The sequence below is a fragment of the Martes martes genome (genome assembly GCF_963455335.1).
Source record: "Martes martes genome assembly, chromosome: 16".
Classification (NCBI taxonomy): Eukaryota; Metazoa; Chordata; class Mammalia; order Carnivora; family Mustelidae; genus Martes; species Martes martes.
The window spans coordinates 7,497,692-7,604,619 of record NC_137904.1 but is presented as its reverse complement, the minus strand read 5'-3'; the positions used below and the strand labels follow the sequence as shown (position 1 = coordinate 7,604,619).

General features: G+C 55.9%; 2 protein-coding genes across 2 annotated transcripts; one reads left to right on the top strand and one right to left on the bottom strand.

The window, feature by feature from the left end:
• Positions 1–3,240: 3,240 nt before the first annotated feature.
• On the bottom strand, positions 3,241–14,941 carry NATD1 (N-acetyltransferase domain containing 1). The gene is made up of 3 exons (XM_080827391.1): positions 14,788–14,941; positions 8,108–8,226; positions 3,241–6,306 (listed from the first exon to the last, which is right to left on the bottom strand). The coding sequence occupies exons 1-3, from the start codon at positions 14,891–14,893 to the stop codon at positions 6,190–6,192; spliced, it is 342 nt and encodes a 113-aa protein (XP_080683517.1). The 5' UTR covers positions 14,894–14,941; the 3' UTR covers positions 3,241–6,189.
• Positions 14,942–34,731: 19,790 nt separating this feature from the next.
• MAP2K3 (mitogen-activated protein kinase kinase 3) lies at positions 34,732–64,339 on the top strand. Its single transcript, XM_080825799.1, has 12 exons — positions 34,732–34,989; positions 50,459–50,525; positions 50,940–50,988; positions 51,995–52,108; positions 52,307–52,426; positions 53,743–53,859; positions 55,306–55,357; positions 56,801–56,928; positions 57,427–57,504; positions 61,677–61,816; positions 62,547–62,592; positions 63,230–64,339. The coding sequence occupies exons 1-12, from the start codon at positions 34,941–34,943 to the stop codon at positions 63,311–63,313; spliced, it is 1,044 nt and encodes a 347-aa protein (XP_080681925.1). The 5' UTR covers positions 34,732–34,940; the 3' UTR covers positions 63,314–64,339.
• Positions 64,340–106,928: the final 42,589 nt, after the last annotated feature.

Genomic DNA, 106,928 nt, shown 5'->3' with positions numbered 1-106,928 from the left:
GATATTCCTTCCGCAAGAGAGCCTTCCAGGGCCCTCTGCACTGGGGTAGGTGCTTTGCCTGTGAACGCCAGTAGCCCTGTCACAGTCTTCTTCCTGGGTGCGTGCTTTCCACTCCTGCCCTGCCCTGCCGGGTCCCCTGAAGATGGACTCCCTCTGCCTTGCTCACCCTCACATCCTCACTGGATGCATACTGGCTGCTCCACATGGGAATGGGACTGGCTTTCTGAACGCAGGGTCTCCACTTGTAAAAGGAGGAAGGCTCTCCCTCCACAGGCAAATTCAGCTTTGGAGCTAGGAATGAAGGGATGTGATTCTCTGACCTAGTTCAGCCCTTTAGTTGGCCTTTTTGTCTTAACAGATAAAACACCCATAAATTCTTTTTTCCCTGACTCTCCTTATTCTAGATTCCAGAATGACCATGCAGAGGCGTATTCCTGTCCGGTCTCAGCATCTTTCCTCATCTGACCTGTGACTTCATCATGAAGTGCCTTTAGAAAGAAGCCTCTTTTTTTTTTTTTAAGATTTTATTTATTTATTTGACAGAGAGACAGAGACCACAAGTAGGCAGACAGGCAGGCAGAGAGAGAGGGGGAAGCAGGCTCCTTGCTGAGCAGAGAGCCCGAGGTGGGGCTCGATCCCAGGACCCTGAGACCATGACCTGAGCCGAAGGCAGAGGCTCTAACCCACTGAGCCACCCAGGCGCCCCAGAAAGAAGCCTCTTGAAGGGCCCTCCCCTGACCTCATGCATTCCACCCTCTCCCAAATTCAGAGGATTGCTGGATCTCACCCACAGATCTCCCACCCCAAACCCTGATCCACAGCCTGCAAGGGCCTCGTCACCTACGACAAGCTTGTGGCACAGCAGCCCATGACGCACCTGCACCGTGATGACTGAGCGCCTCCAAACGTCAGGGGCCATTCTGACAGCCATCTGGAGGCAGCCCGGCACTGGGAGCTGTCATTCTCCATCACGCCGGCTTCCGCCATTGGCGTAGAGGGATTGGCATGGTATCAGATGCCCTGCCCCTCGCTGGCAAGAATATTCCATCCTGGCTACTCGTCCGAGGGCATCCACGTCCCTTCCTCCCCTGGATTGCACCTGCACCCACACCTCCCAGAGCCCTCGGCAGCGGGCAGCCTGTTCACTTCTGCCCAAGGGAGCACTGGCACGAGCCTAGAGGTTGGTGAAGGCGAGTTTCTTGATCTGGGGTGTTTTTGGCAGCAGTGGCGGCAGGCACGGGTAGGTACCCACTGCGAGATTTGGTTCAGGTAGCAGAGTCCTGGCAGTGGGCCAGTGATCATGGCCTTCAGGGACACCTCGTGCCCCAGCTCATGGCCCTGCAGCCCCCCACAGGTACTCACATCTGGATCATCTTCTCACACTTGCTCCTCTCATCCTTCCAACAGTGTGGTGGCCAGTCCCCCGCACTAAATCCCCTTGGTTTGCCGCACCTGAGGCGCTCTCTGTTCTCCTGACTCTACACAGACTCCTGTCGTTCTTGGTCAGAGCCTCAGCCTCCGGGGAACGGTCCCTTGAACACGGGAACCCAGGCTGGCTTGTGTGACCGGATTGGGCTGGGGCACAGCCATGAACTCACTGCCCCTGGGGAGAAGGGGACCCCAGAAGGTAAAAACTGCTATTTGATATCTCCGCTAGTTTCGGGGAGGGGTGGAGATGCCTCCTGAAGGCAGGGCCTGGAGACCCGCCGGCTGCTGTCCCCAGTCACTGTGACGGGTATGACTGAGACAAATGCTCCGGTGTGGGCTTGATGCTGGGGCTGCAGCGGGGTCAGCAGAGACAAAGCTGTAGATTCAGCTCCAGGCGCGGGTACAAGACTGCAGAGCGTCCTCGGCAGCCGGGAACAGTCCGGCAGCTGCGGGATGAGACAAGGGACCATGGAGCCTGGAGCTCGATCTGCTGGGGGTGGGGCGGGACAATGAGCCTCCACACCCTCGCCAGACTCCAATGGGGAGCTTAGGCCACCGGTTTGGAAGGAGCAGGACCCTGACAATAGTTGGGGGGACATTTGTATGGACTTAAGCAAATCCGAGAAGCCAGCCCCAAGGAAGGAACGATGTGAGCGAATGAGTGGTTGCACACTCCCTCCTAAGCCCCACCACGTCCCAGGTGCACATGCGCAGTCATCCTCTAGTGCCCAGCGGGCCCCCCTGCTCAGCTGTGTATCTTGTAGCTCAGGACAGAACCCACCTAACCTTCCAAATGAGCAGAGAAGTTGCCGGAAGAGTTATGTGTGTATTTTTCTCAGAGACCATCTGTCACGTAGGGTAGATAGTACCACCTAGAACCCTCCAGCCCAGGATCATCTTATAGAGAGGGCAGGGCCTGGGTGTGGATCCTGGTGCTCTTGCTGTCCAGCTCTGGGGGCTGTAGCCTAGTGACTCCCTCATTGTGGGCCTCAGTTTCCTCATCTGTAAAATAGGCCTAAGAACTGGGATCTCATGGTACGGCCGTGACAATCAAGCTAGACAAGATTCTGAAGGGCCTTCTTCTTCTTCAGGACAGCCCTGTAATCCCGAGTGGGAACTAGGAAACCTCCCAGTCAGGGATCCCTCCCTCCCTGGGCCATAGGGTGGGGGCAGGGAGCAGGACAGACACGACGTGGCCACGTGGCCCTTGAGCGCAGCACCTGTCTTCCCCCACGGGAGCCTGCCTCCCTCCCCGGAACTAGAAACCCCAGGGGAAGGCTCTTCAGTGGGGAGAGGGACATATCTAAGAGCAGTAGCTGAGGAGACGTGACAGGACATCACAGTCTCTTCCCGGCAAACCCGGTCCGGCTGCTCCGCTGGTCCCGTGCTGAGCGCATGGCCGTGGCCTCAGGAGGCGGGAGCTGTGACGTGGGAAAGGGTGGCAAAGTCCCCAGATCCTGACACCACTGAGTTCTTGCTGGGAGACCTCAGCTAGGCCCCGGGTGACTGTCAGAGCCTCGCCTTCCCCACCAGAAAGTGGGGGCTTTGCTGCCCATTAAATAAGAGGCTGAACACCAGGGACCGGGACAGAAGAACGGAGCGCGCCTGCCAAGCCTGCCTTCTCCCCTCCTTCTCACACCCATGGCTCCTTAACCTGAACTTCTTTCCTCGTCAGTAAAAAGGGGGGGGCCAATGATCCGACTGCAGTGGGGAAGGAGCAGGACGGTGTGGGGAGAACAGTTCCCCCCACCGCCCCGCCCAGGCCCAAGAGCCCGCTGCACAGCTTCTAGAAGCAGTCGTGGAGCCCGCGCACTAGGTCACATCTTTTATTGAAATGTATGCCATGCAATCTGTTCAAGAGTTTGAAAAATAACAGAGGGAGCAGGTGTGGAGACCGGCCTCGGCCCAGACACCACCTGGAACAGGTCCTGAGTAGGAAAGGCACATGACTTACCACCTGGCTTGACTGGGCAAGAGAAAGCAAGCCCCCAAGCAAGACATGGCAGGAGAGCGCAGGGCCCGTGGGGCAATCTGCTTGCAGGGGGGCCGGGTGGCATCCCCACGCGTCCCCCTGCCCCTGCGGGTGGAAGTGGCCTACGTGACCTGCCTGCCGAGGAAGGGCTCCTGGAGCACCCGGATGGGTTCGGGCAAGGTGGGAGCGCCACGGAGTAGCACCGGGGTGGGGGGAGGGGGAGGTGGGACAGGCTGGTGGAGGTGGGCTGGGGGCCCTAGGGTCTGTGTCTGCTGCAGACCAGGGTCCCCGCCTTGGAGAGCAGGCTCTGCTGAACACTAGGGCCAGGCAGGCCACTGCGGTGGGGGCGGCGGGACTTAAGGCAGCCAGAGGTGAGGAGGCTCCAGGTGGCTCTTGCAGGAACTGGGGACAAGCTGTTCCCGGACCCAGGGCTGAGCCAGGTCCCCCAAGACCCTGCATGTCTCCTGGTTCAAGTACTGTTTTGTGTGCATGCTGGCCAGGTGTGGTATGTCACCTGTGGTTAAGAACACAGGTGTCGGCTGGGACCCATGGAGGACTGGGACAGGGCTGCTTTCTTGATGCCAGCTGGCTGTCTGCTCTGGTTGGCCCTGCTTGCCCTGGGAGCCTCCCTGGGGTCCCGTGTGCTACTGCTGTGGGGCACCCTCCTGTGGCCTGACCAGGAGCGCCCTGGGGCCAAGTGCCCTCCTGGAGCTGGTTTGTCACCCTATAGGCCACGGAAGGAAAAAGCACCGGTTTTCTCGGCTACTGGGCAGTTTTCATGACTGAGTCTATGTTTGGCCTTGGGAAGGCTTGTGTGGATGGGGAGAGAGAGAGGAAGGGGCCCCATAAGCCCTCTGCCCCAGGAGTCAGGGGGAGAAGGCCCTGGGCCACTCTTGGGCCTCCAACCCACTCTTTCCTTGAGCTGTGCCAGGGATGGGACACCCCCAGCCTTTTGGAGGGGACTCAGCAACTGAGTCCCAGAGTTCTTCCTGGCCGCTGGCTACCAGCACAGCAGAGGCCCAGGGGCGTTTGTGGCTTCTCACTGTAGCCCTGTGCAAACAGAACTGAGGAGCATGGTGGGCAAGGCGAGGCGTGCCTTCAGCCCTCGGGGATGGGAATTCTTAGAGGCCAGAGTGGGGCTGGGAGCGAGCACACAGGAGGCCGTGAGGGTGCTGAGGATACTGCCTCTCCAGGGCTCAGGGACCCCTCGCGGGCGGGCTGCAGGCACAGCCTGATCCAGCTGTTCCTGCCACTGGGTGGGAAGGGCTCTGTGCAAATGTCTGCCCGGGGCCGCCGAGCTGCAGCGGAGGTCACAGGGAGCTCGGTGCCACGAGTGGGAGCGAAGAGGTGAACGCAAAGTCAGAAAGGGAGAGGTCACTGTGGCAACCAGTCCCCCCCAGCACACACACCTCCCCAAGCCCGCCCCCAGCCAGAGGCCTGGAGGGGACACGGTACCCCTGGGGATGTGCTGTGAACCAATGTCTCAGCCCCTAAGGGACTCTGACTCCAGGGTCACCCTCCAGCCTCACAGAGAGGCAGGCATGGACTGGAAGGAGGGCACGGGAGGTCAGGACCCTGAGCCCTCACCAGCTCACAAAGCCTGCGGAAGGAGGGACGCTGGTGTGTGCACCTCCCAGGCCATGGCCAGGAGAGCTGTCTGGGAGGGACCCTGGGATCCCAGCCAGGCAACAGGACATGTCAGGCCAGAAGCTAGCCACGAGAGAGAAAGGTGCTCTGATGTCCGATGTCTACAAAGGAAATCCCACCACATCACTGTTTCTTCCCCTTGGCGGTGAGGACGGTTTTGTGAGGACAGTGTGCCTCCCTCCCACCTGAGCTCCAAAGGGTGCTGAGGGACCTCTGTGCGAAAGCCCACCCACGGGGACCAAGAGGCCGGTAAAAGGGTGGGGGGGCCCAGGGCTTGGTGGTCCAGTCGTGCCTGGGGCTGGCTCCAGGCAGATGGGGCAAACAGGGATGGTGGCCACAGGGCATGGGGACCTCGACTTCCTGCACAGCTGACAGACGAGGGGGCAAGGAATTAAGGGAACAGGTACCGAGGAGAAAACACCCAGTGCTCCCTCCACCAGCCCCTCCACTGATGCATAGACCTGCACAGTGTCCGTGCATGTGCATGTGTGCGCGCACATGTGCTCATGTGTGCACGGTCGAGCCGTGGGGGTGCACAGTCCACACATTCCAGGCTTTGCCCCTGAAGGAGGGTTGCCCCTCACCTGGGCCCACCCCCCAGTGCCGGGGTACAGGAGCTGGGGGAAGGGAAGGGGCTGGTGGCAGCCCCTGGGAAGTTGGCACGCGAGGTTTCTTATTGCTCCTCTCCACTCAGGCAATCCCCTCCTCGCCTGCACAAAGGACACAGCCCTAGGTGGTGGCAGAGGGGGCCCCAAATCAGCCCCCCTGCCGATCAAAGAGCAGGGAACAGCAGGCGGGACCCAGACCGGCCACAAGGACAGCTCTGGCCACCCTCCGGTCCTGGCTGCTGGCCCCCGCTGGCCTGCCCGCGAAAGGTGGGGGTGGCCTCGTGAGGAGCCAGCCAGTGTCTGCGGAGTGGGGTCCTCCGGGACCTCGGCTGCCCGGCTTCCCCTTCACCGCAGTAGCTGGACCACTGCCCGTTGTCGGCCGGCAGCCTCTCGGGGCCACCGAGGAGCGTCCTTACAAAAATAACTCTGAGTCCATCCCCGGTGGGGAGCAGGTTTCCTGAGAGCACACAGAGGGCCGGGTGAAGGCCGCGAGGAGAGGTCCAGCATGGAGGGTCCTGCCCCGCGGGGCCGGGGCTATGGCTGGAGGCGCTCCAGGTACTGCGGCAGGGGGTTCTCCTTGACGTACTTCTGGATGTACCAGCACGTGAGATGCGCCTTCAGGTCCTCTTCCACTACAAAGTCCAGAGCAGCCTGGCGGCCGGGGCAGAGAGAGCAGCAGTCAGTGCGTGCAGCCCGCAGCCTGGCCCCCACACTCTCCCTGGTGCTCCCCTCCAAGGGCGGGAGCTGGCGCCCGCGGGCCGAGGGACGTGCTGCTGCCACCCTCCTTTTGCAGTGGGGGAAACCAAGGCACAAAGCTGGGATACACTGCCCGTGGCCACACGACACCAAAGAGGACCAGGGGCCTGGGGAGGGCAGTCTGCACACAGGCAGCCCAGTGAACCCAGCAGCAGTGCGGGCTCTGTGCGTCTTGAAAGGCATCAAGCAGGCACTAAACCAAAGAAGCTCCGGCCCTGCGCCACATCTGGTCTACCCTGCACCCCACCAGCGAGGCCGGGCAGCCAGCGCTCCCACCCCGTCTAATCTCAGGGCCTCTGTGCTCACAAGGCCTACAACTCTGTTGCCCTCACTCTCCCGTGGCCATTCCTTCGATGCCTTGTCCTGGAACCTTACCCTCTGGCTGGGTCGGGGGTGCTTCCAGGCCTCCCCGCACCTAGCAGAGGTCACACTTGGGTATGACAGGGCTCGCACAGCCGCTCAGGGGCGGGGGGCAGTGACGAGGATGCCACCACATGGCCTTCATCATGCCTGTGGCTGTTCTCACCATGGACAGCGAGGGCAAGCTCGGGGTACCCCCTGCCCCGGTGCCTTGCAGGATGTCCTGCACACAGCTGGTGTTTAATAAGTGCTTGCTGAAACAAAGTGGAGGACGGCCTGGGTGGGGTTGGCTGGTCTGATGAGAGGGGAGCAGCATTTACTGAGCACCTACCGGGGACCCTGGGCTTACATGCTGGCCAGTTTGAACCTCCAGCTCCACACACCCGAGCAGGCCTTGTTGCGTCTCACCGTCCCCACCCCATCTCAGGGCTCACAACCTGAGACCCTCGAAAGACAAGATTCCAGGCTATTCTCCCATTTCACAGAAGAAGAAACGGAAGGCCCCAGGAGGCAGCAGAGGCCACACGGTGAATGCCTTCATGCCCTCGGCAGGCAGGACTCAGGGGAGACATGAATAGGGGTGTCTGGTAGATCCCACAGCTGGCCAAGGCTCCCCAGAGTCAGGGCGGGGTGCACCCAGCTTCACGGCCCGCCTCCCCTCTCTCCAGGTCACTAACTTTCAGAGTTTCCTGAGTTACAATCCCCAGAGAGCAGCGCAGAGGCTGGGCCCTGTTTGAAGAGGACAGCTGTGTCTGCCAAAACCCGTCAGCCTGGGGGCGCAGCTACAGGAGGGCAGAGGGGAGAGGGGAGAGGTGGGGGTGGAGGTGGGTAGAGCAGGCAGAGGGAAGAACAGGGGCCTGGAGCAGCCCTCACAGCCATGCACAGAAGGCCATTCTCTGTCACCTTCCCTGCATTAAGCCCACACCCGCTCTCCAGCCAGCCTGGGTTTTGGGGATGGAGGGCTCAGGGGTGAGAAACGGGGCACAAGCCACCGTACTCAAACATTCCTTTATGCGGTCGTTCTATCGGGGTTTACTGAGCACCTATTACTCATGTGCCAAGCCTTGGCCAGTGAGCTCCTGACATCCAGCAGGTGTCTGCGGCCCCGGAGGCTTAGCCCTACCAAACAGTGTGGGCCTGGGCCCACACTGGCTGCCCCTTGCCGCGGAGGAGCAGGGGCGGGGAGGGCAGAGTGTGCCGCCAGCAGCTGCCCATTTGCAGCTGTAACGTGGCTGGGCAGGCACCGTCGGCACTCTAGCCATGACACAGACACGGGTCAGCCTCCAGGGCCATGGTTTCGCTGCATGCAGGGGGCAGCCCCCTCCCCCCAGCCTACCTTAGCCAGGTGCTTGGCGATGCCACGCCCACGGTAGGCATCGGGGACCTCGGTGTGCTGCAGGTCCACGATCCGCTTGCCCACATACTCGTAGAGCAGGACGGCCCGGTCATGACATCCTGTGGAGGGACCGTGGCGAACAGGTGAGGCCCAGCACATGCTCAGGGCTTAAGGCAGGCAAATAGAGGGACAGGTGTTTGGGGCCAGGATGCCAGTGTTGGACCTAGATTGACTTCGCTGTGCCTCAGTTTCCTCATCCGTGAAGTGGGGGATATAATAATGCATCCCCCATCCTGTTTAGAACACTGAGGTCATCTCTGCACAATGTTAAGATTAGTGCCTAGAGCACATTGGCCTTTGCTGTTGTAATTACCATCAGCACACATCATCCCCCCATCCACTGTCCTATCTGTCCATCTGTCCCTTCACCCCTGTATCCAGCCATTCCTTTCAACAGATGTTTACGGAGCCCCAGGCACTGCTTCTGATACTGGGACTCAGAGGCAAACAAGCCAGACAAAGAGCCTTGCCCTCATGGAACTGACTAGAAGGGGAGATAGAGGACAAACAAGAAAAGCAGGTTAATGTGCAGCACGACAGGGCCGACAGGGCCGTGGGGCAGGGGCGGAGGGAGTGCTGGCTAGAAACAGGAAGGAGCAGAGGGAGTCAGCCATGGGATGTCTGGGGGAACCATGTTTTGTCAGGGGGAACAGCCAGTGCAAAGGCCCTGAGGCAGGAGTGGGTCAGATGTGTTTGAGGGACAGGGAGGAGGCTGGGTTGGCTGGAGCAGTGTGGGCAAAGGGGAAGGCGGGGGTGAGGAGGGCAGGGAGGTGACAGGAGCAGGTGCTGTAGAGATGGTAAGTCATTGTGAGCAGGGGGCCAGAGGAGGGCCCTGGGCAGGGGAGGGACAGAAGGTGACTCAGGATTTCATGGGATCCCTCTGGCTGCCCTAAGGGCAGGCCCAGGGCAGGCCCAGGAAGACCAATGAGACGGCTGATACACTAGCCCAGGTGAGTGATGACGGGAACCCAGTCTCAGGCAGAGGCACTGGGGCTCAGGCAAGCATCATACTCGGATGGCGCTGTGATGGTGTAGCCGGCAGGATCTGCCGGGGACCTGGACGTGGCAAGTGAGAAAGAGCTCAGGACAACTCCCTGGCTTACCGCTGCAGGCCACTCTAAGTGTATGAAGGAAAAAGTAAAGTGGGTTGGGGGTGACACAGGGCCATTTAGCCAGAGGCGGTCCAGGGAGATCCCTCCAAGAAAACCTCGGAGTTGGGGGGTGCCTGAGGGAGGGGCAGGGCTGAGGACCCGGTCAGTGGAGAGGCCCTGAGGTTAGAAAACACAATTCACTGGCTCTAAAAGAAAAGATGGCAATGCCAAGTGTCTTTAATTTTTAAAAGCAAATAGTCTTTCACGTGTTTTGACTTTAAAGCTTCCCAGAGTTTGCTCCTCAGTGCTGCCTGGGCTCCCAGCCTACGGTGAGCGTGGAAGGCTGACAGGCCAAGAGAGATCAATGACCAGACCAGGGTCTTACAGCAAATCGGACACGGCAACAGGCTCCCATCCCATGTGGGAGGCTTTCTGTCTCTCCCCCAAAGCTCCAGGAGCAGGCTACAATTCATCTTCCCATTTCCAGATGGGAAACTGAGCTCCAGAGATCCAAGGGCGACCACGAGTCCCAGGTGAAGCCGGTACCCAGGCCTCCTGACCCTCAGCCTGGTTCTTTCCGCCCCACTTCAACAAGCCTCCTCTCCCCTGCCTCCAGGCCTTTGCCTCCACGCTTCCTTCTGCCTGGAACGCCCTTTCCCCTTCTTGGCCCCAGTCCCGCCTCCTCCCCACACCTCTGGATCCCCAGTGTCTCCTCCTGATGTCCCCACTGTGGCTCTGCGTTGGCCTCTGCTGCTGCTACCTGCCCAGCTGTGTCGCATGGGACTTGCCTCCTGCATCTGTACCAGGGCACGAATTCAGCTCACCCAGCACAGGACAGCAGAGATCAGGACGCTATTTTGGGTCTGAGCTGGTCACCAGTCCTGGAAGGAGCTGCTGCCTGACTGGCGTGGCCATTTAAGGACCCCCAAACCCAGGGAGGGCCTACTGGGTGGCAGGCAGGGTTCAGAGTGCTGTGCCTGCAGTCCGTGAAGAAAACGGCCTCCCCTTTCTTAATGGAGGAAGCCGGATAAACAATACCCTCCTGATAACAGAACCTTGAAGGTGTTAAGCTGGAGTAGAGCAGAGAAGGCAAATCCCATCTTAAATGGAGTCTACAGGGAGGCCTCTTTTGAGCAAAGACCTGGAGGAGGTGAATGAGCCGATCTAAAAGGAGATGTGGGGGATGACCTGTCCAGGTGCCAAGGACAGCATGTGCAAAGGCCCTGAGGTGGAATGTTCGAGGATCAGTGAATGGGTGGGGCTGAACCCAAATGAGGGCGGGAGAGCAGTAGGAAGCCACGCTGGGATCCTGGCTTTCCCGGGGCTGGCCTTCGGGGAGATGACAGGCAGCTCACACCTGTGGGGCCCTGCCACGCTGTCCTGTGCTCAGCTCTCTCCACATGCTATTTCCTCACCACAATCTTACAAAGTGGGTAAGATTCTTACAGCCCTGTTTACAGATGGGGAAACTGAGGCCCTAAGAGGCAGTCATACAGCCTGGCAGCATGTGGGGCTGAGCTCACTTAGAGTTATCTGGCTGAAAGAAATACAAAAAGGCATCTGGGGCCACCAGGATGGACGTGGGCTCTGTGTGAGGGGAAAAGTTCTCTAGTGAACCTTGCCGGTGGCCAGGTCATAGCACTCTTCATGGGGAGGGACCAGACCCTTAGCGGACTATCTTGGCCCACCTGGCCTAAGGCCGCACACCCATTTCGGCCTTAGAAGGGTAGCAAAGGTCACCTTGCCCCAATCACCCACACCTGACATGGCCCAATCCACCCCCCATCCAAGTGCCAGGAGCCCGAGCCAGCATGGCTGGGAGGCACCGAGGGCAGAGCCTGGGGGGTTACCCAGGCAAGTCCATACCCACATGGAGCGAGGCCCCTCGCCACACCATGCATCCTCTCCCACCCTCCCTGCTCAGGAACACTGCTCTAGGCGGGCATCATGCGGCACTGTGTGGTGGCGACATGGGGTCATATAGGGGCCTCGTATCCAGGACTGGGTTCTGAAAGCCACGAGACTGGTGTTTTGCAGTCCTTCTGCCTTTGGGGATGCCGAAGAAGGTCAGAAGTACCTACTAACTCTCTGGGGCCTCAGTCCTCCCATCTGCGACATGGGGGCAGGGAGGATGAGGAAAGCACCAGGACCCTAAGACCCCCAGATGACCCTCTTCCCTGCAGCATGTGGGACAATCAGCCCTGGCTGGGAAGGGAGAGGAAAGGCCAAGGAAGGGCCCTCCCAGGGATGGGGGCTCAATTCTGGCTTAGATGCCTCCTGACTGTGTGCCCTGCTTTCCCCACCTATGACATGGGAAGGCACAAGCTAGTGTTTTAGAATGTTGGTATAGGCAACAGGCCTGGGCTCCAGCATCATCTCACACTCCACATCAGTAAAAGCCATCCACACTTCCTTCTCCATCTATCCAGGACCGGGACATTTCTCCCCAGCCCTGCTCACGACGTCTGGACTAGTGCAGTAGTTACCTCCCTGCTCTGTCTTGCCCCACACAGTCTGCTCCCCTGGGAGCAGTCAGAAGGACCCTGGGACATCCCATCCAGCCTCTGCTCAGGACCTTCCCAGGCACCCACCTCACTGGGAGTCAAAGCCAAGTCCTCACTGCGGCTTTTGTGGCCCCCATACCACTGGCCCCCCATGAGCTCTTAACCTTAACAGCTGCGATCGTTCGATCCTCTCTTCTCCATTACTCCACTCTCTGTTGCTCTGAATACACACCAGGCAATGGAGGGCCTGTGGTCCCACTGCTTCTTCCTCGTGGCATGCGCTTCCCGCTGGAGCTCTCCCCTCCCTTGCCTCTTTTAGGTCTTTACTTAACTGGCACCTTCCCAGAGTGACCCTCCCCGACACCTAATTCTAAATAGCAGCACTTTCCCGGCATGCCTTTCTACTGCCCTGCTTTATTCTCACCAAGCCCTGGCTTTCTAGGACACTTTGCACTTTATTTAGTGTCTGTCACCCCTCTGGACTGTCAGGCCGAGTATTCAGCACCAAGGGCAATGCTTGGCACGTAGTAGGTGCTTAGTAAGGACGGGTGGCATGAACCCCAGTTCTTCCACCTCCAAGGTACAAGACCCTGAGCAACTGGGTCACTTTCCTGTGTCTTGGTACCCTCATCTGTAGAACAGGAAGAGCAGTTTCCCCTCACCCCACCCCACCCACACGCCCACAGCCCGCCTGGAACACAAGGACTTCAATGCAGCTGCTCCAACCCTGCCCTTGCCCACAACCAGAACTTGCTGGAAGCTTATCAGCACAGCCCTTGCCAGGGGGATGCCCCGGGGCCCGCCCTGGGAGTCTTGGGGTTGCTCTGGCTCTTAGCCGGAGCATTTACCTCTCTCCATGGGTACAATGAGCCTGTCTTTAGGGCCTGTCCTGCGGTTCGGGAGACACTATGACACACTATTCCCCTCTCCAGCTGAGGCAGGATGGGGCCCAGACACCGATGAGCTTCCCCGACTCCCCAAATACACATCCAGACCCCACCTTCCAGGGTGGAGAGAAGTTGGTGGCCTCCCACTCCTCCCTGGGCTTGGGTGGGGGATCCCCAGTCCATTTTATAGGTAGCCATTTGGGGAAGGGAAGGAGACAAGTTTAGAAACATGGCGAGACAAGTTCAGCCTTGGCCACAGCCAATTCTAGAGGGGGACTGTCCTTTGGCTATACTGATTTGCCAAAAAAAAAAAAAAAAAAAGGAAAACCCCAAACATTCCCATTTTCTTCTGTCTCTGTGAATGTATGGAGGATCCTGCCTCTTGAGCCATGAAGGGAACCAGAGGCCTCTCTGGAGCCTCAGAAAGTAAGACGGGAAAAACCACAAGGACCCTCCACACAACAATGGCCAGCCCTGAGTGTCAAGGTCAGTAGGGCCACGGTGAGCACCACGGTGGTGGAAGGACTTGCGTTCACATGGAAGAACGCTGTGTAGGATCTGTTGGGCCCAGGTTTGAGCTCTGGCACTTTGTGATACAGGGCAAGTCACTCCTTCCCTCTGGTTCAAACCTCAGTTTGCTCATCTTTAATGGGGGGTGAAAATGCCCTCATCACAGGGATGTTTTAACAGGGAGGTGGTGGGGCCTGAGAAACATCTGTGCCCCAACCCCAACCCCTCCTGACTATGTCCAAGGGCAGGCTGGACAAGCCCAGTTGCAGGGGTCAGACCAGGTGGCATCCTGCCCCACCTCTGCCCTAACTCACTGCCTGACCTCCCACAAGCCTTTCCCTTTCCTGAGGCTCTGCCTTCCCTTCTCAGAAATGGGCACAATGGCCTCTAAGAGGCCCGGCCAGCTTGGACGCTGCCACTGGGGGCCCAGCTGGGAGGGAAGACAAAGTTATTAATGTGGAGAGGGATGCACAGGGAGTTCTTGATCCTGGATTTTTTTTTTTTTTTTTAAAGATTTTATTTATTTATTTGACAGAGATCACAAGCAGGCAGAGAGGCGGGCAGACAGAGAGAGAGGAGGAAGCAGGCTCCCCGCTGAGCAGAGAGCCCGATGCGGGGCTCGATCCCAGGACCCTGAGATCATGACCTGAGCCGAAGGCAGAGGCTTAACCCACTGAGCCACCCAGGCGCCCCCTTGATCCTGGATTTTATAATTCTGTTTTTTTATCCCCCGGACCTCTTAGGGGGAGAGGGTATGTGTTACTAAGTGCTGGAAACTTTCTTTACAGGAAATGAAGACTTGACTCTACTTTCTGGTTTTAAAAACAACCACTGGTCCATGCTGAGTAGCACTTGCTGTGCTCCGCCGGCACTCTTCTAAGCCTTCTCTACTCTCACTTCGTCCCTACAACCGGGACAGGTGTGCACTACTCTCCCATGGCCGAGATGGAGAAACTGGGGCACAAAGAGATGAGGCAACTTGTCCAACGGGGCTGATGGGGACACCTTCCCCTCCACAGTGCCCACCCACTGAGGCAGACACCCCTCCCTCCCTCTGCCCCGGGTCTGCCCGGAAGATTCCCCAACCAGCTCCCCGCAGAAAAGCCAAAGTTCCCAGAGACAGCAAGAAGCCATTTAGCACCCGGGGAAAGGGAAGAGGTCACCGTTGACCTACTCTCCAGGATCTCCAAGAACAGCCCTCAGGGGGTGTACAACACCGGAAAACTGCCCAGCTTGAGCAGGTGCGGGTCCCCTGTGGCTTGAAGCCGGGAGCTGGAGGCAGAGGACCCGAGCTGGCCCCACTTCTACCTCCGCCTTCCCCGGGAGTCCCCTGCCCGCCTGCCCGGGGTGCTCCGCGTGGGCGCGCCTCTCCCGGGCAGCCCGCTCCTCCCAGCCCCGCCAGTCGGCCGCGCCCCCTCCTAGCCCGAGAACGCAGCCCGGGGCCTGCTCCCGGAGCACGGGGCAGAGCGGCAGCGGAACCACGGCCGCCCGAGGCCACCCCGTGGCGCGCGCTCGCGACGCCCCTCCCGGGCTGCAGACCGGGGGCGCGCGCCCCAGCTAGGGGGCGGCCTCGGCGGGCCCCGCTCGCTCGGAGACAAAAGGCGGGGGCGGGCCGGGCGCCGCGTTACCGTTGAGCCGGACTGTGAACTGGCGGCGCCTGCGGTCGTGCTCCACGCGGATGGGGCAGCCCTGCTCCAGCGAGCCCAGCGGCACGGCGGCCGCCGAGTGCGCCATCTGCGCGCCGGGCAGCGCCGGGCAGCGGCCGCTGGGACCCGCGGCCCGCGCCGGCTCGGCGGGGGCAGGGCGCGCGGAGAGGTGCGCGGGCCCGCGGCGGCGGCGGTGGCGGTGGCGGCAGCGGGGACGGGGGCGCGGAGGCGGCCGGCAGCTGACGGCCGGGAGACCGCAGGCGGCGGCGCAGAAACTGACACTCGGCGGCGGCCTCGGCGGCGGCAGCAACAAAAAAAAGGAGGGGGGCCAGGAAATCAGCTGTGAGGTCACGTGCGGCGCGCAGCCAGTGGGCGCGCGACCTTTTTGTTTTGATACATTCCATTCGACTCTTAAAGGGGCCGTGCGCCTACCTGGCCGCGTTCCACTCGTCGCTCCAAACAAAACAACGCGAGCTGCTTCCGCGCCTGGGACAGTTTTCCCTCTTGTGTTTGACTCACAGGCAACTTTGGGCCCCCCCGACACGGAGCCCTTCTCAAAAAGATGTAACGACCTATAGGGAATTCTAATCTTCCCCTCGAAGCCCCCATTTATTAAGCACTTGCTGTGTGCACAGCATGTGCAAAGCAAAGCCCTGGTAAGCTACCGGGAGTGCTCAGTAACTCAGCGAAAATTCTTATCACGAGATTGAGAAATAGGTATGCTTGACTCCATTATACAGATGAGGAATAGAGGCCGAAGGCACACTGCTGTGATTCGGAGGATTGGTGTGGAGGATCCCACCCGTATGCAGGTGTGAGTGGTGAAGAGGAAAAATCCTGAGAAGCCTTGTTTGGGAGAGGGGTGAAATGCCAGCTCACCCCCAAAGAGGCGGAAGTGTAGGAAGAAGCCTTGGAGATCCCTGGATCCACCCCACAGATGGCGAAACTGAGTCCCAGAAAACGGGCAGGGACTTAGTCTAGGACTCCCAGGACTGTGGGGGGTTGGAAGTGGTGGCGCTGCCTGACTTCTTTTTCTTTCGAAAGGGGACTTCCCTTCCCCCCAACCTCATCTGGGTCACACCTGAAGCAGCGCTCCCTCCCACTCATTTCTGCTTATGAAACACATGACTACAAGTTACCATTTACTAGTTTGTTTCTTAAGATGTAAGTTTGAAGTTCATTCACACGTTGACCACCACTTGTCACAGTAGAGAACACTGTGGTGGTTTCTTCACTCCCTTCCAGTCAGTGCCCCACCCTTTGGGAGAACCACTGTCTTTGATTAATTTGCTTTTCCTAGAAGTTCTCATAAACAGAATCGTATAGTATGCACTTTTTAGTGTTCAGTTTCTTTTGTTCAATATTTTTATCTATAAGATTCATCCATCTTGTATCTTTTTCATTGTGGAATGGCATTGCATTGTGTGCACATACCATAATTATTTTATTATTTTTATTTATTTAATTTGTTTAAGTAGGCTCCACACCTAACGTGGGGCTTGAACTCAAGACCCTGAGATCAAGAGTCACATGCTCTAGGGACTGAGCCAGCCACCTCAACTAACTTGGGGTCTTTTAATGAACAATTTGAAAGAGGTAAGAAAGTGAGTTAGGGCATGTTGTAGGGAAAAGCAGTCCAGGCAGAGACAACTGTGGCCAGTGCAAAGGCCCTGTGGTACGTTTAAAGAACACAGAGGCCAGTGGGACTGGCACATAGTAAGCCAGGGAGAATGGTGAGCTGAGGGGCCTGAGGGTTAGATTGAGGGTTATCGCTGGCCACAATTGGGCTTTTGGCTTTTACTCTGAGCCAGGAGGGAGCCACGAGAAGGTTTTGAGCAGATCAGGGATGAAATCTTAGGGTTTTTTTTTTTTCTTTTTAATACTGGAAAATTTCAAACATATAGTATGTGTAAATACATTAAGTAGCAAAATGAAGTCAACATCATGGCTGAGGTTTTCATTTTTTTAAAAGTTGAAACATTTCAGTTCACGTTTACATACAGTAGAAATGACCTCTTTCAGCATATAGCTTTGACAAATGTATACCTTCCTGTAGCTAGCACCACAACCAAGTTATGAAAGTTTTATCATCCCTCCAAGTCCCCTGAGCCCCTTTTAAGCTCTCCCCCACCCCACCTCTGATTTGTTTTTCTGTCCCTATTGTTTTGCCTTTTCCAGCATGTCATAGAAATGGAGTCATGCAGCATGTGGCTGTCTGTGTCTGCCTCCTTCATCCGGCACTGTGTCGTCGTGACCCGCCCGTCAGCAGTCTGCTCCTTTCCATGGTTCCATAGCATTCCATGGAACTATGTAATGACCTTGGCTGTAGGCTCCCTTTGCCTCCTTAGCTGGGTGGGGGGTGGGACCATGGAAAGGAAAGCCCAGAACCAAGAGACCTGTGCGCTGCTCCAGACAAGCAGGGACATTAGTGGCCAGTGCCCATTCTCCTGGGCTCTGCGGCTGCCACAGAAATGCAATGTGGAAGGTAGCTCGTGGGCATGGCCCCCACACTGCCACCACCTGAGATAGGAGAGGGGAACTGAAGCTTCATGACGAGGATGCTCCCAGGGGAGGAAAGTGACAGATTTAGAATCTGAGCCAGTCTGTCTCCAGACCTGGGCTCCTCGCCACTCTAGCTCTGTACCCCGGGCCTCAGTTTCCTTATCTGTGAAATGGAGTTAAGGAGTACGTGACCTCACCAAGCACCCCAAGTTCCTGCTGCTGGAGGCTGAGACCCAAGCAGGCCTGGCTCGTCCATCCTGACTCTGCTGTGAGACCCCAAGTCACAGGCCTTCTCCGGGCCGATGTGGGATGAATGTGGGCAGGATGGCTGCCCTGCTCACCAGCCCAAATTTCTTCCAAGTGAGCCCCCGAACCCCCACGCCCATGGACAGAGGCTTCACTTTTCCTTTTAATGCCTTTACTGTTCTTCTTTCCTGATTAGATGCACAAGGGATGCTCATTAAAAAGTTTCAGAATAAACAAGAAAATATCAACAGGACAAAAACCCTGAAGAGACCCACCTCCAAAGTCCAGCACTGTTCTCAGGTTGGCTGTGTGTCCTTCTAGATGTCCGGCCCTCACTCATTCCTTCCCTCGTTCATTCAGTGTTTGTTGAGCCGCCGCTGTGTATTCTGGTCCTGAGAACACAGCTGAGAATGAGGCAGACGGAACTCCTGCTCGGCTGGAGCTCTGTACACAGACTGTTTTTTCTAGCACGAATGTAATCAAATCATATTCACTGTTTCGTACTGGGTTGTTTTTTTTTTAAACAATATACTGTGAGCATTTTCCCTTGTTAATATATGGAAATCACAGCTCATTCTTGAAGAGCTTTTTTTCCCCAAAGATTTTATTTATTTATTTGAGAGAGAGAGTGTGGGAGAGAGAGCATGAGTGGAGGGGGAGGGGCAAAGGGAGAGGGAGAAGCAGGCTCCCCGCTGAGCAGGGAGCCCCATGCTGGACTCCAGGCAGACCCTGAACTGACTGAGCCACCCATGCACCTTTTACCCATGCACCATTTTTACATCTACGTTTTGACAAGGCAATATGTTCACATGTGTGAAAAACTAAAGCAAAATACATCCAGGCACCCAGGAACCATCTACCTGCTGCCCGTGTCTTCCTGGCTCCCCGCCACACACACACAAGCAGTTTTACTTGTTTCTTATGAATCTGTCCAGACTTCCCATACATACACCTGGGTACATACAAGTAGATAATCCTTCCTCCCATTTTTAATCCATATTAGCATAAAACCCCCAAGTGTGGCATAGCGCCTGCCCGGACGCCCCTGCAGCGAGCTATGTCGGCCCTGCGTGGTGTCCCCACTCCACAGCTGTGCGGTCTTTCATTGATGGAATCGCATGATGTCACTAACAGATGACAAGACCCTAACCATTCTCTTAGACACAGCCCTTTGCTGATGGCTATTTGGGTCATTTCTAAATATAGCATCTTTGTCTCCACTGCAAATTCTTCCATCTTATGGATACAGTAATCAACCAGTTCTCTGTTGTTGGGCATTTAGGTCAACTTCGTACTTTTCACTGCATCGATGTGAATGTTCGCACAGATGTCTTTGCCTACCTTTCCAGTTGTCTTCACAAGAGCACACCAGCTACAAACCGCAGCTCCCTAGTGCTCCTACGCCAGGTGCCAGCACCACTGTGCTGAGTGCCTCATGTGTGTGATCCCATTAAATCCTCATACTCACCGGGGACAGCAGAGGTCATACAGGTGAGGGGACCAGACTTTGGAGAGACTGAGAACTGTCTGTAGTCTCCTCGGTGGTAGGTATGGAGTTGGGATCCGAACCCGGGTAAGGCTTAGTCCAGAGTCTGACATCCCAAACAGAGGACAAGCCACCAGCTGGCCCAACAGATGGGACCTTCCCAAGGGCAAGGACGGCTCCCTCCCGACAAGACCCAGTCTCTCAGAGATCATCTGGAGTAAATCAGGGGTCCAACATGCAGGGGCTGCGGGGCCCAGGCATTCTGTGATTCAGGGAGCCCGGGTGGGTGTCAGACAAAAGGGAACAGCGTGGAGTGCGGCGGAGTGCCAATCTCCTGCCCCGTGCAAAGGGGCAGGGACTGCTCACTCCAGCCCCACTGACTGTCCCACGTGGGAAACCTTGTCCTGGTTTTTCAACAGGAGCTGGAAATCAAATAATATAGTGAGGTCTTCTTATGTACAAGTGATGGCAGCTGATTAGAAAACACAATTGCATGTGTCTGCTGCTAACTCTTAAATGGTTGGTGGGGAGAGAGAGGATCTGGAGAGCTTAGCTAGCGATGTATCTGGGTGAAGGTCATGTGCACATTCATCGTGCAGATCTGGCCACTTTTTTTCTGGAGATGTCAACTTTTAAAAAACAAACAAACAAACAAACGAAACCAGAAAACAGGGAAAAGAAGAGACAAAACCAAATAGAATAAGTGATTCTGGGCTAGATCCTGGTTCAAACAAAAAATCTGGCCATAAAAGATGCTTTGGAGACAACAGGGTGACTGGAATATGGATCATGGATTAGATGGAGTTACAGCTTTTTTCTCTGATGGGATAACCATATTGCGGTTACAAGTGAGAATGTTCTTGTTCTTCATGCTGAAGGGCTAGGAGCCAAAGGTTTTGATGGCAGTAACTTACCCTCAAATGATTCAGAAAATAATGTATACCTACATGTGGGACAGCGAGAGAGGTGGACAGAGAGGAAAACATGCAGGCTCAGCATTAGCAATGGCCATCTCAGCCTTCAAAATCTTGTGTCCTTGAAATTTTTCATAATAAAAGTTGTGTATGTGGGGGGCGCCTGGGTGGCTTAGTTGGTTAAACAACTGCCTTCAGCTCAGGTTATGATCCTGGAGTCCTTGGATCGAGTCCTGCGTTGGGTTCCCTCTCAGCGGGGAGTCTGCTTCTTCCTCTGACCCCTCCCCTGTCATTCTCTCTCTCTCTCGCTCAAAGAAATAAAATCTTTTTTTTTTTAAGAAATAAAATCTTAAAAAAAAAAAAAGTGTACGTAGGTGCTCGAAATGGTCCCTGTTTGCCACCTATCATGTAGCTCAATTAACCCCTATGCCAAATGGGGAAACTGAGTCCCAGGGAGAAGGAAGAAGCCTCTTTTTTTTTTTTTCTTTTTTACTGCTGATTTACCTTCCTAATTCATTTCCCTCAGCCAGTGTGAGAGTGGGTATTTGGGCTGGTGGCGAAAGGGCACTTCCTGTCCCTTGGTCTTTTCTTTCTCCCCCACCAGAGCTCTATGAGAACGGTTCTGTTAGAGCCCCATTTTACAGAGGTGGAGACCTAGAGAAAGGAAGAGACTTGACTGAGTTGCACATCAAGTTGGGAGGGAAGTGGGTCCTCAGGGATTCCTGTCTTCCCTTCTACACCTAGAGAAAGAACCTGGCTTTGGGGTAACAGGCCAGGTCTGCCACCAGCTTTGTTGTATGACCTGGGAGCCTGACCTAACCTCTCTGAGCTATAGTTTGCAAGGAGGAATTAATGAGGTAATATGTGATAAAGCTCCTGAATCACTGCCTTGTGAACAGACGGAGCCGTCGCACGTCCCTCTGTCCCAGCAGTGCCCGAAATCTCAGAAATCTCCAGCTGTTACACACACCCAGCCTGCCCCAAAGAGCCATTGCTCCCGCCTCCAGCCCTTCTCTTCTCTAATCCCAGACCCACCTGGCTGCTATTGGCCCCCAGCCTCGCCCTAGTCTCCGTGTGTCTCCTCCTATCAGGGTTGCCACAAGGCTTGGACCCATGACATCACCCTTCTGAGCATCGGGTCCCCTGTGTACCCTCCCTCTATACCCTCCCCCCTTGTGCTGCTCAGGGCTTTTTTTCTCTTTATTGAACTGGCTTCCCTCCTTCTCCCCAAGCTTTTAAGATATAGTTTATATAGCATAAAATTCACACGGTAAGTGTGATTTTGATGACTTTGGACACAAGTCTACAACCCCGTAACCACCATCACAAGCATCCTATAGAATATTTTCTTCACTCCCAAATCTTCCTTGTGCCCTTTTGCAGTTAATCCTCCCACCCCAAGTCCCGGGCAACCACTGATCTCTTTGTGCCACTGTAGTTTTGCTTTTTCCAGATGGCATACAAAGGGAATCATATCTGATGTCACCTTTTTTAGTGTGGCTTCTGTGACTCAGCAGAAGGCACCTGAGAGTCATCCATGGTGTTGCCTGGATCTGCAGCTCAGCCCTTTTTCATTGCTGAGTAGTAGTCCATGGGCAGATATACCAAAATTTTTTTTCTATTCACAAGTTCCTGGACATTTGTGTTCTTTCCTGGTTTTAGGTCTAATGAAAAAAGCTACTATTAGTATTTGCATACAGGTTTTTTCTTTCTTTTTTTAAAGTAGGCTCTGTTCCCAGCATGGAGCCCAACATTGGGCTGAAACTCATGACCCCAAAATCAAGACCTGAGCTGAGATTAACAGTCGGACACTTAACCAACCGAGCCATCCAGGTGCCCCTACGTAGAGGTTGTTTGTGTGTGTGTGTGTGTGTGTGTGTGTGTAAACACAGGTTTTCACTTCTCTTGGGAGTGGAATGGATCGTAGACAGGTGTATAATTTTATAAGAGACGGCCAAGCTCTTTCCCAGACTGGTCATACCATTTTGCATTCCCACCAGCAAGATTTCTCCACCTCCTGGCCAACACTTGGAATTGTCAGTCTTTGAAATTTTAGTCATCCTAATAGGTGTGTAGTAAATCTCATTGTGGTTTTAATTTGCATTCCTCTAATGACTAATGATGCTGATCATCTTTTCACGTGCTTATTTGCCATTTGTGTATCTTCTTGGTGAGCTGTCTGTTCAGATCTTTTGCACATTTTTTATTGGATTGTTTGTTTTCTTATTTTTGCATTGTAAGATTTCTGTGTATATTCTGGGTACAAGCCCTTTATCAGAGATGTGTTTTGCAAATATTTTCCTCTGGGCTTGTTTTGAGGATTCAATAACATCATAAATGTTCAATAAGTGGGTGTTTTTATCGTTATTATTCTCATTACTACTCTTGCGTTATTACTGTTTTGTCTTTGTGAGTAAAACAAAACTTCATGCCTCTTAGTCCAGAACTCCTAGTGGCACCTGCCAACGGAGGCTGCCCTGGGCCTCCAAACCAGATACCCAGGTCCTCCCAGGCTGGAACTCCCTGAGGGAGCCACAGCCTTCTCTGGAGCCCAGGATATCTCTGTGTTGTTTGTCATTTCTAATATTCACTTATCAAAACCAACCAGCTGGCCCAGGCTGCTTGGCTGGGCTGCTGCCGGGAGGGAAGGCTGACCCAGAGGAGACCTCAGATACAGCTCGCCCTCCCTGCCCTGCCCCCCGGGCAAAGCCACATCCCTCCCCATCGCCCGGCTCACAGCCCTGACTCTGGCGTGCTGGGCATGCATGGACGTGCTCCCTTCCTTGAGCCTCACCACAGCACTCAGGATTTGATTTCCGTTTGCCCGAAGAGACGCCCGAGGCTTGGAGAGCCGATCTGGCTGCCCCAAGTCCCACAAACGGTGGCTTGGAGGGAGAATGGCGGATTTCTCCTGGGCGCTCTGGGCGCATGCACACACGCTCAAGGAGCACCGCCCAGCTCGAGCCCTAGGCCGGGCTGAACGCAGGACAATAGGAGGCAAACAGTGACTGTGTACAGAGCGCCTCCTCCGTGCCAAGCACTGGGCCCGCAGGAGTTATGCCACTCGGGGGAGTAGCTGTAAAATTGTCCCATTTTACAGATGAGAAAACTGAGGCTTGCAGAGACCCAGTGACTCACTCGATGCGGTAGTGGCAGAGCAGGCTTTGCACGCCAGGCACGCCGTCTTCTCAGACCAGGCCCTGCCACACTGGGCCCACAGCCTTTGTCCCTTCCGCGAGGCCTGCCCAACCTGTGTGGCCAGCTGCTGTGTGCTCCCAGGCACAGTGTGTGCGCAGCCTCACCGACCGCCGCATTGCCTCTGGGACGTCCGTCATGCCCTCCCCACTTCACCTGTCCCGGGCCCCTTCCCCTCTCCCCTCAAGCTCGCTGCCTCTCCATCTCTGCACCCTTTTCCATTCGCAGCTGCTTCTCTGACTGCCCTCTAGCACCCAAGCATCGCCCTCGGTTCATTAAAGCCTTCCTGGCGGGAACAGGCTGGCTCAGACAGCGTGGGGAGGGCCCTGTGGCTGGACCTGGCTACGTTAGGATGCGGAGGCGGGGGGGGGGGGGGGGGGGGGGGGGGGCGCCTTCGCCCGGGCCCTCCCCCTTCTGGCGCGGTGGGGAAGGAGTTTGCCCTGGAATACGAAACTGCCTCTCAGCAGCAGACCTGCTAAATCGTGATGGCAGAGTCGCTGGATTGTTGTAGGTGCAGAAAGGATGCGGATGCCCTCCGCGTGCTGAGATGAGAGGCCTCGCAGGGTCTTAAGGTGGTGTTAAGTGACGAAGATATGTGTAGGGCGGTGAGGAAAGGACAGGTGTGGCCTGGTCCTTCCTAGGACAGACAACGGGCTGAGTCCTGGGTAGGCGCCAAGGTTGGGGGGGGCGGGGGGCACAGGTATAGAGACATAGAGACCTTGTAACCTTTCACTATGGAACTGAAATTTCCTCCTCTGTGAAGCTACATCTGATTCCGCCACCCCAGGTGTTACTTTAAGGAGTGACTGAGAGGTCAGGGATAGGCCCGTCCTTCTCTACTTCTGGCTCCCCGCCAGCCCCTGGGAGGCACCTTCCACCTGCCATTGCTTGTCTGTCTTTGGGTCAGACTGGGTGCCCCTGAAGGAAGGGCCTGGGTGAGGCGTCTCCTTCAGGGGAGCCCCCACATCTAGCTCAAGACCCAGGAGGCCACTGAGTTGGCCCAGATCCTGAGGCCTCCTCCTGCCCCAAGGCCTCAGGAGGGGGCTGATTTCACCGCCAAGCCCTGGTTGAGCTCTGTGTGCTAAGCACATCCTAGGCCTCCCTTTTTAAAGTACCAGTGAAACCTTGTCTTTATACAGGAGTAAACTGAGGCTCTCGCAGCAGTTACGAAATCCCGTAACTCGCCTGGTGTCCTGCACTAGTAAACAGAGGAGCCAGAATTCCATCCCAGAGGCTCTTGGTAGCCCTTTGAGGGATACGGGCCATCTGTGTTTCTTCCCCCCACTGGAAGGTCGCTCCGTCTGGAGGGGCCTTTCTCTTGCCCTTGGATGAGGCTGGGGACACAGAGACGTATTAGGTCTGGGCTTGTGGGTTCCCATCTAGCTTGACGACGGCAGCACATGGTTTTCAGGAACCCAGAGTGGGGAGCAGTAACTCCACCTGGAGCAGCAGGGAGAGCTTCTTGGGGGACGTGGTGTGGCACTCTGCCTAGAAAGATGAGGGGCTGTCCGACCCTGCCCCTCCACCTCCACGCGTTCCCCAGCAAGCTCACTATCTTCTCTCCCCACACCTACTGCCTGGCCCGGTTTTATCTTCGTGATTGGCGCCCTTCCCCTGAACCCATGGGAGGCTTAAAGCCTCATCCCTCCGGCCTCCTCCCTTGGCCTCCACCCCCTTCCCTGCTCTAAGAGATGCTGCCACCCTGGGAAGTAGGGGAGGTGGCTCTTCAAAGGGCCCCTGTCCACGAGGAATCGCCGAAGGACTGTCGAGCTTTTAAAGAAATGGTTGCAAGTTCTCCAACATTCTTCCCATTGTGAGGCAGAGTCTGTCTCCTGTCCTGAAAACTGGGTGGGTTGCTTTGACCAATCGAGTAAGGCAGAAGTGATACTGTGTGACTTCTGACACCGCATCAGAAAGGGCCAAGGAGCTTCCACCCCATTCTCTGCTTGCCAGACCGAGGAAGCCCAGGCCGCAGGAGGAGGCTGTGTGCAGGTGCCCCGGTCCACAGACCCAGCTGCGCCCAGCCCTGCGGTCCTCTGGGCCCCGGGACCCAACACTGAATGAAGGGGTCTCCAGGTGACTCCAGCTGAGGCCGCAGATGTCCTGGATCAGAGCCAGGCCGCCCCTGCTGTGAGCATGACGAAATAGTTCTTTTACACTACTGCGTTTAGGGGGGTTCGAAACTCAGCAAGAAACAAGGTGGGGGGTGGATTTTGTGACTTTCCCCGTCTCTGACTATCATTCTTTTCTCGGCGCGTTTCTGCTGGGACCTAGGAGGGGCTGGGGGCTGTGGAGGACCTCGGCCCAGGGTCAGACCTTAGAGGTGCTGTTTACCTCTCCTCTGTGAAACAGCCGGGTCAGGTTAGAACCAGGGAACTTGGGCTCCCTGCCTCCCCCAAACCACTGTACACACCCCAGCCCCTGACACCTCTGGAGCCTGGAGTTTTGAGCCACTGGACGGTGTCAAGTCCCGTGAGTCTCTCAGCTTGGATATTTGAGGAAGACTGCGCAGAAGAGGTAAGAATGAGATGTAAAGAAGAGACGGAGTTAAAAATAATGATGACATTTTGTTTGTTTACATTAAAATGTCAAATAGGGGCGCCTGGGTGGCTCACTTGGTTAAGTGTTTGACTCTTGAGTTCGGCTCAGGTCACGATCTCAGGGTTGTGAGATCAAGCCCCGCGTCAGGCTCCGCTTAAGACTCTCCCTTCCACTCCGTCTGCACCACAAGCCTCCCTTCTGCTCTCATGCTCTCTCTCTAAAAATTTAAAAAAAAATAAAAAGTAACTATATTACTGGGCTTTATTAACATACCAAACTACTACATATTTAATATATATTTAAAATAACACATGGTTCTTACAGAAAGAAACGTCTGACAGGAAAAGCATAAAGAAGACAAACACATTCCTTGTGGTCTCTTTGCCCAGAAATCACCCTGGCTGACCTGTTGGGAGTATTTCCTACATTCTCACCGAGCATGTTGGTCTAGGCAGCCACTTTTAGCAAAATTTCCCCATGGTTTCCCCAGCTGGCTGAAGGGAGGTTCCTACCACAACAGAAGAGGCCATATTTGGAGCATGTGGCTCGGTGCCCTCCTTCCCTGCCCCTGCACAGCCCCTAAGGACAAGATCATCACAGCAGCACCCCCTGCAGTGGCCCTAGATCTGAGTCATTCACGGAACAACACCATGTGCTGGTGGCGGGGCCCCTCTGAGTGTGCAAGATGGAAGCTCCTTCCCACTACTTCTTGGTTCTCTCATCCCCAAGCACAAGCAATAACCTCCGGGGCCAGGGCAGTGGAAATCTATCCCTAGGAGGGGGGCAGAGCCAGCCACTTGTCAAAGCAAGTTGGGGGCATCATGGCTGCCTGCCCATCAGATGCCTGAGTCAATCTCAGTCCTTCTCTGGGGCGTCCCCACAGGACGGATTCTCTCCACCCAAGAACGTTTGCAACCCTCCAAATGACAGTTTCCCCAAGATGGATAACCTGAACACCCTTTCTCCCGTTATAGCAGGAAAATCTGTGGTTGCTGGAAAGGGTCTGCCCACAGAACATTTCGAGGGATGGGATGGCTGAGACTTTGACTCTGAGCAGGAACAGGCTGGCGGTGGCAGCCAAGGGCATTTCACGCAGGAGAGCTTCCCCAGCGCAGGCTGTGGGCAGTGCCCTGGCTCTAGGCCTGGACAGGGCACACCTGGGCCGGAGGAGGCTTCCCCTGGGTCCTCTCTGTGGCGCGGTGGGCAATGCTCAGTGCCATGGGTATGCTGGCCAGGACAGATCTCGGGCCTGCCTTTCGGCTGGACGGCTGTAGTGTTCCAGTTTCCTCCTGGCCGGAGGCCCGCACATTGGTCTCTCCCACCCAGAGTCCCCTGGGTGGGTACCTGTGTCCCTTTCTGGCCTGCCCTGCAGCTCACCCTGGCCTGGAGTCTCTCCAATGCATCCCTTGCCTCCAGGGCAGAGCCACCTCCGCTGGAGACGCCGGACACCACCAGCCCCTGGTGCCCCAGCCTGCCCTGGGCAGCGGACCAGGGCACAGCCCAGTAGATGGCCAGCGCGGACTCACTGAACACAGGCAGCGGGAGAACAGCGGCGCTGGGCTCTTCAGCGGTGGGCATGGCTGTAGCACGGACCCAGCCCCCGAGGCCCCTGAGGCCCCCGTAGGGTCTGCAAGCACAGGGCTCTGCGGAGGGACCTGTGGCTTTTCTGGAGAGTGTGTGGTGGGACAGCCAGTGTCCTGGAATGACTGAGGGTCCTCAACACCGTTTCCATCATGGCCTTCCACAACCTGGGCCTGCTGACACTCTAACCTTATGTCCTTCCTCTCGTCTCTACCCCTCCTACTGGAACTACACTCTGGACGACCGGCCTGTTTATTTTCCCCTCAAGTCGACTTTTAATTCTTTTTTTTTTTTTTAAGATTTTACTTATTTATTTGTGAGAGAGACAGTGAGAGAGAGCATGAGAGGGGTGAAGGTCAGAGGGAGAAGCAGACTCCCCATGGAGCAGGGAGCCAGATGTGGGACTCGATCCCAGGACTCTGGGATCATGACCTGAGCTGAAGGCAGTCGCTTAACCAACTGAGCCACCCAGGCGCCTGTCTTTTAATTCTTCTTAGAGCAATGCACGTCCCCAGTATGGAAGGGCAAACAGCACGACGAGGCCTGCAAGAAGTACAAGGACACCCCAGCAGCTGCCTGTTCCCACCCCCGGGACAAACAGGAATCGAGCATCCGGTGTGTGCCGGGCTCTGTTCTGGGCACTGGGGACGCCACAATGTTCTCAAAAGAGCAAGTCCCCCCTCGCCCCCACAGTTGAGATCCTAGTGGGACTGCTTGCAACCCCTTTAGCTCTTTCTTCCTTATTTCTCCATCACATGCTTTGATGGCCATTTCTGTCTTTTCAGTTTTAGACAGTAATTGATAGCTTCCCAGGCTGGAAGATGAGGGTCCAGTTCTCTTACATGCGGACCTCTGTGGCTCTCCTCCCCCAGGAGCCCAATCTCATGGCCTCAAACTGTGGGGCTACATCAGTCTTTGGCATTTACAGTATTGTGATTATGGAAATGCTGTTTCCAGCCAAGCTGCGCAGTACTTTATGACCACATTCTCTACTGTGTGTGTTTTGTTTTGTGGGGGGTTAACTACTGACCTTTGTCCTTTTTGTGTCAAGGTGGGCACTCAGGGGATCCTTTCAAGCTGGAGGCTCATGACTTTTGTCTCTGGGAAGTTGGGAGGCATAGCTCACTGCTCCTTTTACAAACTCTTAACTCATTTTGTTTCCATGCCCACATGCCCCACCATCCAGGGGGACCTGGTACCTCCCAGCTGAGTGTTTCTAAGGGTCTGTCAGGTTGGTGGTCTGGCCCAGGGTTGACCTCTCCTCCTCCAGACCTGATTTCACCTTTCTCTACTCTCTAAGTTGGTCACTGTTTGTCTGCTGATTTGCTAGCTTATTGTGTTGTGGATTCCTCTTATCCTGCCCTTGTCTTTTTGTCCTTGTGTGTGTCCTAAAGATTTATTTTATGTATGTCATTTTAGAGGGGTTTTGGGAGGGAAGTCCCATTCAGTTCCCTAAAGATTTATTTTATTTTATTATGTGTCCTAAAGATTTATTTTATTTTATTTATGTCATTTTAGAGGGGTTTTGGGAGGGAAGGGGAAAAAATGTCCCCATTCCGTTCATGGTTAACTCCAAATCCCCTTTACCTTCTCCTCTGAGCATCTATTGTGTACCATGGACTATTTTAGGTCAGCTCCTACCCCCTCTCACATGACTCTTTTTTTTCACCCAAATCTGAGCTCAGACGATACTTCCTCCAGGAAGGCCTCCATGACTACCCTGTTTAATGGTGCCTGTCTGCCACATCACCGTACTTTACTTTTGTTCATAGTCCTGACATTTTCAAAATTATTCTATGGATTTACTTCATGGTTGTATTGCCTTCCTTCTCAACCTCCCCAGAGGTTTGCTCCATGAAGGCAGAGACCTTGTTCCTCAGTACTTAACACGGAGTCAGGCCAAAGTAGATGCTCAGGAAATAAACGTTGAATGGACGGATGGATTTGAGCTTGGGATCTCCAAGAGGCAAGCTTCAGCATGACCTCAGGAAGAAGCTGGTAATGGTCAGAATTCCCTGGGAATGGAAGACTCTTCTAGTGAGAGAACGAGACCCTTATCATGGGAAGGATGGAAGGTGAAGCTTGGGGATGGCTGAAAGGGTATAGAAGCACCGAAGAGAACGGATGTGGGAAACTCTGAGGCCTTGACTCCAGGTCACTCAGCTACTTCCTAGGGAAGCCAGGTCGCCTTTCGATCCGAAAACAGCTCTTTGCAGGCCGGTATTGGGCTGAGCTCGGGTCATGGAGTCAGCGCGATCTTGATGCACTTCCGCTTCTCTTCTCCGTGGTCTGGCCGGGCGACTTGTTTGTCTCCATCATTGCACTTGGTGCAAGCACCATATGATGGTGATAAGGACAAGTCTGAGGTCCTGGATTCGTGATGACAAGCGTGAGCCCTTTAGTGAACTACTTGATACACAGTAGGCTGTTCCGATGATGAGGGTTAACACTCTGGTTTCATTCTTCCCAGCAGTGAGAACTTGGCTTGGGCCTCAGTTTCCTTGCCTGTGAGATGAGGGCTGACCATGCTGACCTGACTGGGTCATGTGAAGTCTCAGCCTTGGAGTGTGACAGGTGTCAGTCAACACCCATCCCTGCCTCCTGGGCAGGCAGGACCATGTGTGAGGACCTGGGGACAGACAGCCTCTGGCCTGGGCCCCTGGACGTGTTCCTGGGGCAGCCTCAGGGTTTCTGAGCATATCCTTGCAGAATATTGGGCTGGGCAGACCCAGGGGCTCCGTCTGAAACAAGGGCTTGGCATTGTTCCAGAAAGCAGTGGCGGGAGCACAAGGACATCTTGTTTTGCTCAGGGGAAGGATGCTGCAGACCATTTAATGGAAGCTCAGCAGAAAAAGGCAGGGAAAACTCTGTCTCCATGTGACAGTTTCGACAATAGTTCTGCCATGATTCGCTGCTTTAGACATCTTTTTGGGCCTCAGTCTTCTTCTCTGTTAAATGGACATGGTAATATTGTTATGCCTCTTGCTGGGCTGTCGTGAGCCTTTCTCTACTCCACAACTGTGGAGTGCTGGGGACACTGCAGGGACAAAGTGGTTACCTTCCTCATGCACCTGTATCATAGGGAATCCCCAAGATGATGTGTTTAGAGTAGGTGCCCTGCCTTGCTGGCAGAGTCATCAAGCTTGTATGAATTCATCCTTTGATACTTGAGAATGGTGTCAATTTCAGTAAGGCAGGCGAGCCCCTGCCTTCCCTCTCAGTTTTCACCTCTGCACACCATGCCCTCCGAGCCCGAGCCCTAGGAGGAGGTGCCCACCGGCTGCCGTACTCTTACTGGCGTGCCTTCCTGTAGCCTCCGTCCATGGCTTCCTGCCGGTCCAGTGCTGGGCCCGAAGAAACCAGCTCCAGCTCTGGCTTTGCAGGAGTACGAGTTAGAGAGGCAGATGGGGGTGCCGCCGCCAGCAGAGCCGGGGTCCTCGATGAGAGGGCTTGGGATTGTTTGTCAGGGAAAGCCTTCCCATTTTATTTCAGAACCGGGCCTTGAAGGAGGATAGGACTGAGTCAGGTGGAGAAGGCAGGGAGGGCATTCCCAGCTAAGGGAACGGCCTTTGCAAACAAAGGTTCAGGGAGGAAAGCTTGGGCTGGGAGTGGCCTGGGGAAGTTCCCCGCTTAGGGAGCCCTGGCAGGGTTTGGAGTGTGGCCAGTGCTGTATTTTGGAAGTCTCTCTCTGGCTGCAGTGTGGAGGAACTGGGGGCAGGAAGCAGAGAGAGGAGGGGGAAGGAGTAGAGAGGATGGCTGATTCTGCCCAGCCCTAAAGTGTGCCGCTCACGTCCAGCCACCATGCCAGAGATGGTCACCAGAGGGCGTTGTGTGTCAGCAAGCCACGGAGGTCCCTGCTGGTGTCAGGGTGGTGCGCGGACACAGCTGTGCACGTGCACGTGGATTGAGTCTGTGAATGTGCCTACACCGTCTGCCCATTCCACGTGCGTGTTCACACTTGTGCACCCTGCTGTGTTCGTGTGCACATATGTATTTGGGCTCCGTGGACTTACAAAGGCGTGAAAGGGTGCTTTTGGGGTTTTGATCATGAAGGTGGGTGTGTTGGAGAGGTGCCAGAGGTACATATAGGTGAGAACAGCCCCCCCACCATCTCCCACTACTTCAGCCACAGTTATTCCACCAGAAGCCACCTACCTCAGGGCCTTTGCACATGCTGTTCCCTCTGCCTTCATGCTCTTCCACCACATATCTTCTTGACTCCTTCCTCACCTCCCCAGCTCTGTGCTTAAGTCACCTTCCAGTGAGCCTTTTCTTGACCTCCATCTTTAAAAGTATAGTCCCCACACCCAGACACACTCCCAGTCCCCGTCCATTCCTTGTCCCATAGCACTTACCTTCTGACAGAGTATAATGATGTAACCTACACATTTTGTTTGCCTGGCTTGCCCACCAGACCATCATCTCCCTGAGGGAGTTGTGTCTGTCTTGTTCAGTCTTGCACCCTCAGTGCTAGGCACACAGTAAGTGCTCAACAAATAGTTCTTGGATGAATGAATGAATGAATGAGCTTTCCCAATCCTGGGTTCTGACCATCCTCTCTTTCCAGTCCTCTGTCATCCCAGCTGCCTCCCACCTCCGCTCATGCCCACACCCAAACTTTGACCACACCCTCTTCCTTCCTGTGTCTCAGTTTCCCCAAGTCTACAGAGAGGGGTGTTATGGACGTTCCTTCTCAGAGTCCGTGCAAGCTGCTGGGACCCCATCAAACTCCCCTTCTGGTTTCTGAGTGATGATGGAGTTGCTCAGCTGTCCTGTGCTCCAGAGAGGCAGAAGGTGGCCAGCAGATGCTGCCGCACCTCGCTCGGAGGAGAAAGAGAGGCTCCGGGGTGGGCCTTCCTCCCCGGGCAGCAAGGCAGTCCTGCATCCCAGACTGGCCCTCACAGGGGGCCCCTTTCGCACCTCCAGCCCTTTGCAGGGAGACCCTCTCTGCTTTTCTACTGACCAGCTCCTACTGATTCTTCAAGGGCCAGTCTCAAAGTCACTTCCTCTGAGGAGCCTTCCCTGAGCTCATGCAGGTGGTGTCTGGTTCCTTCCTGAGGCTCTTGCTCATGAATCTATTTATAGCACCCCACATGGAGTTTTGTGATTCTTGGGCTGTCTGTCAGGCTCCCTGCCTAACCGTCAACTCCTCCAACTGAAGGGCCTTGTCTGAGTCACGGGGGTGCCTGGGAGGCTGGCACGAGACTAGAGTCACTCCATCGATGTCTGTGGCATGCTTTTCATGCTTCCTTTGTTCATTCTTCACATACTTACGAGGCACCTACTATGCACCAGGCCCCGGGCTGTGCATTAGGACTGCAGCAGGGCCTGAGCTGGCAAGATTCCTGCCCGGGAAGGGCTGACAGTGTAGAGGGAGAGCTGGATGAAAAAACAGAACAGATAGGAAAGGCATCGGTGGCATGAGTTCTGTGCAGAGAATTAAAACTGATTTGGGGACATGACCAGCAAGGCCTTTTAGAGGAGTTCATTTAAGTGGAGGCCTACAGGCTGGAAGGGAACCGCCACAGGAATCCTGGGAGGAAAGGGGTTCCAGGCAGAGGAAACAGTGAGGGTGGAGGGCCCGAGGCAGGATGGGTATTGACACTGTTCAAGGGGCAGCACTGAGACCCTCAAACATAGCAAGGAACAGAGAGGGCGAGGGGGCCCGTGGAAGTGTGGAAGTCCGAGCGGAGGGCAGGAGTCTGAGCCTAGAAAACCTGCAGGACCAGGATTACATTCCTGGTTGGGAGGTAGCTGCTGCTGGGTGCCCATTTTACAGATGGATAAGCAGCAGGTCCTGAGGTGAAATGACTAGCCCATGGTCACATGCCCCACTGGGAACAGAGCACTCCACCCACCCAGGAGCGGTAAGGCTGAGATGGCTTCCCGGAGGAGGTGGCCTGCAGTATATTTGCAAATATTTCCTGGGCATTTAGGAAGTGCCAGGCCCTAAGCCAGGGACTCTCAAGCCCGAGCTCATTAGCTAATTTCAGAGAGGCCTCATTGTCCCCATGGGACAGGGCAATAAACTGAGGCATGGAGCTGCTCCATGACTTCTAGTAAGTGGCAGAGCTGGCATTTGAACCCATACCTGTCAGAGTCCATAGATCATGACTTTTCACCCACTGTCTGGAAAGGGTGAGCCAGAGATGCAGGAAGAGAAAAATGATAATATAAATAACATATCCCCCTTCCTTATCTCATCAGGCCCTCTCCATCATTGCGTGGGTGGGGCCCTGCAGGGATCACCCCCTTTTACAAATGGGCAAGCAGAGGTCAGCACCCCGCTCCAAGCATTTCTAGCAGGAGGTGGAATCTGCTTCCCTCATGTGAGGTCCCTGGCAGACCGCACACTCATGCCTGCCCAGAGGCGAAGGGTTGACCCCTTGACCTTTGCCAGGCCCTTCCTGCCCTCCCTAGCCGGTAGCTTTCCAGCTGAGTCACCTGATCTCGGGGCCAGATTGGTCAGTGGCTCCTAAAATCCCCCTAGCTCCACGTGGGAGCGGAAGAGAGGACTGGCCCATGTGGCCATTATATACTTTAGACAGTCTATATACACAGATGGAGGCCCCAAGAGCAGAGGAGAGGATAACCAACGGCCCACTTTACTCCCTCCGAGACTCAGTTTGACCGTGTGGGGAAGGAGAGGCAGTAAGATACCACCACTAACAGCCACGTTTCCTGACGTCTTACTAGGAGCCACAAAGCTCACCACCGTGTCCCACGGGTTCCTGGTGCCCTACACACGGCGGCGGGCGCTCAGTGGATGTTGCAGAGCAGGGAACAAATGTGCGCACGCCGGGCATCGTGATTAAGGCTTGTACGTCTGGTCAGCCAGGAGGGACCACCTGCTAAAGCCCGGGTCCCGACCTCTTGCGCAGCGCCAGGAGGCAGGGCTGTCACGGTCGCTTTTTCACAGAGGTGAAAACTAAGGCTCAGGGGTCACCAGACTTGCACAAGGTCACCGCCTCTGGAAAGTAGCCACGTTGAGATCCGAACCCAGGTCTCGGCCCCGGGGGCCCACTGTAACCCCTCCACAGCACCCCGCCTTCCCGCTCCCGCCACCCCAGGGTACGTGGGGTTTTCCCAGGTTACGCACGCACTCCAGGCGGGCTCACCGAGCGCACTGGAGGGGGGCGCCGCGGGGCTGGGAGAGAGCGGGGGCGGGGCCTAGTGCCTGACAGGAGCTAGGCGGGCTCCGCGAGTCCCGGGCAGGGGGCGGGGCTTGCGTCTGGACAGGCGGCGGGAGGGACCCGGCTCTCGCCTTGGGTGGACCGAGCCGGAGTGGGCCCGGGTTTCCCGGGTGGAAGGCGGGGCTTGACAGACAGGGGAGGAGCCGGATTTGGGGCCAGCAGGGGCGAGGCTTGTGCTTGACAGGCAGGGCAGGTCGGTGTTTGATAGGCAGGGGACGGGCCCCGGAGACGGACGGGCCAGTCGGCGTGCAGGGGCGGGGCTTACGTCGGCGCCGTCCGGCCGGGGCCCCCGCGGCGCTGCCCAGTCTGGCTCCGGCACCGCCCGTCCTGGACGCGTATTTGCCGCCGCCGCCGCCGCCGCTTCAGCTCTGCCGCCGCGCCCGGGCCCCCTGCCCGCAGCCATGAGCGCTCTCCGCCCGGGTAGAGCCCGCCGACCTCTAGATTAGTTCTGCCGCCGCCCCTGGACCCGCCTGCACCATGGAATCGCCCGCCTCCAGTCAGCCCGCCAGCATGCCCCAGACCAAAGGTAGGAACGCCTGATAGGGAGCGCGGCTTGACCCCCCACCCCCCACCGCCCCGCGCCCACTGGGGCCCGGACTGCGGACCCCGACCTCGGTCTGTGTGATCCCATTCCAGCCCGTCCCGGGCGGAGGCAGCATTCCGGTCCAGAATCCCTCCCTCTTCGGGTCTCCGTCTCAGCCTATACCTCACCTGGACCCCAGTTTAGGCCTTGGAACTGCTCTCGTGCCCGAATTCAGGCTAGGATCTCGTTGTGATGACCCCGCTCCAGATCAGAAACCTCACTCTGACCTCCTCATTTAGGCCTTAACTGCCCCTAGAACAGGAATTCTCCCAACCTGGGTCCCTCAGTTGGATCCAGGTGGGATTCACTCTGACCCTGCACCCCGCCCCCACTTCCACTCCCTGGTCCCAGGGCTGTATCCACACTGGGATTTAAAGGACTCCCCATCTGAGCCCCAGCAGTGCTGCCCTGCTGGGAAATCTCACTGTAACCCCCACCTCCCCCCCATGTGGGTGCCCTGGCTATACTCCAGCTAAGAAGTCGCTCCTCTCCCCCAACTCTGTCCATCCTTGTAGGCCCGTCATTGCTCCTTCCCTGGCGGGCCTGCAGCCCTGCAGCCTGGTCCCCCAGGAACCACTCTTGGGCTCCCACCCCACCCTAACACACGGCCCCCCTCTCCATCAGCTCCTCCTTGTCTTGACTTGCAAGCTTCTCTCTGCACTTGGAGAGCTCACCGCCTTTTGCTCCCCTGTATCTCCAGGGTTGATCCATACCGGGCTTGTCCCTGCTGCCTCGGGGTTCTGGGCCAGCCGCTAGGCCAGGGTGCTGGCTGTGCAATGGGCTCACTCTTGTCTTCTCCAAGTAGCCGGCCTTCCTGGAAATTTTTGTGAGGTGGCGGCTGCGGCGGCAAGGCAGCAGGATTTGTCATGCGGGGCGGGGGTGGGGGGGTGAAACTTGGAGGGTGAAAGGGGGATTTTGTGTGTGTGTGTGCGCGCGCGCACGGAAGAGGGAAGGATGTTTTTGGCATGTTCAAGCCTCAGCAGGCTAGGCTGTGTGAGATTTCCAAACCAGACATAGCTGTAATGAATGGGCTGCCTCCTTGCTCTCTAAACCTGCTGCTGCCTCACGCCGGCAGCAGTAGTATCTCTGGACCTCAGTTTCCTTGTGTGTAAAATGGGAGTAATCACACACACCTTGTGTGGTTTTCTGGGTATGATACGAGGCAGCAAATCCTGAAGAGTTTCCAGCAGGCATGGGTGAGGAGGTGAGGAGCGCAGCAGGGCGCCTGGCACACAGTAGGTGCTGAGGCAGGCACAGTTGCCCACACCTTGTTACCGTTTTCATTGTTGGGAAGGCCTCAGCATGTGGGGTCAAGGCCTTGCCTCTGTCTGGGTTGCAGCTGCATAGTGAGGTGGAGAGAGGTAACAGATGTCACTCAGTGGGCCTCTGCTCAGGGGCTGATCCTACCTCTCTTTCTCTGGAGGGGCCCAGGCACCAGAAGGGCCTGTGGGGTCCTGGGGAGGGTGTGGGTCCATCTCTGCCCCTGCGGCCAGCAGCTGCGGTGGCTGGGGGCCAGAGCCCTGCCGGCCCGGTGGGCAGGGTAATTACGTCTTACGTAAGTGGGAGGCCGGATCCCTGACCATTGCCCAACCACCGTGAGTAACTCAGGAGGCACTCAAGGGGGGAGGCGGCTGGGGAGGGACTTGCACTGCACAGACCTCGTGGAGCTTGGGAGCTGGGAAATCATATGCTTCTCCGTTCTGGAGAACCAGGAAATCAAACATTTCTTTTCTCTAGCTTGGGGTCTGTGCCTGGCTTGGTCCGTGCCGTGGGACTTAGGGCAGGTTCCTCAGCTTCCCTGGGCCACAGTGTTTTCACAGGCAGAAGGAAGAGGATGGAAGCGATGTTTGTCTTCGAATGCTCTTTCAGCTTTTCCAGGCAGGCAATACCTAATCCCAATAAAAGTTGGAGTTGTAGAGTTGTGAAGGGAGAGGGGACCTAGGTATGAAGGGAAAAGGGAATTTGGGGAGGCACTGTTTGATTTTCATGTGCTGTGTGACTTGAGTCCTGGTGTTGCCCTCTCTGAGCCTCTCTGCAGAGAGAGAACCAAGGTGAATTTCCAGTTTGTGGGTCCAGGTAATAGATGGTGCTGGGTGGGTTAGATGGAGGTTCAGGAGCCTCTGCAAGGCTCAGGGACCTCGTCTGCCTCTTTGGGGTCTGTGGAAAGATATGGTGGGGAGCCATAATACCCCCTCACCAAAATCCTGAGACTTGCCACTTATCAAGCTTTTTTTCATCTTCCATGTTTTCTCCCATTCATTCCTCCCAGCTGCATTTCTAGATGTGGAAATTGAGGCTCTGAGGTGGCTAGTGCCTTGCCTAGGGGTCATACAGTTGTGACAGGTGCAGCTAGGGCTCTGTCCACGACTGTGCATCCCCAAAGGTCTCCCCAGTGCTCCTTTATGTTCCATTCCTGTGCTGAGCTGGTGGGACCCACCCTCCCCGCACCCCATCATCCTAGCTGTTGGGATGCTCCGTTATGCCTTGAATCTGGGTCCTCTCCAGGGCCAGCCTGACCTGGAGCAGGGCCTGAGCTGGAGGTGATGCCTCTTGCGTGTACAGCCCTTTACAGTTGGGACATTTCATATTCACTCAGCCTGACCCATTTGACAGATGAAAAACTGGGGCCAGACAGGGGGAGTGGCTGGACTGAGTCCACAGAGCTGGGATTCTCAGCAGTGCCCTCCCCATCCTGGGCACAGGGCCTTCCAGCATTGTGCTCCTCTCCACCTTCTCGGGGGAATCTGAACAAAACAGGGCGTGGTTGGTACTTGACCTTAAGGGAGATTTACCTTTGAGCTTCATCTTTGAGCTTCCTGCCTCGCAGCTGGTGTCCTGCTCTGTGCTCTATGCCACACAGGCCTGGGGAGTTTTCCATGAGTGCATGAGGCCCCAGGTCCCACAGCCCTGCAGGTTTTCCCCCAGACTCCTTGCCCACATGCCATCTTTGGCTGGAGTTAGAGGCCAACGGCAGCTGGCGCTGGGGCCAGTAGTCAGGGGCACATTTGCTTGGCGTGGTTTGGGTCTGCTGCTTCAAGCCACATGTGTCCTTGGGGGTACCGTATGCATCCTGTCACCGCCTGCACTGCACTGTGAGTGCCGCCCATGCAAGCGCGTCATGGTTGATCTTCGCATGGCTCCCGGCTGCCTAGTGGGGACACTGAGGCTTCAGGAGCACTGTCTGTGTCCTGGCCCTGCCTGCCGTGGCCACTGTCCCCCCCCTCAACCCCCCGTCCAGTCCCGTTCCTGCTGTCGGAAAGACTGGAGGGTGACACCTTGGGGACTTCCCCCACCCCTGGTGTGACGCACAGGAAACTCTCTATCAGCCAGCCCATGGCTCCAGGCCTGAAAGGAGCAAAGTTCTCAGTTGCCTGTGTGGGGAGAAGGCTGGGGCAGCGAGAGGCTTCCGGTGGGTGAGTCAGCGGGCACTGGGTGCTGACTCACCCGCCGGGCATGCCAGCCCAACTGGCTGCTGCTTAAAGGGGCGATGCCTGCTGGCTGGTGGGTTGGGAGGGGGGCTGTGAGCCCCGGCCTTGCAGGTCAGCATCGAGTCCTCAGATGGGCATCAGAGGTGGCCCCTTCCTGGACCTCAGACTAGGTTAGGACCTTTGGGCAGGCCCTCCCGGCTCTGCCCCCGCCCCGCCCAGGAACTTCCTCTGTTAGGCAAGAGCCCTGCTTCCTCTTGCTCACAGAACAGAAGCAGGTGGCGGTGGCCGTGCACCGCCCTTGCCCAGGGAATCCTCTGGTCTGCTGGGGGCTCTGGGAGGCTGGGGAGGAGAGGTGATATGGGGTCGGCCTGAGCTTCTGGGGTGGAGAGGTGACCGTGGTCCAATTTCAGGGCAGGCTCTTTTGCTGTGTGATGTTGGCAAAGTTACATTCACTGCGCTCTGTGAATGATTGCAGTGCCCTGGGCATGGCCCACCTATCCCACGAGAGGCCTCAGCTTCCTCACCTGCAGACTGGGAATAGGGACTTTTCCTGCCTGTCTGGCTGGCAGCCACAAGGATGGATGCAGACAGCCTCCTTCCAGTCTTGCTAAGTGTTAGGTAGTGGGCCGGCCAGACTGGCCTCAGTCCCCAAAGAACCTCAGCTAGAGAGGAAGGAGGTGCAGAGCTTGGGCTCAGGGAGTAGACAGGCCTGTGTTCAAATTTTGACTCACTTCACCGCTTCCTGACTTCCTCTTGTGCCCTCTCTGACCTTCGGTCTCCTTTTCTGTAATGTGGGAGTAAACACTCCTCCCTTGCAGGGTGGTGGTAGAGATTGGAGACAGTGTCTGTCTAATGTATGGCATCTGTTATTATGTTCTTATTGTTATGGTCATGGCTGGTATTTGGCGATGGGTGAGTAAATAGAACCCTGGACTCTGGAGATGGGCTCGTAAGTCCTGTGACACGAGGACTCTGACGCTGGCTGCAGGGTCCTGTAATGCCAGCTACAAGGTACCAGGCTCTTTCCCCCCTGGTCCACAGCTGGAGCTGGGGCCTCCCATTGCCTCTTGGGCCTTCCTGGGGAGGGCCTGTGGGGAACAGAGGGGACTGGGGCAGGCCTCTTTGCAGGTCTGCCTCTCCTGAGCACAGGGAAGTGTGGGGTGGGGAATCAGGAGGACGGGCCAGCCCCTCAGTTGGTAGAACTTCACGTGCCAGGTACGGTGCTGGCCGTGGGGAGATTGGGGTGAGCGAGGAGCACCCTGACTCTCAAAGAGCTCTACCTAAGGAGCAGGAAGAGGCCTTGGAATCCAGATCCAAGGTCAGGTGTTTCCGTGGATGGGGGTCAGGTGTGTCCGTGGATGGGGGTCAGGTGTGTCCGTGGATGGAGGTCAGGTGAGAGGGAGCAGTTGGGTTGCGGGGCCAGGCTGGGTGCAGGGCCTTGGCAGCCATGCAGAGTATTGTCAGGGTCTCCGGAGGGGTGCTGTGTGTCCCTGTTTGTCCCAGAGGAAGAACGCTGGGGGGTGGCACAGAAGACGCCGTGTAGAGAGCCCTACCCTGGCCAGATGGGGCGATGAGGCAGGCCTGCCTTGAGCTCAGCTCCTGAGGTTGGGGCTTATAGCCCTCTGGGGACCATCCTTCTCCACATGGCCCACATGAGTCAGGCTTGCTTGCCCGGCTGCTTCTGTCCATGCCTTCCCTAGCACTGAGCATGGAAACCTCAAAAAGCTTCATATAAAAGGCATGAAGAACTTACAGGGCTGGGCAGTGGCAGCCTGGTAGGTCGCCTGCAGCTCACAGACAGCAAGCCTAGGAGCTGTGTCCAGCTTGGGAGAGGGTCATCAGGCTCACCCCGAAGGGCTTTTGTCCCCCTTTCCCTCCTGAGAGGTCCCTGTCACCCTCCCCCTGCTCCAAGGGTCCCTTTCTGGGGTGTCACGGCTGAGCTGGCATTCCAGGGGCTGTCCTGGCTTCTCTGCCCTTCTCCCAATTGGTGCCCTGCTCCTGGGCAGCTCAGCATTGACCCTGTTGACGCCTCGAGGCTGAACCCCAACCTGGCAGGTGGGGTCTTCCATTCCTTTTAAATTTTTCAATTGAAGTATATCACAGACCCCAAAAGCATATATAAAATGCATCTCTGTATTTTAATGAATAAAAATAAAATGAAATCTGTGTACCTAATACCCAGCTAAAGAAATTGAACATTACTGTACCCCAAAGCCCCTCCCAGAATTGTGCCTCCCTAACAACTGCCCTGGCTTTTGTTATTAAACTTTTTTTTAAGATTTTATTTGAGATAGGAGGAGTGAGGAGAGTGAGAGAGCACAAGCACAGGGAAGGAGCAAAGGGAGAGGAAGAGGCTGACTCCCTGCTGAGCAAGGAGCCTGATGTGGGATTCGATCCCAGGACCCTGGGACCATGACCTGAGCCGAAGGCAGATGCTTCACCGACTGAGCCACCCAGGGGCCCCTGTATTAATCACTTCTTTATTGTTTTTTGAAATTGAGTTCTAATGTACGAGGGGCATAGTGATGCTCACCATCCTTCAGAAGGGGGTCTACACTGCCGTGGTGGTGGGGAGAGGCTGCAGCCAGCTGGCTGGGTTCATGGCCATCTCCCGCACTCATGAGCTGTGGGGCCTCAGTCTGTATCATGGGGACGATCCTAGAACCTAAATGGCAGGGTCGCAGCGAGGCCTCAGTGCACTGGTGTATGCAAGTGCTGAGTATGGGGCCGGCTCAGAGCTAGTGTGGCTGAGTGTGGACAGCTGTCCTTGTTGCTTCAAGTGGGTCTGAAACTCCCGGGCCGACTGTGCGGGGCTCAGCCTATGTAACGGGAACCTGGCAGCTCTTGACTTTCCTCCTCCACGTCACTGTGCTATTACCACCAGCTTCCGTGGTGCGTCCTCAGGATCGCGCAAGCCAGTGGGTGGGAGGTGACCTGTGAGGGGCCTTGGGTGTCAGGGGAGATGTGGGGAGCTGAGGAGCATAGGGGCTGGTGGTCAGAGGCCTGCCCAAGACCGCTGTGGGTGTGGGGTGGGGGGGATGTTCCCTGCCCTCCCTGTCCTTCAGCGTGTCTTCCACTTTACCTCCTGCCTCCATACTAGTGGCACAGCCTGCTCTGGCCCATCTGCCTGGGGCAGACCCCGGGGTGGTGCGGGGGGACCCTTGCTGGGTGAGCCTGTGCGCACTTCCGGGTGGGAGGGGCTGCTTCGAGGCCCAGCTCTGTGCCACCTCCCTCTGTGACCTCCTGGGCGAGTGTTCTCATCTAAACGGAGGGAATGAAAACACCTCTGCTGTTGAGAGTGGGGAGTGGTGAGATCTCTCCAGTTCAGGGACGCCTTGGGTGCTCATTTAATGCTGAATCGGAACCTGAGCTACATTGGCCTTTTTACCATCAAGAATACATTTTAGGTCTTCTACACATTGAACCCAGGTTTTATAAGATTTTGTTTCGTTGCAAATGATGATAAAAGCAAGAATGGCCTTTGTTAAGGAAAGGGGCTTTTACCATTTTGCAGGAGCAGGAGTGTGGGGCCCAGCAGTGCCTCCTGGTGGCCTGGGTGACCTCCCAGTGGCCCCAAGTGGAGACCTGTGAGAGCTCAGCCCACTAGCCCGAGCAAGAGGACTGTCCCGTCTCCCCGAGGCCCTGGGAAGGTCAGATGTCACTCTGGGAATGTCCCTCCCTAGTCATAGGCTCTTGAAGCCCGGGATCTGCAGTCTGGGGGTTCACTTGGCAGTCTGGGGTGATGGAAGGCCTTGCAGCCAGGGTGGCCACTGATCTGACCCGTTTTGTGCCAGACACTTCATGTGCAATGTCTCATTCAGCTGTTGTGGTTACCCAGCAACATGGGGTGTTGTCAGCTCTAAGTCTGACAAGTGTACCGGCCTTGAGGGGGGAGTGACTTGCCCAAGGTCACACAGGTCTGTCCCAGGTCTGTCTTAACAACCCCTGACTTGGGCTCACCTGTCCTGGAGATCAAGGCCATTGAACTCCCCAGGACATCTGGGAGGAAACAGGCTCAGGGAGGAGGTGTGCTTGCCAGTGGGCACACGGCAGCCCAGCAGCTCAGGTCTCCTGGTGCCACTGCCTGTCCTTCTGCACTCAACTGCCTATTGGCCTCTGACACTGTGGTGTGGCAGATGGTCTCGTGGCTGCAGGTGAGGTGTGTGGAGCCAGGATCAGGGGGCCTGGGAAGTTGGGGTATGTGTTTGAATGCTGGCATGGGACCCTGCGCAAGTCTCCAGGTCCCTGACCCCTGAGTCTGCAGTGACTGGCCTCTGGGGCACCATCCAGGGCTGAGCAAGTCCTGCTGAGTGCCCCCAGGAGGGATGCCAGTGACCTGGCTCCCCCTTTCACGTGGAGGAGGAGCCCGAGGCCCAGAGCTGCGGCCCCAGGCACAAGTTTCCATAGGGCTTCTTTCTTCCTTGTTCTTCGATTTAAATTCCTTCCGTGGAACCAGCTGACACTGCATGTGGTTAGGAAAATCTCAAAGGTGCAGGAAGGTGGTCTGTTGCTCGTTGGACTCCTCTGTGAAGAGACCGTCTCTCTCTCTCTCTTGAAATCTGCACGCTGCCTCCTGCATGGAGAGCGCTCAGCACATCATCCTGCCCAGGGGCCTGCTGGACCCTTGCCAGTTCCCTGGGCCGGTCTCTTCATTTTACAAACCCCGCCTCAGTGCCGTCCTCTGGAGAGTGGAGAGGCTGTTCGTCCCTGCTGCTTGCGGCTGCTGCAGGGGTCCACGGAGACCGGATCCGAGGCTTAGCATTGGCTAGGCACGTGACAGGTGCTCACAGATGTTGGCGGCGCTGTGTTCTCTCTCTCTGGCGGGAGTTCCCCGAGGTGGGCTTCCTGGGTCGGTGGGAGCTTTGATAGGACCGAGTTGCCTTCACATTGGTGGCCCTGTGAGCTCACACAATCACCGGCCCCGCGGGGCCAGACTCTGTGCGCTAGGGGTCCTGCACCCCAGCTAAGAGTGGGCCTCCCTCCCCACACCCTCCAGCACCCCCCCTCCCCCCCGCCCTCTGCGCTTCTCCCCTGTGCCTGACCCTCTTGGTGCTAGAACTTTCCTCCTCCTCGCCCGCTGTGTGTCAGCCTCAACTCAGATCCCACTTCAGAAAGGTCCCTGTCCCTGGCTTATAAACATTACACACACCGGCTTTGTCTGTTAGTTGCTGTTGCCTGTGGTCCTGGCTCTCCCGTCAGCCCCGGGTTCAGCCCTGGAGCAGTTGCCGTCTTGGGCTGGTGCATTCTCGGCCGCTGGGGCTGGGGGTGCGCTGGGAGCTGTGGAGCAGCATCTCCGGCCCGGGGCTCCTGGGTACCAGCGGCAATGCCAACAGTCATTGCCGCCTTTCTGTGGTTGGAGCCTAACGGTGGGGGGGGGGGGGCGGGCAGGGCCCGGCTGCTCATTGCCCAAGTGGCAGGCGCTGGGGGGGGCCAGTTGCAGAGTCCTCCCCGCCTGCTCTGTGGATGAGGAAGGCCCTGAGGGGTGGAGGGAAGGGGGTTGCCAAGGGCCTCAGACGCTAGGGCCTGCCCGGGGGGCCAGCACTCAGCCGGAGAGAGGGCAGGGCCGGGGGATTGAGGGGCCCCCACCTGTAACCTGTCGCTCACCTGTGGGGTGGAGCCCACAGCGCCCTTGGCAGTTGCCGCATAGATGGTGTTCAGTAAGTGACAGAGCCCTTCATCTGCTCTAGGACCTTGGGGACAGGGCGCTGCAGTGCTAGGGATCCAGCTGGCCCCCTGCCTGGGGGAGCCAGGTCTGTCCTCGCTCCCCGCCAACACTTGGTGGCGGTGGCCCCTGAAGGCTCCCCAGGGGCCACCTGTGGGAGGGATGCCATGGAGTAGAGTCTCCAGCTTCAGAAATACGTGGGCCTGAGCGCCCGGCTCTGCCATTCGGCTCACCATCTCCGAGCCTCAGTGGTACTGTCTGTGAACTGGGTGCCCTGAGCGCTTCACCTGGACTCGCACACAGAGCAGTAGCTGGGGCTGGTGTGAGGTCTGCAGTGAGCGGAGATCACTGGGGTCAAGTGGGGTGTGGGCTTTGGCTCATGAGAGCCCCCTGACACCAGCTGTGTGTTAGCTGCCTGTGTGGCAGGAGTAGGTTGGCCCGGTTGATCTTTCTCTGAGGGACCCGCATAGGATAGAGGTGACGAGCCAAGTGCGGCAGGGGCTGGGAGGGGGCATGGCGGCCTGGGGCCATCTGGCCTCTTACATCTGCAGGGCGGGCCCGGACACTCAGGGCCTAGGACTTCTCCAGTGGAAAGCTCAAGAAGCACCCAAAATACCCCAAAGGTGTGTGTGGGGGTAATAAATTGGGAGCAGTCGGTGTTGCTTTTGTCATTGGAAATCAGGGGTTGCGACCCAACATGATGACCTTTGGGGGGCTCCCTGTGTGTGTGGAGGCCCCCGCAGCGTCCATGGTGAGGGACGCTCCACCCCTCCCGCTCCCACCGTGGAAGGACCCTGAGAGCGGGTGGTACTGTCCAGTCTATTTCCCGTCTCCCGGAGGCCTCAGGGTAGGGTTGACACAGGGCGGGGAGACCCCTCTCTCAGGCTTTCTGTTGATGTTTGGTCTTTGGAGCTACACAGACCTGTCTTTGTGTCTGCTCCCTACCAGACACTCACTGTGTCACCGTGGTCAAGCCACACCTCTTCTCTGATCCCCTTGGTACCACAGGTACAAGAAAACACTTTCCTGTACAGGGCGGCTGTCTGGGGCTGAGGGCCTAGTGTTATTTGGGGTCCTGCGAGTTTCCAGAATGCTCAGTCTAATCTTCGCCTGTCAGGCACCACCGCAGTGTGGCCCTGATAACTTCGGAGGACACGCCTGGTAACCCGAGGCTCACCGTGGGTCCGTTATCCCCATTGCACAGTTGATCTCTGACGCCCAGAGAAGTTAAGGCACTTGCTTGAGGGCACACAGCTAGGAAGAGGCAGAGCTGCAACTTGAACCCAGGCTGCCTGACTCGAGTCAGTGCCCATAAGCGTTTTTCTAGCTGTCCCTGAAGTAGTAACTATAGAACCATGACTTGTGAGACGTGACAGGAGCGAAGCCAGCGGGACACAGGGATAGGCAGGGGCAAGGGAGCTTAGCTGGAGTGATCAGGAAAGCCGCTCTGACTAGGCAAAAGGTGAGGATCATACACCAGCCAGGACGGAGCTGCAGGGAAGAGCGCTCTAGGCAGAGGGAACAGAATGTGCAAAGGCACTGCGATGGAAAAGAAGGTGGCTTATTTAAGGAATGGTGAGTGGGAGGAGATGAGAGCAGGGCCAGGCAGAGGTAGGAGTTGTGGGAGTCCTGGGTGCCTCTCTTTGTGGTCTTGTTCTGTCGGTCAGTGGCCAAATTCCTTATTCTTTGCCTGTGGTGGTGTTGAGAGGCTGGAGAGGGCCGAGGACACACAGAAGCCTGGCACTGTGCCCGCCAGTGCCAGAGGCCCCGCTGGCTGAGGCTGGCAGGCTTGTTGTGGTTTGCTGGTGGCCGCCTGTGAACCTCTGTTTGTTGTGGTGACGGTCGTCATATCGGGCCCACACCTGGGCAGCCCTGGGCCGCCTGGCCATCTGGGCACGGCACTGACGTGAATGGCAAACAGTGGTGGTGGCTGGTGGCCTGTGGCCTGTTTCTGAGCTGTCTCCAAGGTGGCCTCACCCACTCCGACAGCTGGGGAGCTGCTGCACAGAGCCCATGTCCCTGGCGGGCAGATAGGTGAGAAGGCCAGGACCCTACTCCTTCCCACCCAGCCCATGTGCTTGGAGCAGCCTGTGTCCTGCCCCAAGCCCAGAAGGAGGGGCATGTGGGAGCTCTCATGTACTGAGGGCCTCGTTCCTCTTTCACCCACCCGGCTTGGCCACAGGCATAGAGGCTCCGTTGACTGCTAGGGAAACTGAGGCCTGGTGAAGAGGGGCCTGTCTCACAACATTTGCAGATCCCAGGGTGGGAGATAGGTGTGCAGGTTAGGGCCAGAGAAAGGTTAGGGAAGGCCAAGAGCAGGTAGCGTGGGGGGATGTGCTGTGAGCCCCAGGAGACCCCCTAGTGGATTGTTCTTTTTTTTTTTTTTTTTAGGGTTTTATTTATTTATTTGACAGAGAGAAGGAGAGAGATCACATGACCACACATGCAGGGGGAGCAGCACAGGGAGAGGGAGAAGCAGGCTGCCTGCTGAGCAGGGAGCCCGATGTGGGGCTCAATCCCAGGACCCTGGGATCATGACCTGAGCCAAAGGCAGACATTTAACGACTGAGCCACCCAGGCACTCCTGGATCGTTCATTTTTTAACATAAAATATTTTACTTTCTGGTTACAAAAAGCTTCAAGTGAAGAGTAAAAGCTCCCCATAATTCTCATTACATAGGGTGGCTTTTTTCCAGCTTTGTGCAGAGGCTCGTAATAACTGTAGTGACCTGTTGTGGGCCATCGTATAGGGCTACCTGCTGTGCCCCAAGCCTGTGCCGAGCACCTAGTAGATGTTCCCACCCTTTAGGGTGGCGTGCGCTTATCGGAGCCCTGCTTCGAAGATAGAGGACTTGAGGGGCCGAGAGAAGGGTACCATGCCAGGTCTCATCAGGGGTGAGAGCTGGACTTGCTCAGGCTGCCGCATGTCACATGCAGCGTTAGCAACGCTGGCCTGGCCAGTGGCCTCCTCAGGCCTTGGGGCCTGCAGCCCAAGGCCCCTGCCCATGCCACCAGAGGTCAGTGATGACTTAGTCTGACCCAGGGGCAGTACGGATGTGGCCTCAGGAACCCGTGGGCCTGGATACCCTGCCTTTTCTGTTTTACTCTTGCCATGTAGAATGTTCTGGGTCCTGGGAAACCCAGGGAAGCCTCTGGGTCCCTGTTCAGCAGATGTCATAGAGCTCTATGTGGGGAGTACAGCAGGCCGGTCCCTCCCCCTATAGGGAGAAGCTCCCAGCAGGAGAGGGTGCCGGGAGCAGCTGGCCTGGCCCAGTGTGGTCTCGGAGTCACCAGATCTGGGAGCAGCTCTCCCTGAGTCACCGTGCAGCATCTTAGTTCCCTCCAGTAAAGTAAGGCTAAGAACTCGTCCCTCCAGGGTTGTTGGAACATCTGGAATAGATGGGAAGGGCCATTTGCGTGGCCAGCAGGCCATTGCTGGATGAGAGAGAGACCCACTCGGCCCCCGACAGCTGGCCACGTTGCCTCATCTGTAAAATGGGATGAAAACACCTCACATGAGGGCACCTGAATGGTGTGGTCGGTTAAGTGTTTGACTCTTGCTTTCAGCTCAGGTCACGATCTTGGGGTTGTGAGATGGAGCCCCGGGTCGGCTCTGCGCTCAGTAGTACTTGGGATTCTCTCTCTCTCTCTCACTCTGCCCGTCCCCTCTTGTGTGCGCGCCCTCTCTTTCTTTCAAATAAATAAGTAACTCTTTTAAAAAATCCAAACAATGGCCACATGCTTCACACGGGAGTTCATTATTAGGCAGCTGGTCTGCCCAGGCGCCGGGCAAGCGATGGTGGCACCCAGTGGGTATTATGTGTGGAAACTTGTTTCGTGCGGCCCCTTGGTTGTTCCCGGACAGGCCTGGGCTTGGGGGCAAGTCGCGCTGATGCCAGCAGGGCTGTTCTAAGTTCTCTAATGATCACTACCACGTAGGTGCTGTTTCGATCCCCTTTGTCTTGTTGAGGATACGGGGGCTCAGAGAAGAATGGGGACTTGCCGAAGGGCACCCGGCCTCTAAGGGGCAAAGGTGGGATTTGAATTCGGGACAGAGAAAGCACATGATTTGGCGACAGAGGTACTCCAAGAGCTGGGGCCAGCGTGGGGAGAGCAGGGCTCCCACTGGCTCTGGAGTTGAGGACGGTGCCGTCGCGGCCCTGACTTGGCAGTGGGCATGGGGCCACCTGGGTCAGGCCCTTTGGCTGCCAGGGGCTAGGCAGACCTCCCTCAGAGTCAGGGATCTGGGGCCTTGGGTGGCTTCCGTGGGGAGGCTGCAGGTGCCCGCCTGCACCAGCCCCAGTGCTCAGCCCACCCACCCCGATGCAGATCTGGGACTCTTCCCTCCAGGGCTCTTCCATTCTGTGGCAAGTCATCTAGCTCTGAGGACAGCTGGGTCCAGGCCTCATCTCCCCAGCAGCAATAACAACCCTATCCCATCCCCTGACAGTGGTGTCAGGCCCTGTCTGGCTGCTGGGTCCAAGTACGTGGGCCTCCAGGCCAGGGACACACAGGGCACTGAGGCTACGCAGTGGGATGTGGTAGAAGCTGGATCTGAACCCAGTTCAGAGGTGGCTTCCGGGGCTCATGTCTCCCAGTGTGCTGTGCACGCTCATGGCCGGTGGTGTGGGGCCCCGGGCAGCTCCCACTTCCCCGGGTGGCCGATGCTTCATCAGGGGCGGCGCGTGAGGTGGGCAGGGAGGGCAGAGCACATAGCAGGGCTATGCCTGGAAGGCGGGAAGGACATTCCCGCAGGAGCTGGCAAGTGGTCTGAATGGCTTTGGGGACTCAGGGTCAAGTCCCACCTCTGCCACCTGCATTCTCAGTGACCTGGGAAAGTCACTTCCTCCTCTGGACAGTGGAGCTCCAGTCCCGGTGGCTAGGAGCGGGGGCCATGGACTCAAGCCAGCCTTGGTCCTCCCCTGTGGGCCCAAATGTGTCCCGCCCTTGCTCTCCTGCCTGTGAGGTGCCGTGGTAGCCTCTCCGGAGGGCAGCCCCCATGGAAGCTCCCTCCGTGTCCAGCGCCACCGTGTCCAGCGCTCCGGAACGTGCACTCTCCGCTAGCATGGCCGCACGCTGGGCTCCTGGCCGCCGCTCTCAGCCAGCCCAGGAGCCGTGGGCATGTGGTCTCGGAGAGGCGCAGCCCCTCTCCCGTCCTTAGGAGACAGCCTGGTGCCCTGGGGAGGGAAGTGCCTTCCCACGGTGCTCCTGGAAGGGGCAGCAAAGGCGAGAACTTTGGTGAGGGGGGCGGCAAGCAATAGGCAGCAGGCTTTGGTCAGCAGTTCCCCAGCCCGCATCTGGTCCAGACTTCCCAGCGTCCCCCCCCCCGAGAGGGGCCTCTGCCGTCCCGGTGACAGATGGGGAAAGGGAAGCTCAGAAGAGGGGTGGGCAGCAGAGCTGGGACCTGAGAGGAGCTCGGTCTGCCTCCGAGGCCCCCCAGCTAGGTTAGCGCCACAAGTGGGAGCAGGAGCTGGGTCAGTTTGCTAGCACCGTGGGCTGGGGACTCACAGACGCTTCCCACCTGATGGTCCCAGAGGCCAGAAGTTCCCTCAAGGTGCTAGTGGGCTGGTTCCTTCTGAGGCCGTGATGGAGGGGCCCGTTCCAGGCCTTTCTCCTAGCTTCTGGATTCCTTAGGGACTCCCTGGCTTGCAGATGGCCATCTTCCCCTGTGTCTTCTCACATTCTCCTCCATCTGTGCGTATCTGTCTCTATGTCCAGCTTTGTCCTTTTCTAAAGCCACCAGTCCTGCTGGACTAGAGCCCACTCTCATGACCTCATTTTAACTTGATCGTCTCTGTAAAGAACCCATCTCCCAACAGGATAACACTCTGAGGTACCGGGGCTTAGGACTTCAACACGTGGGTTTTCTAGGGGCACAGTTCAGCCCTCACCAGGCACTTCGGACACAGGGCTTCTGCAGGGGGTGGGAGCACAGGCCCTGGCGAGTACTTTGGCTGCTGGGACATGGCCCTACTCCCTCGGGGGGTGCCCAGTGGTAGCTTGATGTGTGCCCCTTGGGGGCAGATCTGCGATGGAGTGACTTTCCTTGGAGGTGTGCCCTGGAGACATCTTGGGCGGCTGAGGGGTGACTGCCTGAGGCCAGCTTCCAGGAGGCCCTGTGGGGCTGGAGCCGGAGATGTCCCTGTGCCCAGAGGCACCAGGCCCCCTCAGAGCATTGCCCACAGTGACTGACCCTCAGCATCTGTAACTGTCCGCGGGGCCCCTGAAGGCAGGGGGCCTGAGTCATCTCTGTCCCCAGGTCTGTCCCCAGGGGATGTTGACAGACTGAGCATTGACCAGGTGCCTCACCTCTTCGTTTTAGGGAAAGCCAAAAGGAAGAAGGACTTACGGATATCCTGCATGTCCAAGCCACTCGTGCCCAACCCCACGTGAGTCTATCTCAGTTTCTCCCCTGGCACAGCCTGGAGAGGCTTCCCTGAAGGGGTCGAAAGGAGGGGAGCAGGCAGGGGACAGCGTGTCCCGGAGAGCACCTCCTATGAACTGGGCCCTGGGGGCATGGCCACAGGGGCTCACAGGTGTCACACGTCCATTCTGCGTCCCCTTCTCGCCCATCTTGGGGATGGAAGGGTGAGCTCTGGCCATGTCTGTGTGACCATGCCTTGTATGTGACACCGCGGGTGCTTGATGACAGACTGGGTGCCGTGAGGAACACCACTGCCCGCAAGCTGCCTCCCGGGGACAGGACGCATCTTGGGCCTCTAGGCCAGGCTGGTTTGCTCCTTCTCTCGGGCAAGGATATGCTGCTTTCTGAGGCTCACGGGGTCCTGCTTTTCCCCCCACAGACCCCCCCGGAACCTTGACTCCCGGACCTTCATCACCATCGGAGACAGGGTAGGTGCTGGCTGCACACCTGGGGCGGGCCCTTCATGGCTTGGAACGTCAGCATTTTCATCTGACAAGTGGGCCCAGGCTGACCCTGTAGGGCCACTGGGAGGAGGCTGTGGGCAGTGGGAAGAGCTGGGCTTTGGAGAGGAACCTCACTCCCCAGACGTTGGCTGTGTGGCCCTGGGCTGCCCACCCTTAGACCCTCTCACCTGGAATGGGGAGAGTTGGCCTACCTCATGGGGCTGGAGAGCCAGAGCTGGCATGAAGTTTCCTGATATCAGAGTTTGGGTCCTAGGGCTACCAGTGCCCACGTCACCTGTGGGAATGGTGCATCAAACATGGGGACTCCTGCCTCTAGCCTCAGAAGCAGCACCTGGAAACCTGCCTTGCACACGTACCTGCTGATGGCTTGCTCACCAGCGATTGGGATCCTGGCTGGGGGACTGTGCTTCCCCCACAGGCAGAGACTCACTGTAGAGGCCTCTCCGTGGCTGATGGCCCCTCCCAGGCTCGTTCCCTCCTGACACTTGTCAGTGGGCCGCGTCCAGCTTTCTCATCTGCCGGTCAGCAGAGGGCATGAGGGAGAGCAGGAGGCCCAGGGCCGTACTGCCCGCGGTGAAAGCAAGAGCTTCCTTCTGTTCTGTCTGTCTCTGGTGCCTGAAACAGGAACGCGCACGTAGTGGGGACTCCACAAATACTGGCTGAATGAATGATTCCATCCCAAGCCCTGAATGGGGTGGGGGGCAAGAGGGAAAGAGCCTCTCTGGAGCTACCATTGCCAACTGGGGGAGTTTTGTAGGCGGTCGTATTTATGCCGTGCAATAGTTTTGAACGCTGGGCTGTGCCTGTTTTACGGAGAGCGGTGTGAGTCTGAGAGGTGGCGTGACTTGGTCCAGGTCACACAGCAGAGGGTGGTTGGTGTAAGATTCGAGCTCAGACCTAACTGACTGTTTCCTCTCTGCTGCCCCTGTGCTCTCCTGACTTGTGGCCTCTCTTTTTTCTGTCTCCCAAGAACTTCGAGGTGGAGGCCGATGACCTGGTGACCATCTCGGAGCTGGGCCGCGGAGCCTATGGGGTGGTGGAGAAGGTGCGGCACGCCCAGAGTGGCACCATCATGGCCGTCAAGGTACACAAGGGCTCCACCCCATCCCGCCCCACGCAGCCCGGGAGCTTGGGGACACTTGGGAGGCTTCCTGGAGGAGGCACGGGGGCTGAGCCTAGTATGGCCCCTGGGTACCCCTTGGAGCTCCTAGTCCTCCTGCGAGGGATGGGGGGTGGTCGTCTTCTGCCGCGTGGCCCCTGACCGTAGCCCTCTGTCCTGCAGCGGATCCGGGCCACCGTGAACTCACAGGAGCAGAAGCGTCTGCTCATGGACTTGGACATCAACATGCGCACAGTCGACTGCTTCTACACTGTCACCTTCTACGGGGCCCTCTTCAGAGAGGTGCGGCCCTGGTGCGTGGGTGGGTGGGTGGGAGGTGGGGACTGGGCTGCAGGGAGGAGCACAGGATGCCCCACCCCACCTTCCCTCTGCACACCTGCTCCCCTCAGTCTGGCTGCCCCACTGTCTGCTGTTGCTCACTCGGGCCCCCAGCAGATGCTTGCCGAGCACTCCTGTGTGCCAGATGCTGGGCACCGAGGGAGTGAGACCACACGTGCAGGGTTCTTGAGAGCTTTTCCCCAGGACCCAGGCTGCCTGATGACCCTGCTTCCTGCCTCGGTTTCCTTGTCTATGAAATGAGGCCAGTGATCATATCCACCTCCTAAGGTCACGTGAAGATACAATGATGTGACCCAGGGCCTGGCACTCAGTCGGTCTTGGGGGTCACCTACTTGCTTCCCTAGCGTCCAGGCTGGCACGGTGGGATTCTGAGCAGGGGCAGCCAAGGAGCTTGCGAGGGTCTGGTTCTTGGTCTATGGGCAGCACTGGTTGTGGGATGAGAGAGCAATCGGGGGTGATGCCAGGGAGTGCGGCTTGCTGCCGCTGAAGGATGGCCTTCTGCTGGATGCTCCCTGAGCATCTACCAGGTCCCCAAGTGTGCCGGGTCAGTGCCTCCTCACCCTTGGCTCATGTGCTAAGCACCTGCTGTGTACCAGGGGCAGGCTACTGGTCCCCTTGCTGTGGGGCGGCAAGACACACGCCTGCGCCTCGCTGCATGCTGGGTCAGAGTCGGCAGGGAGGCACGTGGGCCTACAGGTACCCCACGGAGATGCTGTACCCAGCCTTCATAGAAGACTGTCCCGAAGGATAAGCGTTTGTGGCGGGGCTGGCAGTGAGGGAGGCTGGGCTTTTCAGGAGAAGAAGGGAAGCATCCTTCAAGGCTAGGGCTAGGATGACCCGTGCGTGTTGGGGGCCGTTGCGGCTGAGGTCAGGTGGGTCTGCAGGGCTGTGGCATGGAGCTGAGCTGCAGCTGGGCCTGAGAGCCCCCATGTGGAGGGACACAATTGGGTGTGTGTTTTAGTTACTTCTTTCTGGAAACTGCCATGGACTTCAGGATCAGAGGGAGGAGACCAGAAGCAGCAGAGCTGGTGAGGCTGGCTGGCGTACCACCCACTAGGGTAGACAAGCAGGGAAGGCGGAGAAGCAGAAGTTGAAAGATTGCAGAATAGGAAGAGCTGGGAGCAGGCAGGTGTGTCTTTGGGGAGGCCTGAGCAGCGCCAGAGGGTCAGGCCCGTGCTGACATGGCCTTAGCGCAGGCTGTCCAGATACCGGCACCACCTCGCGCTAACCCAGGCTCACCTCCAACTGTCTTTCCACAGGGAGATGTGTGGATCTGCATGGAGCTCATGGACACATCCCTGGACAAGTTCTACCGGAAGGTGCTCGAAAAAAACATGACCATTCCAGAGGACATTCTGGGGGAAATTGCTGTGTCTGTAAGTGACCTTGGTCTTGGGAGGGGTTGGGGGATTCAGGTCCATAGCCAGGGGCCCCAGCCCTGTGCCATTAGGCACAAAGCCCAGCCTCATGGTGAGAGCTTGGGCAGAGCTGGGTCCCCAGTGGGGCCCTGAACCTGGGCGACTGCCCTCCAGGGACCCAGTCCTTCCAGAGCCTTCTTGCTGAGGAAACCCCAGAGCCTGGGGCTCCCGGAACCACACAGATTTGGCAGATCTTAGGTTTCTAGTTGTTTGTTTGTTTGTTTGTTTTTAAGATTTTATTTATTTGAGAGAGAGAGAGAGAATGAGAGAGAGCAAGCATGAGAGGGGGAAGGTCAAGGGAGAAGCAGACCCCATGCTGAGCAGGGAGCCCGATGCGGAACTCGATCCCGGGACTCCAGGATCATGACTTGAGCTGAAGGCACTCGCTCAACCAACTGAGCCACCCAGACGCCTGGGCTTCTAGTTTTTGTGTGCCCACTCCAGAGCTTTCTACACCATTTTTTAAAAAAGACTTAGTACTTAAAACTTCCTTATGCCAGAAATGCCCTGAGACAGCTCACAGAGGTACAAGCTAAACTGGGGGAAGCTTAGCATCCGCAGTTTGAGGTCAGGTATGTCTGGAGGAAAGTAGCCATGCTGGGCTTGAGCGTCTGGCAGCCAAAGGGAAAAAGGAAACGGAATCAGTTATATTGGTGCCTCTCAGTCCTCGCTGCACGTGGGAGCATTGAAAACACACCGTGCCAGAGTATCGAGTCAGGGTCTTTGGGGTAATCGTCAAGGGTTCCCCACTGCGTGTTCCGGAGGGGAATGGCTCAAGCACACAGGCCTCTGGGGGCGCCTGGGTGGCTCAGTGGGTTAAAGCCTCTACCTTTGGCTCAGGTCATGATCCCAGGATCCTGGGATCGAGCCCCATATCAGGCTCTCTGCTCCGCAGGGAGCCTGCTGCTTCCTCTCTCTCTCTGCCTGTCTCTCTGCCTACTTGTGATCTCTGTCTGTCAAATAAATAAATAAAATCTTAAAAAAAAAAAGCACACGGGCCTCTGGCTCTGCTGAAGGAGAGGAACCAGGGATGCCGCAGAAGGGCTGGGGTTTACCCAAGAGCCTGCTAGGGGTAGTGACAGCCTCTTGGAGGGGTCACAAGCCTGGGACTCTGCAAGATCTTGGGTACATCATTTCCCTGGTGAAGGCTTGGGCCTGAGACCCTGGCCCACTCGGGTGGGAGGGAGAAAAGCAGGAAGCCGGGTATGCCTGCACCGGGATGGCCACGACACCAGGGTCAAAGCTGGGATGCGGGCAAGAGCCTGGGACAGCGGGCGGGGGAGGGCTGGGGTGCTTCTGTGACAGAGGGAGACGGGTGGACATGAGTAGGGGGTCTTACTGCTGTGTCGTGGTTGACAGAACCAGGAGTAACAGCAGCCTTGTCTTTCCTCCTCCTGTCCCCAGATCGTGAGGGCGCTGGAGCATCTGCACAGCAAGCTGTCCGTGATCCACAGAGGTCAGTCTCTGCCGCCGCCCCACCGGGGGTGGGGTGGAGGGGGCGCCTGCGGACTGCTCAGAGGCACGGGCTCGCCCAGTCCTGCAAGGAGTGGGGACCTCTCCCCTTTCTCCAGATGAGCTGCCTGACGTGATATGTAGCGAGGTGCCCTTTGGGGTCCCGATTGAGCCTGCTTCCCAGTCCAGGCCACTGTCACTTCTCCAAGCCATTGTCTTCCAGTCCCACCACACTGGGCCCAGCTGCACGCCCCCTGTCCACTCCTCCAGGCCCTTAGGTTTGCTGGTGCTCAGAGCAAGAATTGGACTTCGGTCCTGGGAACGCTGACGGGATTTGTTTCGACATAGAGTTGACATATCGTGAAATGCACAGATCCGTAGTTAACATCTGATGAGTCTGTTCAGAATTTACGTCCACGTAACCCGGCCCTTTTCAAGATGCAGGATGTTTGCACCTTCTACCCTTCTACCCCGCTCCAGAAAGTTCTCTGGGCCTTTCTTGGTCAGTCCCTGCCCCTACATCCCCCCTTTGCCTCTCATTTGGTTTTTCCCCACAGTACGTGGGTTTTACTTGTTCTTGAACTTCATGTAAACGGATTCGTGTGGCCTTTCTCCAGCCTCTGGCACTCAGCCTAATGTTTGTGAGGCTCAGCGGGGTTGTGTAGGTCGTAGTTCCTTCTTTTTCGTTCTGAGTAGTTCACTTACCCGGATGTCCCGCTTCTCTCAAAGCTCATTAGACCAAGCCCGCTTTGACTCCTTGGTGGTTCCCCCAGCCCCTGCCCCCCATAACCCCAACCATTGTTGGCAGCTCAGTGTGGAACCTGCTGGTCCTTTTCCTGTGCATTTCTGTGCTTCTGCACATCCCTGTAGGAAAGCATGGAGGTTGCGTGTGTGCTGTGTGTGCTTTTGCTGGAAGATTCCCCGCTGTGTGGCCTGTATCCTACTCAGTATGGACCCTTAGTTGTAGCCTGGTCTCCCCTGTCCTGTGTTTATGCTTCCACCCTGTGCCTCCTGGCCGAACCTCCCGTCCTCTCAGCGTGGACGCTGGCTGGCTTCCGGGTTCTCCATCGGTCAGTGGCACCATCCCCCGCCAGAGCCCCAGCATGGGAGCACCCCGGAGCTGGAGGTTCTGCCAGGAAACAGGCCAGGTGCCCCCTCTGGACCTTGTGTCCTGAGTGCTGATGGTGGGTGCAAAAATGAGGTCCTGGTAGAAACTCACTTTCTTACCCCCTTGTGACTGGTGGCTAGGGCGTATTCTGGCTGTGCTGCTCCCATCTTTGTGGCCTTGGGCTGGAACAGCACCTCTCGGAGCCTCGTTCCCTCATCCGCTCCCTGGGCCCTGGTATCATCTGCCCTGTGGGTGGTTGGGGCGTTGGAAGAGCCTGTTGGCCTCTGGCAGTGCCCCACAACCCCAGAAGATGAAAAAGGGGTGTTCTGTCCCTGGCAGATGTGAAGCCGTCCAATGTCCTCATCAACAAGGAGGGTCACGTGAAGATGTGTGACTTTGGGATTAGTGGCTACTTGGTGGATTCTGTGGCCAAGACGCTGGACGCCGGCTGCAAACCCTACATGGCCGTGAGTGCTCCCCCTAGAGGTTCAGGAGGGAGGTGCCTGCAAGATCACAGTTGGGTCTTGTCCTCTGTCCCTTGGGGACAGGGCCTTCCTGAGGCCCTGCATTTCCTGCCACAGCAGGGGTGATCTGTTACCCAGCCTGGCCAGCAGCCCCGCTTTACCCCTGGTATTAGCGGTGTCCCAGATGCCCATTTAGATGATAAGTTTCAGTGACCTGTGGGACTTGTGTAGGTCCCAGCCTTGTCCCACGGTCCTGAGGGTGCCCCCCTTCCCGGGGCAGGGGTGGCTGTGAGGCATAAGGTTTAGGCCTTTGCCATGGGACCCTAACCCTCGCTGGCCCCAGTTTTCTCCCCTGCTCTGTGGGGGGTGGGAGGGAAGGATTAGCACTGACCCTTCTGGTTGGGGTGGGGGAGGGAGGACCTAGCGGAGGGAGCCTTGGGTGTCCCCTACTCCGGCCCCTCACCGTGAGGTGGCTGTTCAGGCCTCGCTGGTCCCTTTCAGCCTGAGAGAATCAATCCGGAGCTGAACCAGAAGGGCTACAATGTCAAGTCCGACGTCTGGAGCCTCGGCATCACCATGGTAACTGCTTGCAGCTGGGCCCCACCTTTGCTGGGCTGGGGGTGCCATGGCAGTCCGGGAGCTTTTGGTGGGCCCATCCAATAGTTTAGGCCTGGAAAAAAGGGTTGGCTTCACAATCTGAAAAGAAGACATGCCATCAAAATTTACCGTATATCTAAGGGAATATCTGCAGTGATGTTAGCCCTTCCCAGTGGGGAGCGGTGTCCTTCATGAAAGTTTGCGACAGCTTGTGGTAACCTGTCTATCAGACTTTCCCCAGAGCTCATGGTGCTTGTTGAGAAATCACAGCCAATTCTGAATTAAGTGAGCTCCTGGTACCCAAATGATTTAAAAAGCAAAATGGCAAAATTCTTAAGAAAATTGTGTTTTCTCACAGTAAGAAGTTTGTTGCTTGTGAGGTCCTGGTGCATTTCCTTGAGTGTGGTGGGATGGGGTGGGTGGGTTGCCAGTCCTGGGGCTATGGGGTTAGGAGGGGTGAGGGCAGGTCCCCAGCCCTTAGCTCCGGGGGGATGGCTACATCTGAGGTCCAGGAGGAGGGTTGGGCCATTGTGCCTCTTGTTCTTTCTAGAACTGCCCAGTGAACGCCTGTTCCTGCCTGAGTCAGGGCTTGGCTCAGGTCTGGGTCAAGGTTTATTTAGATACCAATATAGAAAGCCTATTCTGGTACCCATGTGGAGACCAGAATGCGGGCTCCCCCCACCCGGGTACATGGGAAAACGTTGCTGTCATAGTGGCCCCAGTGTGCACTGAGCTGGCTGGGGCGTCATCGGCCTCCATCCCCATCCCAACCATTGGCGCTAATGGGAAGTGTCCGCAGCGTGGTTGTTTCCGTGGTCATCACCCTCCCTGTCCCAGGCCCCTTGGGCCTCCAGGTGTTGGGGGCGGGGCACAATCAGTAATCCAAAACCAAACCAGTACAACACCTAGTGGGAAGGGGTGTGGAGGGGAGAGACTCAGGGTGGCAGGAGAGCAGCACAAGCTTCTGAAGCAGTAGGGGAGGGCCCTGCAGGACTTTGGGGGCAAAGGCCCTGAGGTGGGGGGTGCTGCCTAGAGTGAGCCTGGAGGGTCCGATTCACGAGGAGGTCAGAGAAGGGCGTGGCAATTTAGGGTCAACGTAGATGTTTTGGATCTTACTGATAATGGGTTTCATTATCCTCACTGCCTTCCTCATTGTGTGACTGTCACCCTGTACACAGTGTCTGTGCACATTGACCAGGAAAGGACCCAAAGCAAAATCATATTTCAGAGACACGGAATTGGGAGATACCTTCCATTTTTCTTAATACTGCGGACTCAGTCCTTTTTCAAGTAAATGGTTTTCTTTTTGAAGCGGAGAGGAATGTTCGAAGGCTAGAGGTGCACGGTCTACCTGCAGATAAGAGTGTCTCAACTCCTCAGTTAAAAAATCAGAGCAAATTCTGGCTGGATATCCAGACGACAGAGGGCTGGTTGGATATTGGAGACACCCCACTCATGACCGCTTGACACATACACATCCCTGCACCCCTTCATCCCTTCCTCCCATCCATCCGTCCGTCCGTCATGACTGGGGACCCACCACATCGCAGTGACGGTCTCAGGTGTTGGTGGAAGTCGGGCAAGGTGTGCTAAGTGTGTGTTTCAGGTAGCAGGAGCTACGTCACTAAGTGCTCCAGAACCTAGTGCCGGAAACCGACGACAGTTCATTGTTTCCCAGGCTTCTGCAGTGTGGGCTGGACTAGCTGGGCAGTGCTTCCATGCCGCCTGGCTCTGGCTGGGGTCGGGGCTGGGCTGGAAGGTCCGGGAAGGCTTAACAGACATAGGGCCACTACGGGACTGCCCGTCCCAGGATGGGCACCGTGTCGCTTTAGCCTCATTCTGTTGCTCAGAGTGTCCCAGGCCAGGCCAGGGTCAAGGGGAAATAGCGTCTGTGTCTGGAGGGGGGACTAGCTTGCACACATGGGAGAAGCTGGGCTGGCAGCTTAGGAACCCGGCTGCCCCAGTACAGGTTAGGTTTACCCCAGAAGTTAAGAAAGTCGTAGAAACGCCATCTAAAAACAGTAAAAACAAAAACAAAAAACAGACAAAAAGTAAAAAAAGATGAGAGATTAAAAAAAGATGAAAAACAAAAAAACAAAACAAAACAAAAAAGACCAAAAAAAAAGATGAAAAGTAAAAAAATCATCAAAGAGATATAGCCCCTTCTCTCTGCTGTCCACTGCCAACATCGTGCCTTTCCTTCTAGATGTTTTCTCTGATTTTTATTTTGTTTTTTTCCCTTAGCACGACATCACTCATGTTTCCCAGGGTTGTGAGGAACCCCCGTGGGCATCCCCTTGAGAGATCCCACACCATCTGCCCCCATCTCCCCAGCCAGTGTCTAATGGGGGCTGTTTCACTGGTTTCCAGATTTCTCTTCCCTTTTAAAGTCCCTGGCTGATCCCGGGGGAGGGAGCGGCGAAACCCTGGGTGCTGGGCCTGCCCCATAGGGGAGTTCCCTCCAGGCCTTGGAGCCCGCCCTGGGTAGCCGTCTGCGGGCACGTGGGCACAGCCACGGAACATGTGGACGTGGGATGAGATTGGGAAGGCTCTTGGCCGTAACAGGTGTTGAGCAGGTGCTGAGCAGGTGAACAATGAATGGGGTATCACGGAGTGTGGCCCTCATGGTCGTGGTCATGGTGAGGGTCAGCCGCCCTGCAGCAGGCCAGTCCCTGGTGCTGTTTTGACTGCCTCTTAATACTCTGTTACAAATCACACCACACCATGCATTTTATGCCCAGAGACTGTTTTGTTTTGTTTTGCATATTTTGAACTCTTTAGAAAAAATTATGGGGGGTAAAAGGGTTAGGAGGTGAAGAGTCTGGACAGTTTTCTGTTTTTCTAACCGAAACTCTGGCAGACCACTGGATCCTTCCGTGGAAAACCACACAGGACCCTCACTTCTTCTACTTGGAATCAGTGAACATTCTAGGAAAAAGCACCCTGAATTAGTCCTGTGAAAGTACACACCGGCTCACAACCCTGCCTGCTGCGCAGTTTGCAGACCCTCCATCTGTGGGGTGTGTTTATGTCTTGGCTGGAAAGGGGCCTTTAGCCTAATGGGAAGGCCCTTTCTTACCACAATAATTAGTGAGCTGTTCAGGCGGCAGTTGCCAACACGAAGCATTTGTTTGAGCTGAGGTCTCTTGTGTTCATTATGGTGATTATGGCCTGTCAGTGAGAAGTCTCTGTGCTATTCCAGGCGGGGGCCTGGGCTGACCTGATTTTTTTTTTTTAATTCAGCAGTCAAAATCAGAACCCAGAGTTTGTCTCAAGATAGCTGGTCTTTTCCACAAATGACTTACCGCCAACTGCAGGCGAGGCATGTGGCGAGGGGCCTGGCGTGGGTACAGAGGCCAGGTGGCCTCTGTGTCACCTGCAGGGAGCTCCGGGTTCAGTAGGACTGACAAGGCCTCGGTGGTGGCTCTGTGTTCAGGAGGTCAGCAGGGAGGGAGAAGTCTTCCCGGAGGAGGAGGCCTTGCAGATGGGTCCTGCAGGAGGATGCTGGGTGGGTGGGGTGTGGGGAGAAGGGGAAGGAGCAGCTGCAAACTTCAGTTGCTAATGGGCCCCGGGGGGCTGTGGCCAGAGCTGACCGAACGCAGGCCTCTCCATCTACAGCTTCGGGGAGAGACAGGCTTGGGAGGATAATTTCATTTTCCATTTGCCTGCTCTCTCGTAGCAACAACTGCCCAAATAAAGGGCAGCAGATCCTTAAGACCCCATGGAGACTGTCGGGGGGTGGCCTGTGGCGAGTGGGGAGGCCAGTGCCTACCCCACGTGCCTTCGCCGACTGCTGCCTTGTGGGAAGGTGTCCCAGGGCTGCAGCGCCTCTGATTTTTCCAGATGAGCTGGAACTTGGGTTTTTACATAAAGCCTTCTGAATTTAGGTGGTTTCAAAGCCCAGTGACAGTCCCACCAGTCTCCACCCCGGGCTCGATTTGCTTCGTGAGCCGTAGTCTATGCCGACTGGGTCAGAGGAACCGACTACCGCTGTTCCCCCAGCTTTGATCTTTGTAATGATGTCATGTGTCCGCCCCTCAACCCTCTTGTGGCCCAGCTTTGGGCGGCAGTCCAGGCCAGACAGGTTCCCCGCATGCCCTGCCTCCAGGGGCCAGGTGTGCACGCCTCTGACCCGCGCTCCTGCCTCCCCGCAGATCGAGATGGCCATCCTCCGCTTTCCGTACGAATCCTGGGGGACTCCTTTCCAGCAGCTGAAGCAGGTGGTGGAAGAGCCGTCTCCCCAGCTCCCAGCTGACCGTTTCTCTCCCGAGTTTGTGGACTTCACTGCGCAGTGGTGAGTCTGCAGCCTCCCAAGCCCTGCCCTGGCCTGACTCCAGCTTCACCCCGTGCCTGGTCCCTTTCTCCTTGAGCAAATAAATGCCCACACGACATAGCATCAAAATATGCAGGGCAGAAAGAGAGCACGAGGAAGAGCTGGCAAATGATGGTCTTTGGATTTTGAAAGTGATCTGAAAGATCACGAGGTATTCAGAAGTGAAAGAACATATCTTTGTATTGTATCTTTGTGTTGTGGCAAAGAGATACTCAGAGGAAAATTTGTATCCTTTATTTCTTTTATGGGAAAATAAGAAAGACTGCAGACAAATGAGCTTGGCAGGCAGAGGTCACTGGTCACCTTGCCCCTTTACACCTGGGTGTCCCTGGTCCCCGGAGCCAGGATGAGGAGTTTCCATCCTGATGAAGGATACCGTGTCTGCGATTGTTAACGACTGCATTTCACTATCGTTTGGTATTGGATCGTTGAGAATTCTCTGGATCACTCTGGAGATAAGAAAACAAATATCCCAAGAGGCAAAGCAACTTGGTCTAAGTCTCTGTAATGTGTACCCCCAGATCCCACTCGATCCTCAGGAGCCCCCCAGAACAGTCCCAGCCCTTTCTCCCAGGACCCCAGGAAGACATATGTGTCCTCACTGCCCACTTAGGGGTGAGCCCACCCTGGCTTGGCTGGCTTGGACCTCCCTCCTGCCAGCCTGGCTTCAGCCCACCCCGTTCTCTCCTAGCTTGAGGAAGAACCCCGCAGAGCGCATGAGCTACTTGGAGCTGATGGTGAGTGAGGGGCGTGAGTGGCCGCGTGGTGGGGCTCTGTGGGGAGGGCCTCCCTGTGCACAGGGCCCCGCAGCGCCTCTGGCTTGCCTCTGTCCTGAATCATTCAGCTACTCAGTTGTGCCTCAGGGTGTGCTCAGACATACCCCGGCTCCCTGCCCCTCCTCCACACCAGGCCCCTTGGAGGGGCTCCAGCGGTGCTCTGACAGCTGGTGCTGAGGGCTGGGGTGGGAGATGGTAGGGGGAGGGAAGCCATTTCCTCCGAAGCTATAGGAGAAGGCCTCACAGAGGAGGTGATATTTGACGTGGGTTTGGAAGGATGGATAAGGACTTCGATGCTGATAGGAAGGGCATTCCTCTTGGCACGAGGCCTGGTAGGGGTGGGGCGGAGGGAGTTCAGTGTGGCTGGAGAGTGGCTGCAAGAGGGCAGGGGGAGGAAGCCAACCCGCTGTCTCTTAGCTAAGAGGGCTTCCTGAAGAGGGAGGTCCTAGAAGGAGGCATAGGAGGTCACCAAGCAGAGAGACAGGGGCCCTGGGCAGGCGGAACGCATGGGGGCCAGGGGTGCTTTGGGGAGGCGGGGGCATCTCTGCCTGGCCTCCGAGCTCTTACGCAAGGTGACTGGCTTCTCTTGTCCCACCAGGAGCACCCGTTCTTCACATTGCACAAAACCAAGAAGACAGACATTGCTGCCTTTGTGAAGGAGATCCTGGGGGAGGACTCGTAGGGGGCGGGGCCGTGGATTCCCTCTGGCCCTCCAGCGCCCCACACCCCCTCCGCTGGGGCACTGCTCGTCCACACCCATGAGCTACTGCCACCACAGCCTTGGGTGTTTGGGGGAAGAATCAAGGGGGCTGCTCTTGCCGGACTTGGCAGCAAGCCGTTGGCCCCAAGTGCCAAAGAACCAGACCACCGGGGCCTTCAGCCAGGCCCATGTGGGCCCCACCAGTGCCTCTGCCCCTGCTGCTCCACGGACCCCAAGTCTCCAGCCCCTAAGATCCTGGACTTGGATGGGCCTAGATGGCCTCCACGAGACCCTACTGCCCCTTGCAGAGAGGGCAGCCAGTGCCTGAGCACGGGAAACTGCCTGGGCCCAGCCCTGGATGCCAACAACCCAAGTTGTATATTTTTTTTTAACTCTTGACTGAATGGACTTTGCACACTTTGGCCTAGGGTGGCCACACTTCTGTCCTGGCAGCGGTGTCGGGGGACACGGTCGGGGGATGAGCCACGTGAATCCTCCTGCGCCCCCACGAGTGAGACGACAGAGCCATGCGAGCCTTCAGCCCAGCACTGGCAAATGGGGCCTCTAAGGGCACATGGACTCAACCCAGCCTCTGGCCACTGCCTCGGGAGGGGGGGTTGTTTCACTTTTTTTTTTTTTTTAATTTATCCTCTTGATTTTTTTTTTTTTCCCCTTTTGCTTTGTGGGTTTGGCTGTTTTTTTTTCTTGCATGGTGTGGAGCCGATCACTTTTCTCCCACCCCCTAGGGACCAGCAGGTGGAGACCCCCTCTCTGCTCAGTCTGGGGTCTAGGGGGATGGGCCCAAGGTCTCTGCTCAGAGAGGTGCTAGGGGAGCTGTCCAGCTCACTCTCCTTGGGGACCGGCTCAACAGGGGCTGTGGATTTGCTTTTGGTGTTGTTTTAAAAAAAAAAAAAAGAAAAAAGAAAATATATTTTTTTGAAGAAAGGACTGTGCCCAGGGTCTTATCCCTGATGGGTTGGGGCAGTTACCTGATTGTTGTTTTAATTTAAAAAAAAAAAAAAAGAAAAAGTGGGACAAAGATCGTGTGAGACTGTGTGTCAGAGCGGCGAGCCCCATTCCTTGGTAAGGTCTGTGGCCTGTAGGACGTGCTCTTACCCCTGGGCCAAGGCCAGAGCAGCGTGGTCAGGGGAGGCGGGGGTGCGGGGGGCTGCTGCTGAACCCCTCAGGCCCTGCTCTGAACAGACCCTTGTACACGTGAGGGCACTGCAGCTCCCAGCTGAGGCTGGTCACTGGGCAGAGTGGCAGACACAGGCCCAGCCCACTGGAGGACTGCCTGCGCAGCGCTGGTGAAGACTGCACTGCCCGGTGCACAGAGGGATGAGCATGTGCCAAGCACTGGCCCCCAGTCTCACCGCACTGCCTCATCCAGGCTGTTATGTAATTGTCTCTGATTATGTTGTCATCCCCACTTTACAGATGAGAAAACAGGCCAGAAAGTTGAAGTAACTTGCTCAAAGCCACACACCTTGGAAGGTGGAGAAACTGAGGCCCGGGTCCCCTGAGAGAGCTTTGAGGAGAGTTGTGGGGGAAATCAAGGAAGGTTCCTTGCCAGGGTCCAGAGTGGCTCTATGATCCTGTGATCTGTGAGGCCTGGGCTAGGGCTGACACCCTCCTCCAACAGATGGAAGCAGAAGGGAATTTTTTTGCTCATGTAAGTACTGGCTTCAGGCATAGTTTGATCCAGGAGTCTGACTAATATCCTGAAGAACATGTGTCCAGCTTAGCTCTGTGTCCTCTGTCTTGGTTTCACACTTCCCTCATGGGGACAAGTCAGCAGCCAGTGGCTCCCACCAGCTTAGAGCTGCAGCAGAAGTCTCAGGGCTGACTCTCCTAGCTAGGAAGGGGTCACATGCTCATCCTGCCAGTCACAGGCCAGGAGGATCAAACTGGGGAGAGTCAGCCTACTACATCTTGAGGTCTGAGAGCAGGGCCTCCCTAGTCCTCCATGGGAAATCGCGTCACGTTCCCAGAAAGAGGCACTGATGCCTTTGGGGTCCATCTCTGTGCACGCTCCTCTCAGCCTCAGTTCAGCCAGAAGTGAAGTCTGTTTTTTACCCCAAGTTGGTCCTCAGTCTGGGACAGGCTTCTGCCTATGAACCCTTCCCCAGCACAGCATTTCGAGGCACTTTGTGCCCCTCCCTCCTTCCCTCATGAAGGCAGCTTCTCACCTCTGGCCTCTGCCCTGACTGTGGCCTCTGCCTGGCATGCCCCTCCCCCTCTTCCTGTAGCTGCGTTCCGGGTCTGCTGTGCCCACCTTCACCGCCTTGTGGGTCTGCGGTGTCCCTGCCTCAGAGAGCCCTCCCCCATCTGGTCCAGCCAGGCTAGCTCATCTTTATCAGCGTTATCTGGGTAGATCTGCCACTGTTGTGTCCCCATGCTGACATCTAGCAAGCATTCAGTCAACGTACGTTGAATGAAAACGCGAATGAATGAATACACGAAGGGAAGGATGAGGGCGTGAATGAATTCCGAAGCCTTGTGTGTAGGTGCACGCGTGGACGTATGCGCGTGCGCAGATCGGCCCACGGGCGCGTGCGCGCTCCTGTGTGTATGTGTGCGCGCACAGGACGGGCAGGACCCGAGTCCCAGGGGCGCGGCCCCAGTCGTTCCTCCTGCCGCCACCAGGAGGCGGCAGAGCCCCGACTTTGACCTCGTGTCCCCGGAGCCCCGCCCAGCCTCCGAGCTCCCTGCCCACCCGCTCTGCTCCCCACCCCTCACCCGCACTCGATGTTCTAGAGCGGAGAGACCGGGTGGGTCGGGGACTGCTGGGGGCCCACGCTGGGGCTCCGAACCTCTCCGCCCAGTTCTCGGTCTCTGCATCCTAGGCCTGCCTGTGCTCAGCCAGCCCTCTCCCTGTGTGCACGGGCCGAGTTGGGAGCTCGGGCTGATGCAGAGTGACAGGGCAGAGGCCTGACTCATCGCCCCCCTGAGAGCTGGCAGATCGCTCTCCAGTTTACATAGAGCAACATAGTTTACAAAGGACTTCGCACTTTGCAAAGCTCGGGGCTCTTTACAGCACAGTGTACAAAGTAATTTACGTTTGCAGAGCCCCGTACTAAATTATAAAGCACTTTGTAGTTTCCCAAGTAGTTTACAGTTTGCCAAGTGCTGGCCCCATTAGGAAGCACTTTAGGGTTTGCAGGCAGATTCCACTGCACGTAGTTCAAACAGAGGTTGTATACAGGTTCCCTTACTATTTATAGAACCCTTCAGATTTTACAAAGGGTGTCCAGGCATCCAAGCGGGGGTGCCAGTGTGCAGATAATTTGACATTTACAAAGGACATGCTCAGGCCCCAGGCCGTTGACAGTTTATATAACCTATGACCTCTGTGAAGGCTTCCTGCGTGCTCCTCCCTGAAAGTGGTCAGGTCTCCTCTTCCCTGTCCCCAGGCTGTGAGGTAGAGGTCAGAGGCCCTTTGCCAGTGCTGGATGTCTCCATTCCTCTCCAGGAAGCACAGTCTGGTTGCGGGGGGGGGGGGGGGGGGCGTGGGGGTTGCGCTATCCCTGGGGCTATGGAGTCTCTCTGGACTGATAGATGGATGGCAGAGGCACGTGGACTTTCTGTTGCAATGACAGTAGTGAGAGCATCCTCATCAGGCAGCAGTCAGGCCTGGTCAGGAGTGAGAAGGTAGCCTTAGAGGGAAGATGAGGCGACTTCCCCTCTGGAGGCCAGGGAAAGGCCAGGGAAGGTAGCCTCCCTTGTTAAATATCAGCCCAGTCCCTCGTCTCCTCAGATGCACGCTGTGGATCCCACCTCCGCTCGTCCAAGCCTCCTGATGGCCCACAGCGCCCACACCAGCTGGCTGGCCGTCTCACCACTCTCCCACTTATCTGCGCTTCAGACACACGGTTCTCAACCATGCTGAGCCTAGACCCACCTCAGGGCCTTTGCACTGGCTGTTGTCTCTGTCCAGAACACTCTCCCAAGATGTCCTCCTGGCTGGCTCAGATGTCTCTGTTTACATGCAGCCTCATGACAGAGGCCTCCCAGGCTCCCCATCACTCTATCCCTCACCCTAGCATATTTTCTTTCCACTACACCAGGAGCTCTCATACGGGTGCCTGGCATGGAGGGGGCTCTGGCACTGACAGGAGGTGACAGGTGCAGGGAAGGTGCCCTCTGGCTTCAAGGCTGAACCTAGAACCAAGGCAGCGGGGCCCCAGGAGCCCAGTCCCGTCCGAACTGTGCCAAGGTTCCGGCGGCGGTTGGGGGAGGTGCTGCGGTTCTATTTATTTTGGGGCATCAGTCCTGGGAGGGCTCTCCAGGAGCAAGGTAACCCTTCAATGTGCTGCGTGGGGAGGTGCACCTCCGAAAATGGGAGCAAACAGCTCAAGGCCACACAGCGAGCAGCACCAAAGCTGGGCGCCGAGCGTTCCGCTGGCGTGTCCCGTACATCAGCCATCCACTGCCTGGCTGGGGCTCTGAGGGCCGGGCTCCCTGCGATGCTGCGGACTTGAGCACGGCCCTCCCGAGAACCGAGAACCGTGATTAAGGCTTACTCCCCCGCTCCAGTTCTGAAGCCTGTTTGGGTAACTCTGGCCCCGGGGGAGGGCGGGGAGGGGGTGGCTGGCAAATGGCTCCCAGCTCCCAGCCCCCAGCTTTATCTTGGGCCTGCTCCATGGCTGCTTGTAGCAGGGGTGGTGACTGAGCCCGCAGGGCGGCTGTCTTTCCTCTCCTGGCAGGGACCTAGCATCTGGCCTGGCCCTCCTGGGATGGACTGATCCCTTCCCTGCCAAGCCCTCCCACCCGGAGTCTGTGGCCTCTGCTTGGATACCTCCCCCGATGGGGAGCTCATTCTCCTTTAGACTTCCTGGAGGGATCAGAGGTTCTCCTTGTCCTGGTTCTACTCCCTGAGGCCTGTGACGTGAGGGCCTCATGTGTAAACCCTGGCACGCTGTAAGTGTTCATTTCTTTGCCTCTTGTGAAAGCCATTCGGAACCCTTTTGGAAACCAGGTGGGAGGGTCTATATATACATCTGCTGTGCTATGTTTATCGTGGCTCGTGCATCCTCACGCCTGGGGACTCGGGGTCTCCTGGAGGTTACAAAGGCCCAGGGAGGGTCTGGCCCTGCCCGCGCAGCCCCCCAGACAGTGAAGCAGAGCTGGGTGAACCCAGAAACCTGGGCGTCCTGCCCCGCCCCCCACCCCCAGCCCAAGCTTTGCCCTACCCCGAGTGAGCCACCTGCCAAGCCAGGTTTAGCTGCCTCCACCCCCTCCAGGCTCCCCGAAGCTGTGGGCTGCTCTATTCTTGTCCTGGGCCAGCCTTGCCGCGAGACTGGGGTGGAAAGATGCTTGGGGTGCACCAGCCCAGGAAGTCCTTCCTTTTCCGTGGCTCCCCATTGCCCGGGGGAGCAGGCAAAGGACACCAAGCGGGTACTCTCCACTGCAGAGCTTTATCTGGATTGCTCACTGTGGGGCTTGGCCATGGAAGGTGTTATCTGAGCGCCCACTGTGTGCCAGGGAGCCTTCCAGAGCTGGAGCTCCAGCAGGGCCGAGGCCGACCCGGGGCCCACCCTCAGTGAGCTCAGCGAGGGCACTGGAGCGGGAAGGAGAGAACCCACAGATGCTTAAAGCAGCATTTCCCACTTCTTTTCCATTATTGCTCCCTGAGGAGAAACGCCACAATAAATTAATTAATTACATCATTTATGTTCATTAAACTTAATTATAATTAAGTAATTTGATTCATGAGGTGAATTATTTAAATTTACTTTCTCCTGAACGAGAGATACGGTACTAAGAAATACGATTTTGTCATGTGGGGTCACAGTTCATTGTACCATTGAGACGCTTTTTTAATCCCCCAAGAGCCAACTTTTGCCAAATGTATGGCTAACAGTACTATAAACCACACTCAGTGTTATGACAGAAAAGGGGACAGGTGGGAGTGGGACCCTTATGGGTCCTGGCCATGGGAGAACCCACAGCCTGTGCAAAGGTCCTGAGATGGGTGGGGACTTGGTGCCACTGAAGAGAATCAAGGGTTGGAGGCAGATCACGTGGGGTCCTGTAGGACATGTCAAAGACTCCAGATTTCATTTTCATGGTATACTGGGAGTCGCTGGAGGGTTTTAAGCAGAGGAGAGATGCGGTCAGACTTACACTGAGAACAATAGTAACACCTTTCTGAGATGTCATCATCTCTGCTATGTAATGCCTTTTGATATCCAAGCCCTGCTCCATGCCCTGACCTCCCTGAAGGTGTATCTACCCTCCATCCCCACTCTTGGGTCAGACAGCCCTCCCATGACTGTCACCCCAGGCTGTGTGACCTTGAACATGTCACAGTACCTCTCTGAGACTCAGTGTGCTTCTCTATCTACTGTTCTTGCTGACATGGTTTCCGTGAGACCCTGGAGGCCCATTACGGGCCCGGTGTGCAGTGGGTGCTCAGGTCATGAACCTGTCCCTCTGGTTCCTGTTCTTAGCCGCCCCTCTTGTGCTGCTCCAGGTCCAGCCACGGAATGCTGAGCACCAGGCACTGTGTTCCTTAGGCTCCAGATTCATTCTCCTTCTCATAGTTGCCTTTAAACTCAAACCTCATTCCCCATAGTCCCGCCAGGATGGCAGAGCTAGGGTTGCATTTTAAGCCTTGGTCTCATCCTCCGTCCTGGGTTTGGAACATTTCACAGGCTGCGATGGTGGATGGGGACAGACCTCCCCTCTGGGCTTCTGGGGCCCTCCTGAGTGCAGCAGCGCAGAGCCTGGCCAGGTGTCTGACCTGATGTCAGAGCCTCCTTGGTCCCTCCCATCTATGGACAACTTTCAGCAAATCACCACTTCTCGAAGCTGTGTTGTTGGTTATGCAATGGAGTGAGAGGCAGCCTGCCTCCTTGTATGATCTCCGTGAGTGTTGAAGAGGAAAGTGCAGGGGAGGGGCAGGCTTCAGTGCTGGGCCTTTTGGGTGGGGGGCAAGGGCCAGGATCACTGGAGCAGGCCCTTCCTTGCATTTCCTGCTCATTTTGGGCTTTCTGCCAGAAATTCCCTTCAGAATTCTTGGTTGCAAGCAACAGAAATGTGATTGTTCACCCGAGGTAAAGGGGGGATTCTAGGCTCAGTCTCAGGGCTTACTGAGTGGAAGGGAGAAGATACAGAGGCCCGGGCCTCCACGCCAGCCTGGCCGGGACTCTGAGGTGACCCTTGTCCAATATTAAACTTCCAAGTCCCAGGCAGGGGTGGTCTAATGACCAAACCAAAGTCTGGTCCTTTCAGACTCTGCAGGAGGACACAGGACACTGCTGGCCTGGGAGGCTCGGCAGGAGCTGCTCCCATTCGAAAGAGGTTTGGATGCTGGACGGCCAGCCCACCCAGATGCAAACACTCACTACGCCTTATCCCTTCAGCCTGTGAACTCCTGTTCATCCATCAAAACCTACTTCCTCCAGCTCTGCCTTTGTGTGGTTTTCCTGTATTCGTCACTCGTCTCTCGGGGTTCCCACTGCCCCTTGCTTCCCTCTACCCAAACCCAATCACACTGGGTGGCCATGTCCATGTCCACGCCTGCTTACGGTGCCAGACTTCACTCCCTCGAAGCAGAGGCTGACCTGGCAGTTAGTGACCACCTACCCTCTGCCACACACTGTTCCATGCACTGTGCACAGGTTACCGCATTGAATTTTCACAACAGCCCTTGGAAGTGGGTTCTGTTGCCTTTCCCATTCTACAGAGGATGACACCGAGGCACAGAAGATGCTAGGCAATTTATTCGAGATCACACGGTGGGTGAAAGGTGGGCTTGGGATCCCAACCCCAAGGCCTGGGAGGGTCCAGCCCTCATTCATCTGGCCACCACTTGGCTGCTCTTCCTCTCTCAGGCATTTGAGGACCTCCCTTCCCCCCAGACTGGGTTAATGGAGCCCAGTAAATATAATGCCAATGTCTAAATGAAAAGCTCCATGTCATTCAAGTCTTGAAGTTGTAAGAATAAAGAAAGCACACAGTTCTCCAAACATTGGCAAGCGCTATTTTCAGAACTAAGAGGGAGAAAGAGCTGGAAAGAGTGGGAAGATCCTGCAGCTTGGGTCACAGGGACCTGGGTGGCTGTGCCTCCCAGCAGCGTGGCCAGGCGCAGCCCCTCGCGTCTCCATGGGATAAGGCGTTCACCTGCCTGCAGCCTCGGCTGTTGTGCCCCCCTCGCCCCCGGCTCCGAAGCTCTGACCAGGGCACGATACGGGCCAGTGCTGTCCCAGGCCTCCCCAGCTGGACAGAGCTCCAGGAGCCCCCAGGGGCACTGTGGTGAGAATACACCCCGTAGTGGCTCCTTCTGGCTTGGGTCTCATTTCCCTGTGGCTACTTCCCAGGATTCCTTGGGAATCCTTGCTCCCAAGGAATTCCTTGCTCTGTGTCCACTACCGGGTGAACCTAAGGAGAGGGTGGCCCCGTGAAGTACACTGAGGGACACAGAAGCTAACAGAGGCCGGGGTTTTAGTCCATAGAAGTGCTCAGTGAATGAAACCCCAAGTCCTTCCAGGCATTGTCCCTACCCGCTGTGAGGCCATCCTGCCCCCAGAAGCTCTCGTGGCTCCCCACAGAGCCTGGACTCTACTTCTCCAGGTTCTCACAGCTTTGGGCTGTTCTGTAGCATTGCTCCTCCCCTCACCCACCCACCTCAGTCCCTGCACTTCAGCTGGGTGGCCTCGGGCAAGTCGCTGCCCCTCTCAGATTCACCACATTCTGAGGCCCACATGCTGGCACCTGCTGCTTTCTCTGGGAAAAATGCTGGCATGGTCTCCTGGGCAACTGAATTTTATGGCTCATGTCGTCTGCCAGCACTCCTGGCGAGGGGTCCCAGGGGAGTATCTTTGGGGTTGTTGGTGTTCATCTCCGCTGGGGCCACTGGATGAGGAGGCCGGGGGAAGAGGTCAACAGGGTGGGAATCACAGAGGTTCTGGAAGGCTTCACCTCCCCATGCGTGGAGCACACTGTTGGCGTCTGACCAGAGCCTGCAGACCTCCTTATGGGAACCATATACCCGATCCCCTCTGTGGGATCTGGGCTCTGTGTTCTCTGGCTGACCACTCACATCTCCGGCCTATTTCAGAGAATGGCCCGTGGGCCTTCTTCGCCCCATACGGCGAAGTGGAAGTACGTGAGAGTCGATGCCCTCCTCCCTGGGTCCCCTCAGCCAATCTCCTGCAGCAGGAAAGCCCAGCCCCTGAAGGCAGCGCAGGCTGAGAGGTATAATGGGCACTCCCGAGCTCCCTGGGATCAGGCTCTGGCCAGGACGGAAATGCACCCTTGCTGGGTTTCTCCTGCTTGCCCCTGTTGCCCTCACTCCCTTACTGGCTTCTCGAAGCACTTCCTTCATGAGCACCTGCCGCTGGGTCCTTGTCCCGGACTCCGTTTCTGTTTCCGGGAGAAACTGACATAAGAGAGCTTGCTGGCCTGGTTGTTGTGGGGGCACGTAATAGAGCAAGTGTATCAGGTAGATCCAGGTTTGGCTGTTTATTAACAACAACAACAGAAAAACCAAGCTGATGGTGGTTAACACCAGACAGATGATTAACTTCCTCTCCTATAACAGCTCGAGGGACAGTGAACTGTGGCAACAGAAGCGGCTTCATGGTGTCAGGGCCTGGGTTCCTTCCATCTTGTTGCTCTGCTCTTCCAATGGTGTTTGCTGCCTTTGTCCTTATGACCCAGGATGGTAACTGTGCTCCAAGCCCACGTTCTGGGTGGCAGGGATGGGGAAGAGACGAAGAGGCGACAAATCCCTTCCCTGGAACGGCATAACCTGGAAACGGTACATCATTGATTCACATCCCATTGGCCATATTTCAGTCACATGGTCATCTATAGTTGCAAGGGATGCTGGGAAATGTAGTTTTTGTACAGGCAACCAGGGCCCTACCTAGACCCCCAGGGATCTATGACTGTAGAAGGAGGGGGAATAGAGATGGGGGAAATCTATCAAGTCCCACCACAAATAAGGGCACAAATAGTACTTTGAAGCTGGCACAACATTCATCTTTCAGTGAGAATGGCCTTGAAGAAAATACGCTGAGGATTGTGTGGATGTGCATACGGGACCTGTCAGGGAAGGCGGCATGGCCCTGGGGGGTGGGCTGTAGGATGCTGTGAGGTTTTCTGGAGATGTGCGGTGCACCAGGGCTTCCTAGGGTCGGAAGTTGTGGAGGAAGAGACAAGAAGTGGCCAGAGGGGAGCTGCCAGTAGTGAGGAAACCCTCAAGCTTCTCCACTTTTCAGTTATGCTGTGACACACATGGGAGCCTGGGGTGGGGGGTTGCTGATGGAGGGAAAGGAAACGGTGTCCACAAAAGTCTCACCAAATAGGCAGTGGGAATGGTTGCAAGAGACAAAGCTAGACTGATAGTGTGAGACACACAGGGCACTGGAACAAGTGGGGTCTAAGGGAGCCGTCGGCCTCCGGAGGGTTTCCAGAGGAGCTCCGAGAAAACCAAGTCTCCCTTATCAGGAGCAAAGGCATTTAAAACAAAAATATGATGGGCTGTTCTGTGAGGCTGATCGCTGGGTTCTATTTATCTTCCATGAATGTTGGCAAAACTAGAATCGCGACAGACTTACCCACGCGCATCCTTGGTTCATGCAGCCTTCAATCCGAGGCTTTCAGACCAATAACCACCATTTTGAGGGCTTCCTAGCATTCCATCGTCATGATGCACTGTCCTTTCCTGAGACAATCCCCTGTCGTTGGACGTGGCCTCTGACTCCAAGAGTCTGCTCCAAGAGACTAACGCCGGCGTGGACATCCTTGAGCCGGCAGCTTGGTTAGTGTTTCAGAGTTTAGATGATTTCCCTGGGCATGATTCCCAGAAGAGAAGTGGGGCAAAGGGAAGCACATTTGCCTGTAAGGGCCCCGGTGTGTGCAGCCAAATGGCTTCCTGGCCCGGTTCTGCCAAGTTACCCGCACACCTGCGGAGCCCGAGAGAAAGCTTCGCCCCCTGGGAAGGGTGTGCTGCTTCTGTTTAATTTTCCTTTCCCGGATTTTTGAAGTGCTGTGTGTTCATTGTACATATTTTAGAAGCTATTGAACAATTTAAAAAGAAAACTTGCCTATAATCCTGTCTGCCAGAACAATTTATGATTCGTATTTTTTAGAATTTATTTCTATTGAGACAAACTTGACACAGAACACCGTGTGAGTTTCCGTATACAGTTAGCATTTTGATGTATATCTTTCCAGCCTTTTTTTCTATATAAAATTTTATATGGCACAAAAATTTGTACACATAAGCCTTCTATTTTTTAAAAAAAAGATTTTATTTATTTATTTGAGAGAGAGCACAAGCAGGGGGAATAGCAGAAGCAGAGGGAGAGGCAGGCTCCCCGCTGAGCAGGGAGCCCGATCCCAGGACCCTGGGATCATGACCTGAGCCAAAGGAAGACACTTCACTGACAGCTACCCAGGCACCCCCACACAGAGCCTTTTATTATGAAAAGTTCAAACATAGATAAAATTAGAGTAAGTAATGAGCAACTGGTACTGAGCACCCAGTTTCAAGAGTGCTTAGTGCACACCAGTCTTGTCTCTACCGTCGTACCTCTTTACCTCCCAAATGATTGGGGCAGTCACCCCATTTATCCCAGACATCATATAATTTCATCCCCAAATATTCCAGAGTGTCCTTATGAACAATTAGTCCCTAAATAATAGTATTAATATCGTTATTTAATACCTCACCTGCAACAATCATTGGTTAATATCAGCACATGTCCAGTCTCTGTTCAAACTTAGAATCATCTCAGACATGTCAAAATGCATCAAAACCTAGTTGAATCGGGATCTGAATGAGGTCCCCACGTCACATGGGCTGACAGATCTCCCAAGTCTGTTCCATCCCCAGCTTGCCCTGCCATGTGTTTTTCCTGGTAATTCATTTGTCGAAGAACCTGCATTGAAAGGCCTGCAGAGTGTCCCATGGTTTGTGTACTTTCTGCAGATTGGGAGCTGGATCTGGACACTCGGTCAGACTCAGGTTGGATTTTTTTTGGCAAGAACTCTTGGTAGAGAGCTCTGTGTTCCTCTCGTAGGAGGCATTGCGTCCCGCTGGCTTTGGGGTGTGAGCAGCTGCTGACGGTCAGTGACGGATTGCTAATGGATTAGTGGTTGCTAACTGGTGAGCTCTCACTCTGTTGTGACTACTTCATTTATTTCTATGTTACTACGGAGAGAAACTCCTTCCTCTACTATTTGACTCCCTGGTGGTACAGTTTATAAAGGAAAGGTAGAGTACATGCTTGTGTATTCCCTGCCATAGTTAATCACTCTGGTCTTCTAACGGTGGTCCAGTAGGGATTAAAAACATAATTATGAGCTCATGGGTTCAAAGATACTTCGTATGTTTCAATAGAGTGTGATAATGACCCTTACTGAGGGTTTCTCCCCTGTAGGTTGTCATTAAAACAATATATGGTTTAATCTCAGTGGCAGTTGGAAAACATGGCCAGAAATTTTGGAACATTCGTGCCATTGAGAGGTGTGGTCTCTGTGTTCCCCCTTGGCTCTGGGTGACTTGTGACTGCTTCAGACCCCAGCAGAGCGGGGCACAAGTGATGTTCAGGACCTTTTGAGCTGGGTTGTACAAGGCCACAGAGTCTATACTCAACTCACTCCACACCCTGTTGCTTGGATCCCTCACTGCTCCCAGACCCTTGGCTGGAGAGGCCACGTGTAGCCCAGCGACCCACAGTCCCCGCTATGCTCAGCCTCCCAGCCACCCCACGAAACCCCAGTTACGTGGGCAAAGGCATCCTGGATCTTCCTGACCAGCTCACCTCCAACTGGATGCCAGTGAGAAGGCTGCACCAGCCCCAGGGGGAAAAGCACGATCCACCCAGCCCACCCGTCCTCAATTCCTGACCCACGAAATCATATAATAATAAAACGACTGTCTATGCCTAACGTAGGGGTGGTCATGGAACAACGGATAATCGGAACACTCTTCCTTTTGTCTCTCTGACATAAGCCAGCTGCTATCTGTGCATATAGTCCTCTGGATTAGATCAATGGCACGTACCACACTCTCCCCCACCTCACAGGCCCTCACTAGACGACATGTTCTGGCCAGCTCTCCAGAGAGATTTCGAGCATAGTATTGGAGTTTCCTTTCTTAGCCAACCTAAAAACCTTTTTTCTATTAATAGGTGAGCTAAGACCATGTAATCAATACTTCTAGCCTCAGTTCTGTCATATTGTTTTATGATACATTTAGACCTATGTGAGTTTTTTTTTTTAAACAAATTGTCTTTCAGTATGGTTTTTATTTTCTGCCTCTCTTTGGTTTTATCTTTTTAGTCCTTAGGAAAGTTCCCATATCTGCTCCCGTTGTTACCTTTATTACTCAACTCTGTATGAAATACTTTCCGTCCCCTCTATTTGGTCTCTTGGTTCTCCACTACGAGCAATACTGAAACCTGCTCTGATCCTCCTCCCACAGCATCTGATACGAATTAGTACCTTGTACAGGCTGACATGAACCGCAGGACAGTCTGCGAGCTCATGCCGGCTTTTACGCGCTCTTCTCGTGCTCCCTCAAATATCTGCTGGCTGCATTGCTTCAGACCATCCTGGAGCTCTTAGAACCATTTTTCGGTCTTGGCTGTCCAAGGAACCACGTGGTCTGTCTGTGTACCACTCGCCCGACTTTTGTTCGCGTCCGTCTGGTCATTTCAGTTGTCTGAGCTTCTTTCCTGGGAGCGTCCTCAGAAGGTGTCCACAGGAACAGTAGCCTTGGGTCCTCGCTTGTTGGTGACCGTTTCTAACTTTATATTTGGGAATCAGTTTACCTGGATCTACCCTCCTTGGCTCATGCTGTGCTCCCTTCCTTGTAAACAAGCCTTCTAGTTGCTTCCGGCAGGAAGTGTTGATGGAGGTCAGTGTGATGACCTGAACTTCCTGCCAAGTGACTGTGTCTTCCTTTCGCCTGGATTCCCAAAGGCATCCGTACAGTATGTCTCTCCGGTGGATACTCTGGGCCAATCTTCTTAGGTATCCAGTGTTGTTTCAAGGTGGTTATTTCAGGAAAGGATTTTGTTGGTGGTGTTGGTTTGTTCTTTTGTTTTTGTGTTTTAAATGATAGTGTGTGGACTTGGAGTCTTCAGCTTTTACTTTCTTCAGCGACTTCTATTATACATATGTTAGCTCTCTCTGCCTGTTCTCCGCATACGCACTTTTTCTTGAATCCCAGTTATCGCTCTCCACAACTTATCTTCCTTGGGTGAATCTGGTGTGCTTCTTTGGTCTCGTGTTCTTCTCAATTTGGGCTTTATTCTCTAATGAAGACTTCCTTTTATTTGTAATTTCCCCCCTCAGTTCTAGCATATCTTTCCTGAGGTCTTTGCATTTTGATTTGTTTTTCTTTTGTGTCTTTTATTCCTTTGAAAATTTCTCTTGACTCATTTTTAAATATTAGGATACGGTTTTTATGTTCTTGAATGTGTGTTCTATGGGCACACGTTTTGGGGGTGCCCTCATTATCCGTGGTGACATTGCCCATTATTCCATGTTCACGAAGATAACTTTGTATGGAATTTAAGGACAATCTTTTTCTGATTTTCATTTTTATATGAAAGGAGTTTTCTGAACTTTCCAGAAGAAGGGGGGGGTCAGAATCTGTTTTTAAGCTTCGTAGCTCTAGAGTTCCCTCTTCTGTTGTGTCTACGAAATGTTAAAAAAAAAAAAAAAGGTCTTCTAGCCCCCCTTTCCTTCTATGTAGACCTTCTCTTCCCTCTCTCTCTCTCTCTCTTTTGTTTCTATTTTGTGGTTCCTGTTGTCACTGTTAAGCCCAGTGTGCCTTCTCCTTTCAGCAGATCCTTCTCGGTGTGGTCCTACCCTGAAAGGGACTTTTAGCTTATTAGTACTGGGAGTTCACAGGGCCGGCTCTGCTCCCTTCAGATCTTTCTGTGTCCACTTGTGCTCACCCACTCTAGGGAGTGTGTGGTGAGTCCTCCCAGCTTCCACAAGGCATGGGTCACTTCTGATCACTTCCGGGCTGAAGCAGCCAAGACCGTCTCTTTCTGTCTCTTTCATTCACTGCTGTGGTCATCTTGGAAGACACAGCTGTAGCGAAGATGGAAGGGGCTGGACCCCTGAGTCCCGGATTCCCCCATCCATCCATATCAGACCAACTGTGAGCAAACTGTAACCTTTATAGCAGTAAGCCATTGGACTTTGGGGTTAGTAACACAGCCTCTCTTATTCTGACTCACACAGAAATTGATATGAGGGAGAAATGCCGCCATTGCAAAGCCCTGAAAGAGGGGGCTCTGGTGGGGGGGAAGTGAGTAAAGAGTCTGATATGGGAGACTGGAAAGATGGAGATCTGTGTTAAGCATTTCACAAACCTGTCTCCAATGACAATTTGGAAGGGACAAGGAACTCCTGGATTTATGGTTCTAGGGGAAGAGGTTGGAACAGAAGATGCAGGTAACGTTTCTTTGCTATTGTTGGCTACATTTGGCAAGGATTATGAGGAAGAGATCAGCTCAAGAGGAATGGACAGGAGTCAGGATAAATCTGAAGTTCAGGACAGAGTCGGCCTGATGTAACACTCTGGGTGCTTCTCCAGGCCCAACAGCCAGAGGTGGTGTTTAAAGGGCTTTGGATCCAAAAACCTCAACACCTCTCCTTTGCTTAAGGTGACTGAGGGGCACTATCACAGTAGGACGTGGCCTTCCCGCCTCTTGTGTCTGACAGAGTCAGCCATCCCATTGAGAGAAATAAGGCCAGAGGTGATAAAGCAAAGGCATATAGGTGAGAATTATTTCTTGTCAAGAAGTTCAGCACATAGAACACACCTATGGCAGATACATCAGATGCCTGCTGGGGCTTTAATTAATTAATTACTTTTAAGAATAAATTAATTATTTTTTATTTTAAAAAGAGATTATTTATTCATTTGCCAGACAGAGACAGAAAGAGCACAAGCAGGGGACATGGAAGGCACACACAGAGAGAAAAGCAGGGTCCCCGCTATACAGGGAACACGATGTGGGCTCGATCCCAGGACCCTAGAATCATAACCTAAGCTGAAGGCAGAGGCTTAACTGACTGAGCCACCCAGGTGCCCCAAGAAATAAGTTTTTAGAGAGAGAGAGAGAGAGAACGTGCACGCACACGTATGCACAAGCGAGGGAGGGGAGGGGAAGAGAGAGAACCTCAAGCAGGCTCCGTGCGCAGCATGGATCCTGATGTGGGCTTCGTCCTGGGACCTTGGGATCATGACCTGAGCTGAAATCAAGATTCAGATGCTTAACTGACCGAGTCACCCAGGTGTGCCCCACCTGCTAGGCTTTTAAAGGGAACATAATTCCAATGAAATCCCAGGCCTGGCCTACAAAAGCCTTTGATGACCTGACACTTCAGAAGGAATGAAATAACATTGGAGTTTTCACCCCTTCTAGGAGAAAGGAACCAGAAAAGAAAGTGAGAAAGCTCACTCCAGATATGGCCATATAGAGTGAGGGGCGTGCGGGAACGAGGAGCCCCAGGAGTTACAGTGAGGGGCTGTGGAGGAACCTGGACGTGGAGATTCTCTCAGAGAGAGGACTCAGGGCTTAAGTTGAGAATCTTCTCACTCGCAAGATAGGGGCTGCACAGTGTGTCTGGCGGGTTCTCAAGGTTGCCGTGCTTTCTGGAATTCTCAAAGTTTTTTTTCTTAGAAATTCTAGATGAATTTTGAAATGTCTTGATGGACTCCAAATGTGAATGCTTATTGTGACTATCTGATCCCTATTGCACTTGGAGTATATTGGGTATATGTAGAAAGGGGTATATGACTTGTGGTTTTAGTTCAAAAGGCTCTGGACAAAGAGGAGCCACACACAGAGAATGACCAGTGCGTGTTGCCCACAGACCCTACGCTGTCAGCTGGAGGCAATGGTGGGGTGGGACATCGGTGTTTTCCCTTAAGGAAGGGGTGCGTGTTCTGTGTAGGGAGGAGAGAAAAAGGGGTAATTGGAATATTAGGGCAGAAGCAACCAGCACTCTCAGAAGATCCACGTTTCTAGTCTTCCTTGCCATTGCGGTGGGATCGTGTGACTTGTTCTGGGCTCAGACTACTAGCAGATGGGTCCTGGGTTAATTTCAGGGTGACACAGATAAGAACTGCAACTCTCTTTCAACCTCTTTCCCTTGTTGATGGTAATTGTAGAAGTCATGTGTCCTGATGATGGAGTCACAAGATGGGCTGGATGCTGGGTGCCCCATGTGGAGGAGACCTGCCTTGCCCAGTCCTCCAATGTACCTGACACAGGGACAGGAGTATGAGACAGACCTCAGTTTGGTTACGATTGTGGGGGACTCTTACCATAGCATATCTTAGTCTCTCCTGAGACTAAGGAGAAGTGTACTATTGTCTTACACAAAATTGAAACCCTACCAACCATGTTATTAACAGCACGCTCAGAAAAACGTAAACATCAGCTTTGTTGAGGTATAATTTATAGACAATAAAATATTTGTCTCTAAATATAATAGTTTATAGACAATAAAATCCACCAATTTTAAGTGACATTTTGATGAGTTTGATAAACAGAGACAGCTGTGTAACCACCACCACAATCAAGATGTAGGACACTTCCTTCATCCCCCCAATTTGCTCTTACTAATTTGCAATTGACCTCCGTGCTCACCCCCAGCTCCTGACAAACACCGATTTGTTTTCCGTCACTGTAGTTGTGCCTGTCCCAGTCTGCCGTAGAGATGCAATTATACTGTAGCTAGCCTTTGGTGTCTTGACTCATTCATTTAACGTGATGTCTCTGAGATTCAGCCAAAAGTCTGTTCCTCGTTACTGTGCACCAGTACTCCATTGTATGGGTACACCGCGTTTATCTGCGCATCACGTGATGGACATTTGGGTTAGTTCCAGTTTTTGACTGGAACTAAATAAAACTCATGAACGCATGTACCCAAGCTTTTGTGGTCATGTTTTCATTTCTCTTGGGTAAATGTCTAAGAGTCTAATTTTCGTGTTGGATAGAAGACACCGTCCACCGTGTTCCCACTTGGGTGTCCCATTTTGCATTCCAGTCATCCGTCTATCAGAGTATAACCTGCTTTTTATCTCAACTGGTATCGCCCTGCCGAAGGGAGACATTTTTCCGAGACACGACTTCAGTGGTTTTGATAGTTCAAACCATTCCCTGTTGTTTGACATTTAGGTCACTTGCATTTTCCCCTGATTGTAGAAACGACTGTGAAGGACATCTCGTACACGAATTGTACTGCTCGTCTCTGCCTGTTCCCTCCGGTGAAACTCCTACAGCGACTACTCCAGGGTAAAGGGTACATACTCGTCTTTAGACTTTGGGTACATGCTGCCATATGTTGCCCGCTCACGAACTCCCATTCGGACCAGCAGTGTGGGAGCATGTTCAGCCCTTTCTTATGTAATCTGGAAGACCCCTTCGTACGATGGGGATATTGGTCTTTTCTTCATCTTCTGTATTGTTAATAGTGTTCACAGTTTGTGTTTTCCCTTTGTAACTCTGCTCAGGGCGTTTTTATCCACAGACGTTTTAAACTGTTTTGTCATCCAACATGTCAACTGATTCTTTTGTGATTTCTGTCTTTGGTGTTATGCTTGGAAAGGCCTTCCTCATCTGAAGATGACAAAAATAGTCACCTAGATTTCTTTATTTTTTAAAGAACTTCAATCTTTACATTTAGCGCTTTGTGTTTGTATTTTGTAACTGTGAAATTTATGAGGCGTACCAAAGAGTCTGTGACACATATGCAAGTTTAACAAATCGTAACAGTAAAAATCCTCACCCCAAAAATAATCGGGGAGAAGAGGAAGTGACAGAAGAGATACAGCATTTGCTTTTTTGTTTCATTTATGTAGACGTTAAAATCGAGCAAAACTGAACTCTATATTGTTTAAGCAAAACAATAAGGGAAAGCAAGGACATGAACAACGTTCTAAAGGGCCATTTCTTCTACAGGGGAGGGTGGGGTGACACCAGGCAGGGACACTCATGGCGTCAGAGGTCTCAAGTGCTGTTTCTTCAGATGGCTTGTGCTCCCACTGGTTCATCTTAGCATTCTGGTTTAAACTGGACACAGTCATTTTATATATCCTTTCCGGTATATATTCCATGTCATTTAAACATTTTTTAATCGTGGCACGATTTACCAAAAATTTAAGTATACAGTTCTGTAGAGTTAGGTATATTCACACTGTTGTGCAACCGATCTCCAGAACTCTTTTCATCCTGCAAAACTGAAACTCTGTCCCCATTAGACAACTCCCCATCCCCTCCTCCCCCCAGCCCCTGGCAACAGCCATTCTATTTTCTGTCTCTATGACTTTGACTACTCTAGGTGCTTTATATAAGTGGAATCATATAATTTGTCTTTTCGTGACTGGCTTATTCCATTTAGTATAATATGTCCTCAAGTTTCACCCATGTTGTAGCCTGTGTCAGAAGTTGCTTCCTTTCTAAGGTAAAATAATATTCTGTCGTATGAATACACCGCGTTTTATTTATCCATTCATCCATCAATGGACTCCCAGTAGAATTTTAAAGAAATAAATACAAATGTCAACTCTTTGCTTCTGCATTTGACTATCATTTACTAGGAACGTGTTTGGGTGTATGGTGTGAGGTAGGGGTAGGCAGACAGCTCTGAATTTCTCGAGTTCTGAGAACTGTGAGAAATGCACTCCTTCATTTTGCAAGCTTTAGTGTAAACTTCACCATGTAGGGATGCTAAAATAAAGCATCTGTTCTTTTATTCATCAAGTATGAATCAAGTACCTGCTACTTGCCAGGAACTCTTGTAGGGCCCGGGGGTACCACTCCGGGAAGACGGCTATACACCCTGTCTTCACTGTGCCAGTGCCTGGTGCCAAGGGCTGGCAAATAGGGACCAGTGTGGGATCAGAGGAGAGAGTGGTCACTTCCAGCTTCATGACGGGTGTGAAGAGAGGCGTATAGGGAACCACTTAGCCAGATGCCTGAAAATATAATGCAACTATCATTTCCTACTTTGTCACTTAGAAAGCGTTTAGTGGCAGGTGACAGGAATCCCCAACGACAGTGGCTCGAATGTTCATATAAAGGAAAGTTCAGAGGCAGCTGGTTCTAGAGCTCAGTGGAGCCCCATGTCCTTCCATCCCTCAGTTCAGCCCTGGTCAGTGTGCTGGCTTGTGTTCTCAGGCTTATTGTCTGACAGCTGCAAGATGGTCACCTTGGCTTTGGCCACCGCAGCCTTTCACACTAGCCTGCGAAGGCTGGAGGCAAGCGGGTGGCGACCATCTGAAGAGTCTGGTCCTCCCGGGTCTCTCCCTTTGTACCCGGAGCCCATCTTACCCAGGCTGCCCGCACACCTCACTGTTGAGAAGTCATGTGACAGCCACATCCCAACCCCTGGCGATGGGGAGCAGGATTCCGTGGCCGGTTCAGACCAATCACGATTCGTCCTCTAGAGAGCCCTGCCGTCCAAGATGGGAGTCACTAGGCACGCGTGGCTCACCAACACCGGAACTGCATGCAGCTAGGGAGACTGAGGAACTGCATTTTTATTAAATTCAATTTCAGTTAATTGAAATGTAAATGGCTATCGTAATATTAGGACAGCAGAGCCCTGGAGTCTGGGCACTTTGCCCTTGGCTGAATAAGGTCTGGGTTGGTTCATCCGGGAGGAGGGAGGCAGCTGATGAGAGGGTCACCGAGGGTGTGTGAGTGTTGGGGGAGGCGGGGTAGAGGCGTTATGGAGGCTGGTGCGGCCTCACACTCCCGATTATTTTCTCAGGAGGGGAATGAGGGGGACACCCACCTCATGCGTTGGCGGGTGCGCTGGCCTCACATTTCCAAGACCTTCAGCCCTGCCCGAGCGCTATAGAAAGCACAATTTCCTCTCCAGCGTCTCTGAGGACCCTCTGGCTATGATTTACTGCTTCTACTAAATGTTGCAACTCCTCTTCGGGTCTCTCCAGCTGAGGCCCTGAAGAATACCAAGGAAGTGACACAGCGGCAGAATTCCTAATGTCCTTTATCCTATCTTGAGTCACACTTTGTAACTTGCCTCTGCCTGGTGGACCAGACAGGACCGGAGGAGCCAACTGCAGAGGCGTCATCCAGAGACACGCAGACGTGAGCCGCCTTCGGGGAGGGGCGTCGCTAGCCCATTTCACAGGAAGGAAAGGTGAGGTCGTCCCCGTGGGCTGGTCGGGCTCACTCAGGCTGTGCAGGCTCCTCTGCGGCCTCTGGAGTCAGAGCCAGAGGCAGCCACAGGCCTCAGCCCATAACTCAGGGGAAAGTCGATGGAAGCATCGTTTGGGTGTATTTTTAACCTCGCTAGCTGTGAGCAGAGAGGACAGCGCTGCTCCATGACATCAGGGAGGATAAATGGGCAAGGTGGTGGGCAGAGGCCGCTGGCTGACCAGGCCTTCCTAGGGAGTCAGTGCAGGGCAGCGAGCCATGACTTGATGATGGAAAAATCGAGGCTTGGAAGGTGATGACATGGCCAAGGTCCCATGATGCGTGTGTGGGAGTGCATGTGCACGGGGCAGAGCCACGAGCTGAATATCTGCCAGACTCCAGGGCCCTCCTGCCTCGCTGGGGAGAAGCGCTCGAGCTCCACCACTGGCCCGTGATGGGAGTCTGACCAGTTACTTTACTTCTTGGTGCCTCAGTCTCCTCATCTCCAAAATGGTGCCGTAGCACCACGTCCGGGGGTGGGGGTGAACCTGCCGCTGCGCGTGGCCGCCACTCACACCCACTGTGACCTGTGTGCAGCCACATCTGTGCTGAGTGCCCTCCACAGTGGGCTGCAGCTCCAGAACCACAGCCCAGGCCACCGCTGTCAGGAGGTGAGACCCTGGTCCGATGCCTCCCACGCCGGGACGGCATGGAGTAAAGTTCCAAGCCTGGGCGGTTTTGCATCACGACACGAGCTCCTAACCATGACCCTTCAGGTCAGGCTGGTTCTAGAGCAACTTTCCTGGCACTGCTGTTTCCCTCGGGCCTGGCTCCTGGCTCCTGCTGAGCGCCCCCCCCACCCCCCAAATCTCACTGGTCTCAGCCTCCGCTCCGTGGCCTCCACTCCTGCTTGCAGTCTTGGGGGCTTCTCTGTTCGGCCGTCCAGTCACTGATTCACGTACCTCTTCGGCGCATCCCCTCCGGCCCTGCTGAGAGCAGACTGTGGACACGGCACTGAGCCCAGCCTGCCCTGGGGAGTGGACAGACATCGAAGACATAAATAGTCATCATGACACAGCCCTACAGACGTGCACATGGGTCAGGAAGAGGGTAGGGGCGGCTCTCCGGCCTGCGGCCGAGCTGTGCAGGAGGTCTCTCAGAGGAGGCGACACTGGGTCCGAGCTTCAGGAATGAGGAGTGCGGCACGCGACGAGCTCGGGGCCCATGATCCTGGCAGGGCCGTGGGCCTGCGGGGAGGTAAGGTACAAGCAGGATCTCCTGGAGGCCCGGAGAGAGACGAGTGTGGCTGAGTGAGACAGGCCACCCTTGTTCCGGCCCAGCCAGTCCCAGCCCTGGCCACGCGCGGGGGTCACGGGCGTGGGGAGAGGGCAAGGCTTGTTACAGTACACATTCCAGAGCCCCATCCCGGTGGAGGTAGATTTGAGGTCCGAGGTGGGGCCCACAGTCCAGGAGTTTTTACGACTCCCATCCCCCTGGACTCAACCAGTGACTCCCACCCACAGCGGGGTTTGAGAGGGTGGGAAGAGACACTGTGCCTCAAAAACATGTTTTCGGGGATGAGTGCCATGAGAGATGGTGCCTGAGTTTGATTTCCTGGTGACCGACTTTAATTTGGGTCCAGGCAAATCAGGCGGTGGTCAAGGAGCACGGGTCCTGCCCTCCAGAGACTCCCACAGTGGCAGGAGAGATGGTGCTGAACTGATGGTTTTAGGTCAGCGCTGGGGACCAGGGGGTCACAGAGAGGTGGATCCTTCCAGAAACCACAGGCTGGCGAGCAGGGCCCAGAGAGAAATGCACGTGTCTGGGCCTTGAGGATTGCACACGAGTCGGCCACGTTCTAACGAGGAAAGAGGAAAGGGCATGCCAGGCAGAAGCAAGGGCAGTTGCAAAGGTGTGCTGGGCGCAGACACTGCTGACCGTGTCCCCGGGCTGCCGGCACACGGGGCGGTCCCTGCCAGCCAGTGGGAAGCCACGCCGTTCCCGGGTCCTTTTCCTCTCCTCCCGTCTGCCACCATTCAGAGCACAGCTGACTTCCCAGAGGAGAAGCCCCCTCCTTGTGGCCCCCAAGTCAATAGGGAGGAGGCTGATGCTAGCTCTTTTATTCTCCCTGGTGGGGGCCGCTACCCACTCAGTCAATGAGCAGCCGGTGCAAAATTGTCAGGAGCAATTAGAAGGCACGAGCTTTATCTTCCACAATGCATCTTTATTAATGATGCTTTTAATGATGCAACCCAAACGGCTGGCAGGAGCGGTCGTGGCCGCCCGGCCCCTGGGCGTGCCTTCTCATTCCCTCCTGCTGCCTCCCGGATTTCCTCTCCAGAGGAGAGTGGGCAGTGCATCCCTTTGCAGACGGAGGGCAGGCCTGCAGCTGTGGCCCAGTAGACCACGATAAAGCGGGGCTGAGGAGTATCGCCACCAGCTGGGACACCCTGACAAACATCTCTTACACTCACAGGTGCAAAACAACCATCATTTTATTTAGCTGACAATTCTGTGGATTGGAGGTCAGGTTGGGCTCCATTGTGCTCCGCTGGGTTTGCTCACGGCATGCGACCTCACATGGGACAGCTAGGCCTCCCTCCCCAAAAGGTCCCGGCCTCCAGCTGGCCGGCCCCGCCTTGCCCTCGTGGCGGAAGTGTCTCCAGTCCAGCCTGGAAGCTGCAGGGCCTCCAGAGACCTCGGCCGAGAGCAGGTCTGGCCTCAAGTCTGCCTTACCTTACTGGCACTGCAGCTCCCATGATGCAAGGGGACAGGAGATGGATTCTTTCTCTCCACAGAAGTGGCTGCAAATAATTTGGAGCCATGTGTGCAATTTACACCGGCGAGCAGGAGTCAGGCATTCGATCAATTAAGATGGGAGCTTATGGTGGGTGTCGCTGGAGCCACAAAAAGAAACCGGACTCAGTTTCTGTTCTGTAGCTGTCTCTGGTTTGTCGGAGGTCTACATAGTCAGATTGTGTTGGGGGGGGGCATCCAAGGGCTAGAAGTCAGTGGAAGGTTTAGCTTAACATGGAAATAAGATCATGGAGGTGGGACATGGGGAATGAACTCTGATGGCTTCTGGCAACTACGCAGCGCCCTGTGGTGTGGGGACGGGAGCTGCCATTGGTTTTGCCTTGATTTACCAGGGATGCTCATGGGGACCTCTGGGTTGTTTGACGTTGGGTTACTGCTGAGGCCCACAGCAAGTGAGGTCACATAGGCCGAGGTTGGTCTGGGATCGGAATCGAAGTGTGTCTGGCTTTTTGCACTTGTCCCGGCCCAGCTGGCTTTGTTTGACCCGGTGATTTGGTGGCTGAGATATTCCCGGGTAAGCTGGCAAGGCTGGTGTGGATGCAGGTATGGTTAGAGGCAGGAGGCTGGGGATTGGGACACAGAGGGTGGACAGGAAGAGAGCGTCCGGGAGTCACACCCTGGGGCCCCAGGCAGGCCTTGCTTTGGGAACTACCTGCTCCCTCACCCCTGCTCTGCCCCATTTTACCACTAAGCTCTCTGCTTGTCTCACGACCCTCCTTTCCTTTCTGATGTGTTTGTCACGTGCCCAGGGGCATAGGCGGCCATGCGTTGCTCCTTTTCACCTGGGGAGGAAGCTTCCCTCTGAGGAGAACTCCAAGGTCCTGTGTGGCTCACGCTGGGGCCTACCCTATAGAGAGGCTTGGATGGGCTGCCGGTGTCTGCTGGGCGGTGGACGGTGGGGACAGTGACAGCGGCAGCAATATTAGTCACGAGCATTGTCTGCTGAGTGCTGTCTTGGGCTGACCTCATCTCCTTCTCCTGACAACATCCCGGCTAAGTGTCATGAAATGTGTTTTGCAGATGAGGAAAGCAAGGCACAGAGAGAAGAAGTGGCTTGCCCAAGGTCACAGAGTGAGTCAAGGTGGGGACTGGGGAACATCCAGCTCCAGGGCCCGGGCTCATTCCCACGAAGCTGACTGGCTGCAGGAGCCGGAACGTTGGGCCCAGGGGGTCCCAGTCAGCAGCTCTGTGTGTGTCACGGCCCTGGGCTTCTGCCGGGGGCAGCGACCGGCCCAATGTCACACAGCTGTGAAGTGGCAGAGCCAGGCATCAGCCCGGAGCAGGTGGCCCTCAGAGTCCTAGACAGGAGCCCCTCACTAAGAGCGCCCCAGGCTTCAGGGCACAGGGCCAGCTGCTTCTTGGGGAGCAGAGCACCAAGGGACTGGTGAGGCCACCGTTCCCTTTGGGGAAAATTCGCTCCTTAATTTTTGCTTCCCTGGGGTCCCCTCTGACCTGGAGGTAGGGAAGAGAAAAGCTCGCATGAGGTAGGGCACTGGTAGATAGGAGACAGACAGACAGGCTCCTGTCTACTCCGAGGGACCCCATCTGCCTGGAACCCCCCTGTCCTCTTGTCTAGGGTCTCCAGGCAAGGAGGGGTCTTAGAGACCCTTCGTCACAGCCACGACCCAAAACTAATAGCATGCCGGTCATGTCCCAGGCACGTCCCGAGTGCCCGCTGCTGTGCCGAGAGCTGGGTGCCATGGGCCTCCCTGAGCCCGGAGGGCACCACCGGCCTCTGCTCCCATTTTACTGACAAGAGAACAGAGGCAGAGAGTGTTAAGGACTCACCTCCCCAGGTAGCTAGGGGCTGGCCAGGGATCGCATGAGGATCTTGTTCTCTTTACCTCAGGCCCATTATTGCCAGGGAAACTGAGGCCTGAGAAGAAGCGAGGTCTCACCCTTGTCTCTTGGCACTCCAGTGGAAGAGACAGGACCAAAACTCCAGGTGCTGATGATGATGGAGAGACAAGGATGAGGACCCACATCCTGAGCAAGTTCCTTCACCTCCCCAGGCCTCAGTTTTCCTGTCTGTAAAATGGGACGCACCTGCCTCTGAGGATGACATTGAGGACTGAGTGAATACAGGTGAAGTATTTAGAACAGTCTGTGCCCAGCACATGGTCAGTGCTCAGTAGAGCTGGCTGTCACAGCTGCAGTCGTAACTGTCAGGGATGCATTCTTGCTACAGCCCAATGACACGCCTGCGAGGCTCTTCTCCACCCTCTTCGGTTCACAGACCAGCACCCAGGCACAGGGTTAAAGAAGTGGCCCGAGCTCCCCCCAGCCCCGCCAGCCCCAGGAGGATGTGACCTAGTCGGTTTCCCTCCCTCATGTCAGAGGGGGCAGCTGAGACCGAGTGCCTGGTGCTCACCCGATGAGGCCGGTACCAGCAGGGGAATGTCCTTTCCTAGCAACCTGGCGGGGACTGCACTCGTGCCTTGAACACTTTAGGGTGCCCCCTGGTGGCAAGTGGAGATTGCCCTGTAGTGACTTTCTCTTTGTGGGTGAGGGGTCTTCCCTGTTTCACTGACCAAAACTTCACAATGGGGATAAAGGCTCGCATGGCCCTTAGGCTCTATCAGGCTTGTTCTAAGTGCTGTGTACACTCACCCAGTGCTCTCCCAACTGCATAGGGAAGGGGCCAGCCTCAGCCCATTCTGCAGATGGGAAAACTGACCTGGGAGACAAATTTCCACAGCTGGTCAGCAGCAGGGTTCAGACTTGAACTCATGCGGAGGGGCTCAGAGGCCACATCTTAAACCCCTAGGCTATGAGGTGGGTACTTTTTTTTTTTTTTTTAAGATTTTATTGATTCACTTGAGAGGGAGAAAGAGAGAGGGAGCACAAGCAGGGGGAGTAGCAGGGAGAGGGAGAGGAAGAAGCAGGCTCCCCGCTGAGCAGGAAGCCTGATGCGGGACTCAATCCCAGGACCCTGGGATCATGACCTGAGCCAAAGGCAGACGCTTAACCATCTGAGCCACCCAGGCGCCCCCTCTATTATTTTATTATCCATTTATTGTTGGGGAAGCAGGCACAGAGCAGTGTGGCGGGGGGTGTGTCTTGCACAAGGCCACCCAGCCAGGAAGGGCTGATGCTGACATGTGAACCCGGGCTCTCTGGCCACAGAGGCTGTTGAAGTCACCATGACACCCTCAGCCTCACCATGGTCTCCCCAAGTCCCCTCTCTGCACCCCACTGGCCCTCACTCCCTGGGGCCCAGCCCAGGCCCCTCTAGTTGGTCTACTTATCCTTCCCTCTCCGTTCTGCTGACCACTTCACGCGTTCACCTCAGGCCCAGGACAATGTGTGCGACCTTTGGTGGAGCGTGACCTCCCCCGGCCTTGTGGCACCTTTCTGAGAAATGGCCTTGCAGCTTCGCAGGGCTGGAGGAGGCCGGGGATATCTCGAGGCGGACTCAGGCACCCCTCCAGGCTCTGGGCCTCCTCCCTGCCCCCTGTCGTATCCTCCTGGGCCCAGACTTGGAAGCCTTCAAGGGGCTGCCAGGGCTCTTGGGGGGGACCTGTGGGTGGCCTCAGCTGCTGCACTTGGAAACTCACCTGACCCCTGTGGGACGTGGTGGGAGACCTTACCCATCCTCTGACACCCTTGTCTGGGCGTTCCAGTCCTCCAGGTCTCCGGAACCGGAGTTAGGGATTTGGGGTGCTTCTTACCCCTCCCCCACCCCGCCTCAGGCCCTTCTTTTCCCTTTGAACTGTCTGTCTTGCTGCGGAGGAAGCTATTCATAGCCCAGATGATGCAAAATTTATAAAGTGTGGCTGGTAGGCTGAATCTGCGCTCGGCGCAGGCCCCCCTGCCCCCCTCCCCACTCCCCTCTCCCGTCTTCCTGTGTGGTGGGAGGGCAGCTCTCTCCCCAGCTCGCTCCCTCAGCCCCCTTCCCTCCTGGCCCTGCCGGCCTGACTTTCCACTCCTGGGGGACCCTGGGCTGAGCACAGTTGGCCTGCGGTCTGCGCTTTCCACCCCCTCTTCCACATTCCAGCCAGCCCTTCTGTTCCCTCACCTGAGGAATGGGTTGTTGTAAGACGCCGCCGACACAGCAGGGATCTGCACGTGCAGGGCCGGGCACTGCTCTAATGGACTCATTCAGTCACAACACCCCACAAAGGAGTTGCGATGATTATTTGAATTTCATAGATGGGGAGACTGAGGCACAGAGAGGCTGGCTGGCTGAGGCAACCAGGGCCTGAGGGGTGGAGGGCTGCAAAGTGGCGGAGTGGGGATCCAAACCCTCGCCTGCCCCTTCATCACCGCCTCGGACCCAGTGCACAAGCCCGCCTCCCTCTCCATCTGAGGGGAGGCAGAGTCCCACAGCTGGAGACCCACAGGCTTGGAACCTGAACCTGGGGCAGGGGGGACCAGCAGCCACCCCTTAACCTCCGGTCTCTCTCCACGTTGATTATGGCTTTCCCCTGGAGATTCTAGGGCTAGAAGCTTCCTAGAACACCGATGCCTATCCCCCTCCCAGATCGGTGGGCGAGGCCCAGGGAGGAGACGTGAGCTGACCACGGACACAGACAGGGGCCTGCTCTGGCTCTGCTCCTGCTCACTGGGAATGGGGGTGTGGCCCCTGACGTAGCCAGGCACAACCCCGGAGCCTCACCCACCCTGGGCAGCCAGGCTTGTCACTTAGACCCCTTTCCGACATCGTGGCCCCCACTGGTGGCGGCTCTGGGTGTTCAAGGCAAGAAGGATAACGCACGAAGCTTTGGGCAGGGCCCGTCTGCTGCTCTCCCACATTCACCCTCTCAGTCCTCCCAGCAGCCTCGGAGTGGACACTGCTCTCATGCCCACCCTGCAGATCCAGAAACACAAGTTCAGGGAGGTCAAGAGATGTACCCAAGGTCACACAGCCGGCAGGCGGCTGGGGAGCCACTAGCAGCTGGGCAGTGTCAGCCGCTGGTCCTGCCATGGTCCCTCTGTGTCCCTGGTGGTCCCACACCCCCGCACCCGATAAAAGTAATCTTCCATCAAACTACCCAGCTTAAAATGTGCTGCTTAGGGGCACTGAATACATTTGCAGCATTGTGCATCCATGTCCACTGTTTAGTTCCTGAACATTTTCCTCACCCCGAGAGAACACCTTGTACCTGTTAGCAGGTCCTCCCCTCTGCCCCCTGGCAACCTCGAGCCTGCTTTCTGCCGCAGTGACTCTGCCTCATCTGGGCATTTCGTACAAGCGGGATCACACGGTGTGGGTCTGGCTTGCTCCGCTCGGCATGATGTCCTCAGGGCCCAGCTGCGTCGTGGCAGGTGTCAGATCTTTATTCTTTCTTGTGGCCATGTACTGTTCCAGTGCAGGGAGAGTCCGCTCACATTTTGTTTCTCCGTTCATCTGTTGCTGGGCATTTGGGTCACTGCCACCGTGGGGCCCCTGGGGTTGTGCTGTTAGCAACATTCATGTACCAGTTTCGTGTGAACACGGCTTCCAGTTTTCCGGAGCAGAGACCTCCGACAGGAGTGACTGGCTTGTCGTCTTGGACTTGCTGGCAGAGGCTTCGACAGTCGTCCTCAGCAGCAACACTGGCCCTTAGCTCAGCCGAAAGTGCTTGTCGCTCCTCCAGTCCCCTCCTGAGCTGACCAGGATACATCTGCCCCTGCGGGCATGAGCCGTCGCTACGTCTCCCATCGAATGTGCGCTTTGCTCCTTCCCTCCCTGATCGCTGGGGGCTCTGAGGGACCGGGTCCCAGACAGGAAATTCATGGCCCACAGAGGAAAGGGGTCTAGCCCAGGGAGAACGAGACGGGCTGGGATCTGACCCCAGGCCAGCTGGAGGCCCCCTGCCACCCCCCTACACTGTCCTGGTTCTCCCTGTTACTGCGTGTCTCTGCAATGGGGACTTGGCTTCTTGGAGACGACCAAGCCACAGGATGCTCACATCCCGTCTTCTTGGGGCATCACTTTCCTCGAAGAGCTGAGGCAGGATGGGACACTCTCATGCACAGACAAACCCCGGCTGGATTCGGCAGCGCAATGCCGACCTCCCACGGATTTTTCGTCCTGGGCAGGAGGCGTCTGAGAAATGTCTGTCTTGAATGGGCTGACACGTGCCGGGGACCCACCCCTGCAGTCCCCGGCTGCTCAGTGTCAGGGATGTGATCGAAACTGCCAAATGGTGCTCACTTCAGCCGCACATCGGCTAAAGTTGGAATAAAACTCTCAGATGGCCTCCTCAGGGTGTGCATTTCGGTGGCATCTTTGCCGTCCCCTTCCTCTCCCAAAGACAAATGGCAAACTCCAGCCCCTGTCTGGCTGCCTTAGGCTCGCTTGAGACACTCTGAAGCCTGAGATGGCGAGGAAGGAGACCCATCCATGCACGAGCACAGCCCTCCCACCACCGGCTTTGGCACCAGTTGGGACAGTGGCTTTATGTTCCTTTCTCCAGGGTCCGTGGCTGCCCTCCCTGTCCCTCCGGTCCCTTCTGAGCAGTTGTAGACACTCCATAAATATTGAGCTGATGAAAGGATCTGTCTCTCTGGCCTGGCGGAGGCAGCTGGGAATGGTGGCCATCTTGGAATTCCATGAGTGCCCTTCAGTTTTCTGGTATTTGCCACTCGCTCACTCCAGGTCAGGAAACTGAGGCCTCGAGTGGGGCTGGGCCTTTCCAAAGGTACCTACCAAGACTGTGGGGGTGGGGGGCGCCTGGGTGGCTCAGTGGGTTAAAGCCTCTGCCTTCGGTTCAGGTCATGATCTCAGGGTCCTGGGATCGAGCCCCGCATCGGGCTCTCTGCTTGGCGGGGAGCCTGCTTCCTCCTCTCTCTGCCTGCCTCTCTGCCTACTTGTGATCTCTCTCTGTCAAATAAATAAATAAAATCTTTAAAAAAAAAAAAAGAAAAAAAGACTGTGGGGGTAGGACGGGCTCATGTGGGAATCAGCTCATGTGGCTTCTGCCCCCGGCATTGGTTGGGCTCCTTTGAGTAGGCTGTGGGCCCAGTGCTGCTATGTCCCTGAGTCCTGGATCACTGGCATCCTTTTGGCCATGAGCACCAGCTCCTGTGTTAGTACCCCACCAGTGCCTCCAGGTTTTGGGGAGGAGTTGAACCGCCCATATGACCAGCATTCACTGAATGTTAACCCTTCCATCCATGGTGCACCTGAGACAGGGGTCCTGACTGCAGGGAGCAGATGTTATCATCAGGGGAAGAGACAACCCTAAAATGCCAGGTGGGGGTAAGGGCTGTGAAGAAAAACAAAGCAGAGAAATGGATGGGAAAAGTCGGGGGAGGCCACGTGGAGAAGATAACATCTGAACAGGGACACCGGAAGACTTCCTTCTTCTGAAGGAAGAACTTTCCAGGTAGGAAAGTGGGAAGTTAGCAAGTGCAAAGGCCCAGAGGTTGGCAGGTGCTGGGCACGTTTGAGGAAGTTGCCTAAGAGCTGGCCGAGATCACGAACTTGGGCCAGCCTGCAGGCACATTCCGTCTGGCCTTCGGAGAGTTAGTTCTTGTGATGACTTTAAAATTTTGATTTAAGGGCCAACATTTTAAAGCCTGAGATTTCTTTTCCCCATCAAAACTCCAGATTCCCAGCCTCTCCAAAGAAGTGAAAGCTCTGACAAGCCTGAGCCCTTGTTTTGGAAATCTGGGTCCCAGGGCATCCAGCTTGGACTCTTGGACCCCCCGCTGTTTTGTCCACCCACTGGAGTTCATAGGATGTACATTTGTGCCCCCAACCCCACCTCCCTGCAAGGGTCCCTTGCGTGTCCTGGGGGACGCTGCTTGGGTACCCTCACAGGTCTCGCTTGCTCCCCTATATTCCATCTGGCAGGAAATTGGTAGCCGGAGTGTCGAAGCCCAACGAGGCAGGACTGAAAATTTACCCAATGTCATTTCCGTTGGTGTCTCCAGCTCCTGGCAGTTCAGGGCAATTTTTCTGCCTCTAGAAAGGGTGCAGGGGGCCCCACTTGCCTTTTCCTGAGCCTGTGCTGCCCCTACCCTGAAATCTTGGGCAGGTTGCCTTGTCTGTACCTCAGTTTCCTTGTTTGGAAAATGGGAGTAAACAAACACGGACCTACCTAGCTCAGGACAGAAAGGGGAGGAGTCAGGGACCTTGATGCTTTAGGGCTAAATATCTTATTCATTTTCAATTTAGGGTCAAAAAAAGAAGATTTGGGGACATGCCAGCCTTTGGGTTGAAGCCAAACCCAACGTGGCATTCGGGGCCCCAGGATCTGGGATCCAACAAGTTCCGTCTGCTCCCCTTCCTTCTTCCTTTCCTACCTGGCCATTATCTCCCCTTCATGGTTCAGCCCATATCTTTGAGCACCTGTCACGTGCGGCCCCCCTGCCCTTGCCCACTGGTGCTTTGAGGGTGGGAAGGGGATGCTTCCCGCCCTGGCTCTCTGCAGGCATGTCTGGCAGCTCCTCCTCTCCTGGGGCTCCAGCTTCTGCTGCATGAATGTGCCCTGGACTTGCTTCCTTTATCTCTCATCTCTCTCCTCTTGCCTCCAGCCTTGGAGTGGACAGCTTCCTGCTTTGTACATAGCTGGTGATCGTCCTGCGCCCTGTTCAGCTTCTTGGAGCCTTTGCCACCCGCAGATTCAGTTCCCGAGAAGCAATCTCTCTGTCCGGGAGACCTGGAGGGCTTTCTGTATCCTGGATTCATCCTGCCTGCTCCCCCTGGCCCAAATCCCCGCTGCACAATGGTCTGGCTCTGAGTCTTTTTCCTCTTTTTCAGCACTGGAAGCACCCCGAGGACGGGGGTGGCCCGCTTCCTTCCTGGGTTGGCAGCATCCAGGGATGACAGGGAGCAACACTTAACGTGTCCTATTCATTTCCAACTTGCCATCATCCCATGTGTCGGGCACTCTAGAAGTGCTCACCGTGTTTTAGTAGGTAGGTAAACTGAGGCACAAGGAGGCCGAACCATGTGCCAGGGGCCACACGGCTACTACATGGTGACAGTGGCTTGGTGGCCCAGCTGGGCTTGGAGGAAGTGCCGGCACAGACTTTCTTTGAGGGCGAACGAATGAATGAATGAGAGAAGCAGGGCTCTGAGCATGTTTTGGGGGGTGAACACCAGGCTTCCATCCCATGTCTGCTGGGGATTTGCCCACTGTTGTCTGGCCCCCAGTCCATTGACAGAGCCTCCTGTGTGGCCCACATTCAACCGTAGCCTTTGGTTTGGAACAGAGACAGCCAGAGAACCGAGCAGGGACCAGATGGGCTCAAGCTCCCCCCGCCCCCACCCCCGCAGCTGAGGACAAGACACGGACACAAGCAGGTTCTGCAGCATGACAATGATAGGGCCGGGACAAGGACCTGAGGTGCCACCGCTTTTCCATCCACCTGCTAGAACGGGCTTGTCGCTGTCCCAGTGGTAAAGGGTCCTTCTCCCCCAGACTGCTGGCGCCTGCCACCTCTCCCACCTTGCTGCACCGTGACCTTCTCTCCTCCTTGAACACCCCAAGCTTGTTCCAGCAGCCCTTACTCTCCCCCAAGCTTGGAACACCCCTCTGCCAACTCCAACTCAGGCTTCGGGTTTCAGGATAGATGTCACCTCCTCAGGGAGGCCCTCCCAGTCCTCCGGGGTGCTTTAGGTGCTCACATTGAGGAGCTTTCCGGTTGGTGTTCTGATCACACACCTGCAACACCCCCCACCCCCCACCACCAGTGCCAAGCTGCAGGGACAGGGCCCCTTGCTCACCGCAGTGCCTGCCCCCGGGGCCCTGGCATACAGCAGGTGCTCTTGAGTGCTAAGGAATGAGTAGCATATCTTCTTTTTTGTTTTGTTTTTAAGATTTTATTTATTTATTTGACAGACAGAGATCACAAGTAGGCAGAGAGACAGGCAGAGAAAGGAAGGGAAGCAGGCTCCCTGCTGAGCAGAGAGCCCGATGTGGGGCTCGATCCCAGGACCGTGGGGCTCGATCCCAGGACCCTGGGATCATGACCTGAGCTGAAGGCAGAGACTTTAACCCACTGAGCCACCCAGGCACCCCATGAGTAGCACATCTTGTGTGCAGGACACATTCTGCTTAAGAAGATGGGGCTCCCTTTTCCACAGGCCCAGCAGACATCTCTTTGGGGCCCAGTGTCTGGGACAGGAGTGTGTGCTCCCCTAGCAACACAGGGGTCTGAGTGGGAGACCTCTGGCCCTCCAGGGTTGGGGGCAGGGAGGACTGGTCGAGACACCAGGGTCTGCCTTGACCTCCTGCCCCTCTACCCCCCATAGGGGGCTCCAGGCCTCAGACCTAGGACTCCTTTTCATTCTTGTTCTTACAGACTCAGAACCCTCGTGCCTGTCAGGACTGACTTTTTCCTTACACCGTCTGTTCTTGGCGCCGGGTGTTCAGGGATGCTCTAGAGGCCGGTCCTATGGCTTCCACTCTGCATCCCAGGGCCCACGGTGTAATCTGGCAGGGCCTTCTCACACACCCAGCTCCAGGGATCTTGAAAAGGCCCGGTGCGTGAGCCTGTGAGGTCAGCTATACACTCGGAGAAAGGCCCCCTGGAGAAACTGAGCCACTTGCCTGTGGTCACAGGGAAGCTGCCTTCGCTGTGAACGGTCTCCAGATGCTTCTGAGGCCCACCCTCCTTCCTGTGTCTCTTCTTTCCCTAGAAACTCGGATTTGGAGTCAAGGGAGGCCGGAGGGCTCAAAAGGGAAGTACCCATTCTGCCTGTGGTCACAGCAGCCCGTGACCCAGGTCACACAGCAGTAAGTCAGCAGCAGGTGAGGTTTCAAGCCAGCGAGGGTCTGCTGGCTCTGCGGAGCCGAATTCTCAGAGGGTGCCGTGTGGGGCCCTGTCTGTGGAAGGAGGGGGTACAGTGCAGTGTGGGGGGGAGACTAGCCATTCAAAGCTGCTCCTGTGCATGGCTTCTCTCCCTCCCGGATTTCTCAGTGTGGGTCTCGGTGAGACTAGGAAGCATGATGTCACCCTGGGTCAGGGAGCCAGTTCAGTTGAGTGGGGGCTGGAGGTGGGGCCCCTATCTCTGTGCCCAGAAAGGGGGCAGCTGATGGGAGTTGACTGGCAGACTCTAGGGATGGCTGCCGGAAAGATGGGCTGGTAGTTGGCCTGAGCTGGGACCTTGTCTGATGCCCAGTCCTGTGGTGGGGACAGTGATGATCAGGTGTGACCTTGTCCTGGGGGAGCCAGGAGGGAGGACACACACAGGGGGGCACATATAGGATTGCTCAGGGGTGCCACGGGGTCCCTGCCTCAGCCTGGGTGGGACAGAGAGCCTAGGGCAGGTCTCTTCACTCCGCCAGCATTATACAGTCTCAAAAACATGGAGAAAGCAAAAAGAAGAGCCCCAAAACCTGGGACAGGCCTCGCTGCTATCCGGACGTTGCTCTCTGGATACTTCTGTTTGCATGAAACACGCGTCCTTATTCTGTACCACCTGCCACTTGCCTTCCTGATTGCCGGCTGCAGGGCGCCCTCCGTGCAGGCCGCCGTCCTGGCCACGGCAGGCTCTGGCCCTGCTGTGCTGGACAGCAGCCCTTTCTGCTGCGCTCGGGCCCTTTCCACCGCTCAGCATCACAGTGATGCTGCTGCCATGCCCCCGAGAACTGCCCCGTGTCCTGATGACTTCCAGAGGCTGTGGGCATGGCTGAGGCTTCCCGGTCAATAGGTACACAGGTGTCATGTGTACGTGCAATTTGTACTACACATACGGTGCACGGAGCAGAGGGTTAGTGTGGCCATCCCCTGTGCTCCTCTGTCCCCCAGCCTCTCACTTCCCCTCTCCCAAGGCAACCACTGGATTTCTTGTGTGTCTTTCCAGAGACTTCCACACATGCACAGCACCGAGATGAAATCTTTCTGGCAGTTCTTATAGCATGTGTGAGTGCTGCTCTGTCCCTCACTTTTCTTTTAGAGTGATGTATCTTAGAAGTGTCTCGTGTCAGGAGCAATCAAGCCACCTTGTGCTTCTCCTCGGCTCTATAACATTCTGTGGTCTGATGTTGCTGATGCTGGTCCCATCCGCGGCCTGTGCTGGGCCTCCCAGGGTCTGGCCCAGCCCTCGTGTAAACAGGCTGTTGTAAGCAGCCTTGTGTGGGTGTCGCTTCCCACTTGTGGGAGGACACCGTGAGCTATGTCTGTGGGCCCGGGGCCAGTGGTTTCCGGCAAACTTGCCTACATGGCCCTCACGGCAGCCATCTGGCCAGCGATGAATCTGGTGTGCGCGTCCCTAGGCCACGAGGAGGTCTTTGCCAATCTGATGGCGAAATGGCACTGCCGGGTCGCTTGCATTTCCCACAGGTAGGATAGCACTGTCTGCAGTCGGGGTGAGTAAGGGTCCCGCATGTCCAGGACACGTGTCAGGGACAGACAAAACTTCCTGAAAGATTTACTGTGGCAGGGCCTAGCAGTGTGAGAAGGATTCCCTCGGGTGGGAAAGCCCGGGAAAGGTGCCCAGGCCGGTGAAGCAGCACAGGCTGGGAGGGTGGCCGCCAGGGCGGGATCCAGGAGTGGGGCGGCTGGTTGGCGGGGATAACGATAGGCCCTCAGGCCTAGTTTGTCCCTTGGGCACGAGGGAGCCCAGTCAGGAGAGGGAGAAGGGAGGACCCGGGGGGAGACGAGCAGGGGCGACCCTAACAAACCAGGCCTGTCCCCCTTAGCAAATAATGAACCCGGAATGGAGCGGAGGCTGATGTTTTATTCATGGCCGGCGCAGAACCATCAATCACCAGCTCCTGCCACCCGGCCCTGCACCGCCTCCATCATCCTGCCATCCCGGGCTATTTTGGGCTTGGGCTTGGCCTCGCCTCCCCCATAATCCAGGCCCCTCTCCCTGCCTGGGCTGGGGGGCGCTTGTCTAGGCTCCAAATGACAGGCCAGAAGCCACAGGTCCATTCTTCCTGAGCATTTGGGTAAACTGAGGTTCAGAGAAGGGCAAGGGCGCTATCAGACTCCCACACTGAGGAGGCAGGGAAGATGATTCTTCCCATCTGACAGAAGGTCATGGGCACCAGGGAGGGTCAAGTCAAGAGGAACCAAAGCTGGAGCTGTTTTCGTCTGTCATCACTTGTCCCAGGTTCTTTGCAGCCACCAACCTGCTTCAGGGAAAGGGGCTTCTGGGCCCCCAGCGAGCCCAACGCCAGTGCTGTCCCCCATTCACTCCACAAACACCCCGAAGGTCTAGTCTGTGGCAGGCCTGTGTCAGCCCCTAGGGCCACGGCAGGGGGCAGCCCCAGGGCACTGCTCGGCCTAAGCACAGCACCCCCTCTCGCTTGCCACAGCCAGTACACTGCAGGCCCCCTGCAGGGAGAGGAGCGCCTCAATCCCAGAACCTCAGGGATCCTGGCAGAGCTCCTTCAGAGGACCTAGTAGGAAGCCCGGGCTCAGAGGGGAAGGCCACCCGGAGGCACACGGCATGGCACCTGCGGGAACAGGAGAGAGCAAAGGGAGGAGCATGTACTCAGTATCACTCTGGGCCCATGGTGGTCGGCTGCTGGACGTGTGCACCTCGGTTAGTCCACAGCACAATTGCACGAGGCCTCAGCGATGAGCCGAAGCAGTGGGCAACCCCCCGAGGGCTCCTTCCCCCAGTCTAGGGCACCGCAGCCACCCAGCCTCGGGGTGGGGGAGGGGAGAAAGCGGGAGACCACTATGGGGCCACATGGAGCCCACCGTGGATACCTGATGCTGGGAGGGGGAATGAGTGGCGGAGCAGCAGGAGGCCTTGGAGCTGCCGCATTGCTGGGGCCTGTTGGTTTCTCAGAGCAGGGTTCCCCCTGCCTCCCAGGGTGGCTGGGGTGCTGACTGTGTGCCGGGCCTGGGCCCATGCCATCCCCATGTCTCTGAGGTTCGAGCTGTGGGGCTCCATGGTGAGCTTTCTACCACTGGGTCTTAGAGAGATGGCAGCATCTCTGACATGGCTCGTTAATCCGGGACCTGGGTCTCGTTGGGTGCCCCAGTGGTTCCGCGTGGCCAGAGTCGAGCAGATGGCCAGTAGGGAGGTTGCTTGGGGCCACATTGGGAGGCTCTTGTCGCCAGGCCCTCACTTGCACTCCTGTGTGATCCCAGGCAGAGGGCAGGCAGGGTCTGCCCAACACCGGTCCCTGCAGTCCTGCTGGCTTAGAGCTGGTGGGAGCTGACTGGGGGCTGGACTCTGTGACCTCTGAACTTGTTCTATGAGGATAGATCACTGTTTCATTTGGGTGAAAGCACCAAAGCTGCTAGGTTCCGAGGGGTACGCCGAGTACCCAGTGGGCTCCTTCCTACCTCCAGTCCCAGGACCTTGGAGGAGACCCAGAGTGTGCATGGGATGATGGGGGTGCAGTTTCCTCTCTGCTCCAGCCATGAAAAGTCTTCCTAAAGGGCTTCAGGGAAGGACCCCATGGGATGCCCCTGCCTCCATGCCCTCCACCAAAGCAGCCTCTGCTTCCTGTGGCCTGGCTCATTCCATGTGCCACCGTGGGTCCTGGTGCTGCCCTGCCTCTGGCTTGGCCCTCGGGGCTGGGGGAGGGCAGGAGCTGGCAGAAAGGAGCAGTCCTGCCTCCTCCCCACCACCTCCTGCTCCAGAAGGTTCTGAAGCAGCCCGCCAACCAGAGGTAAGAGCTGGAGTCAGGTATGGCTCCTTGTTTTGGCTCTGTTGCCTGGTAGCCGCTGGGCAGCCTCCAAACGTGTGTCTTCCTCTGTACGTGAAGCTGGGGCAGTGAGCAATGTGAAAGGTCGTGCAGGGCCCCCGTGCCCCTCTGCCAGGTTCCATCCGCCAGAGCCCTGCCCTGCTCGGCAAGGCTCGAATTCAAGCCTCAGCCTCCACCACACCTCCCCTTCCTGGTTCCTGCCCACCTGGCCTGGCTGGCGACCTGGGGTCCAGCCCAGGTTGAAAACAGCCTGGGCCCCACCACCTTCTGTGGAGAGCCTCTTGGATTTGCAGGCACTGTCTGGTCCCGTAGATGCACCACCAAGACTAGGTGTGGAAGAGCCAGATCCTGTCCCGTGGGATGCTTGGATCCCTTTGGGGACCCTAGTGGGCTTTTGTCATGTTCCTGCTAGCACACCTCTGCTGATGGGGAGCCCACTGCCACGAAGAAGATCAGCCACACGTTTCGGGGCCAAGCTCTGTTCTAAGCCCTTTGGTCACAACTAACCTTGTGCCAGGGAGGTCTCCAAAGCTGCGGAGTGTCTCTAGATCCTTGTGTACAGCTGGATCCTCCTCCACCGGCTCCCTCCCCTAACCATGACCTGTCTTGAGCCCCTGCTCCCACGGGAGGCGCCCTTACTGTGGTCTCGGTCTATCACCCTGTGCACAGCAACCCCACACAGTGTAAGTTATTACCCCCATTTGCCAGATGTAAGCACGGAGGGCGACACCTGGCCCAAAGTCTTCCAAATGGGTGCTTGGGCCCAGGACCAGGAGACCCCAGAGTCTACTCTGAGCCCTTCGGGGGCTGTCCAGTCCCGTGACCCCAACCCTCTGCAACTCAGCCGCATCACCACGCTTATAGATGAGTAAGCCGCGGCTGGGAAAGCGAGGCGGTGACCAGAGGGCCAAACCGACAAGAGGCCAGGCTGGGGAAGGGGCTGCTGGTCCTCCCTGGCAGTCCTGGGACCCGGGCTATGCCTCCTGCCCGAATCATCCTCCCCGTGTTTCTGCAAGCAGGCTTGGCTGCTCGGGGCAGCAGGGACCAGAGGTCTCACAGGGGCTGCTGAGAAAGCTGGGTGTCCTCTGGAGAGAGGAGCCCACAGGCCCGGCACATGGGTGAGCTGATCGGTCCCGCTGCCTGGGAGCAGCTGAGGGACGAGGTCATGGTCTCCACCATTCCCATGACCAGGAAAGAAGGAGAGGTCATGGGGGCCAGGCTGGGGGGCAGGAGGTCAGCACTGATGCCGAGGCTCTGCCCGGGAAAGCTGAGAGGCTGTAGACAAGGGGCTTCCCCTCTTGAAGTGTCTGTCTCCCTGTCTGTGAAAGCAGCTTGCTCTCCCAGCTGGTGTAGGTGATGGTGCCAGGCCCGGCCGGTGCCTGGTGTCAGGCCCTGTGTGTCCTGCTTCTTTTCCTCTGGGCCCTGAGTGCTGCCTGGGCCGTCCCGGTTTTCACAGATGCTCTGGCATCTGGCTTTATCCCTGGGCTTCCCTGTTAGAATGTCACCTCTGGCAGGAAGGAACATTGTCTGACCTGTTCACTCCCTGTGCCCAGAACAGTGCCCGGCACGCAGGAGGTGCTTAATAAACATTGTCAGGTGGATGAATGATCGTCAGTTCCCCACTCCCTGCCTTGTGGCCCCCCTAAATCCACCCCGTCGGTCTTTTCTATTTTGTGGTACTCACAGGGCACCTACTGTGTGCCAGTCCCCGCACAGGGGACTCAGGGATGACGAAACGATGGTTCTGCCCTGTGGAGTTGACGTTCCAGTCTGTGCATTGATACATGTCGGTTGGCAATGGTGCCTTGGAAAACTAAGTCAGAGGAGAAGGGCCCGTCCTGCCAGGGTCGGGGGGGTGGGCGCAGGGATGGCAGCGTTAAATCCAGTGGTCCCGGAAGGCCTCTGGGAGGAGTCAGTGGCCGAGCAGACTTGCCCCAAGTGAAGGACTAAACAAGAACCTGCCTGGAGAAGAGCGTTCGTGGCAGAGGGAACAGCCAGAGCAAAGGCCCTGAGGTGGCCCATTCCTGGCATTTTCAGTTCAGGAAGGGCAGTTCCTCAGTTTCCTCAGCCCCACACCCAGTCCTTCAGTGATGCTCCAGGTCTAGCTGCTGAACGTCCTTGCCTCCGCCGCCACTGTCCTGCCTCCCTGGGCCTGAGCGGTATCTGCCCCCTGGGCTCCCCCACGCCCCCCACTCCAGGCCATGCTGGCCCGGCTCAGCTCCTCCTCTCACAGCAACTGGCGATCGTTTAAAGCGTGAAGCAGACCATCCCTGCAGGCCTCCTGTGGGAAAGAGTGTGGCGGGTAAACACGGAGTTCTTCTCGGATGCAGTGAGCCCACCCTCGTTGTGCAGAGGCCCGCGGGTTCACACAGCGCCATTAACTGTCAGCAGGAGGCAGAAACCACGGCAGTGTCCATCAGTGGAGGCAGGGATAAAAAAAAGCTGGGTCGAACCCCAGGACGGAATACTATTCAGCCACGAAAAGGAATGAAGGCCTGGGACAAACTGCTACACAGATGGACCCCGGAGACCTGATGCGAAGCAAAACCAGCCAGACACAGAAGCTCCCGAGTCCTACGATTCCGTTGATATGGAATTTTCAGGACACGCAGAGTCCCAGGTAGGAAGGAGATGAGTGGCTGGCTCTTCCCAGCCCCTACCACGGCCTAAAAGCATCGCCCTGAGGTCTGCTCATTTCCATCTTTATTGTCTGTTTCCTGCACAAGAGCATCAGGTCCATGAGGCCAGGGCATTTTGTCTCCAGGGCCCAGGAGAGGGCCTGGCACACAGTAGGTGCTCAACACCGGAAGGAAGGAAGGAATGCCCATCATCCTGCCATCCTCCCCTTCCTCCAACAAGCTCCTGTGAGCTGCTTGCTGAACCCCATTGGGTCTGCATTTGGTGAAGAAGTGCTGGTGTCCTACCCTGCCTGCCCCCGTCGTGACTCCCCATCCCCCTGAATGGAGGCCATACCATTTGGCATGACCTTCAAGGCCTTTCCCTGGCCCCAGCTGGCCCATCCCTCCACTGTCCGCACTGGGAACCTCTTCCCCACCCCTTTTCCCACACTCACTGCAACGGGTCCTGCCTCCAGGCCCTTACCCAGGCAGGTCCCTCCGTCTGCCCTAGGCCACATAGCCGCTGGCTGCTTCAGCCGAGACTGACACCAGGTCTGTTCAACCTTGGATCGTCCGACCAACACTGCTGCCCGGGTTTGGGAGGAGCCAAGAAGCCGATCTGGGGGATATGGTGGTCACAATTATGAGTGTTCCCATGAGCCCCCAGGTATCCATGAATCATGATCCCCCTGATCCTCTGAGCATTATTTTCCAGGTGAAAAAACTGAGGCTCAGAGAGGTTAAGCAAATTCTCCAAGGTCACAGAGGAAGGAAGGGATAGAGCAGATGTGACTGTAGAAGCGACATTTTTCTTTCTGTTACTCTTTTATTACTGGCCCTGGGCTCTGTCTTCAAGAACCTTTCCCCTCTGCCCCTCTGCTCCCCAGGGCCTCAGGCCCACTCCCTCTGAGCAGGGGTCCAGATCTGGGGTAAGGGTCCAACCACTTACTGAGCTGGAGCCGGTCACCTGGCTGTGCCTCAGTCTCCACATCAGGAAAGTGGGGACAGTGCCAGGGTCTTCCTCCCCAGGATGATAAGAGGCCATTAAGAGGACCTGCAGGTGGTCAGGGTCTGAGAAACATCAGGGTGACCGGAGCTGTTTCCCCAGTTCCCTAGGGCTCCAGTCCCTGTGGAGAGATGATTACGCGCAGGGCACACATCTGGGTGAAGACTGTTTCAAACACGAGACCAAAGGCCTGCAGGAGCCCAGATGAGGCCCAAAGCCAGCCCTGAAGACCCCTCCCCGGAGGAGGATGCGGGCACTGTGGGTTCTGGAGTATCCCCGGCAGAAGAGACAGCCTGAGCTTGGACCTGGAGGTGGGGGACGTGAGATCTCTGAGAGGCTGAGCCAGGCTGGAGAGAGGAGAGTGGTAAAACAGGGCCCCTAGCAGGTCATCAGGCCTTCCCCAGGGACACGCAGTGACTGTCAAGCACCAAGGGTACCCTTGCCTCCATGAGCTCTTTCCTCCATGAAAAATCTAAAAATCGTATTCTGACTGCATTGGTATAAAGACGAATTTTAGTCTGTTCATTATCCACTCCCCACTTGTGCCTCTGTCCAGCTGAGTCCACCTTCTCGCCTACCCACCTCTCTGCTGATCCGTCCGCCCACCCACCCATGAACCCACCCACCCATGAACCCACCCACCCATCCGCCCAGCCAGCCAGCCCTCCCAATCCACCTGCTCTCGACTGACCGCCAGCATTCTGTCCATCCGCCCATATGTCGATCTGTTTTCTTTCTCATCACTTACTGCATCAGTCTCTGCGTTCATCTCTTGTCTCCAGAGACTGTTCTAGCATCTGACTCCAACTCCCAGCACAAACGACAGATCCAAACCAAACTTCAAACTCAGTGGGGCTTCAAGGCCCTGCCAACCTGTCTTGTCTCTCCACTCACGGCTTCCGCCATTGATCCTAGAAACTTGGGGACTCTAGGAATGTGCCTACCATGCCCAGTGGGTGACTTTGTCCAGCCGTCTCTCTCTGCCTTGGGTTGGGAGCTATTTCCAGCGGTCTGTGACTGGGGTTCTGCAGCCTGGAGGAGAGAGGCAAGCCATGATCATGGGGCTGATCATGGGGGCGTGAACGGGAACAGATTTGTGTTCTGAGCCTCAGTTTGTCCACCTGTGACGCCCTTCCCCCATATTCTAATCCAGTTTCTAGGCTCCCTAAGCTTCCCGAGTGCCAGGGTGGAGGAGGGGTGCTTGCTTTTCCCTTTCCTCCCTGCCACTTAAGCACTTAGCAGCCATGATGACCTTGGACCAGGAGGGGAGGGTCTGCTGCAGGAGGGAGTCCCTCAGTCCCATTACCACTATGATAGCCCTTAGGGGACCAGGGGTCACCAGGTCTCAGCTGTGAGGCCCATTAGTAGCCTATTAGCTCCATCTCCCCCCACCCCAACCCCCTCCACCTCCGGCCTCAGAACCTTCCTGGTGCTTCCTGGCAGAGCTTCTGG

What these genes read in the sequence shown, in the direction of transcription:
- NATD1 (XM_080827391.1), bottom strand. Translation starts at nt 14,893, where the DNA reads ATGGCGCACTCGGCGGCCGCCGTGCCGCTGGGCTCGCTGGAGCAGGGC. An exon ending in GTTCACAGTCCGGCTCAACG is followed by an intron (nt 8,227 to 14,787) that starts GTAACGCGGCGC and finishes GTCCCTCCACAG; the next exon opens with GATGTCATGACCGGGCCGTC. An exon ending in TCGCCAAGCACCTGGCTAAG is followed by an intron (nt 6,307 to 8,107) that starts GTAGGCTGGGGG and finishes CCCGGCCGCCAG; the next exon opens with GCTGCTCTGGACTTTGTAGT.
- MAP2K3 (XM_080825799.1), top strand. Translation starts at nt 34,941, where the DNA reads ATGGAATCGCCCGCCTCCAGTCAGCCCGCCAGCATGCCCCAGACCAAA. An exon ending in GTGGACTTCACTGCGCAGTG is followed by an intron (nt 61,817 to 62,546) that starts GTGAGTCTGCAG and finishes GTTCTCTCCTAG; the next exon opens with CTTGAGGAAGAACCCCGCAG. An exon ending in TGAGCTACTTGGAGCTGATG is followed by an intron (nt 62,593 to 63,229) that starts GTGAGTGAGGGG and finishes TTGTCCCACCAG; the next exon opens with GAGCACCCGTTCTTCACATT.